The sequence below is a fragment of the Streptopelia decaocto genome (genome assembly GCF_964273445.1).
Source record: "Streptopelia decaocto genome assembly, chromosome: 1".
Classification (NCBI taxonomy): Eukaryota; Metazoa; Chordata; class Aves; order Columbiformes; family Columbidae; genus Streptopelia; species Streptopelia decaocto.
In genome coordinates, this window is record NC_138663.1 from 197276456 (window position 1) to 197420634 (window position 144179).

The following is a 144179-nucleotide window of genomic DNA, read 5'->3' on the forward strand; positions in this document are numbered from 1 at the left end:
CTTGCACAACTTCAAGTGACTGTTGGCCATTAGTCTTTTCCTTAAAGTATACATTGCCACATGGAGAAGGGTACGTACTGAGAACACGTGCTTATTTTTTGGGACCACATACGTGTCGGTCCCTGCAGAAGCAGTGAGGTACAGTAGCACCTGAAACCACCTCTGTTGGTGTTCAGTCAATTTGAATAGCAGGCACATAGGTGCATACTGAAAGAAGTTTTGTGGGGCTTTTGCATTTGGGCTTGTATTGGAAACCATAATTTTAACCTGGTTTTCATGTTTTCTTTCCATACTAAAATTTTACGGTAGAAAGAATATGGATTAATTTATTTTAGAAGCAGCAAAAATGGTAGGCAGAATGAAGAGGTTTTGAAAGAAATCTAAACCCCACATTTTAAGATGTACATGTCTAAACCAAACTTGTTGATTTTAACATAGTTACGTCTCTTCATACTTCAAAAATAAGGTTAAGCTATTAAAAAAAAAATTGTTCTAAATTTCTGTGTGATGAAGAGGAAAGCCTGGAAACATCAGTCTGAAGAATAACCAACAACTAGAGGGATCACTTGGGTCCTCACAAGTGCTCAGAATCCCGCAGCTGCCTCTGGATCCAGTCTTGTAGTGCACACTCCCAATACCTGAGAGCCATGCTGTTTAGACACCTAAACAAAAACTGTACTTTAGTGTGGTCAAAAGAGTCAAAGTAATCTAGGAAACAAGGTTGTTGCTTTTGAGGTGAAGCCTGGAACCCTAAATCGAATAGCCCATTTGAAAATGTTTTCCTAGAAACCTGAATGCAGGCACCTCTCTTGATGTAATTAAGAGAGGAAGCTGACTCAAGGTCTTTGCTTTTACCACCTAAACTGATTAACAGGAGAAGAAACCTTGTTAAGCTGGTGCTCCGGCTTGCTGACGAGCAGGGTTGGTTTTGATCCATAGCCTCTGGTATTTGGATTATTTGCTTTCCCCTCTCTTAATCTCTGTGGGGAAACTTCTCGTCACTATTTAAATATTAAATCCTTGCCACACTGGAATGTCGCAGTATACTGCATACAAACAGAGATGTAAGGGCTCAGTATTTTCAGTACAAACCAATTTTGAGTTCCAACTCAGAAGGCCTTTATTCATTTGCTCTGAGGATACAGGAATGCCTTTTGCTGGGAATTTTACATGTATTTGAGCACCAAAGACCCACTAAGTACTAACACACATCAGAATCCTGTAAGCCTATGGACTGCTGCTAAACCTTTCCCTTTCTGGCAGCACTGTCAGGACAGATGGCAACAGCAATCCTAAGACATAAAGTTTCTACAATTTTGATGTTTAAACACAGTTTGTCTCCACAGGCTCCAGAATGAAGTCAGCCCCATTGAGCCTACCAGATTATTCCTTCAAAGATGCTGCAATGCCCAGCTAGAGGAGAAAAGTAGCATTATTCCGTTCCTCAAAACATCATTTTGAAAAAATTGATCTTTCCCTAAACCTCCTTTGTGAAATTTCAGTCACTGACTGTTTGCTACATATGTAGCTCACCTTAATCTTGGCTGACACCAGGCACCAGCAAGCAGCTCTAATCCCCTGATGAAGTGCCCATCATTATGACAGGCACATTTTCTTCTTCTCTCCTTTTTACAGGCTGGTTCCCTCCTGAGCAATGACAGCACTTATTAAAGATAATGGTATGATGATCATGGTATGATGGGGAATAACATAATTTTAAAAACACTTTTGTCAAATAATAATTTGATTGCCTCTTTTGGGAAGATGCATTTTGTCCAGATAAATGCCAGCGTCCCTCTGGGTGCAAGTTCCCATGGTTGCACTGGTGCAGCACTGAGCCTGCTCCTGAAATACAACTCTCCTGAGCTCCCATAGACTTCAGTGAAGACGAGCAACAACGCTGCGTGGGGTTCAGGCACAGCTCTGGTGGGAGCAACGTGGTGCTTAAATCCCCACACTAACCCCATAATTCTTACTGTACAGCTATGAACAGAAAAATCAGGCATCTAATACAGAGTTAAATATCCAGAGATTTAATAAATAATTTTTATTGCTTCTTGCAGCTAATTATCAGCTTAGATTTATTTACTGATTCTGTGCATTGTACATACCTTCTACAGCTTGTTTCAATGTTTATCACCTTTGTACAGAAACAGCAGAGGAAGAGCGAAAGAGAGAAGTTAAGAAGTTACCACTGCTTACCAATTAACTAAATTCACAGATTTAGGTATCATGCTAATTAACTAAGAAAAGGCCTTTAATCTGGAACTGACATAACAATGCAGACAAGTTTATCACCAAACTTGTGAAATTTATTGATGTGTCAATTGTCATGCTACAGATGAATTTAAAGTCAAGGAAGCAATGTATAGTCTGCCAACCCAAGACTGCCAAAACCAGCCTGCCTCTCCAAAATAAACACTTGCAAAGACAAGTGCATCTAGCGCTGTAGAAAGATACTTAGACGTGTCTTTACACTGTATATGATCTTATGCAGAATATTTGGCTCCATCTCGGTATCTGAATCACAGGAATGGAGTCCTCCTCTCCAGGCCTGTTGTCCCCACTTTGTTTCCTTTTATATAGAGATTGGGTAATATGGATTACAAAGGTAAAGCCTATCAGGAAAACCAAAGCCCAACTTTTTCTGATGAGCTAACTGGCTGCTTATGGTTTTGTGTTTCCAGAATACTTGTTTTAAACTAAAGCTGACATTGACCTAGAGAGGTTTCCCTATGTGCTTCAGTGAATCCATGTACCATGAGTTGTACCTTTCCTTCCAAAGCACCTTTCTTTCTCATTTCCTGGCAGCTTCTGCCTGGGGTTCGTTTTGTGAAGAGCTGAGGAACAATTGCTATTTAAATGCAAGTGTTGATAAATGTTTTTGGGAAAATCTGGAGAACAGGATTCTCCAACAGACTGAACAAGAGCTGCAGGAGCATATGTTAGGAGAACTATGATGTTGGGAGCACAGTCAGTTTTGGAACCATCAGATGTAGCTATTGAATAAGGGCAACATGCAATCTGCAGTAATTTGTAATACAGCCATCAATATAAAAAGTGAAACTCCATGTATTATTTACTGATAATTAAATCACTTTTAAAATATATCTTTTACAACTGTAATAAAATCTATTAGTAAATCTTCAAAAACCAGAGAAGTTAGGAAAGTAGTTTACTTATAATCTAAGTACCAAAATATATTTTTTTTCCTTTCACTTTAATTATGGGTACAGGAAATTTACACAACCAACACAAACACTAAAAATGTGAAGTATTTTAATTCTTGAAATTTTACAATACGTTGCATAAAAAATAGACTTAGTTATCCTAAAAATGCTTACCAGTCTATCAACATTCATTATCTGAGCTACTGCTTTCATCTTTAGTTTGTTGCTAGTTTTATAGTATCAAATACTATATACATTACATAGAAAGTACATAAAGTTGCAATATCCTGGAGCAGACAACGTCAGTATCTCCTGTACAACTGCAGTCGATTGCTGGCCAAGGCATTCTGGTGCTGCTGTGAGGCTATTGTGTTCATCAAAGAGGGGGATATACATTGCTGAATACTCTATAAAAAACAGAGAATAATGAGATATACATGCACATAAACAGAAATGTGATTATGTATAACATTCAAGAAACATCATTTTATGATATCATGTGAACTGTTTTCCCTTATATTAACAACTGCGCTCCTTCACCTCGATTTAGAGGTTGGTATGACAGGCTGCAATGTCATTCACACGAGTTACTGAGTGAACAGCCATACTTTGTTTGGGTTCTCTGAAACTAGGAGACCTGAAGCAGGTTGTTCTCTTGGTGAAGTAAAAGTTTTTCGTCCCATCACTTCTCATAGCAAAAGATTTGATGAAATCTTGGTCATATTGACTTTTTCTGCAGCTGGAAACCTGTATGACATTTGTTCACTTGTATCATCAAGAAGAATTCCAAGCCAGTGCCTGAGATCTGAACATGTATCTGTCCTGGTTTTGTTAAAAACAAGTTTCTCTTTTAATAAATTTGCCTGTCAGCTAAAGCCTTCATATTAGCTGCATTTTCCTGGAAAACCAGATACATGTTTTGGTAAACATAGCAATGGAATGAGAGGTTATTGATAAGCTCTTGTATTGATACAAGCTCAAAAATGCTTTAGTAAATCACAGTTAGATCTGATAAAGGTAGATATGCTACACTAATTGCTGAAAAATCTAACATTTACATGTTGTTTAGGCATAAAGAATTAAATTTGTAAGACAGGAGGCAGAAGACAAGAACCCGAGGTTCCAAGTCACACCTAGAGGTAGAGTTCACAAGAAGAGAGGTAATGATGTGCTCTGTGTTCTTTTCACAGCCACACTTCAAAACCAGGAAATCATTTTGAATTTAGGACCTTGGATACTTTCTGGGGTTTTACAGTCTCAAACTCAGTAAGTGGCAAGAACTTTCTGAACAAAGATTATTTTCTCTAACATTTTTGGTAGCAGTTTATCCAGTAAAGTATATGACATTACATAAAGTATTTGAAGTATACAGTCATCTGTCTATATTTTTTCCTTGGTACAAATACGTAGTGAAGGAAGAGAATGATAGTACAGGACTAGAAATATTATTGCATTAAAACTGAACATTAGAACCATACATTTTGTACTTGGGACATTTATCTGCCTGTTCAGTTCTTTTTATTCCAGGTATCATGATTATTTTGTTTCAAACTGACAAGATCTAGAATACATGAAACAAAATAAAAACACTTGCTGAAGTTAATAGCTATCACTTATAGAACATGACATATCTGCAGGTCAAAGTAAGAATTGATTGCATTGCCAATTATTTTATGTAGTACCACACATCATTTCCCCCTTCATCTCTACATTTTTAAGAAAGACAAATTAATTATGAGCTAGATATAGTTCAAATGGACCCCGCTAAACTGCTGCTCCTTAAAAGTTCTTGGAACTTCCTGAACTTCGAGAGTGTCTCAAGATTCCAAAAGGAAAATGAAGCCAGAGGATGAGGCAGTCTGGTATAAACTGTTAAAGCCTGTTTACGGTACTATAAAGTTCATATGTGGGTTGTTTTTTTTTTTTTTTACATACATAGAAACCTGAAAAATCTGGCAAGCCAGTTGAGCAGATTGATGTCAATAGTTTCAATCATATTTTTACTATAAAACAAGCCATAAGGTCAGTTTGTAGGAATTAAAGCTGAACATATTTAAAGCAATTACTTACTAAAGGGATGATATTCTGCAAAACATTTGAAGCAGATGGGTTTCTGGTAATGGCTTCTTCAACATCTAAAATTAGCATGAAAGTACATCATAAACATCATGTAAAACAAATACTACAATAGAAATACATTTCACAGACAAATATTCAATGCAAAACTTCCCAAAGATTGTGGAAATGTACTTTAATAGCACTGTTCTTTTTCACCCTACCAACAGCTGCTGAAGTATACGCTGGATCTGTATTTTTAAAATTTGCAGCTAGATATTATTATCTGAACAAAAAAAAATAGTGTCAGTAAAGAAATATAAAGCTAGAGAAAAGAATGGCAGCTACTCTAGGCCGGAAACAAAATTCTTCCAAACTTAAACCGGTTAGTGACCAACTGTTATTTACTCAAAAGACCGCTGTGAAGGTACACAGCTTTAGTCTCTTCATTTGGTAACATGTGAAAACAAAGCCAAAAAAAGGGGTTGGAAAGGTCACGGTTTAAGGAAAACAATGTACATACATGACATGTAAGTACTTAAAGCACTTTACTTACTTACTTACAGGTACATACTTACATGTACTTACATGTCCTATAAGTCTACCTGTAAAATTTCACAGCTTCTTATTACCAATTTTAATCTCCAAATAATTAGGTAAGCTAATTAAATTCCTAAGATACATATATAGTACATTAATTTTCAGTTACTTCATTTACAGTAAGTTAAGCCCTATCATTCTTTCATTGTTTCTATCATATTCCTTACGTAATTTTCTTACAGTTTTCACAGAATCACAGAATGTCCTGAGTTGGAAGGGACCCACAAGGACCATTGAGTCCAACTCCTGTCCCTGCACAGGACAACCCCACAGTTCACACCGTGTCTGAGGGTGTTGTCCAGTCTCTTCTTGAACACTGTCAGGCTTGGGGCTGTGACACCTCCCTGGGGAGCCTGTTCCAGTGTCCAGCACCCTCTGGGTGAAGAACCTTTTCCTGATGTCCAACCTAAACCTCCCCTGGCACATCTTCCTGACATTCCCTCAGGTCCGATCACTGGTTGCCATAGTTTTCCTTCTCACACTTTGCAAACTTCAGCTTTCTTGCTCCCAGTTCCGTTGCTGCATTTACCTTTGCCTCTATTTCTTTATTATTTCTCTGTTATTTATTTTCTATTTTCTTGCATTCCTCTTTTCATACCTACATTCTTAACCCAAGCACATCATACTAAAGTGCCTCTCTGACAAAAGACAGAATTCTTCACTTCTGTTTGCCTGGAAGCAATATCCATGAGATATGATGTAATGAAATTCTGAACCATTGTTTGATGGGAGCAGGAATTGCAAGCTACAGCTGCAGAAAGTTTCTAAGAAGTTCCGAAGAACTTTCATTCTGCTGTTGCAGTTTACAGGAAATCGAAGCCTTTTTCCTCAAAGTCAAGCAATCCGACATTTGATGGAGAAATGTATGGATGGTGTTCAGGAGCTTAATAAGCCCTGGTTTAGTTTGATTCCAGTCAACAGGGAGGTAAACTTAAGTAACCTGACCATGAAATGGTTCAGTCCACAAGGAAGAGAAGTAGTATAGTAAAATAAAATCAATGGACTTCAAGAGAACAGACTCTTATAAACTCCAATAATTGGCATGTAAAATTTTATATGAAAAAAGTCCAAGGAAAACATAAAATTCAGGAGAGCCGGCAGTTCCATAGAGAGGAAAAATGGCAAGCAGAAGTTACTCCAATAATATGGAAAGGCAAGCAGTCCAGTGATGAGACCACAGGGACTAAGGCACAAAGTCCCTGATGGTTTCAAATAAAGGATGGAACACACCAAAGGCAAACATCAAACTTATGAGAATTCTTCTGAAAGACCTGTATGATCATGTAGGTCAAAGCAAATGTTAACCATTAGATATGGAGCAAGAGACCCCAAAAGTAAGTTTGTTCTACAAGTATTTTAGTTACAAAAGGATGATGAATGAAAGTGCTGGCTACCTAATCACTGGAGAGAAAAAGTTATCAAGAACAAGTATAGGCTTCTTTTCCACATTCCTCCATAAAGTGTCAACTGTGATGGGGCAGCTCATAGAAAAAGCACCAGTATAAAGCAGGTAAGAAATCAGCCTGGCATAGAGAAAGAACAGGTTAGAGAATGCTCAGGTGAGTCTGAAATGTTTTAAATGGTTGTGCAAGAGATATATTCACATAAACACCCAGATTTGGCTGCAGCAACCTCAGAACCGTATCTGTGCTCCGTAAGAATTCATAGAGAAGAGGAACATCCTAAATGACTAGAAGGAAATGAAAAGCCATTCATTATAGAGGGTTATATATGCAAAAATATATGGTGTATAATATAAAGAGTAATTATTTGCAAAAATAACTGCAAAATATTAAGATGGATAAACATTGGAACAGATTCCTAAGTGAGGCTGATACATCTGTATCTGTACACTTAAAGAACAGTTTTGACAAACATATGTTAAAAACAACAGCTACAGTTGGGCTGAAACAGTTTGTGAAGGTGTCCTGCAGTCATAGCATGAATGATTTTTTTAACCAAGGCAAAGCCACCATTATTTTAAAATAATTTCCTTGACTCTAAGACAGGTTTCACGATTTTGATCTTCTTTTTGCTACATTTAGTAAAGAAAAATAAGAACATATTTCTAACACAGGATTCACGGTTTCAATCCAAATTAATCCATGACAACAAAATATAAAGTTACTTCATCACTTGATGTAGGACCCGATTGGTTATGAAACTTACTTTGCAGCCTTTGATTGAGACGGTCAAGAGACTGGATAATCTTCTCTTCTTGTATGGAGAGCGCCCTGCTGGCTGGGCAGGGAGCGGGGCTGGGCAGGGGCGGGCGGGCTGGCTGCTGCTCCCCTCCCCGGGCTGCCGGCACCTCCGGTTCTGCCGTGAGGAACGGAACAGCGCTCTCTGAAACCCAAGAGATGGCAGGGGGAACTTCAGATGAGAAGAGGTTATGACATTTAAATATGCTGCTTGCTGCCATTACTGTAAGTCAGCAAAACACAAAAAATTCACATTAAAAGATCAGAAACGTGACAAACTCAAGAAACTCACGTTAGAAAATGACATAATTTTAAGATCACTAATGCATCTTAGAGTTGCAAGTTCCTGCAGAGCAAGTTCCACTGACTTTGTAAATATATAATGGTAGCAAGCAATACCTGTCCATATCATCCATGATACAAAACCATAAACAGGAATGGAATGAAACTTGACTATATGTTGTAATGCATTTATAAAACCATCAATATCATAACACATGATGCAGTATCTCACACCTTTCTTTTAACAAAAAAAAAAAATAGGTCTACACAACAAACTATGTTTTCTTGCTTAGAATCACTGATGCCAAAAGAGACAAGTTATATTATACGGTAGATTTATTATGTCACTGATTTTTGTATAACAAAGAACTGAAATGAGATGTGTTACGGTACCTTCATCAGACTGAAAGGTGTTATTCATATTTTGTACTGGATCAAATGCAGATTGGACAGGATTCAGCTGGACAGTACATAACAAATTCTATCAAAGACATTGTAAAAATATTTTAAGTGTAATTTAAGGTAACTATACTACTTCCTGAACATATTCATTTATTATTTCATATTACTAAATGTTTTCAAGTATATACTAATACAGTAGATGTAGTATAGTTGCTTATAGTATTTTATTAGTGGTGATAGCAAGATGACTAAGCACATTTATTCAAAATATAGTGACACTGCAAAAAAAATCTATATTCTTGAAATTCTCAATTTTGAGGATAAATAAGCTCTTATTATTTTTTTTTAAATAGTATTTAATATTTACCCGTGTATGATGATGAGGCTTCCATCTTTTAGAGGCTACAATTTGCCTTCTGTGTTCTGAAATGTGTTCATTTTCACCACTGTCAAAAACCTGCTTTTGTCTTGTAACAGGAACAACACCTTAAATGAGATGCATCCAAAAATAAACCAAAAATGTGTCAAAACATGACAAAGCTACTAATGCCAAAACCAGTAATGGTGAGTAAATTTCTCTGTCCAAATTTAAATGTTTACCTTGTGTATCTTTACATTTGATCTTGCTAAATCTATTTTATTATAGTGAAAAGAGAGAAACTGGCACTTCTAAGTAATATTTAATTTTATGTTAGGACAGGACTATAAAATCCAGATGTAGATTGTATGTAGACATTTATAGGCAGGTTAAGTGAGTATCAGTTAATAAAGTGGCCTGTACAGAGATACAAGGTGGTGTTACAAAGTGAGAAGGAGAATGAACAGGCAGTGAACTATAATAGAGCAAATACTAAATAATGTGCCCCAAAATAATGTTTTAGAAAATCAGTTGCATTTAGAGAATAATCCCAAAGTCTAATTGTCCGACACAGTAAATGTCTGTTGCCAAGATGCTTTACCTTATACCTTAAAGGATTCAACATTTATTCAGAATATCACATGGAATCATAAAATAGTTTGGGTTAGAATAGACAATTAAAGGTCATCTAGTCCAAACCCCCCTGCAATGAGCAGGGACATCTTCAACTAGATCAGGATGCCTCATCCTACCTGACCTCGAGAGTATTTTGTGCCATCCAGAAAACAAGTAATAGCTCACAAGGTTGATTTGATTCACAGAACGGCTGAGGTTAGAAGGGACTTCTTGAGGTCATCTGGTCCGACCCACCTGCTCAAGTAGGACCATCGAGAGCTGGTTACCCAGGACAACGTCCAGATGGCTTTCAAATATCTCCAAGGAGAGAGACTCCAGAAAATCCTTGAGCAACCTGTGTCAGTGCTCAGTCACTCTCACAGTAAAAAAGTGTTTCCTAGTGTTCAGAAGGAACCTCCTGTGCTGCAGTTTGTGCCCAGTGCCCCAGTCCTGTCAATGGGCACCACAGAGAAGAGCCTCGATCCCTCCTCTTTGCACCCTCCTTTCACGTCTTTATGTACGCAATGAGATCCCCCCGTGAGCCTTCTCTTCTCCAGGCTGAACAGTCCCAGCTCTCTCAGCCTTTCCTCACAGGAGAGATGCTCCAGTCCCTTCATCATCTTTGTGGCACTTTGTCGGACTGTCTCCAGTTTGTCCGTGTCTCTCTTGTACTGAGGAGCTCAAAACTGGACACAGTCCTCCAGGTGTGGGCTCACAGGAGTGATGTGAATGTAAAATCATGGGTCAAAACCTTAGTTCTATAGCTTGGAATTTTGTAGTCAATCTTAATAATTTATACAACTAATATAGTAACTTATACAACTGTATACTAATTTTAATGAAGATAGTACTGCTGTATCTTCCCTGAGCTAGAGAGGCCTAACATAGACACTGTACCTCAACTTTATCTCAGTTTTGTCTCATGCATACAACATTTTCAATATTAAGGTATCAAGTTTCGAAATCTAAGTTCCCAATTAAACTTTCATGTATACAAACTGGACATGCAAATCAGCATTTTCATGTGCAGGTCAGGAATCTGCACATCCAAGGAGATATTATATTCTCGTTTATAAATGCAGCTACTTGATTTGTAAATGTAGTTACTTGATTTATACTTGAGATGATAAATTATCTATTTACATAAAAAATATTTACATGTGCTGTTTAATGTACTGTTCATGATTAGACCAAGAGGTCTTTTATTGAATTTAAAATATATTTTTTTTAATTCAGTTGCTATTACAGTGACATTTCACAAAGCAGAGTTCTTAGCATTTCTGGAAAAATAGAACAATTCTTTCATCCTAGAAGCAGATTTGAAACTACTCATCTGGCTGCTGCCATCAATAGTAACGGGACACATTAGCTTTAAAAGGTTGCCATTTAGTTGTGTGTGAATTATTGTAATGTGACACATAGTGCTGAATAGCACCTGAAGAGAAAAGGAAATTTGAGCATATTATACAGAATATGAGGGCAAATATAAAAAGAAGCAAAGAAGAACCACCTTGTTGTATTAGTAATCAAATAACGTCTTTCTGAAAAATAAAATGCAAAGTTGCTCTATTGATATGCATCAACATTTAATTTAATTAGTTTGCAAGGCATGCTATATCTGTGCCAAGGAAATGACTCCTTTGGGAAATCTAAGACAAATGTAATACGTTGTAGTCTCTTTAAGGACATGAGATCCTGAGCAGTCCACCCCTGTTTAACTACAAGCCTGTGAATGAGCCCTGTATGTGTCACAGGCTAAATGTTACACACATTTCTAAAGCATTTTACTGACTGATCACCAAAAGGCCTAAAATAATTCTAATATCCAGCTACAGAGAATAATATGTGTCAGTCATATGATATACCACTTGATGCCTAGAAGCCAAAGTAAAGGAAGATCCTTATGGACAACAATTTAATTTTTCATGTTTTTCACACTTATTTTTTCACTAGCCTACATTTGGCCAAGCATTGCAACAGATCACATTTTCTACAGGGTCCTCATAGACATCCCCGAGCTCTGTAATAGTGCCACAGCAGATATTTTACTCAAGAACAATGCGGCATTCAATCTCTCATCTCAAGCACTTCAGGACAAAGACTGTGTTCTAATGTGCATTTGCAGGCAATAGATCAAATAATAGCAAGTCATTAAGAGCTACTGAGAGCGTTAAAGAAGACTTTCAAAACACAAAAGCTAAGCAGATACTGAGAGAGGGCCACCCACCCAAATTTTAAAAAGGGGTCACTCAGCTGTTCCTCTCCAAGAGCTGGGGCTGTGTGACACTGGGGACGCAGCACTCGAAGCTGCAGCATTTCCAGGGCACACAGCTTTGCACCACGAATTTCCCGATTCATTGATCCGATGTGCAAATAAGGACATCAAGAAGCAAAGTCTCTCTGCCGGAGGCGAGGCGCGGTAATGCAAGACTTCACTCATTTCCAATGTAAAATCAAATGGGTTAACTTCAGTCACACATATCTCAAGCTCATCTGTCTGACTTTGAACTGGAATGGACAAGCAGATAACATTTCTCATTTCCCACCCTCGCTTCAGGCCAAGAATATTCACCCACCTCTGCTCTTACACAACCGAGCTGCTCTGAATCACTCCATAGTTAAAACTGTGCATTTCTGGAGATAAAACTAGAAATGTAGCTTTTTAAGTTATGGGAATTACTTATTTTGCTAGGAAGTGTCTTTGAGCTGCGTGGCTGATCCCTGGGTTGATCCCAGTGCGTGAAGCCATTTGGGTACTGCTGTATAATCCCTGACGGAGGGTCTGCAGGTTGAGGAGCTCTGCAGCCCTCGGCAGACAGCCCCCCAGCACACAACATGCACCTTACGGGCACAAGGACAACAACAGTGCCCACAGAATATAGCTCGGCCGCAGAGGAGAAACAAGGCACACCAAAAAGCGTGAAACATGTTTTGAAATGTAAAGATCAGGAGATTCAAGTTTATTCTGCCAAAATTTCTCATGCATCTTTCCTCTGTCTTACCAATCAGTCTCTGCATCATATTGTTCTCAAGGTTAATTTTTAATAGAATGCAGGATTGGTCCTAAAATTTCTTAAAATTATTTGTAGATCAGACATACTTTGCAACACAGCAAAATTTATCTGGTAGAGCTCTTTATTTTTAAGTGTATTTTTTTAATACATTAGTTATATTACTGGGACTAAAACTTAATAATTTTAGGCATCTACATTGTCAGCACTTTAAAAACATGGTAGATGTAGATTTCATTCACTCTCAGGTGGCAGCAACTGTTGGACAACAAGCTATGACTCCCAGTTACCTTGTAAAACTTGCTCGTATAAACCTAGTCACTTCCTCCTATATCATTATTTAGACCACCTGTCACATCTGCTCATTAGTTCAGGAATATAATCTCAGGGAAAATACTTCCTTTTCATTTAATATTGTAGAGAGCTATTAAAGATGGGGATGGATGCTTGAGAGGCCTCTGGGCACCGCTAGAATAGAAATGACAATGACAAATGATGAAAACTTGTTGAAACTGGCTGTGTTGTGTGAATGGATGAAAGGCTGGATGTTTTAACTGAAAACAAATTTGTGATGTAATTGAAAAAGACTTTTGGCTGAACATCCCCCCACCCCAAACGCAGAAACATGATGCTCACCAGTAGCAGAGCCCCTCGGAGCTCGGGCAGCATGTGCTCCTTGCCAGGAGATGCTTGTTTTCCCAGCTGCTGGGATATGATGGAGACGTAATCCATTTTCTGCCTTAACAGGTCTTCTTTCAGTGCAGGTTACTGGATGATCTTGACAGGCGCTTGTCTGAACACTATTTACAGAACAAGTATTTTTTGCCCAAGGTTCGCGTTTGGCCGTGCTGCAGCCAGGTGTAGATATCGCCGTGGCCGAGCCCGAACTATAAGCACCCTCGCTGTTTTCTGTGCCGCTTCTATTTAAAAGCTGGTCTGCTAACAAAACGTGCCTTTCATTTAAATCGTTCCTGCTTGTAGCGGGAGCGTGAAGACGCGAAGGCAGCAGCGGCTGGCACGCAGGGCTGGCCCTGTTTGTCCCGCTCCTGTCTCCTGGCAGAGGTGCGGATGGTGGGTGAGGTGCCACCAAGGTCCCTGGAGCTCTCAGCATTTTGTTGGCTTCGGCAGCTGACTGTGGTCGGATTATAATTCCTGTTCTCTTCTTGGGCACAAAACCTGGCTGGGCTTTTACACATCTTGGTCTTCTCGTCATTTTTGCCTTATTTTTGAGATGATCAACATTATTAATTTTAGAGTTATTGCTACATACTAGGGGTTTACTTTCTTCATCTTTTGATACCATCCAAGCTTTTTTAGCAGAAAAGGATCCAGTAGACATAAACAGATTCACAGACGTGCAGTCTTTATTTGATTCTTCAGTATTAACATTTGGTTTTGATATATGAGAGTTTTCCTGATGATTTTTTATGAACTTGGGGTTTGAAGGTTGAGCAAGAATACTTAAATTAGTCTTAGGAGCATTATTTGTAGTTTGAACATATTGCAGCTGTGCAGAAGACATTTCACTGGTGTTTTTCTCATAGCATTTTTCATTAGTTTCTACTATTACCTGGTTAATTTGATCACACCATCTTAGCTTCCTATTGTATTTTTCATTTTCTGCACATTTCTTTTTTATTCTTGCCAGTTCTAAGCTGTCTCTGATAGAAGACACGGGTCGAGTTCCAGAACTGATCCCGTGGTTTGTAACCACAGCTTTGAAATGACTGGGTTCATACTTAGTTTCCTTCTTTAAGATACTTGTGAATAATCTTGCTCTTTTTCTTTCAAGAATATTGTTTTTCAGGGTTTTGTGCTGCGCAGGAGTGCTAGAATTTAACTCTGTATCGGACACTAGTGACATAGTTTCTACCATATTTCCCTTTTCTTCTTCTCTGTTATTCTGCTGCTTAAAATCACACAGAACTGAGGTATTTGGTATGTCCTGAAATAAAGATAATCCTGGATTAATATCACCAACACATTTAATATTTTCTTCTTTCGTTTCAGTCTTTATTCCTGAGGTATTTTTTAAAAGCTCTGTACTGATGTTTTTGTCCTTTGGTAACGTATCAGCTGGGCTGGGAATGTCACTGGAACATCCCTGATTAGGAAATAAAACTATAGATGTTGCAATATGTTGACTGGGGGTTTGCACAGATATAGTTCTTTTTTGCGGGGTCATTTTAAAACTCTGATCTTGCATCAGATCCTGAACTCTTTCTCCTGGAATAAAGTCAGGGCTGGCCCAGGCTTTGCTAGGATTGAAAACAGGATGACCAGTGGCTGGTGTGCTAACAATTCCAGAAAATGACTGGCTTCTTTCTTCATTTATCTTTTGCAGAAAATGAAATGCATTATTTATGGAGCTTTCTTGCTTAGTAGAGGTAAAGAACTCTGCAGGTATTTTTCCAGATTTGTGGGAAGCAGATGATTCCTCTTCTGAATTGTGCACATGCTCGGCAGGAGTTAGCACATTATGTTTAGCTAAAAGATCATGAATAGGTAAGTTGTGGTTGTTTTGTGAATCTGCATTTCTCAGACAATTATTTAGATGCACATTTTTAGAAGTACTTTGAGCTGTATAAAGCAAACGATTATTCCTACTCTGTGATCTTTCTGGATTGTACAGGGCACAGTCACACTGTGCAGCCAAAGATGATTCACTCGGTGTTGTGTAATTTCCATTTTGTTCTCCAGCCTCAAGACTGTCAAGGCTTGACAAGCTGTCTGAATCATGTGTTTTCTTGACTTCTTGATGAAAATTCTGAAATACAGGCATAAAATCAGACTGTTATATTTAAGATTTTTTTTTTGGTCTGATACTATTGTTTCATTATTGACAGCTCAGGCTAAAATACAATCCACACTGAACCTGATCTTTTTACACCTTGGGTATTTCCATCAAGTCAAAATTTACCTGTGTTCAATTGCAAAAGAAAATGATGTGGTTTGGTCATGAAATTCAGAGGAAAGAGCTGCAACAGGTCCTAAGTTTTATATAAATTCTACAATATCAAAAAAGGAACGAGATTTGTCTGAACAACACTACGGCTTCTGGATTGCCCTGCGGCACAGAATGGTTTTTGTACTCTAACACATACGGAAGTTTACCAAATGAAAAAGAATTCATAAAAATGCAGATTTGACAGTGGATCTGCCTTAAACTGGATTTTTTCCGTAATACTAGACTGAATATTTTCACAGAAAGTGCCACAAGTGATGAAGATTTATGCCTTGTCATGGCAAATGCAGAAAATGTTTCTCCACTACCATAATCACAGTGATTAACACCTCCCCACCGTGAAACACTCTTTTCTCATCTTTCAGAAAGAAGAAAATATCATCTGTTCTATGGGGATGGATCAGGTCTAGGGGCATATGGGAGTCCCATCCACTCCCCCAACTTTTTCATTAAACTTTAATGTAGTGATGAAGAAGAGCAACTGGCACCATCTGAGTCATCACTGGGACAACTTTATGTAAGTTCTATACAGGCATTTTCTTCACTATTACTTCTCCATCCAAACACTGAGATGCCTGACACGGTTGAAAATACCCTTTTCAAGTACAAGATTTCAAAATACACACAAACATAAAGGAAAACAAGCATATAAACTATTTTCACAATCTTGTACACCATGTCTCTGCTGTTAAGTTCACTTCCACACAACTGAGCAGCGAAGTAATTTTAAACCATATGTTGGAAACAAATGGGATGAAAACCTAAGCAGCTGCATTAGATATGCAATCTTATGCAATCAAGATTTTTTTTTCATTAGTGACTTTAAATGAAAGATATTTCAATTAGTAAAATCTGTTAACCCAGGTAAGTGATTATATAAACCTTGGCAATTACAACAGAATTAACATTTTGAAAACTTACCAAAGAACGCATAAGATTAACTAGTGAACAAGAACATATTTTTGTAGTAAAGCTTTTAAAAATTATAACAAAATTGTTATACCATAATATTGCGTAGTATATAACAGCACAAATATTTTAAATTGCAGAATAAAAAGCTTAGTGAGCCCTGAAAGACTTTTTATTATTGTATTAAACCTTATCTTGCACTAAGTGTTCAGAGGTTGGTGCAGCCTTCCACTACAGTTATGATCTGAGATAAAGAAACTAAATAGAAGAACAAAGAACCAAGTGTAGGGAAAGATCCCTTTAGGGAACATTTTCAAATGAAAACTATACAAACCAGTGTCTTTCTAATAGAAAAGAATAAATAATGTTTTGTTAGTGATTTATTAACCTTTATATTTGGCTAAACTATATTGTTAAATATATTGTTAACCTCTGTTTGAACTTCATCAAACAAGGAAAAGGTGTATGCTCAGAGTTTTCTAAACCAGGCCGAACTAACTTAGAAATTTTCAGATGGGAGGAAAACAATAAAAAGAAATTATAGGTGTCAGGCTTATTTCTTGTCTAATTCGGAAGCTGCACCTGTACAGCTGAACATGTGCTTCTAAAATGACTACGTTAAACACACACACACAAATTTTCTAAGGATTGATTTTAAAAATCCTGTTCCAACAGCAGGCTGGCTTAAAGCGGTAACTCTGGAGGGTGCAAGGAAAGCTGCAACTTTTGAAAAGTGAGATCCAAAAAATTCTACTCAGTTGTGCTCCAGAGGCTGAAGATAAACTTGGTCCTGCATTAGATGTAATTGTACTCTCCTTGTAAAACAAAACCTCATGGGAACACAAAATCTCAGTTGAGACAACATCCAGAAATAAGTTACGAACTGAAGAATAAAGAAGGATTCTTCATATACACACATACACGCTTCTGCTTAGTTCATGAAAATTTAGTTCATTTACATTTATTTTGCGGCATCATACAATTTAATCATTTCATACATTAAAGAGGCTTATCATTCTCATTCAAATATTTACAAATTTTATTTCCCTTTCTAGTTTACTCTAATGAAAATAAATGTCACATTTTATTGTAAAAATGCATGATTAGAACTACTTCTACAGACCTCAAAGAACGTTCAACAATTATTCTTTCTTAGTGGTCAATAGCTATAGGAAAATAAACCTGGAAATCACAATGTTTTAATTTTATTTAATCTGTGAGAATATTATAGGATGATAAGGGAACAAAAATGTTCATGTAGTGTACATACTTTTTATTTCTGGATTTGCGTATTGTATCTGTTTTGTAAGTACATTTTCTCATCTTGCCTGCATTATCTTATGTGCAAACACATGAAATCTAAATCCAGCCTGTCCACAAACGTGGTATTCTAGGAGAGGGAACACTTACAGGGAATTAAAGAAGCCACTTAAACATCTTAAGACTTAGAACAGCTGTGTTGAGCAATTTCATTTCAGTAGAGCACTAAAACAAAGAGAAAACATGAGCCTAAGTAATGTTTCATGAGGCCAATGAAAGAATAACATTGCAACAAGTAAAATTTTAAGAGAACCCGACAAGTGAATTTCCTGCCAAAGCACTGTGTCAGAACGCTGTTACACCAAAGAGCTGCTTTATGTATATTTGACATTTTCTGCAAAAGAAGTGCTGACTGTTCACAGTCCCAAGAGGTGAATGGGAACACTCTTCTGAAGATAAATGCTGGGAAAATGCTACCTCCTCCGAAAACCCAGGCCCCTCACATCTCACGCTACTTGCTATTTTTTATAATTTTGACTACTTCATTTGCAGGGCTTTGTTATATGTGTGTGTATATAATGCTATACTTCACATTGATTGTGAAGTAAAAGACACCAATATTCATGCAGATACAAAGCTACTGCTCAAAGCCAGGTATCTAAACCCCTTCAACTGATTTTGAGTTTACCAACTACAAAATGGGAAAGTCCTTTAGGAAATCAATGATCTTTCTATGCAATTTTGGAAAACATAATGTACATGGCACCACACAATGCTGATTTCACAGAAGATTTGGGCAGACCCAAGAAATCAAATATCACTGAGAAAGGGTTTTGGTGCTTACATTACAGAAGAAATCCATTATACTGTGCCAAACCCAGCAAAGAAGCTGTGGAGGTGTAGGATGACCAGAGAAATGCTTCCTACCAACACCCCTGTCTTTCCCAGGATTATTCCTTGGTGCCTGATATCCCCCCAAGCTATCTAGGCTACAGAAACCATTATAGCTATACAGAAACTACTATAGCTATCTATGAACATGAGCATTTAAAAGAGCCTAATTTGCCTGTTTGGAAAATCACAGGATGCTAGAAATACAGGTTCAAACTCCTAGGTATAAAAATAACTCAATTTTCCAATTTTGTGGGCACTCCAGTAAGCCACACTGAACCGAAGGATTTCTAAAGTGATCTGAGCACTGAATATCGGGGTTTCAAGTTCTGACTTCCAGTTTTAATAAAGTCCTGTTGCAAATGTACATAACTGTGTAGGAAATAGGTTTTCAGCTAAGTGTTTGTCTCTGTTGCTTTTATTCATTAATTTAGCATCTCAGTACTCAGAGTGTAGCTTCTCAGGATTCCTGTTCCAGGTGCCCAACTCTCACAGACTAACCCAGCCATTCAGCTCCAGAACTGGAATTAATATTGCTATTAAAATTATTAAATCATTAAATGTTGAGGTATTGAGCACCACAATGCATTGATCCCTTTTTTGTTTCTAATCCTTTAATAAATTTATTTTGAGCAGGCACCATCTAACCTGTATATTTAAGAGATGAGGTCACGTAAAAATAGTATGGGGCTGCATAATTGAAAACCGTCATCAGGCAAATATACACAGAAAAAAAATTGGCGTGCATATGCAATATTAATTTTAGAAATTTCCAACTGCTTAACTAATGATAATTTCAATGTTATATATAAAATGCAATGACATAATTTAATGGGCAAATTCATAGGTATTACAATCTATGTTACTTTCAATGTCATATTGGTTATCCCAAGAAAGGATAATAGAGATCAGCTCAAACTTATCAATTTTCACTTCATTGGCATTTTCAAATGGTAGGAGAAATGATGTTTCAAAACATATTTCACAGGTGAAGCCATTTCTAGACCATAATTTAGAGACAGAAATGAAAGGGAAACAATTCTCAGAGATTTTTTCCATTTTAAAGCAAAGAAATAACCCTCTCTCTCACTGATGGTTAAGGTCTCACTGACAATACTCAAAGCCCTGAAATCATCATTTTCAGAAAAGCTTTCCAACAATGGGGAAGAAACAGAAGAATAACTGATGAAGGAAAGTATTTCTTTGTCTTCTAGAAAACTCAGAATCTGTCCTCCTGGTTTATTCTTATTCACAAATTCACAAATAAGGCAAATCATTGGGGTTGACAGATTTGAACTAACAGGAACTGCAGCATCAGACAAAAATTATTAATACTATTTGAGCAGTACACACCTCCTAAAAGACCCACAGCCATACAGTGTGTGAATATAAATTTTAAAATAATCCGAAGTTCAGCTGAGGGACTATCCTACCAGATCCCTCTGAATTGCTAAAAAATTAGTATACATTTTTGCAGTCTACAAAAAGCATTACTTTTTCTTTTAGCCGTGTAAATACACTGTGAAGATGGAACAGTTTTTAACATGTTTCCACTCTACCTTGTGCACTGCACAGCAGCAACCGAGGCAGAGGGTGGATTTATATTAGGAAATCCTAAAGGTCAGATACAGAAATACTTTTAGAATCAATTCCTGAGTTGGAAGGGACCCATAAGCATCATCGAGTCCAAAGCCTCACTCCACACAGGGCAACCTAAAAGTTAAATCATACATCTAAGAGCATTTTCTAATAATATATATTCATACCTCTCTAGAAATAAGTTTATCTAATGAAAGTTTTATGCAATTGCCAACATTTACTGCATGCTTCATTAATATAATCACTTGTCTTGAAAAAATATTCAGTGACTGTTACATGTTACCTGTTTTACAAATTCAGCTTTCTCGATCAGATATTTTTCAAGACCTACATTCCTCTAAAGAATTTTACAGACAAGATTTAAAAGAATATGTACAAGATTTCAGCATCTATCTTGCCCTAAACAACCTACTGAATTTAAAGGCTGGTATTTTGTTTTTTCTCGCCCCTGTTTGAAACAGCCTAATTCTTTCAGTTGGTTGTCACAAGATCTTCCAGTCTCCTGAGTCCCAGTTATTCTCTGCTTATTCCTGTCTCTGAATTCTGAGTGTCTGGTTTAATGCTTTATTTCCCAGTTGGTGAGTCATTCTTCCTTATGGAGATAGACCAGTAGTGGGCATGAACTGCACAGCAAAGCCCAGCCTACTAAATCCCACAAAACTGCTGCTGGGGATTTATAATAATTAATGCAGGACAAAATTGAAAAATAGTGACTAAGTATCTGTGTGCCAAGGTTACTGCGAGCCTGCTAGGACAGAAGCAGAATACGGGAAGAAAAGAGTAGTTAAATTATATTTTGCTTTTCATTTCACAAAGAGAATTTTATCTCTTTAAAAAACAAAACACAGCTCTGCCATCTTCAAAGGGATAGAATTGCTCTGGACAGCAATACTTTAATCTTGATGAGAAAGCAATAGATTTCCCAAAATCCCCGTGAGACATTAGTATATACTATCTCTGATAATACCAAGTTATTATAATATGATATAGCATCCTGGCAGATCAATGTGCACAGACTCTCGCATCTTCCCCTCCCTTCCTGCAAGCAAAGCTTTTATTATAACTGCAGTGAACTAAAGATCAGATACTGCTATTTTTCACTCTGTTCACCTCCTTTAAATTTATGAACAATTTATTCTGTTCCAGTAAAATCACTCAAAATAGCTATGAAGTATGGTATAAATAATGTAATGCATAGCTACACATAAATATTTCATTTATCCATATATATATATATGGAGATATGTATATGAATGTAAAACCAACAATGGAATCATGTTAATATGTATGGTCATTCTTATGAAAAAGTATATGCTTGTAAAGGAGAAGCAGGTATATATTTAGATGCCAGTTCTCAGTTTTCCTGTTTCTGTGGTTTGCAAGCTATGCTGTTTGTATAACAACCCCAGCTTACCCACAGGCAAAGCCTTATTAATGTATTAACCTACCTGAGAAACAAACTCTTCTGCACTGAAAATGCTGCTTCAGCTTCAGTGCTACATTATCACCTGTTCAAGCAGGGCTCTGAATTGAGGCAAGACACTCTTCAAATGACTGAACATCCAGATTGACAGGTATGAAGGTTGTAATGCCAGTTTATATAGCACAGGTGTGGAATAAACCACTATTTTACATTAAAGAAACCCTACTCTTGAGGAATACACCATTGAAACAAGTTTCAGTATTTGAGCAAAATAACTTAGTTTGGAGATACATTTCAATTTGCCTTTATAGCAAATGTGAATTATGGATTAGTGAAATAACATGGAAGATACTGGTATGTTGCAATACTGGATGAAAGCTAAAAGAACCTGAACCCCCCTGATCTTGCCAAAAGGAAAATGAGTGGGGAAATCACTCAGGTTTGTAATATAATTTAAGTGGTCAACACAAGAGATCTTACATTCACAGTTATAAGTAAAAAATGGCCAATGTTTCCTGTTGTAAGATGACCACTGAAACCTATTTCAAATCTCTGAATGGTCTCTTCAAACTCAAGTCTGACTGCAGTTCCAATGTCATTTTATCCTAACCCTCCCCTTAATTGTCTCTTTCCCCACTGACCAGCACTGAGCCTTCTCCGGGTTGTTGACACTTGGCACAGACCATACACGGACACTCCTCTTTCCCATGCCAGTCTTGTCTGTGACCCACAAGAGTTGGAATGATACCACACACCTAGCAGAAGATTATTTAACTCTTCCCAGCCGTACTACAAGTGCACTTCAAAATGACTTAATTTTTTCCATCAGTTACCCAAAACATCTCTATTTCACTGAGTCCAACCTCAAAAGCACAGTAACACAAACACCTAATATTCCACAGCTCAACTCATCAAGTCAGGCGATGCCCTCACCCATGTGTTCACCGCTCCTGCTGCTTTCATTCAGTGTAACACCACTTAGAAAATACTCAGCATTATTTCTCAGAGATTTAATTCTATGTGTAACGTGTGTCCCTGCTCATTGCAGGGGCTTGGACTAGATGACCTTTGAAGGTCCAACCCAAACTACTCTATGATTCTATATAAACACGCTCAGAGTATAATAGGATACAAAATTTTATTGTATTTGAGATAATATGCCAACAACTCCAACCTCATGGCTTGAGTTGTAGTTTCTGAGAAACGATACCTGTGTTCCACTCCCTGTTTCAATAAACATTGAAGCGTATTTTGCCAAGGGGAACAGTATCCATAGAAAGACTGATATTGAGTACTTCAATAGCTGCACAATATGCTTGGAAAAAAAGGAGAGACAAGGTAAAGTTCCTGCTTGAATTCAATCAGAAAGACATTTAAATTTGGATTTCACAGATACCACTTGAATAACCCAGTTATGGTTACATAAAGGAGGTAAGAGGAAAAGACACGTGGTAATTTATACCTGTTTTGTCTGTGAACTAGCTTTTGCTTCCACGTATTTTGTTTAAAAAGTGAAACAGTGGAGATAAAATGTTACATCAATCAAACAATTGAATTCAAGTGTAATGTATTTTTCTGGAAGAGCATAAAAATATTGTACTGATCAAAACAATTCTGCATGGCCACCGAATCAAAGAGGTAATGAAAAGAAAAAGACAAAAAATATATGAATAATATTATTCCTTGACGCAGCTGAGCAATTTTAATGGAAAATTTCTAAATTATTCAGTTGAAGGCACGTGCTGGAAATGGAAAATTCAACATAAACAGTTAATATTTGGAAGAAATGATAAGCACTTGGAAGTAATGTTTTATCATGAAAATCTGGATGCAGCTTTAGCTCAAGACTGTGCTACCAGCTCCACCTTGAAGATTTTATTTATTCCTGCAACAGAAACAGGAAAGAACCGGGCAACAAAACCTTTGGTTGCAAATAAAGCTAACAATATTAATTTCTTCAAAATGGAACATACTTACGGACACATAAAAAATAGTAATATGATTTACTGGCTCAGACGTAACTGTTGCAGAGAATCAAGTCCACTGCCCTCAATATTTTAAGAACCATAAATTTGGAAAACAATAGAAGGGTCACTAAAAACCTTGGCTTACTGCTGAAACTATTATACACAAATTTTTAGGGATTGAAAGCGGGGAATACACCAAATCTATTGGTGAGGGTCTACTTTATAGCTCTGTAGGAAAGAAAAGAATTTTAGGAATCTTTATAATCCTTCTGGGCCTGTAAAAACAGAAACAAAGAGAGGTCAAGGGATCTCAGTGGATGGGTAGACTGCAAACTTTGTGCACAGTGAAACACTTCAACAGTTTCGGAAAAGCAAGTGCTGCTGAAATGACTGGACAACAGACAGTAAGAAGACTACTGCAGCCTATTCATGTCAGTAAGAGTATTATAAATAACCATTAATTATAAATTTTATTAGAACGAGTATTACAAATACTATTTCACATCACAGGAAGTCACAATGCACATGCACACCAGCACAGTCCAAGTATTAAACTTGCAAAACTCAAGCCTTAGAACAATGACAGTAACTTTGACTCTTTTTCTAATCATAGTCCAAAGCGTGTAATTTCAAGAAAGAAAGTCTACATGTTTGAAGTGTAAATACTTATAATTTGAAACAATTTATCAGAGGGAAGAAGCTGAGCAACACCTAGTGGTAGCAGAAGAATACATTCTGGAAAAAACAAAAGCTTTTTACAGGACAAAGCATTTAAAAAATTATATTACTTTTTAAACGCAAATTCCTGTATGATATGCAGTGTCCAAAGCTGAATAATAACATTTAGAAAAAAAAATAAGGAAAAAATCATGCATGATTCACATCAGTAAGTATGTAATAATTGTGTTTGATAAAATACTCTGCAATATAGTTGTCTTACAATATACTAAGAAGAATATTTTTATAGATTTTTCTCAAAAAGTCTGCATTTTTACAAGAAAGCACTTTGGAGCTCAGTTCTTCTTAATTTTCACCGTGTTTCTAACGTGACATTTCAAGCTGATTTTGGGTCCAAAACTCTGTTTAGGCAGAAAGTTCATGAGCTTGTTACTAGGACACCTGCATCTATTCCAAAGATGACAAAAAAGGATCTCAAGAGACTTGAAGTCTGTCCCTAAGAAACCACCATACACTGGGAAAAAAAAACCAAACCAAAACCAAAAACCAAAAAATAAACCAAGAAACTACAAAAAAACCCTCGACATTGGATCTATCAAAATTATACTGCTATAGCAATTGGTGCTGAGCTGTAGCAACCAACAAAGCAGAAATTCAGTGTGAATTGTGAGGCACCAATTTAAGCGTGGAGGTGGCACAAGGCTCCTGCGACACTCTAATGTCTGGCTGCTGCAGAGCCAAGCAGTCTGACACACAAACCTTACGTTCACAGAAAGACAACATGACAGATATCTTTCATGAAAATATTCTTCCACCATTTTGAAAGACGTCTGTTTTCTTAATTAAAAATACATAGAATTTTACAACAAATAATCTCTTAGGTAAGGCATAGCACAGTGTGCCCTCAGGTAAAGTGTGCTTAACAGACCTTTCATTCTTATCACATTCAAGAAACTTTCTATTACATTTAAGAAGCATAATTTAATGAATCATATGAAAATATCATACCTCCAAGTTGCTGAGATGCTGTTTTTCAAGGAGTAGTTGCATTTCTTTCAGATTTTTCTGGAAGAGAAGCTGGTTACTATCCATGTTTGTTCTACCGCTCTCTTGTATTGCTTTATCCCAGCCAACCGTTGCTGAAATCTGCTTCTGATGGCAAGAACCATTTCTAGATGCTGATGAGGATGAAGTGTCATCTGTGGTTCTTGATACAAGCAAATAACTTATTACTTTGGCTTATTTCTGTGCGCTAACCGTACACTTTTAAACAAGTTCCTTTCAAAAGTATACATTATCAATAAATGCCTGGCAAGTGAAGGACAACTATACTACATGTAACTACAGGTGGTGCTGTTAGTAATATCTAAATCTGTCCAACACTTTCCATTTTAAACTCTGTTATTTATAAATAGTCAGACTTTCCTGATTGGGTTGTTGGGTGACTGCCTTAGGCTGAATTATTCTGGAAAATGTCAGCCAGCAGTATGCTCATTTACAAAAAAGGATCATGGAGTTGGTGTTATTTTTTTTTTTTTTTTAAAAAAGCAAAATGGCTTTTATTTTTTCATAAGCTTGGCTTATATAGAGGATAACTATATACCAATGCTGCCAGATATTCCCTTACTTCAAATACCGAGAAGGCTTTTTAGTATCTAGAGAGCTCAACTTCACTGATGGTGTGCAATGTCAGTAATGTGGTACATTGAAGAATTTGTATTTGCTACCTGAGGAAAAAAAAAGTCTTTGGAGTAGCTAGTGTAGCTGGGTACTGTGGTCAGGGTGAGCCCAAATTAAAACAGAGGAAACTGCAGGTTTCTACAGGATGAGAACTAGCAAGAACCATGGGGCTGGTTGACACCCAGTAACCAAAGAATTCGAGAACCATGTGAAGCCAAATGACAAGGAAAATGTGCAGCCAGAGACTAGGAAGGTAGGAAGTGTGGAATACGATATGTTCAAGAATAGAAAGCAGATGGAACTGGAACAAGGCTGGGTAAGATCACTAGGAACAGGAACTAAGCTTCAGAAAACAAGAAGCAAGAATTAGGTAGACATCAAGGATGACAAAACCAAGAAGCAAGCAGCTTTAACCAATACAAAAGACCTTTAAAAAGGCAAAAATAACCCACACACCAAAACCCACCAGCTCATAGGTAGATGAGCTCTTCTGGAACTGTAACTATGACCAGGTTGGCAGCAATGCTTGACTGCCTGGTGGAACAGCTTAGCGAAGGACACTGACCTGGTCTTTTGGCTACAACCTGGTTCAAGGGCCCTAAAATCCCGTTTACTGGCACTTACAGAAATCTCTCAGTAGACCCAGGCTTTGAGTTCTCACATCTGTTCAGCTGAGCTGTAATACAATTGATTAGAAAGCCAAGCTGATGTCTCACTGGTTTAGGATCAAGTATTTGTCATACTCCACAATGACTACAAATGGTGGTAGAAGGAGAATAAATCTTGGAAACAGATTATCAGTACAAACTTCCAGTGCAGTTATTTGTAGAATGGGTATACCTTTATGAAAAATGGGAAATGCAGCTTTTATTTTACCAGGTTGATTAGGTCCAATGTTTGAAATGATACTTTTATCTCAGCAATCGCTGGATTTTGAGTAATAAACCAAACCTTATTGTCCATTCAATACGCAGATGCTTTCTAACATTCCCAGGATGCATGTCTCATATATAGTTCCTTAGCAGCAACAACATGATCCCTTAAATATTGTTCAGCTGGGTGAAGCTGTTTAGCTAAATTTGTGGCAAAAGTGAACTTTTAGTCTATATGCAACTATGTAGGAAAATCATAATTCCACATATTTCACTCTTTTTTCGTTGTTGTAACCTCCCACCTACATTTTACCTGTCCTCATTTTCAGTGCAGATGAGGAAAGTGGTGTTGCCTTTCATATATGGGCAACATGCAGTGTAGGAACTTATAAGAAGATATGACTATTTCATGCCCCACAAATCTATCTTCCTTTCCCACTGGCACCCCTTTTCAGCAAACTTGAACAGTGCAGTCACACCGACATACACAGACCTCATCCTCCACTACTGCTTGTGCAGTAGAGACACATTATCAGGAAAAACGTATTGTTCCTCACTGGAGATGGCTACTCTATGTCTAATAAACGTACAGAAACTCAATAATCCCCTTTCTTCATTTCTCTCCATTTCTTCAGCTTAGGTTTCCACAGTTTCTTCTTGAGAGCCTTCATCTGTTTCCTCCTCTTTCTGTATTTAAAATCATATTCCTTGTTAAAATCAATACCTTTTCAGTATATATGTGTCTAACGGGTAGATAGTCTAATGCAATCGTTTGTCTATTTATTATAACACAATTTTAGGACAACAGAAAATGGAAATTTTCATCTCATCAAAGTGGTTTGGTGGTGTGTTTTGTTTTGTTTTCAGAAGATTTTATACAATATTACAAAAAAAGGTTGGCTTAATTGCACTGGCCTAAGCCGAGATAGATATTTGGCAGAGTCTAAAAAGGAATTTACTATTTCTGATAAGATGGTTGGTAGCAAAAAGGGAGAACAACTTCTCGTATTTATTTATAGAACTCAGAAAACTGCATTCTGTATTCTTTCGAATGGGAGACATCCTCCCTATCCAAAAACTTTCTGCACCTATCCGCTTTTGAAGACTTTGTTACCATGGACCAGACTGATATTCACCTGGCCCCCAAAAAATCTGTGGTGGTTTGTGGGTTTTTTTTTTGTGTGTGTAAGTTTCTGGGTATCTGTTTGGATGTTTAGACCATTTATATTCATAAAAGTTTCTACATTTCAACTTTTTTTCAGAGAACATTCTTGATTTGTCATCATTAATTTCTATCCCAAGACTGAACCTAATCAAATACAACTGTTTTTAAGCAAAAATAGGGAAATATATCTTGTACAAAGAGCAGCACACCATTCACACACCCAGTGTGCATACAGCCCGGTTCCTGTTGACTAACAAGTTGACCAAAGTCTTTCCTTCAGTATTTAATAACTATACCTTACTAGAACCCGAGTAGCTCTGCTGCAAACTCAGAATACAATCTCTCACTCATTGGGTGTTCCAGGGTTTTTTGCCTTTCTCCAAGAGGAGGTAATATGTCTCCATTGCTTCATTTATTTTTTTACTACTTTTTAAACAGTGACATTAAGAATTCTAGAACCTTATAAAATCCACCTATACCCAGTTGGGTCTGCAGCCATATTTTTCTTGAATACTAAATACAGTATTCGTTTCTTCCCTTAAAAGGGAACTATCAAGGAATTCCATAAATTTTGTTTCTGAGAGAAGGTGAATTCTAAAGATGATACAAGATTTTTGGTTCGAGTATAGAAATGTAAGAAGAAAAATAAATACAGAAAGGGATCTGCTACCACCTCATCTGAGTCAGTTATCAGCCATCCCAAAACTTACAGTGAAAGGGATTATAAGACATTTTTAAAGCTTTACAGCTCAGAAATGGTGAATTTTGAAGAACCTTCACCTTTTTGAACTTCTTGAAATGCTTTTCTGTATCAAAGATTACTTTGCCCTACTGATTTACAAGAAATTTATTTGCCCTCTAAGAGAATTTCGCCCAATTTTTGGAACCGAGTCTGAAAACACAGAATTGCCACTTCTATGACCCACACAGACCCCAGAACTAACGGGAAGGAACGACTCTGCACCAGCATGTTCTGCCACAGGCCAGAAGAACCCACGCTGCAGAGCACGCGTCCAGTTTGAATCTCAGTGTTCAGGAAGGGATTGTGCGAGGTGCAAGCAAAAATGCACAGAGTATTTTCTGTCACAAGGAAGGAAGACAAATAGTTAGCATTAGAATAAGCAAAGCTTTATTTCATATTAATTTGTATACCTTGTCCCTATACACAAGCCTGTACTGCAGTAACTTAATTATTCTTCCCTTACGACCATACCCCAAATATTCCATACGTCCTTCTTCATCCAGCCCATATGGCTCCTACCCAAGCCTCTTGGTTCCCAGCTGGGGAAGAGGGAGCACATCTGTGGCAGGTTCTAAGATATTTGTGTGCTGCCTTATCCACACTAACTGGCTTGTGACCAACAGGTCAATGTGGACTCAAATTTAAGCCTTTTTCATGCTGGGGTCACTTGTTTGAATTATTTCTTCCTTGCTCAATTGCATATTTCAAACATGTAGAAATATAATCGTCTTTGGGATCCTTAGCTCTCTCTCAAATTTGGTTACTAGGGAAACACAAACTGTAAAAGAATATGAAAGTATAAATTTAATTTCCTTAGGAAATCAGGTTATAAAAATGAAAATCAGGAAAAGAACGCGCTATCATTATTACAGGATAGTGAATTTTTAAAATTACACAAATATAATATGGAATGATAGCAATGTTATATTGTAAGAAACTGAGGAAATGGTAAGTGTCCCAAGAGAAAGCTGTGAGCCTTTGAGGCACAGGGAGCAGTTTGTATAGAGATGAAAAATAGAGAAACAAATGATAAAGGCAGTGGGAAGAGGCATGGGCTGCTGTCCTTAATCAAGCCAATGAGTGAAATGAGACAAATGATCAGGAACCTTGAGACAGGGTTCAGAAACACCTACAATTTTTTGCCATAATTTCAATTTCTATTTAGCAGGTATATTTTTGTTTATTTGTTTTTATGGCTGCAATCCTCCTTTATTATGTCAACCCAGTGTAGTAGTCGCAGCACTATATGCATGTTGACTGGCAGATAGCATAAGTGTTTAGCTCGAAGAGGTATGAAATATTTTCTCAATTGTCCAGTTTATCAGGTGCAAACATGTTTTAATCAGCAGTAGAAATGTAATCAAACTACATATTAACATCACAATGAAGAACACACTGAAGCTCAAGACTAGGGAGACCCTTTTTAGATAGACTTTCTATTCTGAACATCCACACAATTTACAGCATGTAGAAGATAATTATAATAATAGCAATAAAAGCAGCAACAACACAAATAAAACCCTGAACTGAAATGTTAAAGAAATGAGAGATTAGGAAGGGGATAGTCAGGAAGGAGTATCAAATACAGCAGATAAACTATGCATGAAGAAACATTCCGTGATCAGTCAAGGTATCTTAAAAAAGTGTTTGGCCAGAGTGAAAACTATGCAATTCAAACTGTACATTATATAAAATCAAATTGCAGGCTAAATTGTTATCAGGATGCCCAAGATACATATAGAGGATAAGAAATTTAAAGGAATGACAACTGGAAAAAGATAAGATCATATGATGAATATATGAATGAGATTACCCTTGAATGTCAAAAGGAAAAAATCTGGATGAGAATAAGAAATCACCTAGACAGAAAACTTTATACTTCATGGAACAGCGGATGGTTTGGTAACTATGTGGTGTGAGTCAGGCGATAACCAAATGGGGGCCGGGCTAGCCCCGACTATCCCCAGAGTTCCGCTGAAGTGAAAAGGTTTGTGTCATCTCCTCTTTGGTTTTACCAAATGGACACAAACAACACAAAGAAGATTCATAATGGTTCATTGGAACAGTTAAAAAAAAAGCTTTCCTTGCCACTAGAGAAAAGGCCTATAATTTCTTAAAGAGGAATTGCCTGCTGTTTATTGAGTACACCAAGCAATTTACTTCCTTTGATCATCAGAGTAAATAGAAATGCTTACCTGAAGTTGGTTTTGTTTCTGCTGGGCAAGTACAGTCCTGGTGTTAAAACTGATCCTTTAATTCTTTCAAGAGCTGCTTCTAACTGAGAAGCTGCCTTTGTCTGGACTAGAGGGTTTAGAGTAAAAAACACAATGGATTATTATTTTTATTTAATTTGAATATTTTACCATAAATGGTTTTGTTAAGTTTCTGAAGTTTGGAAGCCTAAAACCAGACTGTTACAATAAACTGAGTGGTTTAGCATCATTAGACATGCTGGAGCGTCTCTAGTTCCTCTGAAACCAACCCCCAGTCTATTTAAGTGTTTACAGTAACACACGTATTCAACAGTTTTGCTATTTGTGTTTAGACTGCACTGTTGAAAAAGCAGGTGGTTAAGCAATCCAGCATTAACTTTGTTTTTATATCATGATTATTCCACTCATTCACTAAGCCAAAGTTACAGCCTGCAGATATTTTATAGAGGCCAAATTGTGACTTGCTAATTGAATCACTGGAGAAAGAAAGAGTCCAGACAGGCACAAGGTGTTGCCTCTTTCAAGTAAGCAAAAGTAGGGTAGAAAGGGGCAGAGGCAGAATTGCTATAAAGGATAACTAAGGAAAAAAAACGTGATGCACTATATCGCTACACAGCCTGGGCTGTCAGTAGAGCTGTGAAGAAGCCCTAACCCAGTACTGTTCCATTTTGTTATTTTAATATGACATTTGATCTTGAAGTCAGAGACATTACCTCACAGTTGGCGCAATTGCAGTTGGGAGAGTAAATCTGTTAAAGAATACCTAAGTATTATACCATATCTTAAGAGTTTCAACACTGGAAAGTTGACTGGAAATCAGACTTGGCTGATGCTGTTAAAAACTCCTGCCAATCCGTGCTGATTCCAAGAGAGCAGGAACTGAGTCAAAGTGATCATTACTTCTCAGAAGTGAGAGAACAGCTTAAAAACTGACTAATTCAGCGAAAGTTATGTAATACATTAATACATTCCACCACTTTTTTTATTTAATGATAAACAAATGCACATTTGTGAATATTTCATATTCAGGGGTTCAAATAGTGGCTCATTATACTATCATAGTAACTTCCAGAGTCCGTGTAACACCTTGCACCCAGCTGTGAAAGCAGTGTTGTAAGTGATAAGCGCACTGCAGTGAAAAACATGGGGAAAACCCAGGAAGCCGTAATATCCCAAGGAGGTGATGTACTCACTGTGACTGAAATACAATGAAATGCCTCACAATAGAATTTTTAGGAAAAGAACATAAAATTTAAATTTCCTCTACCCATTTTTGTTGTATCTATTAGATCTGAGCTTCTGGTCAGTTACGTTTTACTTATAATAATGAATTCAATTAATCTGAGTGAATTGTTCTGTTTGTCTCAACTATATTCTATTAATAGAAACACACTTGCATTGTGAATAGTGGCTGAATTTTAATTTACAAACCTATCTGCTTGTGCTGAGAAGAAGGCAGATGAGCCCGCTGGAACTTATCAGTTGCTTCCTGGAGTTTAATTTTCCTCTGCTGCAGAACTCGTTCTCGAAATCTTTGTTCTTTTTCTTTTTCTCGTTTCCATTTTTCTTCAAAGGCTCTGTATTTAAGAAGCAAAAGTAGATGATCCCTATGTCTTCTAATCACATTTACTGAAATATTAGTAACTTACTTGCTTATCAATTTGCAATTTTAGTAAAAAGCTTGCTTGAACACAAATTAAATACTATCAACTTCAGCACAGCTGGATTTTTATGGTATGTCTGAACATAAATGGGACAGAAGGTGATCAAGAAGAGACACACCATAATATTTTTATCTTTTAGCCTCAACCAGAGATTTGATTCTTATGTGTGAATTTACATACAGACTCAGCCAGTTCTTGTCACCAATGTGACTTTTGGTGCAGTCTTTACATCACCACGTAAATGTATCACAGTGGGCAGATCAAGAAGGTGAACTGCAAATGCTCTGTGTGTGTGTGTGTGTGTGTGTGTGTGTGTGTGTCTTTTACGAGCTGTCAGGGAAATAGTAACAGTTTAAAAGTTGTGATTCAGAAATAACACAAAGGAGCTACAGCTATTCAGAAATAACACCAAGGAACTACAGCTTTTACCTATTAATATGTAAGAGTTAGTATCAATTTGTAGTTCTTGACAAGCTTACAGAATGACAATCATTAGCAGCACAAAATGGGATAAAACAGTAATGCGAAACTATGTTTGACAGAGTCAGTTGTTAATATCGAATATGTTAAATGTGTCCTTCTTCTGGCTGGAAAGCAACTCCGGCTTTAACCAAAACCAAGCACCATCACAAAGCTTTCCTTCAGTAGGCACAAGCTTGATGAAGCTACATGGAATTTTTATTCCTCCTGACAAAATCATCAGCTCTTGCTGACAAACTTAAATTAGCCCCTTGAGTGAAATATATCCTCTACCAACAAAGTTATTAGCACAGTGCCTATGTAGAAAAAATAATACTTAATACATAACTTATCAAGTATAACTTCTATGCCTGCCAAGTAAGGATGAGTACAACTGGAAGCTTTCTGTATCTAAGGTTCTGTGTGTGTTAGAAATGTGATTTAACAGGTCACTAGGTAGGGTCCCGCTCCCCACCAGCATTAGTGGGAAGGTAAGGATGTTTAGCCAGATGTTCTTTGCTTCTCTCATCACAATAAGATGCTTTCCCATAAGTTTAATCACAGTTGCTTCACAGACCTTCTTGCTTAATGGATCAAAGCTGCCACTTAACACAGCTACTCCTTAAATCAAACTATTTTATTTATTCCTTCCTTTTCTTCTCGGGGGGAAAAATTCAAACTAAACTATTCAACTTGGCCCTCCCTAGTATCCCTTCAAAGTGCTGACTGATCACCTCTGAAAACAACCAGAAAACTAATTTGAAAGAGGTACTTTTTATTTTAGAAAGTTTAAAGGCTGTAATTGCACAATAGTAAAAAATAGGAAACCAGCCAAGTAATTCCCAAGTACACACTTTTACAGGAATATCCACTGTAATCCACTTGGAAGCCAAAGCGTAGCAGAGAGAGAGACATAAAGAACTTTCACTATTTTGAAAATTCATATATACATCATTGTCAAAACATCTTGAAACTAATGACTGAGATTTCTCAGTTTTATGGACAAGTCATCAGATTTGATTAATAGAAAATGAAGACAACATATATATGTTTTTGAAGTGGAAATGTACTCACAGAACCCATGCAGCTATTCAACACTTATATCACAAAGACTACGTACTTGCATTTCTGCCATCATTGAGCGGACCTTAAAACTCCTCCCCACAACATCAGGGGCAACTGGACGCTGTGTTCCACCTGATCTCCCTTTCTTCAACACCGCATCTCCAGTACCGCCCATGTTAACCTCAATAGAGACAGTGGTGGAGCATATGAAAAAAGACGAAATATGCAAAGGATCCACTGCTTTTGCACACATATATAGCACTCTGCATTGATGTTCTCCAAGGTCAGAAATCAAAATTCCGGTGAACAACATTATTACTACTTCTGCTTTGGAAGTACATTCCCCTCAGCTGGCTCCATGTTTCCCAGCAACAATATTCCTCACAGTTGTCTTGGGTCATAAGAACTGCTGAGACCGCATCCTGTAACGTTTACAGATAGTTGCTTACATTTTATGTTAACAACCTATTTATTGCAAATACTAGAGAATAGGTGACACTTAATCAGCTACACTTTCAACAGTTGAAGTTAATATCTACACTTCAAAGTAACGCTTCTTCTAGAGATGAAGTTATAAAACTCTACAGCTTCAAATGAAGGATAAGACAGAAGATTGACTTATGCAGAGAAAAACAATTAAATTAAAATATGATTCAAACACTACAAGATTAATCTGCAAACTTCAGTTTGTCAGTAAGCAAAAATGGCTTCACTTGAAGCATGAGGTGAAGGCAAACAAGCAGGAAACCAAAACAGAAAAATTCTGCAGAGACCTCTACCCACATAAAGTGTTTTATTGCAATTTGCTTAAAATTTCACAGAAACTTTAATTGTTCATACAATCCAGAAGTTATAACAAAAAAGTAGGACTAGAGTTAATTGTCAACTTCCAGTATTCCTATATTTGTCTCACCTTAAAATCTGATACACAAATATGCAGTATTTTACATCTTTATCCTGACTAAAGAAATAGGAAAATCACTATGGGGGAAACAGCCTTACTTACCCTAGCAAGTCCTTTAAACACATTCTTCTTAATCCCCTTAATATTTCTAGAAGCTGCTCAAAAAGGCCTTTAGTTGAACTGTAGTTGTTAAATTCAGACATGTGGGAAATTCTAGAACTTTGCACCTGGAGTAATTCCAGAGCATAACTCCAATAAGGAGCCTTTACTTATTTATTTACTTTTAAAATTATTTTGGTGTATGACTTAGCTGTACTCTTCCACACTCTTAATAACTGCCACAAAAAGAGGACTCTTGTTCCACGTTCCATATAGCTGGAAACAGGCAAGTCCAAATGCTGATGCAAGAGATCTTTTTCACCACAGCTCATCACGATCACTATTTGGTTTGGATTAAGACATGAGAGAGAAAAAGAATCTTATTTTAAATGCAAGGAAATGCGTTAAAGATAATCAGTGAAGCCTGCATCATTAACTTCTTGACCTCATAAAATGTAAATTGTGACACCCAGGCGCGTTATGTAAAATAAATAATTTTACAAATGCACATTCACATCTTACAGAAAAACAGTTAAAGCAAATGTTTGTTTGTTCACTCTCCTTAAGCCACCAGCTCAGGTTCATATCACAGATGTAACATTGGCAAAAGAAAATGGTTTTAAGATGGGGAGTCAGCAGAAGAATTTCCTGACTAGTGTTTTTTTAACCCAGTTTTTCTGTCTACTATAAACAACCCAGCGGTGCAGCAATTTTTGAAATGGCTGCCAAAATGTTTATAGTGAATTTGGAATAGGAAACTTAAAATACTTAGCAGTTTCACATATACAGACATTATGTGGAAGGCATTTTTATGTTAAAAACAGTATGAACAGATGGTGGAACTATTTCCTGGTTAATTTTTTCAAATTATCTTCACAGTGAATTGATGGATGCCACATTCCCAGGTGAACTAAATGCTTACTACTACCTTGGATGAAAATAAAAAAGTAATGTCTACAGTGCATTTGGAATGTTATGAAATGAACGTTTTGCTAATTACTTTATATTATTCAACCATTGACATATCATGTTTGCAAAACAGTGCACAATAATTTTAAAATGAAGGTAGGAGGGTACTTGTGTACTTAATGTTTACAGCAAGATCAAGAAAAGGCTAGAATGGCATGCCACACTCAAAATCCCTTCATGGGCAAACAGCAAACACACCTTACACCCTTAAAACGATCTGTGGAAGCTGCCTATAAATCATTTTTTTTGTTTGAGATATTTAGCAGGACCATAGGGACGCATATTAAGTTTATTCCCTCTTCCTCTCTGATTATCATACGCTGAAGACAAAAGCCGCCCCAGAGGTTCACAGCAGGGCTGCCTGCACTACCCACCCCTTGTTACACTCCAAAACTTATTCATGGGCAAAGAGTAAGCACACCTTATAGAAAGCCAATAATGTTTTTTGTTAGCATAATTAAAATCTTAAGAGTGCAACCCCTATTAATCCAGATGTAATGGTTACCAAAAAGTAATAGCACAGTTACAGTTACTTCTATATGGAGAAAGCCTCAATAATAGTGATAATACAGTTTGAATCGCTCTTTGCACACTGAGTTTCTACCCCTTCTCCTGATGTTCACACTGTCATTGCTGTTCTATGTCCCAAAGCTGAGATGTTACGGTGAGCTGTCAGCACCTGGAGTCCCTTCACCAGGAGCAATACGATGTTCATGTTAGTGCTTTCTTCTTCACCTCAGGATCGACTTGGAGTCATTTTTATGTTTGCTAACACAGTTTTACACCTTGAATCCTGTGTTCAGTTTTGGGCCCCTCATCACAAGAAAGACACTGAGGTGCTGGAGAGAGTTCAGAGAAGGGCAATGAAGCTGGTGAGGAACACACGTCTGATGAGGAGCAGCTGAGGGAACTGGGGCTGTTCAGCCTGGAAAAAAGGACGCTGAAGGGAGACCTTATCGCTGCCTACAACTACCTGAAAGGAGGTTGTAGCATGGAGGGGGTTGGTCTCTTCTCCCAAGTAACAAGTGATAGTGAGAGGAAATGGCCTCAAGTTGTGTCAGGGGAGATTGAGACTGGATATTAGGAAAAAATCTTCCTGGAAAGGGTTGTCAGGCATTGAACAGGCTGCCCAGGGAAGTGGTGGAGTCACCATCCCTGGAGGTGTTTAAAAGATGTATACATGAGGTTCTAAAGGACATGGTTTAGAGCCAGAGTTAGGTTATGGTTGGCCTTGATTATCCTGAGGGTCTCTTCCAACTGAGATAATTCAATGATTCACCAATTTGCAGCTCTACAGTACCTCCAAATATTCCATACATGGTGCCTTTTACATGTATTACTTATTATTCCTTTGTTTTCTTTGTTACCTCTAAAGCCAGTTTTGTCAGATCACAGAATCACAGAATGGCTGGGGTTAGAAGGGACCTCTGGAGATCTTCTAGTCCAACCCACCTGCTACAGCAAGTTCACCAGAGCAGATCACACAGGAATGTGTCCAGGTAGGTTTGAATGTCTCCAGAGAAGGAGACTGCACAACCTCTCTGGGCAGCCTGTTCCAGGGCTCTGGCGCCCTCAAAGTAAAGAAGTTTCTCCTCATATTCAGATGGAACCTCCTGTGCTTCAGTCTGTGCCCATTGCACCTCATCCTATCACTGGGCACCAATGAGAAGAGTCTGGTCCCATCCTCTTGACATCCACTCTTGAGATGTTTATAAACATTGATGAGATCCCCTCTCAGCTTCTCTTCTCCAGGCTGAACAGACCCAGTTCTCCCAGTCTCCATAAGAAAGATGCTCCAGTCCCCTAATCATCTTCGTAGCTCTCCACTGGACTCCCTCCAGAAATTCCTTGTCTTTCTTAATCTGGGGAGCCCAGAACTGGACACACTACTCCAGATGCAGCCTCAGCAGGGCAGAGTACGGGGAAGGATAACCTTCCTCAATCTGCTGGTCACATTTTCCCTAATGCACCCAGATCTAGGTCTGCAGTTTTTTAGCCAGCTATTGGTGAGTTTACGGCCGTGGGGTCTCCAGTGCCCAGCCTGTGCCACATCTCTTGCCACCCCTGCCTGTTCTCTGCTGCCCCGCATCCCGCAACCCCAGCTCTACAGCTCCTGCCATCGCACCAGGCCAGGCCTGCATTGCCCTACGCCACCGCTTGTGTTAGAGTCGTAACTGCTTGTTACTGCTATCAATGTAAAACTACAGTCATACCATACAAAGACAAACAAAGGTGAAATAAATTAGCCACAGACACCTGGTCAATTAGAGAAATTGCTGTTATACATAAACAAAGCAAAACAAAGCTGTGGGTCAGAAGTTCAGTGAGAGCAAGTTTGGCAAACGTCTGGCCCGGGGCCTGGCAAACCCAGCACAGCCCCGCAGCCTGAGCAGAAACAGCCATGCTGGATCACAGGTCTGTCCGGCCACAGGGACCACTGCTCTGCACAGCTTCATTACGATGTAGAAAGAGATACTGAATTCGTAACACTTTGCCCCCCCTGTTTAAGTAGTGCTAATATTTTTCTCCCATTGCTGGCACTAGAATGTTTTTTGGCCTCCATCAGTAACACTGATTAATACTTTAAAGAGCTTATATTAAATAATCAATGATAATCAGCCAGTAGGTGGAGCACAAACCTTGTGCATATGTTGAAAATAAAATATTTCTGACAAATACAGCACCAATGTGAATAGATTGGAAACTGACATAAACTGGGAAAGCGTTTCCTTCTCCAGTTACAACAGATTTCAAGGTAATTCAAGCTATTCAGATTTCAAGGTAATCCAAAATGCCGAACCAATATAGCTGACTGTAAGGTTTACTTTAAAAATCACATAGACAATTCTATTTCCAGAATGAACCAACGACCTGTAGCCAGTAATGTCACAGTAAAATGAGAGACACATTTTGTATTGAGCAATAACAGCAGGATGGCTGCAGTCCCCAGCAAATCGTCAGCTGGTATTTAAAAATACTGCAGTACATAATCACAAAATATGATATCCTACTCACATCAAGTATGTGTTTAGGCAGTAGCTCTTACTTCCAGAATGCTGTTATTTAAACAAAATATCTCTCAGGTACTGCCCCAGAGCATATTTAATTCTTAAACTGATCTTGAATTTGCAACGTCTTGTATCAGTGAAACAATATAGGAAAGACTTTTTTTATACTAGGACAACTTCTGTAAAAATAACCAGTAGGCTAGTTGTTCACTGTGTTGAAGCACTGCTGTTAACACAAAACCAAGGAGCTTGGGCAATACAGGAAATTCCAAAAAAAAAAAAAGATGGCATCAGATATGAATATGGGTCCCTCTAATTATTCACTCTGAAAAAGATCTGTGACTTAAGTTACTGTGACTTTGCTTTCCAAAGCTATACTTGCCCTTTTCTGTGCAAGTGTTGGTTTTGTTTTTACCAATTAACCAATTAACTGAGCCCATCTTGTCAGAAGTTGAGTATTTTCAGTGCTGAAGCCACTGCATTTCAGAGGTATTGACAACAGATCAATACAACACTGTCAGGGAAAATTTCATTACAAATACATTTAGAAAAGGTTGAAAACATAAGAACTCAATCTGCAAGCTCTCTGCATATGCAGTTCTCATTAGCTGGGCACTAGAGGCCATCAGACTTGAACTCAGCCTTAGTATAACCTTGTTTAAAGGTAGGCTGGTGGTGATTCTTCAAAACACACAGACATACAAAACAAAACAAAAAAACCCAAACAAAACCAACAAAAAAACTAGAGAAAAGTTTTCCTCCACAATGCAACGCAAAGAGAATGAACCTAAATGACACAAGACTGAGAACAGCACAGAAGCTCTGATATATCTTCCCCAGATCTGTTTGCTAAAGGAAATTCACTGCTGTTACTTTTTAGCAGAGGCTTTATAAATTTAAGGTTGACGTTAAAATTTGGTCATGTTTGACCAACTTGATAAACTTCTTCAAAGAAATGACTGGCCTGGTAGATGAGGTGAGAGCAGTGGATACTGTCTATGTGGACCTCACTAAGGCCATTGATACTCTCTGCCATAACATCCTCATAGACAAGCTGCTGATGTACAGGCTGGATGAGTAGACAGGGAGGTGGATTGAAGAGTGGCTGGATGGCCAGGCCCAGAGTGGTGATTAGTGACATGAAGTCTGGTTGGAGGCCAGTAACTAGTGGTGTACCCTAGGGGTCAATACTGGGCTCAGTCCTATTTAACATCTTCATTAATAATCATGGCTGATGGGCCAGCGTGCGCCTTCAGTAAGTTTGCAGATGAGACAAAACCAGGAGGAATGGCTGATACATCCAAGGGTCCTGCTGCCATCCAGAAGGACCTTAATAAGCTGGAGAAATGGGCTGGCAGGAACCTCATGAAGTTCAACAAGGAGAAGTGCAAAGTCCTGAACCTGGGGAGGAACAACCCTAGACACCAACATATGCTGGAGGCCACCTGGCTGGAAAGCAGCTTTGCAGAAAAGGACCTGTGGGTCCTGGTGGGCACCAAGCCAAACATGAGCTGGTAATGGGCACTTGCTGAAAAAAACCCAAATGGTACCCTGGGCTGCACTAGGCAAAGCATTGCCAGCAAGTTGAGGGAGGAGATCCTTCCCTCTACTCAACATTGGTGAGCCCACACCTGGAAGACTGTGTCCAGTTCTGGGCTCCCCAGTACAAGAGAGACACGGACAAACTGGAGAGAGTCTGACAAAGGACCACGATGATGAAGTGACTGGAGCATCTGTCCTGTGAGGAAAGGCTGAGAGACCTGGGACTGTTCAGCCTGGAGAAGAGAAGGCTCATGGGGGATCACATCGAGCACATAAAGACGTGAAGGGAGGGTGCAAAGATGAGGGATCCAGGCTCTTCTCAGTGGTGCCCAGTGACAGGACCAGGGGTAATGTGCACAAACTGGAACACAGATGTGTCCCTCTGAATATCAGGAAACACTTATCAGAGTGGTTGAACACTGGCACAGGCTGCTCGGAGAGGCTGTGAAGTCTCCATCCTTGGAGATACTCAAAAGCTGTCTGGACATGGTCCTGGGCAAAGAGCTCTAGGCGGCCCTGCTTGGGCAGGCGGGTTTGACCAGATCACCTCAAGAGGTCCCTTCCAACCTTAGCCATTCTGTGTGAAGGTTAGAAGTAGAAAACAGACTGTCATACTACTCTCCATATGTTGAAAGGAAAAAAAAGTGAGAAACAATTTCAGCTTTGAAATTATAAAACAGCAGTGCAAAGAATAACTTCTGATACATGCCTGTAAGCCCTGTCAGGGTGAATGTAGGGTGCTGCCAGGTAAGAATGCGGAGCTTTAGGATGTCATGCTACCCTTGAGAAACCATCATCATAGCTAACACCTTTACATGTGTTACAAAGTTAATAGATCTTGGCTCACACACAGATTTGAGACATGAACTGAAGGCTGATCCATTAGAAGATAAATCACTGCCTACCTGCACAACTGTCAGGAAAAAAAAGACTTAATTTCAAGGAACTTTTTATTTCCAAGTTACTTTCCTCCATGCAATGACACTTCATTTTGTATTCTATTTCACAGCTTATTAATGCTATATGCACTTATTACCTCTCTAATACTAGACAACTAACTCCTTCTCAGTTATTAGGGTAAGACTTGTCACCACAGACTTCCATATAAGCTGCTTAATATGCTTACAGTTATGCCATTCTCAATTATCACAAATGGAAACTATTTCACTTTATGAATACCACACCTAAAATTTTAACTGGCCCACCTGAATGACTTGAATTGATCCTGTGTTTCTTAAGGCTGCAATGAAACTCATACAGAAATGTATGTATGTATAAATGAGTATTAATTTAACTACACCTGTCTATCAAAAACACGGGGGCTGTCTGGTATTTGCTTTTACATTGGAGTATAATATTTCAAGACAAGTAATACAGTAGACAGTGTTCATCTGAGAGGGGTAGTGTTACAGTGGTATTGTTCCAGAAAACTAAATAAGATATTTAATCCTTCAGCTGAGACTCAGTTTATTATCTGCAATGGTTGTGGGTTGCACACGGTCTTTAATCACTCCCAGGTGATTATATTTCCTCTTCCATTTTTCTTTGCGTTTCAAAACATATACTGACAGCACATACTGTCAAGCTAAAATGTCAGTATAAACAATATCTACTGCCTCCTTTATGAGTTATCAATATATTTCAGTAAGTAAACATCACACAACAGAAATCATCAGATGCGGGAACTACAGGGGGTGAGCGTTAGTGAACGCTGGGCAGGGGAAGCTGGTGTGAGGCTGGGGCTTGCTCCCAATTGTCTCGGGGAGGAATGCAGCTGCTGCTCCTGTGTGCAGAGCAAGTACCATGTCCCTGCCGCGGAAAAGTCCCCTGTGCCTACTAAAATACCCACAGCACTTCACTGAAACATCTTGATGTACAGCTTATTTAATCCTTTTGTCACAGAATATTTCATGACTTTGCATTGTCATGTGGGCAGAATATGCAAAGCTCCGTTTAGTATGTCAGTACAGGATAACTTCATTACAAATATAATCCTGTACCAGAAAGCCTTTGCGTTGTGTTTATTGGGAAGTGGGAGCACCGAGCCCCCCGCGCAGGGGAGGCCGTGTGGCTGTCACACCGCGCCGATGGACACCCAGACCCTTCAGCAGGCAACGGCAGAGCCGTTAAAGAGAAGCACTTTAGGCAAGGTGGCTACAGTGAGTTCCCAAAAAGTAGTGAGTAACTCAGAATATCGTTCTTGTTATATTTTACTTGTCCTATAGCAAGAAACTGGATTGGTGAAACTTTTCAGCCTAGATTTCTCTAGAAAAGAGCAGTGAGGCTATTTAACAATGTGAATGTGCAAATAGGAGAAAAATATTGGGTTGTTCCAAGGTTTTGACACACCTTTTTTTTTTTTCTAATGTTTACAATCTCCCACCGAAGGAGCCCTGGTTCCTTACCTCCTCCTTCTGTTTGTCTCTATCGAATATTTCTGTGCCCTGGTCCGACATATTTTTTGATCTTCTTTCAACGCCCGACGTTCTTCTTCTAAATCCCATTCAAAATGGAATGTTAAAGCTCTGTCCCTAGCATTGTGTTAAGGACAATGGCATCTATACCAAACAGCTCATTAAAAGCCTGTGTGATTGACTTTACATACCTTTTTGGGAAAGGGCAAACTTTACCCATGAGATACAAAACACTGATACGCCTTTTGACTAAGTACACAACAGCTGGTCCAACAAATGTATATTACTGTCATACTTATGTTTATCCAGGAAAAAATGTAATTGCATTTTACTGTATACAGTGATTTTGACAGAGGCTTTGCACTCATCTTTGATGGTATCACCAAATGAAAAATCTCACATTTATTATGTCTATTTGAAGATAGATCTTTCTTTAATTACTTTAATCTGTAACACATGGAATCATCTCTCACAGGGAAAATGTTTCAACAGTAAGTCCCCTCACCCCAGCCTCGTCTAAAGGATTAGTTGTTTGCACTGAAATTGGTTAATATTGCCAGATAAACACTCTCCAAGTGCAAGATCAGTCCTGTCCCACTTCAGTGCTGTAAGCAGCACTGTACAGGCACAGATTAGAACTGGTGTCAGTGTTACTTAGTACCTAAATTAACAAAAACAAGAATCCCCAAGTGAGGATGGAAAATACAGTTCCCAATAGAAATATCTCTAAGAGTGAAAGCAAAGAAGAAAACTCCAGAGTTGCCTGAGAAGCCAACTTTTCTACATCAGTTTAGGAAAACCAACGTGCCCGTTTCAATTCCAGCCGCCCCTGCGATCGCTCCCTGGCGGCGGGGCCGGGCGGGGCTGGACCGACACCGCGGCCCGCTCGGCCCCGCTGGGTGCCCCTCCCCCGGCGGGGCGCTGGACGGTCCCGGTGTGCGGGGCCGTGCCGCTCAACCCCCGCCGGCAGCCCGCCCCCGTCCCTCCGCGGACGGACACGCGGAAGGATACGCAGCAGCGGTCCGCCTGCCCCCCGCGCAGTCCTGCGGAACACCGGGCCGGGTTGGCCCCCGCGCCGCCCGGCCGCGCCTCTCGCTGGGCTCCATCCAGCGGCCCGGGCCCGCCGCCCTGCACCGGAGCTCAGTGCCGAGCTCTGGGCCGCGTCTCGGCACGACCCGGCCGCGCCGCCGCCATCGTAGCAACCGGAGACGCCGCTTCCTTCGCAACGGGGCGGGGAGCGGCCGAGGGGCGGGCGGGGAGCGGCCGAGGGGCGGGCGGGGAGCGGCCGAGGGGCGGGCGGGGAGCGGCCGAGGGGCGGGCGGGGAGCGGCCGAGGGGCGGGCGGCGGTTTGCCCGGCGCTCAGAGGCGGCGCGGGGGACCCGCGGGTGGCCGCGCTGCCCTGGGGTCGCTCTGGTCTCCGGCCCGGGGGGATCCCGTGTGGGCACCGCGGTGCGGGCGCCTCGCTGCCAGTGTGTGCCCGGCCCTGCCGCACCCCGTGCCCCGGCTCCGTGCTTGGCTCCCACCGGGCTCTCCGTGCTCTCCATGGTTTTATAAATAACAGGATGCCTTTTTAAAAAATTTAAAAACAACCTGGTATCCGAACAGACGCGTTTCTCATGAGTTTCGCAGGGCGAACGCAGCACCTCCCTGAGCCCGTTGCCGCTTGTGGGTTTGCAGAGCTCTCTGCGGTGTCTGCTGCATGTTGACGGGAAAGACTTGGAGTTAGCAGGATAAACATTTCTTTTTAACCACTGGGTGCAGAAATCACAATGCAAAAAAAAAAAAAACCACAACCCAAAACGTTAAATGATATAAGATTTTATACAAAATTATAAGAAGTATATAAATGTAAATAGTTACACAAAGTAAAAAAGAAAAAGTTCTATAATTTCTATAATTGTTCTATAATTTCATTTTTTTCCAGGCAAAGCAGGGTGTGTTGCCTTGTGATATTGCCATGTCTTGGATGAGCTGTCAGCAAAAGGCTAAATGCCTTGGTGATTTCCTGGTGAGACATTTCTTGGCTGTTGTATTTGAGTTTAAACCAGTTCTTCTCTTTTTCAGTTTCCAGCTGTTCTATGCCTTTGACCAGGGGGGTAAAAATAGTACTCAACATTTGTAGAATATTTTTCCCCACAGAATCCCCCACATATTTGTAGCACAGCTTGTGAAGCAGGTGCAACTACCACCATTTTACAGTCAAGACAGCTGATGGTCAGGTTGCCAAATGTGCTTAATATTTAGAACGTCCCAGTTACCACACTTGAGAAGAACACCCTAAAACGGAAGTCTTTCACCTCTAGTTCAGAATACTGACCCGAATTGAACTCCTTGCCCAGTCTGAACTCCTCCATGTTGCAGGTAGAAGACTGGTTGTCACTCTACCACATTCCATGTGCTTTTTAACGCACAGACACTTTTAACATCCCAGTCTGGCTGTTGAAAAGCTGGGTTTCATTTAGGATACAGTAGAAGACTTTATCAATATGGGGAACTGAGTCAGCCGAACAGGACTGAATCAGAGCTGGGGAACAAGGGCAGAATTAGAGCCTGTGTCATACCTAGGACGAGTCAAGTTCATGGTCAATTCGCAATGACAGAATTTGAGCTTCTTCAGACTTCCAGCGCAACTTACAGCCTCAGCTTAGATGCCTTCTGAAATTTAGAATGAAAAATAGTTTTCTTCCTTCCTTGGTTCTTTCATTCTTCTTTCCCCCACCCCCCTATATTTTTTTTTTTTTTGTTTGTTTGTTTGTTTCTGTTTGGTTGGTTGGTTTTGTGTGTGGTTTTGTTGTTTATGTGTTTTGGTTGGTTTGTTTGATTTACTCCTGTATAGCCCTCCTTTAGGGTTACCTGGTGTTTCTCCTGCTGAGTAACCTCACACTGTGGGACGAGGACCACGCATTTCAGAACTGTATAATTATTCTGGGACAGCAAGCAGCATGACTTCAAGTGGTTACAGAATGGAAGGTCCCACTCTGGCAGCTGCTTTGAAAGAAGTTTCATAAATTTTACTGTGGGCCAGAGATGGATATTCCAGTGACGCATGAAGATCAGCTCTTAAATCTGTGGGATAGATTCTGAATTTATTTGAAATCTTATTTGAAGGCTGCTGCAGAAACACATTTTTCTTCTTGTTCCAGGGAGGATTAAACTGCTAATGCCCTTTAGCTTTCCTCCAAACTTCAGCTTAACTATGTGGGTGACTGCACGGGAGAAGGAGCTCAGCCAAAGTTCCGATCATTTAAACCTTTCCTTTCTGAAATTTATCTCCTCTTCCTGTTTCTGTGCATAGGAAGAGGAATAAAAACTGTTCATTTCCCGTTAATGTTTATTTCCCCTCTCCCTCTCCTCTGCCCTGCTGAGGCTGTATCTGGAGTCGTGTGTCCAGTTCTGGGCTCCCCAGTTTAAGAAGGACAAGGAATTACTGGAAGGAGTCCAGCAGAGAGCTACGAAGATGATTAAGGGCCTGGACCATCGTTCTTATGAGGAGAGACTGAGAGAGCTGGGTCTGTTTAGCCTGGAGAAGAGAAGCTGAGAGGGGATCTCATCAATGTTTATAAAAATCTCAAGAGTGGGTGTCAAGAGGATGGACCAGACTCCTTTCAGTGGTGCCCAGCAATAGGATGAGGGGCAATGGGCACAGACTGAAGCACAGGAGGTTCCATCTGAATATGAGGAGAAACTTCTTTACTTTGAGGGTGCCAGAGCCCTGGAACAGGCTGCCCAGAGAGGCTGTGGAGTCTCCTTCTCTGGAGACATTCAAACCTGCCTGGACACATTCCTGTGTGATCTGCTCTGATGAACCTGCTTTAGCAGGTGGGTTGGACTGGATGATATCCAGAGGTCCCTTCCAACCCCAGCCATTCTCTGATTCTGTGATATGGGTAGCTATGAAAACTTTTTAATTTCTTACCTCTTTGAGACTGTACTATGGATCACAACCTGCACATTTTTAAGAGAGTATCAACTAGTACGCTAGTTAAATATCCTGGAAAACCATAATGTGCCATATGGTGCTTTAGAACAAATTAAAAACTTAATTTTGAGAGATGCTGAAGAACCCAAGTTGTTAAAAATTTCACAGGCAGTTGAGTGTGCCCCTCTCAAGAAGCAGACAGGTACAGGTGCATAGTGCCCTTTAGCTGTCATGTTGGAAAGAAAACATTGGATTAAAAACTGGATTAAAATCTGAATTGAAAATGGTATTAACACCACTCTCCCAATAGCAAAAGTTGTTTCCAGTATATTCCATCTTCAGATGGGGATGAAAATGAACCACAGTATCGAGACAAATTTGGAATGTTGTCTGGATTTACCAGTATAAGGTGATGTTGAATGGTATATTCAGAGGGTCCTTTACACAGCCTGTCTCCCAGGGGTTCATTAGAAGCTGAGGTTTCATTTACTCAGCGAGATGACAAATAATTTAAATTCTCTAATGTGCAAGAGGAGTTGAAAATTTGTTGGACCTTTATGAATTTTCCCAAATAACCTTTCCATGTAATTTGCCTTTTTTGGTTAAAATGTCAGATCCAGTTTTTAAGATACAAGAATAGTGTATCAGAATGTGTGAAAACTGTAAGTGCCTGCTATATAGCTTTAATTAAGTTTTTGTGGACTACATGTAATCATCTAATTTTCAGTAGTACTTTTTTGTACTAATGTCATTTTTCAGGGTAAAAATAATTACATTGGAATGATTGTCCCAGTCTCAACAGCTCTGCTCATAAGGATGGGCTGCCAGTGAGACCAAGAGAATGTTATTGTCCTCCTGCTAAACAATTTTCAGTGTAACATGAAGTGTTATTTTAAAGTAATATTTTTCAGCTTTCTAGTTTGAATTTGCTTTTAAGACATATTCTAAAATGCCTCCACAACCTGTTCTAGTGCACTACCACCACACCAATGTAAATGACTTCATTTTAATGATAAAAACCTTTGTAAAAAGATGAAAACATCGATTGATACTTATTTTTCTTTCAAGTAGCCCAGACTACTCAATACCAAATATATACCACTGCTCAAAAATAGCATATAAGAAAATCTGTCACAGTGTTATCACAAAGAAAAAAGTGTTTGATGTGTTATGTAAAGGTGATAAGCACTAATTGCTCTCAGGATACAAGCGGTAGTATATAAAATCTACTGTGCAGTTGAAATGTGGTTTATTAAATCCAGGCATTAAAGGAGTGATGTGCTGGCTGCTCTTTGTGCTGTAGACATTCCCGAATAGTTAGCTCAGGACTTCATAGTGTACAATCCTTTCCACAGAAATTTGAAACCCATGAAAACATTTGCATTTCTTCAATTCAAAGATGAACTGCTTTGGGGTAACTTCATTGATTTGTCTTAATATTTTTTTGTTCAGCTGGGGAGAGACTATCCTAAGTAATGTCAAGCCTTGTTCATTATCTAAGGTAAGATTTTAAATTACTTTGCTTAGATAAGATAATGGATGTAAGTGAATGATTTCTCAGAAAAGTGAGATGTTTCTAAAATGTACATCGCGTTATTCAGGATAGATATGAAAATACAGAAGAATCAGGTATTTTCAGATACAGAGAAGGAGCTACATTGACACTGGAGGAATTCAGTATATCAGAACATTTTTGTCTTCCTGTCCTTCATCACAGCTCGGTTGTTTGATTATATTTTAAATCACATCTGCATGACAGTAAATGCAGAGTAACTGTTGTGTTTGGCAGAGTCACAGTTTTTGCTCGAATTGCCGAGGTCAGATTTAAGTGCCTGTTTCATGTTGGCTTTTGTTAACCATAAATATTGGTTAAAAATATTTGCTTGACAGTATTTAATTGAACATCTGGTGAGTAGCTGTGATAAAGCCCTGGAACAAACCATAGTTTCAAGTGATCTGTTTATAACTCTTGTAGAATTTTTCTTCATTTTGTGCTTATTTCAAAATTAAAAAAAAAATATTCTTTTAGTTCTCTAGCATTTATATCTAGACACAAAATGAAGTTACATTAATAATTCAGAAACTTTTTTCTTTTTTTTTTTTGTAAAATCTTCTTCTTAACAGTTTTATGTAATTTTTACTTTCACTTTTAAAAAGCAAAAATCAGGAAAAAACCTGTTGAGTATTTTGCCAGTGTTGTGCCAATATCACAAAGAGAAACCTGAAGCAGGAAAGGAAAAAAAAAATATGTTGAAGATATATTCACGTCTAAAGAAGTTTCCTTTTTCATTAAAATCTTTAAGTTTTCTAAGGGTCCTATTTTCATTTGAAAATACAGTCTGTGAACATACTATATGCTTTGCTGAGATTATGGAATCAACAAACAAAGGCTGAACTGAAAATACATTTCTTAGTCATTTTACAGTGACACATAGTTCAGGAATTGCTTTTAGCATTTCTGTAAGTGATGACTCAGAGGCATTCCTTTATTTTATGTCAAATAGCACCATGGAAGAACAAATATTAAATATGACAATATTATTGTAAAAGAACATTAACAGCTTTAACTACTTTTACCAATGCTTTTATTGCTATTATTGCAGATAATTGTATGCCTGTGAATACTATCCCTTATTTTTTCCTTTTAAGAGCATTTAAAATATTTTTTTAAATGTTGGGTTTGTCTGCAAATCTGCTTGGGTTTGCTTGTGTGCAGAGATTAATAACTTGTGCAAGTATTTCCAGTCTAAGTAATTAGAGACTTTTAAGAGTGAAAGTGTTTTGCTAATATGTGGTAAATCCCAAAGCCTGCTCCTTTCCAGTGGAAATCACTTTGTTAGCATGTGAGATGTCTGTTGGGTGTGGTGATTCCTAAAATGTGAGCTTCTTAAATGCAAGATTTGCAAGTTCTTGCCTCCAGTTCACAGTGCTCACAGGTAGAATACTTTACCAGAAACGTTGTTGCTGTTTTTTAAATTTGTAGAGCTTATTGTTTACCTCTGAAACTCTATTTTGTGAGTTATGGCTAAGTAGAAGACACCTAAGAGGCCTTGACCTCAGCTCTGTCTATTATAATTTGATAAAGCTTTAAAACCCCAGGTTTTGAAGGAAGATCCATGGAGTAATCTACTTCATTTTGGCAGATGGAGCTATTTTATATTTGCTTTATGATCAATTTATTTCCCCCTCCATTGTTTGGTACAACAGGGCACAAGGAATGTTGGAGCTGTGGAGGAGCCACTCAAGGCAGAAGAGAAAAATAAATCTGCAGATATTTCAAAACAAAAAGAACAATGCGTTGTACCGTGTGATGTTCAAGCTAAAATTTTACGAGGGGAAAAGCATTACATGTGCAGTATGTATTCATAAAGAATACTCTCAGCGACAAGCTATGCCATGCCATGCCATGCTATGCAATCCTCTGCTATGCTACGCTACGCTGTGCTCATTTATTTTTATATCTCCTTGAGCAAATGTGACAGGCTTTGATCCTGCGGCCCAGGCTGAGTCCTCTTCAGCTAATTTGGGGTGCTGGGTTTTTGGGGTGCAGCTGCTGTGACCAAGTTCAAGTATAATGATGCTTGTTTCTCTCATCGCGGGTGAGGACAGGCAAATCCAGGCCTGAGTTACCCTCGGAATGTCAGTATCTCTCTCCATTAGACAGGAAGAGTAGGGTGCCTGTCCGTCATTTAAGCATCGTACTTATGTGTGTCAGAGTTAGTTAAGTGAGAGGAAATCTATGCTTCAGCTCGCCCCTTATAGATATCTATACAGGACATTGTCTATTCACTGCCTTGACAAGCTACACAGCAAATGATGTAATCAGCCACAGAGAAATTTATCAAAATTCTTGTCTTTCCCATATGGTTTTTAATATGTATTATTAATTAGCTGACAAGTTTACTTTTTGTATTTTTAACATCAGGGCAAAAAAACAGGAGCATGAGTAAGTAGAAGAGTGAATGGGAAAATGTAGGATGACCAGAAACATTATGTATTTGTCTTTTATCATTTACATTTGTATTTTTGTGGTATACATTCACTGTTTATCCAAGTTACTCAAGGATAAGATGAAATTCTTCGAATTTTAAGAAGATCCATTTCTCCTTAAGATGTCTTCACTGCAACCAGTGAGGCTGAGGTTCTTAGCATCTTTGGATTTAAGCTATGGTCTCTGTACTACTTTAATTTAACTTTTAGGTACCCTGAGGTTAAACACCTTCATTATCCACTTCTATATCATAAATAAACGTGTCGTTATTCAGGCAAGAATATTTCTAGATTTATGATAACAAAGTGCATGAACATCTTTCTTTTAAAGGAAATTTGCAAAACTCTCTTGTTGAATATGCCAGAAGTACAAAAAAACTGGTAAGAAACATGATGGATGATCAACAGTCTTCCTTGGATTACCTTTCCAACCAGGTAATTTTTTCTTTATCGTTAAGATTTTTAATATTATTTATCACTACAGATATTGTCTAATTGAGGAAAACAAAGCACTGTAGCTTGGGTAAAACTGTAGCTCGGGTAAGATGTGAGATTCATGTCTACAAGGAGTGATTAGCACCACCTGGTCCATAACTTGGTGGCCTGCATGGCTGTAGGGCAGATGATGGGCCATTCCTCCCCATCGATTGCTACCTGCAGTGCTGTTGTTTGTGTAGATGACATTTACATGATCACGATCTCTGATAGTAGTTTACAAGCACTGTGCACCCACTCAGTACAGATAAAAAGCCTTAATCAAACTGAAGGACTTTTCCTAGAGCAACTGGAGTGGTGTCTAAAGATGATTTTGGATGCAAAAAGTAAAAAGTTTGGCAAGTTCACCTAATGAAGGTACGAATCACTAACCCATCACAAAAATTAACTTCAGATTATATTTATCAGGAATCAAAAAGAACAACTTTAGAATATGAAATTCCTTAGCACATCCTATTTAAAGATCTTTTATTTGAATCTGCAGGTAAATGAACTCATGAACAGAATACTACTTTTGAATGCAGAAGTTTTGAGAAAGCATTTGGATCCAGTTTCTTACAAAGCAGTTCAATCTCATGGTAAGTATTTTTCACGTTTAGTCTTGACCTCTTCTCCTTTTTATCTTTGTATCTTGATGAAGAAATAATTAAAGCAAAAGCAAGCCATTATAATAATTACAGTATTTATTTTGTGTTGGTATGCACATATAAACTCTGGAAAATTTGTGAACTGTTTAAGAATGTCATCATAAAGACTGCTTTAAATCATTTGCAACTGATGATTTTGGGCATCTTGCTGATTTTTATGCAAAATACCAGGTACGATCATCAGTTTACAAGCAGTCTGATGTTGCTAAATGAGACTTCCTTTTGTAATGAAATAAAGTGTCCTCAAAATTTGCAATACTGTTCTTCAAATGAGATTGAAATCACTTGTGCACTTGAGAGATGATCTCTGTAGTGTGCACCCCAGCTAAGGGAAACATCACCTCTGAGCAGTCCTGCTGGCCAGAGAAACTGCTTGCTTGAGTATGGTTAATGCAGACCTGGCTTAACACTTAGAAGCAAATGGGTTTTTATGCATGCATGATGATATAAATGCTTTTACAGGTATAAATACAAATATTTGCAGGACAAAGACATCCTTCCCCAGATAATATGTCTTTTTACTCAGTACCAGTGTTACCCAAATAAAGTCTGTAAAATAAGACCCAGATAAATAATTTTCCATGTCTGTACCATATCAGTTAGGAGTAGAAGGAACCTTCTCTATACAATGTAACTTATGCTTCTTTCTGAGCTTAATGGAGTTCAGGGAGTTTTCATTTGTAAGGTAAATTCATGACAAAACATGATTTTAAAGTTTGCATGACAAGAAAATGTGGCATGAAATTATTCATACGTTACCAAGAAAAGTAATATTCTATGCTTAAGCTGTATTTAGTTTTTTTTTTTATGTATTTTACTAACAAACTTAATCAAATACTTTATTCTCTAGGGTTGGATTGCACTCATATTAAAGATACCGTTGGTTCAGTTTCAAAAACTCCAACTGGTCTGTACATTATCCATCCAGAAGGATCAAATTATCCTTTTGAGGTAATAAATTTATCTCTCGGGGTAGTGACAATTTTCTTGAAAATATGCCCTTAGAATCTATTTAATAGATTTAAAATGTTTTCCTTGACAATTTCTCAAGAGATGAATAAGAAATGTATTAAATCATCCAACTGTGTCTGCCATTACTATAATTTTGACAAGTTTCTCAGTTTCTACAAAGAAAATTAAGCTTTGTAATAAGATCCCATCATCAGTTTTTGCATACAGTCAAAAATGCACCGAAGAGGAAAACCAAAGATACTTTCCAGCACCCCTTTTGGACATTGAGAAATGCCGTTCTTTTCTATTTTAGAGTTGGAAAACTGAGGAGCCAAGAGACTGATCTACTTGGCTCCTAAAATGGGACCTTTGGCTTTTTGAATTATTCTGCTGGATGACTGTATAGTGTTGCCTGCTCTTCAGAGGTGACTCTGCTGATGCCTATAGCTTAAACCATGCTATCGTATAGACATCTAAGTATAGGTGCAGATGTATATTAGTTTGAGGAGTAAGTGTTTAGTTCTTGCCCAAGCATCATTATAACTCAGTCTTGATGCAGAGAGGCATCTAGACTTCAGTATTTATATCCAGTTTGCAGGATATACATTCTTAAGAGGAGGAAATTCAGCATGAAGTGCAGCAGTCACTACCAGCTTGGAGTTGCTGTAATTGCTCAGAATTATAGTGCTTATCCAGGAGAAGAGAGTTTTGGGTTAATTTCCTCAGGCTCAGGACATTGTGGTCCATGCATAAACAAAATACTTTGTTTTGTTTGTTTATTTCCTTTCAGGCTATTCTACTTAGGGAAGTCCTTATGCATAGTGGAAAGACAGATACGGCACTCTCAAACCTTTAATTTTGCAGCACATGCTGGGTCTTTAGTTTTTAGAGAAAAAATGTGGAGTTTAAGCCAGCTAATAAATAGCAAAATTTAATATCTAACTTTATAGTCTTCCTTTATATACAACAAAGGATGAATCCTTTATCTCTGGCCAATTGGGACCCCACAAAATGCTACAAATAAAAGACCTCAAACTGATTATGAAAAGGCTTCAGAAGTACACTGGGATCTCAAAAAAAATGAACTTGGTTCCACAGACCCCTGATAGAAAACCTTATCATTCTGTGAGCTCCTGGAAAAGATCTGTAACTCATCAGCAAGTTCCTTCCAGGTAAACAAAAGGTAAAGACAGGCACAAGTGTTTGCAGAACAACTGTATTTATAGTATGAAGAAAATGCTGCCTGCCTCACCCCCAGCTGAACCATAGCACAAAATGCGTCTGGTTAAGAACTTCTTCTGGACTGAGGGGGATTATGTTGAGGAAATATTCATACCTCACCCAAATTACTTTTCCTGAGAGATGATATGACTAATCTGTGTGAGAAAAGTGATTTCTCAGGTCACTTACAGCTTTTGGCAAATAAATATGAAATTATAAAACTCCTTTTACTTCAAAAGTATTTTTGGTATTTTTCCACATTTAAAGGTACTGCCAGAATCTGAGAATGAGATATGAGTGGAAAGGTTCCTTAAGGAGAATGAGAAACAAAAGGAAAAATCATAATAATTTGATTAAAAACACAAGGTAACAATAAATAATGAGAAGAAACATCTGCACTCATGAAATGAGTGTCTAATTTCTTGTCTGGTAGATGTTACACAGAACTGAAAAGATAGTGCCAAAATGTTATCAGAGAAAAATATCTAAAATATGTGTTCCATAATTAATGCTGTTTTAAGGAAAACTGTTTAATGCAAATTCTTCCATGTGTTGAAGCACAAAAAGGGTACAAGAGGAATGATAGATGGATAAAAATATCAAGATATTAAATCATAAACAAGTATTGTAATGCATTTTAAGGGGCTAATAGCCAAGAGTTCTGGAAGTTCTGAAGACCAGCAAAATACAAAAAATACAAAGAGGCAGAAAACCATAGTAGGAAAGTGAAAACCAGAAAACAAAGCCAGCATGAAACAATTTATTTCAGTAAGGATCTTTTCAGCAATAAGCTGCCCTTTAAATGTAACTGAATCTTTCTTTATAATCATTTACATAAAGATATAAGTGAAGAAAACCATTTGACAACTTGATTTTGTTCTTACGTTTTCATGTTTGAAACCTCATGTTTTCAAAAGTGAGTATTGATTTTTGATGCCTAACTGGGGCTAATTGAAACCTGAATTCTGGGACCTCTAAGAATAGCCAGTTCCAGTGGCAGTGGCAGGTTCTCCTCCCCTCAGAAATTCAGTCCCAAATGGGTTTTTGTCTGAGTATTCAAACATAAAGCAATTAAAACCACTTTTGCTTTCAGAAAATTGATTTCTGATCACTTTCTGATACTTTCTGATCAGTAAATTTAGATCAATGATATTTCTACGCTGGGTCAGACAAACTAAACAGCTGTTTGGAATATACCTCTTACACACACTAAAGATGGAATAAATATTCAGTAGAAGCATCCTCCTGCTCGTTTAATTTAAATCGTACCTGGTACAGTAATGCCCCTCATCCCTTGCACAACATGAGACATAGAGCAAGCTGGAAAGGAGATTAACTATTGTAACACTTTGAGAAAGAAAATAGCACCATTTCCAGCATATAAAGGATTAAAGAAACTACACAGCAATGACTTTTTTTGTGTATCTACCGCATGTTCGTAGCTGGTGTATGTTTTGGTGCCATATCTAAATAATTGGCTGATGACCTTTCCTGTAGAGCCAAATCTGCTCCTTCTGAGAACTATCAACACTCCCACTGATTTACCTTGGACTGGAGTTTGCTGTTGTGACCAAGTGGGCTCCTCTTTGTATTTCCGACTCAGAGTGAGAGGAGCAGCCAAGCACGCAATCATCTTCTCAAGACAGTGGATGAGGCAATGAGATTATTTTTAATGAGTTTTATGTCTTTGCATCTTAATATTAATTTTGGAGTCTTTTGTATTTCTTTTTATTCCAGTTCTGCCCTCCGTGGGTGACTGAAATAAGCATGTGGTTCTACGGGGAATAAAGCCCATAATTTTCTTTTGTGCACATGACCATTACTATCATTCATTCATTATTTGTGTTGCAAGGGTTGCTAAACGCATCCAATGGCTGTGACTTACTTGAGAATCTGAGATTCCCCAGGTTATATTAGATCACATTGCAACTCTGTACTGTCTTTCCTAGAGAAGATGTTGTCAAGTCACAGAGGTTCTGAACGTGATGTTGATGTGTTTCTGCCAAGGAACAAGTCTTTGGTTTTCTGGAAAATCTCTGGGTGGTACAGGCAGTGGGAGTGCAACACATAAAGCACAGACCGCCACAATTTTTTGGGAGTTAAACTGACTTCCACCTAAACTCTACTTTTAGCAACTGACTAAGAGTGCAAATGTCTCTTTTCTGAAACATATTGCATTGTGCACATTCCCTGTAACATAAACAAAAAAACCCTACTTTACTCCATCACCTGTGCATCTGCTTACTGTTATTTGGTGACAGGCAACATTATGTTCTGAACTTACTTTTGTTATCACAAGTAGCTTAATGTCTACACAGCGATAAGCGTGTTCCAGGTTAATTCTCCTGATATCATTGGGAGACACTTACAAATGAGCCTGGTTTTGAACACTAATTAAGCATAGTATCCCTTAGAACTACTTTGAACAGCCTAGGCAGTGCCATGTCTAAATGTGCAATGTGCATTAGGGTGCCCAGACTTTCTAATCCCCATCATAGTTGGTCAAGCACTGGCACTAGGATGTACTTGAAAATTCCCCGGAGTCACCTGGATACATTCCAGCTGACTTTAGGCATTTAGCTGAAATCCCTGGAGAGCAGCCAAAGGTTTAGGGGCTCTTTCGTAGATTAAGAAGGTGACTGACACCTGCAGAGGGTGATTTAGATCTTGATTTTGCAGAGCCACACTATGAACGCGCATTTCTCTGTATAAGGAGGATTACAGGGGAGAAAAGGGCAATAAGATGCCCAACTTAGGGAACTCAGTTACGCATCTAAAATTAAATGGGCTGAGGAGAAAATGCACCACATAATGTGATACTCCATAGCAGAGGGCAGCTGGACTGCTGCCATTTGACATGCTGTTGGGCACCAAATTTAGCGAAGACTCACAAAGACTCATAAATTTGAGAGCTGATCTCATGTATTCAATGGCACTGCTTAGTTGCAGGCTCTTAAATGGTCACATTGGGACTTTCCTGGATTGGGGCCCTTTATGTGGAATTTTTTGCTGCTCCAGCATAAATTATGATATACTGGCTTATGGTTATTTCTTTTTCCATTCCCTCACCGTTATTATGGGCATTTCTCAGGCATCACACAGCATTTCTGGGGGTAGAAGGTATGATGGTGAGGGAGAACACATAAGAAGCTGTGTCTGTTTTGCTTTGCTGAAATAAAGGTATATTCAGTGTTAGTGCCTGTGTCTGTAATATTTTGCATGATTAATACATGACATTGCATGTTGCTTCCACTTCATGCTGTTATTGATACACAGTAACATTTATCAAAGCTTATTTATTTTATATGATATGAGCAGACATTTACACACAACACTTTCTACTGCTTGAGGAAATATCCAAATGAAGCAGTCCAGCAAGAACATATAAGAAAATAGTGCAGCTTCATTTTTTATTTTCTTTGAGGTTTTTGTTAAGATATTTGAAAGTTATGTCACTTGGCAAAACTCTGAATAGTCCGCCTTATTTAATTAAAGTGTTTTCTTCATAACAGCTGCTTCAAGAAATGTTAATCGTATCTATGTCTATTTTAGGTTTTGTGTGACATGGATTTTCAAGGAGGTGGATGGACTGTGATTCAGAAAAGAACTGATGGAATCATTCCATTTCAAAGACCATGGTCTGAATATCTGGATGGATTTGGTGACCTTTCTGGTATTAATTTCAAATACTCTAAAGTGCTTGGACCCAACATTTCTGCTGTCTTTATGTGAGCTACTTTCCACTAAATTGTGTGGGATTTTTAGTTGTATAGAGAGTAAAGTTCTTGTTTCTTAAAGGTCTTATTTATACTTAGGAGGTTTTTGATAAAATCTAATGTGTGATCTTCTCGATAACAACTATCACCCTACTAGAGTCTTTAGCCATTGCCCATCCTCAGTCTCATAACGGGTGTTTCAAATGTTGCAATGTTTTATTCCTGAAATGATGTATTCATTGCATTTCCCTCTTTTTTCTTCCCCCCTGACCCCCCCAGATTTAAAAAAAAAGCCTTAATTGGTGTTAATCACATTTGCAAAATATTTCCTTAAAGCAGAGTAAAATCAGTAATGTTTTACCATAGGGAATGCAAACTAGGAAGAGAATGGAAATATTTCAGTAGCTAATATCAACACACCTGTGATGTTACTTTTTTACTGCCACCTTTCATCCAGCAAGTCTAAAACCAGTTGCTTTTCTAGGAGTTTATCTGAGATTGCAATGAAAGCACACAACTCTTCAAGTACACAAAAAAGCACAGCTCATATGGGGCAACCTTCCATGGAATAAGAGAGCGATTTACAGAGGCAGCAAATCTTGAGAACAGGGTTCGAGTTTTGTTGCATTTCATACAATGCTAACATCTGTCATTTCTCAGTATTGCCCTTGGGAATGCTACTGAATTCCACTTAATCAAGTGGATCTTCAGCACATCCTGTCTTTGTGGTCTTTCGAGGTATACAGAACACTTGAAAGTTTTCACGTGGACATTTTTCAATGTGAAAGAGAAAACACGCATAGAAATTCTTTCCATGGATTTCCCAATGAAGTGGGAAGATTACTTTGTACCTTCATTAGTCCTTCAAGGGAATATAAACTTATCAGACAATTTTTATTACATTTGGTTCAGGAAGGAAAGTAGAAAACTAGAATAATCCATTTTTTCTTTTACACTTTCCATTTCTGTAAGTTTATTGACTATATATTATATTTGTGTTTTAGGGGAATTTTGGCTTGGACTGAGGAAGATTTTTCACATAGTAAATCAAAAAGCCACTAGTTTCAGTCTTTATGTGGATTTGGAATCAGAAAATGACAAGCATGCCTATGCATCATACAATGGATTTTGGATAGAGGATGAAGCATGTTCTTTTAAGATCCATTTGGGGCGTTATTCGGGAAATGCTGGTAAGAACTTCCTTCTTTAAAGTATTTAAAGAATATTACTACCTTTCTTAATGTGAAAAAAAAAACATTCAAAAGATCAATACTTAGTTAAGATAACTTTGAAAATATTTATTTGTTTTTCTCTATTGGTGCATTATGAACAAAGATAAATGGCTAATGATGTAGTGATTGGGTATACCAACATCAATCTTTACATAATAAGAAATCATTTTATTCTATTGCTTCAAGGTCTTCAATAAAATAATAATTGCATAGATACTCTTTTAATAAAGGAAAAAAAAGTAAGGAAAGGAAAGGAACTTTAATGGATTCAAGTCCATGGAATATATATATATAATACATAAGGGATTTTGTGTATGTTTGTGTTTATCTATTTAATGATCCAGTTCTTTAGATGTCCATTATCTCATCCCAAATTTGCTGATGTTAGTGGAATTCTTCCAGATGTTGTTGTTTGCTTAGTTCAGAAGTGCCCAGACAGTGGAGTACAAAGGATAGAGAAAGAAATAACTGGTACAAATTAGGCCTACAGTGTACAGCAGTTACTGGCTGATAAACAGATTATTTTACAATTCCAGACCTGCCTTAATACCATAGCTATACAAAGTGTGTAAAGATTTGTGTTGAGTATTACACCCTGTCTTACTGCTTTTTTTCCCCCTCATATTTACTAATACGCAAGAATGTTCTATATTGCCAATGTAACAGTTATTCTGTAAATGTGTTGGTGTTTTACTCTACCTGTAATTGTAAGAAATGTTATTTCTCTAGTAAGACACCAGAACCAGTAATCACTGACCTCTGTGTTTTCACAATTCAGCTTTATGTCATGACTCACTCTGGAGCTTTGGGCACATCACTGGAAAACAACTCTCTTAATTTCTTTTATATTTTCTTCCCCTATCTTTGATGACAAAAGCCTTTACCTTCATAGCTGGCGTGTGTCAATAAAAGCAATAACAACATAAAGAAGTTTTATTGAATTTCAACATCTTCTGTACTTCTCAGTATTATTTACATTTTCTTTCCTATTTGTTTAACACATTGCTAGCTCATCATTCAGCCACATCTGAAGAAATCTATTTTCCTAATAAATTCAGAGGAAAATTTTGTGAGGTATGCAACAGATAAGAAATGTTACGTTTCTCCATAATGAACTCTTTTATCTTTCTGTTTTATCTGTTGTACTTAGGTGATGCATTTAGAGGATATAGAAAAGAAGATAACCAGAATTCAATGCCTTTCAGCACTTTTGATGTTGATAATGACGGCTGCAGGCCAACGTGCACTATCAAAGACCAGCCTGTGAAGAGCTGCAGTAACTTCAGTGATAACACTGGGTGGTGGTTCAACCAGTGTGGCCTTGCGAATCTTAATGGCGTTCATCGCTACACAGGTAGATTTCTTGCAACTGGGATTCACTGGAATACGTGGACAGCGAACAATAAACCAGTCAAAATTAAATCAGTTTCAATGAAAATTCGGAGAACCTATACTCCATATTTCCATTAAGCTATAAAAATAGAAATATATCTCTTTTTGCAATTATGTGGGATAATTGCATCATAAATACCTTTCATTTTCATACAACCAGTTCAGTCTTAGAACTTTATTAGATATTTCCATAATACAGTTACATTTTTATTATGAAATGTCAGCATTTGTAGTGTTCCTGCTTGAGTAACAAGGTCCTAAGAAGAACAGGGTTTTCAGAAAACTGTTTGTCACCTTTTATTCAACTGTATCTTATGCAATCTCAGACCCAGTGGAAAAATTGTAAAAAGGAGTGTAACGCTGACTTTTGAATGTGTTCTTTCTATGCTCTCTGCGTATCTGAATTGCCAAGAAATTTCACCAAATTTTCTTTTAAAAAGCCACAGACCTGCCATTTCCACCATTATGTTTTGGAAAAATACCTTTTCTTCACCTTAGGTTAATTTTCCAGAATCAGCTCTTCTCTCTACATTCCTTATCAGGCAAGATAACACTGACTTATTTCAAGACATCCAAGGTTGTGAATACTCTCAGGGCCTGATTTTTATGCAAGTAAGGTAGATACTGACGTGCAAAAACTATGGTCTGTTTTGTATTAAATTTTTACACTCAATGTGTTTCATAATCAGATTTTTACTCTACCATTGTCTGTTTCACAACTGCCACAAACAAACATTTTTTTCAAAGAAAATCATAACATTTCATGGAATGTTTCAGGTCTTAATTTTTAGGTATATGGACTTGATCTTATGTTTTTCATTCTTACTGGCATTCACTTTGTGAATGATCACGTGTTAATGAATAAAACCAAACCAAGTTGTATACATACATTTTAAATTATGTTGTGTGTATTGTTTGAATTTCTGTCAGTAAAAATAGAATAATATCAATAAAAATGTGAATATTATCAGTACAGCAGTGTTTCTGGAACCTGGCATCTATTCTGTAGCAACTAGGCATGGTATTTCTCACCTCTGCTTCAGTTTCAGTAGATCAGCTCTGTAGTGACACGTAGAATGAAATCAGTTAATAACTCTATGGGTTTCCTCTTTGCTGTCTCACACTTTGACCAAGCATTAACACAGTGAGCAGAAACAATCACCAGTTCAGAGCCACTGTGTTTTAGAACTTCTTTCCAAAGATGTATATAGCTATAGGAGGAAATGAAGCTTCTGGTAGGGTATGTATACTGTTACAAGGTGAAGGGAGGGAATCCTTTCCTCTTCTATGCTTGACTAGTCCCTTCATTACTGGAGGTAAAAACTTGCTAAACTCAGAAGTTTCCTTTCTGCCAAGGAGCCATCCCAGGCCCTGTAGAGGGACTGCTAGAGAGGGGGTTGCCCACGCTCCGGGGGAGACTGAATTCTCTGGGCACGGGGGGATTTTGTTGTCAGACCCTGTAGCCTTTGGAATTAGAGCTGAAGAACACCATCTTTAGCCCCCTTTCTCACTCCAGACTTATTAGGCACATAATCCCTTTCTAACAGCAAGATGGACCCAGCAGACCAATAAAGGCAGACACTAAAATGAAAGAGCTTCCACAGTAAGATTAACAAGCATTAGAGCAGTATGTGATTGTTTAAAGAGTATTAATTCTGGCTGCAAGCCTGGATGTTGTCACTGTTTTATGGCTATTATGTCAGAAAGAGTCCCCAGGCTGCAGTACAACAATCCTGGTGGCTAAACCTCACAGAAATTTAATGGCTTTGATGAAAACCTCAAACTTCGACAGTGGAACCTCTACTCTACAGCCAGGTCCAAGCCTGTGAGCAGAAAGGAAGAGTCTAAGTGGGCAATCTGGGTGCTGAGTGTGGAGCCAGAGTCCACTGACACCCTGAGGCTCCTTCTGGCTTTATTAGAATCTCTGCTTAAAAGTGAAAGTGGAAAATGAAGATTGTAGATCTGGGCTGGCAGACATTACCACATTTAATTAGCAGGTTTAACATCTCCTGTATCAGCGTTGGTTAGATTACCTGGCCGTAAAAAATCACGGAGGAGATGGGCCTGAAAATATAACTGAAGCTTGAAGGATTATTCTTATGCATGGGCACTGCATCTTAAGGTCAAGTCATATTGTAAACCTATACAAAAAATGAGTTGAATTCTCCATATCAGTACTGGGAGGCATTTGAATATGTACTGTTCCTCTGAAGATAAAAACATTTTGAAGACTATTTTCAGAGGCTACTTTGAATGCAACACATATACTTTAATACCATTAAGTATTGCTCTACTAGCAAGGCCACAGGTAGACACTGTGTTCTCTGTGGCTTAGAGTTCCTTCCCTTTGCAGATAAAATGAATCCATTTTGCCCCAGGCTTGACTTGTATCTTAGTTGTGCTGTGAGAGCTGGACCTGCAGTGTAAACTGCAAACAGGGTGAAATCCAAATTGCAAATACTAGACAGGTTTTAACTGCTTTAAATCATTCAGGTCTGAGTTTTCAACACAGTGTTCTTAAGCAAAATATGGTCAATGCTTTATTCCTTTTTCAGATTAGAAACTACATATGAAAATAGAGATTGTTATGAATTTCTCCTCTTGTATTTGCCATATTATCTACTAGTCATAATCACACTTAGTGCTTCTGTGGCAGCAAACAAGTAATTACATAATAATTACTATAATTTAATGATTTTATTTCCTTTCATTGAGTCTAGCAGCTGAGATTACAAGTTTTCTATGAAAAGCTTTTGAGCATGGGAATCTCATAGCTTTATAATAATTTGAATGTTCTGAAATGTGAGTATTGGTATAGTCTGTTTTAAAATTTAGTGTCTGCTTAGAAAAGCAGAGTGCTAGAGATTAGTTGGCAACTTGCCTGGTGCAAATCTGAAATGCAGCAATGACAACAGGACATTTTCCATGTGATAGATGGCTACTGCCTTCAGAGGTTCATTCCATTTCCTCTCTAAGAATAAAACAAACTGTGAAAACAAATGATTTTTTAGTTAAACAGAGAATTTACAAGGATATTAAACTGATTCCAGGAGCCTACATTCCATATTTACAGCTGATGGTTCCCAACCACCATATATAAGATTTTTGAGGCCATATATTTAGGGCTGGTAATCAGCCCAAACAGTCTTGTTTCAACTAAATAAAAAGGAACATGTAGAATGTAGCATACTAAGAAAAGCCAAATAAAAAGTAGCTTGGTTAAACTACACTTAATATCTATTCCATGAATGATGCTCCAAACGATGAGAAGTTGTCTTTAAAAGACGTGTAATCTCTGATGTTATGAAAGTGCATTTCTTTTGTTTTCTTTTTCCAAGAGTATGTCTTCAATTTGTAAACCTCAGTTTGGTGAACTCAAATTGTTTTACCCAGTTTATGACGCTGCAGTAATATAAATAAATGACAACATGGTTTCCACAGCCTGAGTCCTACTGACGTGGCAGTGCAGCATTCAGCGTATTAGACATCTGGAAATAACAAAACAGTACAACTAAAGGCATTTTACTTTCCACTTGGAAAATCCTTAATTGGGCAGTAGAAGATTCTCTGAACTACTTAATTACTTTTTTTTTTTTTCTTTTTTCTTACTGTAAATTCTGGCACATATTTAAAGCTTTATAATCAGTCATGTTTCATTACCTTGAAAAAAAAAATCATTTTTCTTTTATTACTGGTCTCTGTTCTGGAACATATTTCTGAAAAGTTTCTCCAACACTGCATTGTATGGATGCTTCACTACAAAATACACGGCATGTTTATGTGCATCGTACAGCACTCCAAGTTGCAAGTAGGAGACTTTGATGTGTAGCTTGACTCTAAATTCCAGCTGGTTGCATGCAACAGTTTCTGTAAGTCTTTCCAATTATTTAAGGATCACTAATGTAATGCACAATAACATTCAGTTATTTAAACCACCATCTCAAGAACTGGGTGCTACTCCACTGCCAATGCACGATGTGAAATAAGGTACAAAGCTACATGAAGAAGTTTCTGAGACTTAAATAATATCTGCTTTTCTCTCCTCCCCCCTGTCTGATACATAAAAGATAAAACACTAAACTACTAAATGCAGTAACATGGTAAAGTTCCTTTTAGCCTCACCCTAATCTCTGCAGATTCCCTTGAACAAAACCTGAGGTGGTTTCGGCAGAAATATCAGCTCTTTGGGATGCAGAGCTCAACATGAGCTCAACCTTGTAGAGAGCAAGGAAGGAAGAATGAAGGGTGAGATGAGACTGGGCCTATAGTTTAACTTGTGCATGACTCTGTTTGGAGGACAAGAAAGAACAAGTAATGGCAGATAATTAAAATTCAAGATCTCACTGCTGCTTGCTTTGAATGTCCAAGCCAATTATTCTTTTCATCAAGGCTCTAACTATCAGTTACATGTAGCTCATCATGTAAATGGCCACAGCTTCACCTGGAAACTCTGCTGAGTGACTGCTCTGTGTAGAGCTGTCTAGTGTTCCAGCTTAACTGAAAGTATACAGACTGAGCCATAGGTAGTTCGATAAGCTTGGGCTCTCATTCTGTCTGATCAAGGTTGCTGGATGACCCAGTAAAACAGGGACAGTCCTCACTCGTCCTGATCTTCACAGCAAATTGTGATCCTGTTTTGTACAAGTCATCCAGAAATACCAGTGCCGACAGGTAGTCTTTTATCAGTCTCCACCTTTAACAGAACCCAAGAAGGTACTAGAAGCTCATTGTGATTCCGGTGGTCAGACAAGCCCGCTGGGTCTGTTTAAGGGAACAGACTCCACTCAGGTTTATATAAAGCCAGTATAAAGAGCTGATGTCCTTTAAAAGGTTTGCGTGTGTGCATTCATGGTGCTACATATATTTTGATGCTTTAACACATATTTTCTGTGAACCTTCAGTATAGCACTTATTCTCTCTCATCTGTTCTAGCTGTTACAGTTAAATTTTGTCATGGTGCATGTAAAAACCACAGAGACAGAGGTATTCAGTATATGGAGTTATAAAATGAGGTAAAGTTCATAGAATCATGGATGACCTCCAGAGCTCATCTAATCCAGCTCCCTGCTGATGACACATCTGATCAGATCTATTTGAGTCTTGAACATCTCCAAATATGAAGTTCCCACAATATCTCTGGGCAATATGCTCCAGTATTTCACCACTCTGATGGCAATTTTTTTTTCTTCTAAAATCTGAGTGGAATTTCTCATCTTCCATCTTGTGTTTGGTACCTGTTGTCCTATACTGACTGAGTGATTTTTGTGTATGTCTGAAGTGGGTTATGTGATCCCTAACCCTCCCTTCCTCTACTGTAGGTCCTGCTCCACTCCCAGACTGTGCTAGTAGTAATTATTAGTCATTATAAACCCCTTTCTTCTTGCCCTTCACCTCCTTCGCTGGTTTCACCTCTGGCTGAGCTTTGGCTTTGCAAACTCTACTCTGATGTGCATGAAAATTCTTTGTGTTCCTCTCAAACAGCCTGTTGCTGTGTCCACCTTTGGGGTCCTTCTTTATGTCGGAGCTCACTCAGGAGCTCCATGTTCATCCATGCTGGCCTTCTGCCATGCTCCGCTTCCCGTTCTTTGGAATGGACCAGCACAGGTATGCATTTTGGGGTATTTATCTGGATTCTAAAGCTCTCCAATGATGATCTTTCTTATTGTGTGGGGGTTTTTATCATGGCACAAGGGCATTACTACATTTCAACTACAAGGAATCTTCTAAGAATTGACTACTCCCATTTCTGGAGAAAAATGTGCCTTTGCGTAGTATATACTAAGTCTTTAATTAAAAAGCCACCCAAGTTCATTGCAGTGCAATTATTTGTTACAAAAGTGGTGACATCATGCCGGTTACAGAACCTCAAACCAACAGCAAACAATAACATCATTCTTCTTTGTAAAGTCAAGTTTCTACAACGTCTCCAATGCACAGGGAAACACACATGAGCTCTTCCTGTTATAATGGTAAACTGAATGACTTTGCCAGGAATGAAACAGGAGGATAGGATTGTTCTCTTCAAATTGAAAATTAAAAAATCCGTGGAAGTTCTTCACATAATTTTTTTTTTCCCTACTTCCAAAGTTGAAAGGTGACCAAAAAGTAATATGGCAATGGCAAAAAAACCTAAGCCTTTAGCATACAAAATATCCACCCTCTAGAAGTTAGGTTCCTCAAGTAAGTACTAAAATTGCAGTGTGATTTTTTTTTTCTGAATCTCTGCCTAGACTGGGAACTTAAGGTAGGATCCAGTGTTGGAAAGTAAAATGTGGGAAAGCAAGATGTGTGGTTCCAGCCACCTGGATGATAAAGGAAGATCAATACTAACATGACCATCTGGACAGTCAGCGACATAATACTAACATAATAATATATAAAGGGCCTTGGACAGATTATTTTGAAGTACGCTTCTCATAACTGTAAAAAGTTATAGCCCAGACTCGCAAGAATGGTATCTCGGGCCGGATAACCGCCCCCAAGTACATGGGATGTGTGAATGTCCTTGGGCCGGGTCTGTGAATGAGTGGAAAAACAAGTGAGAAAAACATCACATGAGTTTAGTGTGTTTTTAATAACAATCAGTGGAAAAACACCTTTTGTAAACATCTTAGTCCAGGCCCATACCTGTAAATCCTATAAATTGTCAATGGTGAATCAAGAAGGCAGCCTAGGCCAGCTCTCAGCCTGGCCAGGCTCTGCGCTCCTTCCTGAACAAGATCTCTGCGTGAATCTGTGTCTGCGTCCTGGTACGCGTCGTCCCTAGTTGCCGCAATCCAGTGTCCAGAGTGCAGGCCCAGATGCACCTGAAATTCAGCTGCGTCGTCCTCACCAATGGGAATGATAGGGTTTTTTTGGGTACTGTTTCAACTTCTGATAAAATCAATGGAAAGAGATCACAGAATTACAGAATCACTGAGATTGGAAGGGAACTCTCACAATCATGTACTCAAGCAGGGTCACGTAGAGCAGGTTATCCAGGACCCGTCCTGCTGCATTCTGAATATCTCCACAGATGGAGAGTCCACCTCTCTGGTCAACCTACTCCAATGTAGAACCACCATCACAGTAAAGATCCAGGTCAGGAAGTTCCTAAACATCAAACTTGTGAAAGATGGGAAGGTATAAAGGAGAAATCACTCTCTAGCTGCTCTCATCTCACACTGATTCCTGGAAGATCTAAAACATCCACTGCTGGCCAAGTCAGAGGTGTGATATCAGCCTGGGTATGAGCTGTGCATGGGCTCTGGTGCTCAGTCCAGAAAAGTGATGGATTTTCTATTTTGCAGCAGGGGAAAGACCTCTTTTTAACAAGGAAGAATTAAATTTCAAAAGGAGACGTAGGTAGCAATTCTGTCAAGCACTTCTTTGGAATAAGTGAAATTCCTGACCTGAAAGTGTCAAGAATAAGTAAGATAATGTGGACAGAACAAGAACACATGCTGTGAGGGATAAGACAGAGGAAGAGAAAACTAAAACAGAGCAAAAAGGTAAAGAGGGTGGCAAGGGCAAGCATGCACACTAAGCAATTTATTATGAAATGCAAAGGGAAGAGACCAAGCTAGCCAAATCACCACATTCTGTGGGCTTGACTGAAAGAAACCTGTGAAGGCTATGGTGGCAGGTTCTTGTATGATAAAAATAAAAATAAAGCCACTGTGTAAAGCTGGCAGTCAGCACTGACAGGAGATTGCAGTGGGTAAGGAAGTTTTGATGTGTGAGTGCTTCTCCTTGTGGGCAAAAAGAATGAATTCCCTTAGAAGAAGTGAGATAAAATAAGCACACATTCATTACATCTGGAGACCATGTAATTGGAATTTTTCCAAGATTAAAACAGAACCAAACAATTACTTTTTTTTTGCTCAAAACAGTGATCTGACCAGGTTAGGTCTATCACAGTCTTTTTATTGCAGAAAAATGATACAGGAAATAGTGAGATAGTTCTCTTTTGAGCAGCTACTCCCCCAATATGAATAATAACAGGCAGCACTTTTTAAACCTGGCTTTAGTTAGATTGGTAGGAAATTATACGACTTGGAAAACAGCAGATAAGAAATTGTAGAAGGGAGAAATAATCCAATACTTTCCACATGCAAAGGTCAGAAAGCCAGCCTTAACATAAATTAACCAAGTGTTCTAAACTTGCATACCTCAGGACAGGATAATATTGCTTATAGCTCATGACTTTGTACATGTCCAGATTATTTTGTGCTGGTAAATAAGGAAGCTGCATCTAAGTGGTGCTCCTCCACCACTGAACCTGTGCTTATGCAGAAGTTTCCATCTGCAGGTGCCTGAAGTCCTTGTTACTTACCTTCTGAAATTGTGAGCAGTGCTCAGGCTCAACAAATAACCACCTGAGCAGCCAGAATTTTATGCTGGCCTCATCACTGGAATTAAAAAAAAAAGGTTGAGTTCTGATAAGCTGAGACGTAACTTGGGAGTTGAGTTACTCCGTGCTCCCCATCTCATCAGTGCACCAGCATGCACATGAAGAGCTTGGGCCAGATCTTAAATGGCCCTCAGGAAAGTCAAGTTGTTTCTGTTGATTACACAGGGAGCAAAGGAAAACTGCACTTCTTATCTGAGCTGCCCTGGAAAATGTCCAGAGCTCATCAGGTCAAATCAAGTCCTGGGCGCATGGAGAAAGGGATACATTTGTCTCCACAGAGGCATCAGAGCCCTTGGAAATGTTCTGGCACGTGAGATGTCTCACTCAGGTCCCATAGGAGACACTGGCTACCCTGGAGCTGCCGAGGAGGACAGGCAGGATACACAACAACACCTCACATGGCTCGAGATGCCAGAACCCTTCCCAACATCCTGGCAGAGCAGGCCGGTATGGAACAGGTCACCACGGCAGTGAAACTGAGATGAAACTAGAGATGAGCTCCCAGCTGCCAAACTGCGTTGAGCCGTATGTAATCAGGGAGTTACCAAGATGTTGCATGTACGCCAATTCTACTTTTGACTTAGACCCTTTCTAAATGCAGCCACTGCAACTAGGTTTATACTTACTACACCTAAACCTTAAGAATAGGAGCTATTTAACAGTTACAGTCAGTGAATCAGAAACCTTTCTGGTGACTTTAGTTTTGTTTTGCACTGCTCCCTCTGGAGCTGGAGCTCCACCACTGACCCAGAAACCGGCAGAGATAATCCAGCTGCTCTGTGTGGTTTCTCTTTGCATGGCTGTACAGAGAACAGAAGGGAACATGCACACCCATTTCCAGACTGGGTATTGATCTGCCACGTGTTCTAATCTAGAAAGAAGGTCTGCACTTCATTTTGTAGCTCACTGTAAAATGAGCTAAAATTGATGAAAGGAAGGCATCCTCGGCTTTCAGTGAATGCAGGTTTTGCTGAAATGTTCTATATTCATCAGCCAGAAGTTCAGTTCTTGCAACATGCTCTAATAAATCCTTTTTATACGGAACAGTGCAAGTGACACTGTACTGCATAAAGATAAAACTCATGTAAAGAACAGAATAGTCCTTTTATTAAAACTTTGTTGCTCCACGATTTCAAATTTTAGCATTATGTGTGCAAATGTGTGTGTAGAAATCCCATATGAGCAGACATACCCATGTATGGATTTCTAATGCATTTCTCAGTGAGAGAAGCCTGGTAAGACCAGTATAACACAGGCTTGCACTCCTTTATTGTTTTTTCTGTGTGCTTTTCTCCATTGCCTAAGTTTTTCCTCAGCCTCACATGGTCTGACATTTTCGGTTTTTATTTTTGCAGAAGACTGTCCTTGGCAGGAGGCTTGCAGACAAGACCATGTAACAAAAACAAGCCTTCAGAAGCAAATACCAAGCTCAGCTTTGAGGCCAGCGAGGCTTTGTTATAAAAACCATCCAAATCTTAGAGAGTTTTTCCAGGTACAACTCTTCCGTCAACTGTGAAGAACCGCCAAGTGCCTAAATTCCACTCGGTTTCAGCTCCCAAGAGTGTGACGGGACACAAGGCCGGCCCGGCTTTGACCCGGTGGTTTCAAGTCTCAGTCAAAACAGGCGGGCCGGGCCGGCTCGGGTGGCGGCGGCGGGGCCACCTGCCAGCGGGCCGCCGGCTGTCCCACCGCGCCGCTCGGCCTCCGGGGCTTAACCCCTGCGAGCCTGGGGACTGTCGGCCCCCGGCAGGCCCTGGGTACCCGGCGGGACCCCGTGGGATGCGCTTCCTCACGCCCGAGCGGGACCGCGCTGACCGAGGCCCCGCTGCCGGGGGGCGGCCTGGCCGCCTGGGTACCGCGGGTGCCGCGGGGCGGGCGGTCGCCGCGCCGCGGTTCCGCGGGGCCGGGCGGCAGGGGGCGCCAAAGCGCCGGGCGCGGCGCGGGCTCGTCAGGCCGGTACCGCCCCACCCGCTCGCGCCGCCGGGAGCCCGGGCCCGGGGGCGCGGTGCCCGCGGAAGGGCCTGGCTCGGGGAGCAGGGAGGAGCTGCAGTTCACAGCTGGCCCGGGGCCGCTTTCCAATAAACGTTTCCTTCCTTTTCCTTTTCCTTTTCCTTTTCCTTTTCCTTTTCCTTTTCCTTTTCCTTTTCCCTTTTCCCTTTTCCCTTTTCCCTTTTCCCTTTTCCCTTTTCCCTTTCCCTTCTTTCCCTTTCCCTCTCCTCTCCTGCACTGGACCTTTCCAGGGTGTTCAAACTGTGGCAGCCAAAGTCACTGAGACACCTTCACAGGGTTCATCCACAGCACAGCACGGAGGCAGCTGCCTGCTGCTGGGTGGAGCAAGGGCTTCCAGGGGCAAGTTCTAGAACACCTGGGAAAAAAATGCATGACCCTCTGTAGGCAATATGACAAATGCAATTGGGGAAAGAAAACCCAAATAAAACAATCAAGTCACTCCCAAACTTTTTCAGAGCCCAAGCAGAACCCGTGGTGGTGAGGCAGAGGGAAGAAAGGGAACCCATGGGGTCCGGTAGCCTCAATGTTCCTCTATTTTACATAGTAGGACCAGAACTGATGCAAGCTATGAAAAAAGAAGATACAAAGAAAGAAGACAAAGATGATTCAAGCCAGGGAATGACTTCCATGTGGAAGCAAATAAATAGAATAAGACTGTTTGATAAGTTGGCCTTCTTGGGGAGCAGGGAGTGCAAAAGGGATCTATAGCATCTGTAGTGCCATGGGGAGGGTGAAGAGAGAGCAGCTGCCGTGTGTCAAGACCTAGCAAATAAAATCAGCTGTTGACAAGTTCGAAAGGAACAAAAAAGCAGTTGTCTGCACAAAATTTATAGCAAAGCTTTGGAGTTTGCTAAAAAGACAGTAAAAGTTTGCATGTATTCAAAATGTCTTGGACAGATTAATGGAAGACAAATGTATGATGACAAGAAAGCATTTTCTTTATAAAATATTTTCTTCCCAACTTCTTTTTCTGCTTTGCCCTTAACATTTTTTGCAAACTGTAATTTCATATTTTCTTTCAACACTCCGTTGACAATAAACTCCCGACAAAGCTGTTAAACTGAATCAGGGATAGGAAAATTATGAGATATACAGGAAAATACAGTAGTTGTTTGCAGGTCTCAGCTATTTTGTGCTATGTAGCTGCAGATAAAAAAAGTCAAAACCCAATTAATTTTCTACAACAAGCAAATATTAAACAGAAGTTATTTTTTCTTCTACGTTTTTTGGTTGCAAAAGTAAATGCATGAATAATGGAAGTGAGAACTCAGTACAGACACATAAGTATAAAACTAATAACTTAGAAAATAAGTCTTCATTTTGTATGTCTCCTGCCTATGACAACTGTTTTTATGTTTGCAACTATTTTTGGCTCATAGTATTACATAATTTCCTGGATTATTGCAAAGTTAAGTATTTTGTAAAGTTTTCTAGTTCTCTGATTTAATTCTCATCTGACCACATAGATTGACAGTCAACTAAAATGCCAAGAAATAAACAGAACAGAATTAATCAGACCAGAATACAAAAACTGAGAACGTCCAAGTAATATAAAATAATATTCTGATACAAGGCCTGTTAGATATTACAACTCTAATAACCTTTTTCTTATTAGAAAATTACAATCAGAAGAAAAAGCACATTCTATTTTCTAGTAAAACGTCTGAAGTAATCCAGCTATGTAATTGTTCAGATTTTGCTTAATTTTTTTTTTTTTTTTTTTTTGCTAATGCCTTTTTAGATGCTTAAACAATTTATCTCCACTTCCTTTCTGTCCTTTTTAATTAATAAGTAAAAGGCAGAAGCAAGAATAACTCCTTCATTACAATGGAAATGAATGATTGATTACTGCTTGTCATTATAAACCATCTTTTATTTAGATAATTAAAAAAGAAAATTCAGGTGTGATCTGTTGTACAAATCACTGCTTTGCCACAGTGTATATCAAGCAAGCACTTTAATTCCCTGAGAGGTGCGGTAATTCAGGGAAGGCAGCACTCGATGTGCACCTGCCAGTGCACCGGAGCATTTCCCGGCAGCTCGACTCTGGCCGTGAGGATTAGCAAACTGTGTGGGGTTACAGATGCGCTCAGCAGGAATCTGTCCTAAAGGAGAGAGCACCTCCTTGGTTGTCCTTATGCTGTCTCTGCTTTGGGAACAGCGGTGTGCATAAACCCCACTGCAATGGCACAGCCTCTGTGCACATGTCTTTGTGTACATTTAACAAAACCAGGTTCTCTTTTAGTGAATTTGCCTGTCAGCTAAAGCCTTTTTATTAGCTGCTTTCCTGAAAGCCAGATACGTGTTTTGGTAGACATAGCAATGGTATGCAAGGTTGCTGAACTGATAAGGATGGATGTACATCTCGCAAGAGGGGCAATGAGAAACAGATGACCAAAAACTGACCAAGTATACCATTCCATTCACGTGACACTTCATATAAAAGTGGGAGATCACGAGGATCTCATCCCTTTTCCTTATGGCCAACATTAGGAGAGGATCTTGCTAGTCGTCCCTACGAACTGAGGCCGAGTGACAGACTAAATCCAGCTCCGGTTGGCTGCATAATCCAGTCCAGGACTTCGAGTGCCAGCCCTTCATCTGCCAGGACTTTCAAGATTGCTTTTGTATATTTTGTATTATTTTCTCTATTTTTATTGGTAGCATTAGTAAAACATTTTTAATTTTTCCAACTCTCTTCTCTCTGTCCTTCTTTCCCTCCCGATCGCCTGTCCTGAGTGGGAAGGGGGGAGAGGGAGGGGCTGAAGAGGGAAGGGGAAGAGGGGGTTAACAATACATCTGCCACAGTTTTATTGTCACCCCGCAATCAAAACCTCGACAGTAGAAAATATAACATTTTCTTTGGTAGGAACACTGAGCTGGTGCAGTGAAATACTGGTGCTTAGTGATCTGGGAGCACTGGAAATAGGAAAGCTGGCACTGCCATTGGGAGCACTCCATGGGCTAAGTGGAAGGTGTCAGTCTTGTGATGGGATATCTATGGGACATAAGGCACAAAATACAGGGGTTTTCTGTCAGTGGACACAATAGCCTCCCTTTCTCGACATTGAGGTTAGTGCTTAAATTAATCTAAAAATAACAGTTAACATTTTTAGTGACAGCAAATAGATGGGAGCTTGGCTATCTATAGGCCTGGCAGGAAAAACGTCTCAAAACTGCCACATGAACGAAAATGTAGACTATTAGTCTTCAGTTAGAATTTTCAGATTTTCCTTTTTTTTTTTTTTTTTTTTGAGTTTTATCTTCGGGGAAACATCTTCCTCCTGTGCTCCTCACACATGGTTGAGCAGATGAGCATCGCAGGAGCTCTGCAAGGCTGCTACCCCGCCACTCTGCTGTCTCCCTGCTGACTTGGTGGGATTGGGCGCAGTTTTGTGAAGTTCCCTGTTTCTTGACTTGAAGAATCTGTTTGCTACTACCATAAATTGTTAGTCTCTTTTAACTCATTTAATTTAGCAAAGAGAGGTACAAGGCCAAGCAGAGACGTACCAGTGCTGCACCTTGGGCAGAGACCAGAGGAACCCGAGGTTACAGGAGTGAGGAATAGCAGTCCGGATGTCTTGAGCTTGTGGAAGCATAAGTAATATGCAGTATAATAATTAATATGAGGGCATCAGCTGTGGCATCTGTGTCTTAGCTAGATAAAGGGCCAAGTAGGCAGTGGACCAGGCTCCCAGCTCTGGAGTCTGCAGTACAGGAAAGACATGGACCTGTTGGAGAGGGTCCAGAAAAAGTCACAAAAATGATCAGAGGGCTGGAGCTCATCTCCTGTGTGGAAAGGCTGAGAGAATTGGGGTTGTTCAGCCTGGAGAAGAGAAGGCTCTGAGGAGACCTTACTGTGGCTTTTCATTACTTAAAAACGGCCTTTAAGAAGGATGGAGACAGATTTTTTTTAGTAGGGTCTGTGGTGACAGGACAAGGGCCAATGGTTTTAAACTAAAGGAAGGGAGATTCAGGCTAGACATGAGGAAGAAATTTTCTATAATGACTATGGCAAGATACTGGAACAGGTTGCCCAGAGAGGTTGTAAATGCCCCATCTCTGGAGACATCCCAGGCCAGGCTGGACGGGGCTCTGAGCAACCTGATCTGGTTGAAGATGTCCCTGCTCATTGCAGGGGGTAATTGGACTAGATGAGCTTTGAAGGTCCCTTACAACCCAAACTATTGTATGATTCCATGATTCTATGAATTGTCTTTTACTAGCAGAGGTGCTTGGTTTAAAGAAAAACCACCTGGATTTGTCTGTCTGACTGGATCTGAATGACAGCTGTCAGTCAGTCCTGTGTACATGGGGATGGGTGTGAGAAACTAAATAGGCATTTGTGTCTGTACCCCAGCCCAAGCTGCAGAAGGATGTTGGTGGGTATAGTGAGGCCATGACTACGCTGCAACCTGTGGTTTCTGAGCCATGGGGCTGCTGAGCCCCATCCGGCTGTGGACAGACTGACATGGGTCTGTTGGGTCTGTCTGTGTGGAAGGAGTTACAAACCCCATGGTCTGTCCAGACCCAGATGGTGACGATGGACATATTGGGGTAGGCTGTGCTTAATCCACTCCAAACACAAGAGATGCTTGAGCTCTTTTACTTATAAGCTTCAAATGAAAGATTACTATTGTCAGAACATTTCAGGAGAATTTCGTGTTTGTAGAGAGAGAGGTCTGCTTTCGGATTGTCTACTGGACTAGGCTGAGTAAGTTCAGGAGGTAAAAGTCCTTTCTTTGCCATAATAGGAATTTAAAATGCTATTAGAAACACAAAACTGAGAGAAAAATGCTCACCAAATTTAGATATAAACTGTGTAAATCCTCACTAAGTCCATTTTTTCCCAGTGACAGGTATTTTTTAATGAGAAGTTTTCTCAGAAGTGTTCCCAATTAGCCTGACTTAACTCCTCTTAGCATCTTTCTCACTACCTTGTGACTGTGCAGAGATTTACGGCCATTTTGTGCTGGCATGAGGGGAGTGGATTCTGTCAGTTTGTTTTCTCATGCAATACTTCTGATCGTCAAAGAAAAAGGCAGCACAACTAGGTACACAGGCTTTATAAAACAGTCTCCGTTTAATTAGTTTCTCAGCAGTGTCCATCCCCAACACACAGCTGGAGCGGGACAAGGGGTGGAGGCTCTGCAAAGGGGAATCTGTGACTGGCCTGAAAAGCGAATTGTCCTCTGCAGCGGTGGGCTGAGGAGCACCTGTGGCATCATCAGGCCCAGCAATAAATAATCATTCCTCGGCTAAGTTTTAAGCTTTCAGGCCAGGGGAGGTGGAGGTGAACACTATTGGAATACAGATTGATAGGATATTAATACAGAAATATAAGTTACATTTTTTAAGAGAACAAAAGAAATAGCTTGAGGCTCAAGGACTTGTTTTCCACACCAGTAAGAAAAGTGGATGTGAATATGAAATGAATTTGAAATGACAGATAAATAGTAAAAAAGAGCTAGTTCAAAAACTTTGCCTTGTATTTATTTTGCTGTAACTGCAGGTGGAAATTTAGTCATGTTGCCTCAGTTTAATTTCTGTGACAAATGTGATTTAGCCATATGAAACAGTCAATGCCCGCAGCCAGCTGCATTGAGAATGTAACTCTTTGATTTACACATATAAAAATTCCAGTAAAAATTTGGGGTGTGACAATTGCTGAGTCTTTTTGCCATATTGAAGTTACAGCCCCCACTTCCTAAAATGAAATAGAAACCCGAGTGAAATTAAGAGATTAAGCACAGCCAGTAAAGCAGAGCCAGCCTTCTGGTGTCCTCTGGGCTCTGACAAGTGAAGGTGGGTGCATGGGAAGATGCTCATTCCTTCCATTTGGTATATCTATATTGGGAGTTTGGGGGCACCCGGACTTGTGTACCCTGGTTTTCTTTATCTGAGCCTGAGGAATGGACCTTCCCTCCACACTGCTGGAGCCCCACTGGGACCAGAGGGTGAGAGTTCCTGCACCCTCCAGGGCTCCCTTTGCTCCTGCAGTTTTGGCATCCCTACCCGAACTGGCTGGAGTTAATTATATACGTACGACAATCAGTGTCTGGCATTTTTCTGTAAGATGAAGTCTCAGTTTAGGACCCAAGATTAGTCAATCAAGGCAAAAGATCTTTAGCTAAAATCTTTAATTAAATTTAGTATCAGACATATAGGTGCAAGGTGTTCCTTTGTGTTGCATTTATAGAGTGTACTTCAGCTTTGTTATAAAGTGATATCTCTATTGAATTGAACTAATTGTTATTAAGGTCCTTCACAGAAGTAACAACACAATAATTTTAAACCTAAAAGGCCATATGTTTGAGTTGACCTTGAAGAAAGTAAGCGACAAGCTTTGATTTGGTGAGTTTGTGGATAATTTTTAAAGTGTTGCTTGGAGAAAGCCTTGAGTTAATTTATTTTCTGGGCTGTAATGAAAGAACATTTTAACGGATAGGAAAATTCCACAGTTAATTCATAGACAATCAAATACACTTTTATTGACTAGCTGATGCTGTTCATTATAAAACCTCTGTCTTTTCCTACATCGCTACTTACAGAGTTACTGAAGACAGCCATTGTATATATGAATACACTAATAGATACAGTTAGTGTCATCAGCCGCAGATATAGTCCAATTATTTACAAATTTGTTTTCTCAAATTACATCGGAAAAGGAAGTGCTCAAATTCTAGATTCAACTTTTTTAGGAGCCACCCAAGAACAAGGAAAGTTCATAAATATGCATCACTCCCTCAAGCCAAATATGCACCGTTCCTGATTACAGTTATGGAAAACAATTCTGAGCAATAGACTCTTCCTGTAAGGAGTTTTTCCAAGTCAAGGATATGAAGGAGGGATACATGAATCTGCTTTGGGCTTGCTCCATGGTGCCTGGCAAAAGTCAGGTGTCTGAGTGAGTCATCCACAAAATAAAAACATTAACTATAAAGGAATGTATATTAATCACTGTAGAAATGCCCCAAACTCATCAGGGACCATCTGCCCCCCTGACTCCTCTTCCAGGCCTCCTGGGGAAGACATTCCTGGGGGCAAACTGGCTGTGACTCAGTGTATTGTTGGGTACAGAGCGATGGCAATGAAAACCCCTTCCTCTTCCACCCCGAACCTCCACTGGCCATCACTCATGGGATTTGGGGCTGGCTGGAGTGTCAGCTGGTGCTTTCTGTGCTCCTGCTGGAGTTTACCTACCATGAGCTACTGGTGGGGCTTCTGGGTTGGGACAGACTCTCAATGCATGGTGAACTTGCAGTAAAGTGATAGCACAGTATGCAATGGAGTGACTAATTTATTTATTTTCTCAAAAGCAAAAGAATACTGTGCAAAGCACACTTATGTCTGCTGTTTGTAGCACAGTGTATGCTTCTCTCATGGCTTAAGATGTCCTGATAATGTTGCCCTTTTGGTGGTGGAAAAATTGTCTGTAAACTGTTGCTTAAACAACTGTAAAATTGTGTAACCAGTGCAGAGGAGAAGTTGTTTCAGTCATGCTGGTATAACACTCATAACAGTTTCCTCAAACTTAAACCCAAAGTTATTGTCAGAAACTCCTATCAATTCTGATATAACCAGCTTGCTTTTCTGATATTCCTTGTGATTTAGAAACAGAGAAGGAGGAACACGTTATGCCCAAACAATTTCTTTATTTATGAGACAGTTCTTCCCCTCCTTTGTGTCTTCATCTCCTAGAAGTGGTGGATGGAGTAGATGAAGACATTTTGTCACCACGTTTGTTTTGACTTGCCAAGTATTTGACTTATCTGGGGCTGTGTGTCAGTCAGAGTGACACTGTGACAAGCTCTCTCTCTTAGGGTACTTTCTTGAGGTTACATTTGCTGAGCGCAGAGGTGCCATTTGACATGGCCTGCAGCGTAAGTGCAGCCAGCAAGTACAACCACAGACATCAGTGACCTGCATGTTAAAGAAGTAGGGCAAGGAAGCACAGTGTATGCCTGGGAAACGCACTGGATATTGACCAGCACAGTGAAGGGCAAGGGCACGTTACCTGCTTTGAGCCATGGGCTGTACCCTGTCCAGACAGATGTTGACAAAGGTTAAAGTGGGGCTTGTGATTGTCCTTTCACTGGGTATGAAGAACATCTGTAAATAAATATTAATCACTGAGGAAATTTTACAGAAATGTGTATATTTGGGAATGATTTTTCAGCTACCTGCTAGCAGATTTTGCACCCACTTTTTAGCTAGGCTCAGTTTAACTTACACGTTAGAGTGCTAATTTTTATTTAGCGATATTAAATAGTAGCAAAGTTGATGCCTTATAAACTCCTGTATTTTTGCTTCTGCCTGTGTAAATCAGGTTCATAGTCTGATCGTGAAAGAAAATGTAGTTCATTTGGCAAGACATGGTTCCTTTAAAGCCATGCAGACTGGTATTTTGCTATTCTTGTTCTTCTGTATTAATCAGATCCCTTGTAGAACTTGCTATTTTTCTGCCTGGGATTAACATCATGCAAACTGTCATCTAATTCTGTCAGACAACCTGCTTGCCTTTTTTTAGTATTTGTACAACTTTTGCAGACCTTTAGTCCCCTGATATTCAAGATGTATTAAACTTTAATACCAGCAAGTAATATTTCTCCTCATCAAAACTGTTGGTGATATGTGGATACAAATTAATGAATCCCGTTGATTTAAAATGCTTCTGCCTGATAAATGCTGTTCTACCTCTCCAGTTAATAATGCTAGGACTTATTTTGCCATCCTCCCATGATACATCAATTTGGTTTACCTGGAGCCAGCTTCACTTTCTCCCAGATGCTTGTTTGTTTCTGCACTGGAAAACTGGATGGACAGGACTTTCTATGTCTGCATGTATATGTATAATATATGTATTTATTGCATATCATATGTGTACAATGTATATATATTTTCATCAGATCCAGGAACAGGTTGCTGACAGCCCTGTGAGCCTGACAGTTCAGCCAGCTTTCCATCCAGCTCACTGTTGTCCATTTATCTAGTCCATAATTCCTCAGCCTGTCTTGAAGGAAGCAGTGATGTGGAGCTGGTCAGAATTTTTTCTGACTAACAGTTTTCTACTGAAAAATGCCATTTTTAGAAGCTTGTTTGCTGCCTCAATTTCTATTTATTTGCTAGTTTTTGATCTGGGTTCTTCAGCAGCTCTTCAGAAGCTCACTGTGACATGAGGTCTGGGTCTCCACAGGAGGTATAAAAATCTTCCTTGGCATGTGGAGCAGGTGCCCACAGTTATCTGAGAGGTAGCGAGCAGGCCCTGCAGCACCTCTTCTGCTCTAAGAAACCAGCTGTAGCCCAGGAGCAATTGTTCAAGAGCTGGGATTGAACAAGAGCCCTGCTCCCTGTGTCAGGCCCCAGTGTCCTGTCCCCTGGCAGCCCCAGGCTGGGGGCTCAGGGAGCCAGAACCCCTCTGAGCCCCCCAGGCCCTGCGGCATAAATAACTTTCTGAAATGCTGACCTCACAGTTGTTTTCCAGATTAATTTGACCCCACGTCCCTCCCACCCCCAGCATTTCCTGTGGGTGGGGTTTGAGGAGGAGAGGCTGAACTGGAGCAGGATAAGATTTGCTAGAACTTGGCATGGGGATATCTGGAGAGGGAAAGGAAGGAAAACTGATGGCAGCTTGTTGATTCAGACAGGGTCATGGATCCCTGCTTCCTCACATATGTCATATTTATCTTTGGCCAATCATACTCCCTTAAATTTTTTGCATTGGCATGAAGCTGAATGCATTCACTAGGAGCCTAGCACCTTTCTGTCCCAGGAGGAGCCCTCTTCATCTCTGTGTCCCCCCAGTGCTCTGCCAAATGTTGAACCCACCTGATCCACATCAGATGAGTCATCTCCTGCCTGTAGCTAGCTCTGCTTCTTGCCTTTGCTGTCTAGTCCAGTCTCTCTGTTTCATCTCTGATCTTAGTCTGACCCCCAAAGCCAGTCCATGCTCAAGGGAGAGCATGCAAGTGGTGTCTGGAGAAACAAGTCACAGGAGAAATGTGTCCACTTACGTCAGTGAGGTAAGGTAGGTTTTTCCTTCCAAGGTTATTGACCTGACCCCACTCTCAATACTCAGGCACTCTCTGGTATCCTCTCAGAGTGACTAACCTGGAAATTGCCTAATTCTGAATGGTAACAACCTTGGGATTAATGTCATGGCAGAGAAGTCCCTGCTCTGTGCTGATGATTATCTCATTTGAACAAACAGAAGCCAGACCATAATAAGGGTCTTAGCATGAAGTCCAAGAAGAGTCATGAAGGCAAGGCAGTGAATTTTTAAGGAACCAATATGGAGAAACAGAAAATTACCTAAGGTGGAGGTGGAGAGAGGTGAAAGATGAGGCAGAACTGGAGAACAGACTATGGGCAGCACCGTTCTTGAAGAGTTAAGAAGGTGAGGTCAGTAAGTTTTAATCTTCTGCAAAAATGAAGAGGATGTGAGTGCAGGCATGGAAAAAGGCAGGAGATGTATATATATATATTTACATATATATATATATTTTTTTTTTTTTCATAGCTGTGGTTAGATTAGATGCAGAATGTTGTGATTTCTAAACTGAAGTTTTCACAGAGCTCCAGAAAAGACAGAACCAAATTTTGTATTTGCGAACAAAGCTTAGGTAGCAAGAACCCGCTGCCATGAAGATAGTTAGGCAACACAGCAGTGTCAGTTATACACTCTCTGAGTTAAATGATGTTCTGTTATGCTTTTCGTCTAATGTACGATAAGCAAGTTGCCATTTTGAAAATAATTGAGGCTGGAAAAATATTCCTCATAAGTTCTCATTTGACTCTGCACAAATGGGAGTTTACTGCTGCTGTTGTTTCCCCCTGATGATTGTTCTGCCCCGTCCACCAGATTTATGCCTGCTGTGAATAAAAGCTTTTTAATGTTCACTCACTTACTTGAACAAAACCTGCCATCAAATCCCAGAACGCTCCAGACAGCAGGATCACGTGAACAGAGGATCTTGTTAATGACTTCCCAACTAATGCTGGTTTGTTAAAATGTCAGTGATAACTTGAAGATACCTGTACCTTATGCGAGTAATTCCTGACTCAAACAAGTAATGCAACATCAACAGAAGGACTGGTGAAACTTCAAAGCAGCAGGTCCCTGAAGCAAATAAGTTAAAAAATTAAACTTAGTTTTTATTGCATTTAAAAATTAGTACACAAATACATATATTCCACCTTTTTTTTTTTTCAACTGTGCTTCAATAAAATATTATCTCAATATGGTATGTGTCATGAAACAGCAAAAATGTGAGGTTCATTTCTCATAATTTGACTATTCAGGTGTTATAGGAAAAAAGAGAAGAAATGTTTTCAGAACTTCTCTGAAAAGAAGCAGGGCTGATGCAAGAACCAGAAATGCTACTGCCTGTACAGGAGCTCCAGCAGAGAAAACCTTTGATATACTAATAGCAATGTTATCGGACAGGAAAAAGAGAAGGTAGTTTTTAATGTTAACAGTCATTACTGCAAAGATTTTGCGAAGTGTTCCTATATATATGTATAGATAGATGTGTGTGTACATATAAATAGGGACACATTTCTCTATATAGTTATGTATGAATGTATATATGGATAAATATTTTTATTGAATGCTCAAAGAGTGAGAAAATTATAGAGCAAAGCATTTGAAAACATGACATGATCACGTATTCTCTTTGCAGAGGTACACTGCCTTGTTCAGTGCACAAGATGGACTGACTGTGTTACACTGGCTGGAATTTTGTTTTATATTAATTGTTCAAGCCATGGCCTTGTCCTTTATTTACTGTATGCCCCTCTGAAAATAAAACCAATCATTTCCTTCTGGTGTTTCCATGGAAAACACCATGGGGAATTTCAGACTTTCTAACATACTAATTTAGTTTCATAAAAATGCAGTTAGACGTAGGGCTGTTTTTATCCCCATTGCACATCTTGGGAACTGAGGCACATGGACATGCTATTAAATATGAAGTATTTCTAGAATACTTTGTATTATATAACATGAATAGAAATACTCGGTGCTTCAGAAAAATAGACCTTGGGGCTGCTTGTCAGGGATCTAGAAAACAAGAAACATGCAGTTTAGTTAGACCTCATGAAAATCTTGTCTTAAGTCAGTTATGCATTATCCAGTTGGCATTCAGAAGCAGATTCAGGTATAAATCCATCTTTCAGAGCAGTCATGGAGCTGATCTCTGAGACCAGCTTTCCCTTTCCTCACTCAGCACCTGCAGCACACGAGACGAGCTCTCAGACACAGGTGAGGTTCTTACTGCACATCCCTGTCCCAGCCTTGGGGCCGTCTCCCTCCTGTGCACTTAGAGAGGGTGTCCCCTCTCTGGAGCATCCTACAGCAGCCAGGAGGAAGGGGTGTTGAGGTGGAGAGGAGGAGGACTCGAGTATTTCTGCTTCCCCCTTCTCTTTGACTGGTGGTCAAAGCCTGAAACCTTATCTCTGATTTGTGTGCCTTTATTGTCTCCTGAGCTGTGGACAACTAGTTCACACTTGCTTTTCTGAATGGCAGATGCTTTTTCCAGGATGGACAAAGTGATTGGAGAGCTCCAGAAAGTAGGCTGCACTCTCCAGCCTGAGAGGCATCCAGCTCACATTTTCCACTAGGTGCATGATGAAGTTTGATGCTGTACCCAGATAGAACATTTCAGATTTCATTAAACTTCTGTTTCAGCTTGAACTCAGTTACGCAAAAGGGCAATAAGTAGGACTGAAAGCATGGACTTCAGCAGGGGGAACTTTGGCCTCTTCAAGGTCCTGCTTGGAAGAATCTCACGGGATAGGGCTCTAGAAGGCAGCAGGATTCAAGAGAGCTGGTTAATATTCAGGCAGCACTTCCTCCAAGCTCAAGACCGATGCATCCCTGTGAGCAAGAAATCAAGTAAAGGGAGTAGGAGGCCAGCATGGAAGAGTAAGGACCTCCTGTCCTGATATCCTTCATTGATAAGGTCTCCTACCTAGTGGATGATGGGAAAGCATGATGGGATGTGGTTGTTCTGCATTTCAGTATGGCTGTTGATACTGTGCCTCACAGTAGCCTTCTGGACAAGTTGTCCAGCTGTGAGAAGACCAGGCACATGGTGTGCTGAGTGAAGAAGTGGCTGAACAGCCTGGCTCAAAGGACCGTAGTGAATGGGGCTCCATTTCGTTAGTGGTCCTCAGGTCCTGGGGTCCTGGTGGACACCCATTTGAGCAGGAGGCAGCAAGGTGCCCCAAGGTGGTGGCGAGTGGTGCCCTGGACTGCATGGGGCAAAGCGTTGGCAGCAGCTGGAGGGAGGTGACCCTTCCCTCTGCTCAGCATTGCTGAGGCCAGGCCTGCAGTGCTGTGCCCAGCTCTGGGCTCCCCAGGACGTGAGAGATGTGGGCAAAGTGGGGAAACCCCCCAGTGCCCCTCCCCCACCAGGGCAGTTAGAATGCGACGCTGTGTTGACCCGGCGCTGGCCCGGCAACGGTTCTGTGCCAACACGGAGCGGCAGGGGCGAGAGCGCAGCTCTCGTCCAGCAGCGCTACTGGCACTGGGACGTGCTCTGGGAGCTTGTCTCCAGCCTCCTGGGAGGTGTCTTGAGCCCCGTCAGTGTGTCCCACGGACAATTTCTCCTTTTCTTGCCGGAATGGGCCAGGTGAACTGCTGCCGTGGCTCCAGGTAGGTTCCCCCCAGAGCTCGGGGATACCCCGGCACAACCAGACTCCGCAGCAGCCGCTTTTCTCATGCCCGACACCGTCTGCTCTGCAGGGACGACCCTGAGCCCGTGCAGCAGTGCGTGCCCGTCCCGGCGTCTCACGAGCCACTGCTCCGGCAGCGCGTGCGGGTGACCCAGGGCCGTGTGACGAGGAAGAGGGACCTCCTCCTCTTCAGCGACACCTTGGTCATCGCCAAGCCCCAGTAAGACTGGCAGAGCCCAGCTGCCTTTCCTTCCAAGCCCTCACCCTGGCACCAGGGCAGGGACATCCATCCCCAGGTCACCAGCACCCCGGTGCTGGATGCACCCATGGTGGTGCCCGTGGCAGGGGGACGCCAGAGGGGAGCCATGGGGCTCGGCCACCTCCGGTCACTCCCTGCCGCTCCTCTCTGCAGACGTGGCAGCGCCCCGCGCCCGCAGCTCTGCCTGTCCCTGGGCCAGCTGTGGGTGCTGAGCAGCGGGACAGGGGCAGCTGGCGATGGCGCAGAGGAGGGGGACGGCAAGCACACCACCTCGCTTGTCCTCGTCTGGCCCTGTGGTTTTTGTGTCATCGCTTTCCGGTGAGTCTCGGTGCCACGTCCCACGGCAGGGCCTGGCAGCGCCCCTGTCCTGCCCCACGGGGCTTTGTCCTGGCTCTGTGGCCATCCCCACGGGGCAGGGCTGTGCCGGCACCCACCTCTGCCCACAGGCTGGGGAGCAGCAGCACTCAGGCAGTTTCTCCTCTCTTTCTGCAGCTGCCGGGCAGTGAAGGAGCTGTGGGTCAGCGCGCTCCTTGGGTAAGCCCAGCTGTGCCCAGCCAGCACCTGCCCAGCCCCGTCTTCAGCACCGCCGCTGCTCTCCGCTCCACTGCCGGGTGGTACCCGGCTGCTCTGGGGCAGCTTGGAAGTGCTGCAAGTGCTGGTAGGGGAGGGAAAAGGTGGGTTGGGTGTCACAGAGCTCTTCTTTTTCCTCTTCCCCATGCACAGACCACCAGAAGGAGTGGAGGGAGCCCGGGTTACCCAAATGCCCTCCTTCAAGCAGCTGCTGAAGGAGCTGAGGGGCCGCAATGCTGTGAGTGTCCCTCCTGGCTCTGCTCTGTCCCCAGAGGCTGCTCCAGCCCAGCACCAGGTGCATCGCTTCTCACCTTCTGCTCTTTTCCCCTTGCCCAGGCCATGGCACTGCACGCCAGCAGCCTGGAGAGGCTGGTGGAGAGCCAGGCAAAGGTGAGGATCGCTGGGGGTGCAGTCTCGGTGGTGGTGAGAACAGCGGTTTGGTGAACACAGCGCATTTCTTGCAGGCTGGTGCAGAGGAGCGGCCACCACCTGTTGTCCCATCTGGCAGCGAAGGTGGAGTTGGCCACTTGGCTGGTGAGTTTGGGGAAGATGGGAACAGGACGGCCCTTCTGTCCTCGTCTGCCAAACGGGCACCGGTGCTGCACTGGGGCTGCTGCTGCCCTTCCCGCAGGGCACGTCTGTCCCCATTGCTCTGCAGAGGGAGAGACCTGAGTCCCCGGGGTCTCTTGCTCCCAAGTGATGCTTTTCCCCTGCGTGCGGTGGTGGGGTGACAGCACTGAGATGGTCAAGGAGAGCTCGCATGGCACATCTCCTCAATGGCTCTTTGCTCTCTTCTCCTTGGCAGCAGGTGGGACACCCGGGTGGAGGAGGTGGCTGCCCTGGCCCTTTGGGCAGCGAGGGACCCCGTCTGCTGCAGAGGCTGCTGAGCCGTCAGGCTCTGGCGACAGGGGGCTTCTGTTTGGCCGGCCCCTGGCAGCTCTCTGCAGCCAGGACGGCACGCTGCCCCAGCCCATCCAGGTAAGCAAGCCTGGCCAGGGGCTCCCCATCCCGCTGGCTCCTCTGGAAGTGCGCTGTCCTGATCAGAGAGAACCCAGATGGGTCTTGGGGACAAAGCTGGCTTCAGCCCAGCAATGTCCTGCTCTGTCCCGCAGGACCTGCTGGCTCTCCTGCAGGAGCATGGCCCGTCCACGGAGGGGATCTTCCGGCTGGCGGCCGGCGAGCGCGCCTCCCGGGAGCTGCGGGAGGCCCTGGACAGCGGAGCCCGGGTCCAGCTGGAAAGCCAGCCGGTGCACCTCCTGGCCGCCATCCTGAAGGTGAACCCTGCTGACATGGAGCCTGGCAGCTCCCGGCTCTGGCAGTGCTGACGGGCACCTGCCACAGCAGGAGCCCAAACCCAGGAGCTGCTGCTCAGCCCGAGCGCTGGGGATGCTGCCTGTGCTGCCGGCGGCAGTGGGCACAGCCTGACCCGCAGCCCTTGCCATTGCAGGAGTTCCTGCGCAAGATCCCCTCCAAGCTCCTCCAGAACGAGCTCTATGAGGACTGGATGAGCGCCCTGCAGAAGACCAGCAGGCAGGAGAGGCTGGCGGGGCTGAAGGAGTAAGTGTGACCAGCAGCCTGTCCGCTGCACAGGCACTGCCAGAGCCTGGGACTTGCCTACAAAACCACAGGCTGCCTGAAAGAGCCGTGTTTCTGCCAGACACCGCTTGCTGCTGTGGGGTCAGGTTTGGGGGGAAAGTGGCCCAGAGGAGCATTTCTCTTCTTGGGGCAATGCTCGCAGACATTGGGGGTTGCTCCACAAAGGGACTGTGGTGAGAAGGGCAGGCAGGGAGAGAGGTGGCCATATCTCAGACAAGACGGTCCCTCTGCTGTGGACCAGGCATGGCCAGGGAGCCTTCCCTCGGGCAGGCTTGGCTGGGATCAGCCTGGGAGACCTATGGTGACAGCGTTTCCTTTATTAATGTTGTGTTCCTGTTCCCTTAGGGTGGCCAGCAAGCTCCCCACAGCCAACCTCCTCCTCCTCAGGCAGCTGCTCACCCTGCTGCGCACCATCAGCAGCAACACCTGCACCAGCAGGATGACCGCTGCCAACCTGGCCATCTGCGTGGGGCCCAACCTCCTCAGCCCACCCGAGGAGGACTCGCTGCCCCTGGACGTCCTTGTGCAGGTGACAGGGAAGGTACGCTGTGTTTGAAGGCCGGTTACAGCCTGCCAGGCCCCCGGAGCTGCAGCTTTGCAGTGAAGTGAGAGTCAGGACTGGGAGGGGCTGTTTGATCCATTTGCAGCCACCGGGCTGGAAACCAATGGTTTGCTGCTGCGTGCAGGTGACGCAGCTGGTGCAGTTCCTCATTGAACACCAGGAGGAACTGTTTGAGGAGGAGGAGGAGGATGGGCTTGCCCGTGCTTCGGCAGAGAAGTTGCCAGCAGTGGAGGCAGAAGCAGAAACCCCAGAGGTATGCCAGGGCCACAAACAGTGTGACAGAAAAGCCTCCCCCCTCAGAAGGTGGGACTGCTGCCACAGGGACAAGCAAGGTCATCCACCAGCCTGCAGCTCTGCAGAAGTGCAGAGTAAGACTGATGCACGTTGGCCATTGCACTTTGTGTGGTGATCCCACCAGAACTGGCACCTCTGAGCTGAGCAAACCCTTCCAAGGGCTGTGCCTTTCAGAGCTGAGGTGGATATTGGGCAGGTAGTTCCCTGCCACCTCTTCACTTCTACATTTCCATTGCAGGAGCCTCCGGTCACTCTGGAAAGCGAAGACCTGACGAGCTCCTCTGGGGAGAGCAGGTAACGTGAGCTAGCTTTGATGAAGAGCAGAATGGATTCATGTTGCTAATGGCTTTACCTGTCTAACAATACTATTGGATGGAAAGGTTGCCAGGCTCTTCACAAGAAGACCGAAAGAGAAAAGCAGCATGTGAAGAGGCGAGTGATGGGCAACCAGCACAGAAGAGAAGAAAGCTGGCAACAGAGCTCTGAGGGTGGGCATCTAAGGAAATCCAAGCAGGCAAGAAGAACAAGGAGCCCAGGTGTGTAGCAGACTCTGCTGACCATCTTTCAAAGCTCTGAATACTGCTCTGAATAGAGGAAGTATTTGCGAGGTGCCCAGAGGTGGCCCCAGACAGGAAGCACACACCTGCCCTGGGGAGAACGTATATGTCAGGAGAAACTTACCACTCCAGCACTGGGCGTTTTCATGTTGTGCTTGTTGAAGGTCTGTTTGTGCAAGGCTGAGCAGAAACACCAGCAAGGTCACAAGACTCACAGTTTTGAGCTCTTGGACGTGCTGCCTATACAAAGAGGCAGAGTTGCATTTTTCTGTTCATGTCAGCTGGCAATCCCAGTGCTGGCCGGTGTTGTCCGAATGCCAATGATGAAGCAGGGCATTGTTGTAAGTAGCTGTAGAAAGTAGAGACACTGGCACTTTTTTAAAAAGCTGACATTTCACCTGAGGTAATTGAGGGAAGTGAAAAACAATCAGACAATAAAAAAGCAGCGTGTTTTCCTTCACACCTGTGTTTCTAGCAGGGGACAGCGAGGGATGCTGCTACTCGGGTTTTTGAAAGGACATCCCAGCTCCCCAGGGGCTCCCTGCCGAGCCCCACCCAGGGCGCTGCACATCTCTGACAACTTGCTGTGTCCCGAGGGTGTCACGTGTGCTGAGAAGGGGCCAAAGCAGCACCCAAGTCACTGACCCCCTTTTTCATTGGACTTCCCAAAGCATGGGGGATAAAGTCACGACTGTTCGTGCCTCCGTGGTTTGATCAGCACTTTCCCTCATTGTAGGTGGAGATCTATTTTGGCTGCTTGGATTTCCTGGATGAGCTCTGACACCTGGGCTTCAAGGGCCATGATCCAGCGCCAGCACCACCTCGGCGCAGGCGAGGACAGAGACACCGTGCCCTCCTGCTCTGGCGGCACATTCCACCCGTGCACCGCTAACCAGAGCAGCCCCGCATGGCCCCCAGACCCATCCCAGCCCTCGCAGGAGGCCCTGCTGGCTCACCCATCAGCTCCGTGAGCAAACGCCCAGCAGCTGTCACCTGTCCCCAAGGGCAGGGCTGGTATGTGAAATTTGGGTTACACGGAGCATGTTAGCATGGCGGTGCATATCATCTGCGAGGGACACGAGGGATGTGCTGGACGGTGTGCTCCATCACATAAAACCTCCGGGTTTTATCTCCAGCTCCTCATTCTGGGTAGACCGATGCTGAACCAACTCGCTTCATTCAAGAAGGGAGCACCCATTGCTGCCCTGTGGCCAGTGCAAGTTCTTGTCTGCAGCACGCAGCAGAATGCTCTTTCTTAGCATTGTTGCTCACACATGACTGGTTGCTGTTTCCACCAGGTGAATAACTCCAGATCAGCTACATAAAACATCTATTTCTTGTTTCTTTGGCAGATCAGCCCGCTCTGGACTGAAGCAAACACCCTCCTTTCTGTCAGTCATTACCAGGGTATTGAAAGCAGCTTTTCCAAAATCTGCAAATACTTAAATAGCCTCTGTTGTTTTGATCCTTGAGCCCTGTGTGATGTCTAATGGGGTTAAGCTCCTTTCAGAAGAAAAAATACAAGTGCCAGCCACAACAGTGGCAAGAATGGCAGGGCTGATCTGCAGGTCTTGCAATGATGTTGCAGGAATCAGCAAAACATGGAAATTCAGGTGCAGCTCGCCCAGCTGGCATTTGAAGTCTTTCAGACGCAGCCTCACTTGATACCCTCAACAATTTCTGCCCTAAGTAATTACACTCCTAACTACTGCGAGCTCTGCACTGTGGCAAAACCAAGGGGATTTGGGAAAAAAAAGAAATCCTGAAATACCTTTTGAAAACAAACAAGAAATCCCTATGCACTCAAAAGGGAGAAAGCCAGATCTCTAGACCTTAGTGTGGTCTTTCTTACCATTTACCTGCCCTCCATTTACCTGCCTCCGTGGTTAACTGAGGACTGCAGATGAACATTTTGTCCGAAGTTACTACGGGGAGTCAATGGTGCAATTGTACACACAGTTGTATATTTGCTAGGGCTTCATACAGACTTAGAGCCTCTGCTGAAACACTGGAATACACAGTTGTACATACCATGGATGTCCCAATGTATATTGGGACACATTAGAAATAAAGGATGGTTTAAATGTCGCTAGGACATGACTGCAGGCATCCCAGCCATCTGCAAACAAAGCCATCTCAAATGTGAGTACTGACAGAGTGATTTGTTTGTAATTGGACTGAATCACCGATTTTAAGGACTGGTTGCACTTCTGAGTGTTTCTACATATGTATGTCTTTCTAAAATTTATTTTTATTCATTTGCAGAAATAAAGTGTCAAATGTATACCTGTCCAGTCTCAGTATTTGGATGAGTCCTTTCCCTTTTAATTTGTCTCTCCTTCAAATGTCAAACTTGTTTAAATAAAATCCTTACATTGTCTTCCTTGAAGCTTGCCAAAATGAGATGATTAGAACAAGAAACAGAAAAAATGCAACCAGTCTAGGAATGATGCTGCTGACTGGTTGTTTTAAAAATGTTCAATAGTGTTCAGTTCATTGTATTTGGAACCTGTAAAAGGATTCACCTCTGCTGGTCCTTAATCCTGCTTATAGCAGTAAGTTGATGCAGGAATTCAATTGTTTATCCCTTCCACCCTCCGTGCAGTCAGACACTTTGTTTTGTCATCATATCAGTCCAACTGTTGTCACTAGTAAGCATCACTAAACATGGATGAGACCATGCAGGAACACTGTGGAACAGATGCAGAGACAGCGTCTGTGCAGGTTCTTATGGCTCCAAGTTACTTAGGGCCTCAGATCATTACTACCTACAACAGGAGCACAGATCTTTGTCAGATCCTAGATGATTCATTCTGTGTGGACCTTGCTATTCAAATAGTTTTGAGACCATCTTGCTACATCATTTGATTACTTTTCTGTTGCTGCAGAATGGGATAACATAGACAATATTCAGTGGGGACAGAGAATATCTGGCTTTAGGTTGCTTTTGTTTGCATCATATATGAGTGATTTCACTCCACCTGGTAACTTATTTAAAGGAAAAGCAGTGATAAACACACATGTAAACTTGAATTTGTTGTTTGGTTACCTGAACTGTCCCAACTGAAAATGTAATACCAATTTCTTGTGTAAGAATCTAAGCCAGTTCTTGTAGTGACAGAGTACCATCTCCCCAGTAACACATCAGTAGCACATCTAGATTAATAAGATGTTCAGTGAGAGGGCTTTAGGTGAAATTTCCATCAAAATAAATGTAAGACATCCAGCCTTTGCCCTGCCTAACATTGTACTGTGCACTAGGTGGAGAAAACATCTGGCTGGATAGATCTCCTGCTGTAATGGTTTGCTAATGTGCACCATGGAAATGCACAGGACATGATGCTGAACCTTGGCGTTTTTACAGCAATTTCAGTCCATAGTTCTTAGTGCTGCTGCTACGGTTTTCCTAAGAAAAGAGAAGTAATGATACTTAGGGGATACTATCCTTTGCTTATTCTTGCTGTAAAAGGAAATTTAAAAAGAGGTGGTTTTAAGCCTTAGAAAAATGTTCCTAGTGCTACTGGCTAAGATACCAAAGATTTATGAAAGATTTGCTGGACCTCTGGAAATTGTAGGATTTGATTACTGGTAATGTCTTGAGAATTTTTTTGTGCTCTGGTAAAATTTGATTTCCTTTCCAACAATAGCTGTTGTGTGTACCCTATTGTTTACTTGCTCTTAACTTTTACAAGGTCACTTTCATCAGATTCATGTTCTAAATACTTTTCTTGAGTAACTCTGGTCATCTCACACTTCTATAAATTTTGCTTAACCAATCAACAATATTGGATTGACCACTATCCTATTTCATCATAATTATGAAAAACTGCACTTACAAATTTGGTCAATGCCTTAATGAGGCCCCATTTCTTGCTAAGTAGTTCCTGAATACACCAAATTAGTACTACAGAGCATTATTCTTTGCTTTCACTTCCTGACAAGAGTAGCAATAGTGTAATTTTATGAAGACTGATACCCACTAAACTGGCTGATTTCTAATTCTGCATAATAATACCTACTCTTACAGTGAATTACTTTATGATTTATACAACTATCATGCTTTCTTTAATTTCCACCCAGAACAGCAGCAACACATAAGGCTGGAGGCAATACAAAAGTAGTAGTTCTTAACCGATGTCTTTGATTCCTCCTGAGTGCATGTCAGACAGTAATTCAGTTTTTAAGAAAAAATTGCTCCAGAAGGACATCTTTAATTTGTTTATATCCAAGTCTTTTTATTCTGTAAGGCTATACTACCAGTGAGTTTAAACTGAGTAAACTTTTATGTAACATTGCTCTCACTCTTGAAGACAGAAGTCTTAGCAATATATGTGTATATGTGTGTATATATATAAATAAACACACAGAGGCTCTACTTTACAGATGAAATATAACAAGTTGCTAACAGTATTTCCATCACAAATAGAAAAATACTGATGTTACAACAACAAACGTATTAGCACTTGCTATCTAATTGTGTGGATTGTGTTTTTTTTCCTTTGTTTTTTTTTTTTTTTTGTTTGTTTGTGTTTTTGTTTGTTTGTTTTTGTTGTTTTTTATTGTTTTTGTTTTTTCTTTTTTATTGGGGAAGGGTGAGTAATTTTAATGTAGAAGAAAAAAAGTCCAGTGAATCAAATTACTAAGTCAGGGTCAGTATTTGGAATACTATTTGCATTTTATAGGTATTTATATGGCCCTCCTTGCTAGGGTAACATCTGAATGCTGTTCAAATCTTAAGATGTTTATCCTTATCTGTAGTACAGAGGAATGCTGTTGTCTGCGATTTACCAACTGGGAAGTCAAACCACAAAAAAAAAAAAGACCAAACACTGGATTTTAGAAGGCTTAAATTTCTCTTAGTTGTCTGATCTTAATATCATCTCCTGGATGTCTGTGAAGGCCATCTGGCCAGCTAGAGCCAAACCACTTGAAAATGAGCCAGGGGAAACTGAAGCTGTCTGACTATGTCTCTTAGCTACCATCCCATAGAAACTTTTGGTAACAAGGACTCAGAGATTTGTTTTCCATGTCATGCTTTTATCACTGGATCATCAGACCTAATTTTGACCCAGAGAATCGGAGACACACAATTTCATTTGATACAGGTTTCTTATTCAGCTTACCTGCAGATTTTGGGTTGTACACTAAGATTTAAACAAAAAGGTCCTTCCATGAATGCGGGGACTGATGCAAAATTGTGCTTGGAGGCTGAACTGTTGTGTGAGTACTCAGATATGTAAAAGGGACTGAGCCTGTAGCCATTCTCTCAACACAGGGAAATGGGAATGATTGTAAGCTCTGAGAAGCCCTAATATGTTCAAATAAGTGTAAATTAGAACTTATTCTTATAGAAATGAGAGTTTGAATACAATTTGTCTCCCTGGATGCTTCAGCTTGCTGTACTTGTGAGATTCTTATTGCAGTTGAATTTGACTGAAGTTGACCAAAGGGTTTAAAAATTTTCAGAGGACAGAGAGAGAAGAAAGGAGATGACTGGCAAGCTGACAGAGGTCTAGACAGTTAAATATCGTGCATACACCAAGAAGAGCTGGGCACCAACACTGCAGAACAAGATGCATTGTTTAGAAGAAGTAACTAACTACATACAAGTTAACAGTGTGATATCACTTCATTAAGCCTTTTTATGAGGTCTAGCATCTATGGCATTAGTAGAACTGTTTTATGTAAAACACCACAGACTGTCATGGCTGTTGGAGCTACCCTGATCTCTTTCCATTTGATATACTGTCAGAATTTAGCATACTCAGAAAACAGATATGATATGAATATGAGTAAGAATATGGCTCTTTGTGTAAAATAAAGAATGGAGAATGAGAGGACTGAATCACTTGAATCTCTTGAACCTATGGACTTGTCAACAAAATGTGTGATGTTAAGGTCAGCCAGGGGACCCACCTGGCCAGGATAGGCCCTAGCCAGGGCTTGAAGGTAGAGCGGTGGCAGTGCCTGCCTGAGTGGACAACCCTACCCAGAGAAGGAGAAAATGGTGTAAAACAATAGCCGAGTGAGCCACACAGCGATGACACCACTCCCGAGGCCAGAGACACAGACACGAATTGTTCTTAAGAGAATGCTATGTCAAACAGGAAGGAAGGAAAAAGGCCCTGGAAGGAAGGTGAGAGGGACAGGGCAGGTTTGCGAGAGTTGTGAGGAATTTTGTTACGTTTTTACAACACACAGCACATTTTTCCTTTTCCCTGGTCACAACATACCTCCCTTGTTGGCACACTGGTGTACCTTAGCCACAGCTGAACTTAGGGCAATCGTTTCACATCTGAGTAAAGGATTTACTTCCTATTCCCTTTTACTCTTGTAGGGGCAGTGGTCATCTTCAGGCAAAATACAGCATCATTGAACAGGTTCCTGTGCCGTGTTCCTGTGCCATGTTCCCATCATCCTTTAGCTCTACTGAGACTTTTGACCAGTGTCTGCTACCAGTGGGTTTATGGGGAGGATATTATGGGTGGCCAGTTCATCTGGCCATGAGTGTTTTTATAAAGAAAACTCCAGTGTTGTGTTTTCATCATTGTTTGAGCAGTGGAGAATCAGAGCAGAGATCCCATTACTGAACGCACTACTGAGAAGACAGTTTTGTAGCAGTTTCTCACTTTCTGTGCATGCTGGTGGCACAATTTGCCTCCATAACACATACCTAGGGGTGGAAATAGAGTTGATCTTTTCTGTAATTTTCTACTGTCATTGACTTTCAGGAGATGAAGTGGGAGAATGTGGTCCCGATCTTACACTGGTGTCACATCATCAATTCGAAGAAGAGACATTGATGTAAGATTGGTGTGGTTGACTAGTAATTCAGGATCCTGCTTTCCCTTTGTTTGATAAGAAGTCAGATATGAGAACCCAGCGCTGTAAGTAGACACCAGTGTAAGAGTGATTATTAATTTTATGTGTAAAGATGGAAAAATTTAAATAATTTTCCAATTGGAATTAAAAAAATAAAAATGAACTTTGATATGTATGTACCACCCAGAGAGCTTGAGCTCTAGTAGCTACCAGAGGCTGATGGAGAAAAACGAGGTTAGATTTTGACATTTTGGAGTGAGATTATGAAAGTACGTGTTTCCCATCACAATAAAAAAGAGATTTATTTTCTTAACATGAGACATGACTCTTTTCATTTTGTATTGCTGGTAAACTGGAACATTCTTGTCCTGGTGATTCATACTGCATGAATAGATGGTCCTCATTAGATATTCTTATTTTGTCATTAAAATAAAAACATGAGCTTGTGTCACCCTCCACAAGCTATTTAAAGAGTTTCTCAGTATTTAAGGTCACTGAATTTCAAACAGGAAATGGAAGCATGCTGTGGGAAAAACCTCTAGTGTAAATGTTTGAATAATACTGACATAGTGTAAAAATCAACTGCTCACAAAGGAATTAGAAGTAAACTCTTAGCATATGTATGTACCAATGATACAAAGCACACATCTGTTAAGATAACAATTAAATTATTATGATTCTTCTGCTTGTTACTATGATTCTTCTCATTAATTAACCATTCCCTCAGTAAAGATCATAAGGATGTATGCTATCTTCTGCTCTTATTTATTCATATTCTTCATAAGGCTGCTGTGTAGAACAGTATTCTGATGAACTCTTGAGTCACCCCAAGGGACATCTAACCCCACTGCTGCATGCCCTTCATTCCTTTGCCAAAATCACTTGATCTGAAATGGCTGGGACACTGTACAGAGAGGGAGGAAGGAAAGATCCAAGGGGCTGGAGACAGACAGAACAAATAAGAGGAAGCTTGGCTCCCAGGCCTGGCAGATGGGGATTCCCCAGAGAGACGAGGTATCCTTGTTTTCATCCAGTCTCTTACTGCTGACTCTCCAAGGAAAATGCCTCAGCAGACTGAGGAGAAGGGATGGCTCTTAGGGAGTTTCCATCCCAGTACACTTCTGCATTCAGTCCCTACTATGTGCTTTTTTTCAGTTTCCAGGATTTTTGCATTGCTGTCTGTAGCGCTGTAGCTCACTTCTTTCAGTGATCACTTTTACAGAGCTGCTGTGCAAAGAACTATCTCAGCACAGCTAGTGGAGCTACAGGCTGTGGCACCCAGGAGGGAAGAGGTGGAGACAAACATCTTCAAATGAATCGTGAACAGCAAACCCTCAGAACAAGTAAACGGAGTTCAACAGGTTCATTTCCCCATCACTCCTCCTTGGGGATTTGGTGCAGAAAGCTCGAGCTCAAGCTCAGGAAGTTGCCCTTGCTAATGAGATTTTGTATAGGTGCAGAGAGCCACTTCCCTGACATCACAGCTTGTTAAGAGGTAAGGAAGAAGGTTTCAGTATCATCTTCAAGACCAAAGTTCAAGAACTTTATGGATCCTGTTGGGACCAGCCAAAGGACACCAAGTGGCAGCACCAAGTTGCCGATGGGGGTTATATCGTATTTTGCAGCCAGCACCAGTCCTGAGCAGCAAAATTCCACAGCAGTTAGCATGTTGGCACTGGCTGCACATCTCTGATAAGGTCTGTTGTTGTCTTGTCTCTTGGACATCCACCTGTCACTTTTCTTGAGGATAAGAAGTAAATTTGTTGTTTTCCATTGGTGTGTTAGTATCTCTGCTCAGTCCTTGCTGTCAGAGTTATAGTTTCATGATCCTTCAGCATGCTGGGATAAAGATGGCCCTGTTTATATAGTTAAAAATCCATCAAGTGAATGCTGAAATTTGTTTCCACCTCAGTTTGGTAATTTGTGTTGTCTTCTCATTCCTGCTAGATAACATAACTGCCTACAAACTCCACTTTGTAACTATATGTACAGGTAAAGCAGTTATTGTGGGATCATGCAGATCATGCAGAGGTTATTTATTATCTGCTCATCATAATACCTCAGAACCTCCATTTTCCCTTTTTTCTCTTCCTTTATACTTGCACTCGCTGCCTTCTTTAATCATTGATATCTTTCACAGTCAGCCCTTTTTTTCTTTGCATTCTATGTAGACTTGCCACTTCCATCTACTGTCTTTTTGGTTCTTAAGACTGCCATAAAATTATTTTTTTTCCACTTACCTGAGATATGAATTCAAGCTAGAGCTTGCCTTTTTGGCTTGTTGATTAGGTTCCTGCTATCTTTTTAATCTGACATAAAGTATATACAGACTTTAGAACATAATTTGAGGGGAAAAAAATTATCTAAGATATAGAAGTGAGTGAAAAATGGGCTAAAATGTGCCATGGATTTACCAAAGGTACATTCTATCTCATTAGCCAAGAATGTTTATTTGAAAAGAGAAACAGCTGACTATATAAAAGAAGTGATATAGCACTGTGGAAATTAATTAAATTGAAGAAGGTAAGGATTAAGGCAGAAATTATAAAGCAGGTGATGAATTGACTAAGTGCAAGATGACAATATGTAGAGCTAGAACGGTACAAATCAATGTTGAGGGATTTTACTAGTGGAGTTCCTCAAAATTATTTTTGGGATTCATTTCTTTAGCATTTTGATTCATGACTTGGGCACACAACATTGGATTGTTAAAAATGGAGACTGACTGCTGACATGGAGGAAGATCAGGAAAGAGGAGATATGGAATGGCACTGGCGATTCCTTCTCCCTTCTGCTCATTGGAGGACTCTGTCTTTCTCTCTTACCACTTTCCAGAAGAGTCTTTGCAAATTCATAATGAAAATCTCTTCACACTACTGAAGAGACTCATGGTACTGTATGGAGGGTGGATGTGTTAGAAAATCCAGCAAATGTCAGTGCTTCAGACCTCAGCTTTATGAAGAAAATTCATTCTTTGCTTTGTCAGCCATTGTTAAATCTCTTTTAAGACTACAAAAACTCTGAGTAAGTTTTACATGGGTGTATTATACTGAAATGTAAATCTCAGGAAATCAGCTTCTGTAGTTGAAGACAGACACTAGATGATGAAGTCTAAGGTCCTACAAAGCAACCCAGAGTCTAATACAATTTCAAGTTGTTTCCACTGTTCTCTACAGTTAGCAGAACTCAATATCTAAAAAAATATTATGTCAATATTGTAGCTTTATTATTTCCACCTTTATGCATCTCTTCCTGTTGTTATGTAAAACAAAATATAACAGAGAAAACTACAAGAAGTTTAATTTATCCAATTGACTTGATACTAGCAATGTAGGACATCATAAGTACCACAGGGGCAAAACTTTTTTTTTGTTGTTCTGAGGAAGTTTTCACAGACAAAAAATGTACACTGAGTAATTCAGAATCTAAAATCTTGTTATCCTTATTGATAATTTTTCTAACTTTTGAATCATGTGGTGGTGCAAAATGCTTCATGGAAGCCAGTACCTTTCATGAATACACCCGACAGGGCAGCTCCTTAGATGGGAGGCAGATGTAGATATAAATATATTCTGTTATTTGATGTTCTACACACTTCACATCCCTGGTGGAATTGCTTGTGTAAGCAGTGATTCAGTAACTTAAATCAGTGTTGATTTACATCAATTTAATTCATTCTGTACATATTCAACATGACACAGAAGTCCTTAAATACCCTTTCAGATCCATAGAGGCAGTCCAAGACTGCACAGAGTGTTTAGTGTGAGGTTTCTTACATGTGAAGTATATGAGGAAGTTTCATCCTGCATCTGGGCCTGCTCTCCCCAATGCATTACGGCAAGGAGAAGCACCAGAATGGCTTTTGTAACCTGCCTGGCTCACTGGGGCCTGAGACGGCAAGGCGGAAACTTGTCACTTCTTCTTCAGCCAGTGAGAAACAAACCAGTGTAATTTCCCTGAATCAGGGATTAATTCCTAGTGGAAAAAATTTTTGACTAATGGTCACACAATCCTTGAGCTAACAAACAAATGAGCAACCACAATAGCAACCAATGTTGTCATTAACCAGGGATTTAAAGAGCTGGAAAGACTCTAAAATTGCTTTATTAGTTTCTTCTCAAGGAAGTTTTTGTTCTTCAAAGTAAATTGTTGTTATTTGGTAATGAAAAGAGGCAAGTATGTCTGAAAACAATTTGGTTTTACACAAAAAAGAAAATTGCATCAGCACAAACAGCGCTTTTCCACATTTTGTCTAATGTGGCCCTTCCTGTTCCTAATGCACTTCCTGGAGTGAAGGTTTGATGAAGTTAACTCCTGCTCCAAAGATCATTTGCTCATTAGTTTGGATACCGTCAACAAGACTGCTGAGAACTTGTACTTTTAAAAGTGAAATATATGCTCCACAAACATCACCCTTTCTTCTCCAGCTAATGGGCACAAAGGTTTAATTCTGAACTAATAATGGGCCCTTTCCCTGCAGAACCACCCACTGCTCCCACGGAGGCTGCAGGAAACAGCGGAGTCAGACCTGCTGGCTCTCCATGGTTCAGATGCAACAGTGAAACCCAAGCACAGGCCTCTACTTGTAAAGCAGAAACAGGTTAAGGAGGTTTAATTAATATTAGCTTACTTTGAATTCATATAGCATAACTGGTAACCAAGGTATAACCATTTTTGTACACAGTGTCACAGTACAAATAATATCGTTGTTGCTTGTAGCAGGACACATGCCTTATGTGGTGTCATGTGCTAAGGGTGCTTTATGCTAACTACACAAGCCTCAATCTGGGCTTGTTGACAGCTTGCTGTGAGAGCTTGCTGTGTGAACTGGAACTTGGTACCAGGTGTCTTGTTAGGACGTGAAGTTGTGGCACAGGATAACAGTGAAGGCCTTGAAAGTATGGGCACGTGTTGAAAAGAGAGGCTTGAGAGCTATGGACAACTAGCTGATGGTCACCTACTGGTTAAGGGCTGGCAAGACTGCTTTTGCTTTAAGACAAGAAGATGTAGTTAAGCAAGAAAATAAAACCGCAAAGGACACAATAAGGTACTTACTACAGCCTGGAAAATAAACTCACCCAGGCATCACCCAGCCTGTTCAGAAACATAGGTGAAGGGCTCTGAATCATCTGGAGACTGAAAACTTGTATGAAAAGTGGTCTCAGATTTCAGTGTGATGGTCGGGGAGAAAGACGAGTCCTCTTGCAGGTCCCACTTCCCTCGTCAAAGAGCTCTCAGGCTTGATTAACTCCACCTGGGTCACTAAGACCACCAAGGACCATACCCACCAGCCGTGACTATGTGGCTTCAGCATCATGATACTGTATAGCAATGTATATTTTAATCAGTGTCAGTCCAGTAACTTTTGTTTTGAAGTTTGGTTTATCAGTCTTTTAAACACTTGCATCATAGCAATCTCCAATTTGTAGATAATATACACATATATTCAGTTGCAACAATAGGCAAACAATTAAGACATATTTTGGCAGATATTGTTGTCTGTGTACTTTTTGTTGGAAGTGCTAGAAACTCCTTACTATGATCTTAATCTCTAAAGTTAGATGAGTGTGATGAGCTGCCACGTACTCTGTGAAGCATCAACCAAACTGCAACTGCCATTATTGCTCCATGTCATGTATTCATTGGAGCAGGCCTGTCTTACAACAGTGAACTTCAGCTGTTCTATGCTATAATTTGGAAATGAAAAATAATATCCATTTTACTTATCCATTCCCAGCATTTTGCAGAATAGATTATTTTTATGCTGATCTGAGTGGGTTTTCTTTTCACTTGTCTTGGATCTTACCTTCTTTTTGGTGGACTGCAATTACAGTTCAGAACTCTTTTGTAAAATTTAAAAAACACAGAAACCTAAACGTTCCTTCTCACATACACACACACATTATCAGGATAGCATCTCACTTTCCTTTTTTTTTTCTTTCTGCTTTTGCAGAAGCTGCTAATGATATTTGCCTGTGTTTTATGACATCTTTTCTTGCATAGCTTTGCAAGGCCATGGTACCACGTCCTCTTTGCCTGGATCATTAAGCATTTTATCTATGGAGTGCTTAATTGTAAAGATCTGAATGCAGGCACCAGAAACTGCATCTTCTTTCTGGCTGCATTACAGACTCAGGTGTGCATTCCCGGTAGGCATTACTGCAGAGTCATCCAACTGCAGCAGGAGGGATGGAGAGTATCATTCCAGCCTGTTTCTTCACATCCACAAGAAGTTTGATATCCCATCTCAATTTTTCAATGCTCGTGTTTAAATCTTTAAATATTGTAAATAGTCTTTGGGGTAGCAGCTTACTTTTTAAAAAAATAATTTATGGGCAGATTCCCATGGCTACATTTTTTCTAAACCTTATATTCTTTTATCTTTCTGATACAGTTAGTTTATCATATCAGCAATGGCTATGCTTATTCACATAATTTTGCAAAAATTAAGACAATACCAATACTCAGAGTATGGAATTCCCCAACTATCAAATCCTTTTGAAACCAAACAGTAAAGTCAAAACCAAAATAAATGCCATATATTTCCAATTGCTGCACATTGCCCAAGGTGCTTTGACTTTTTGGATTGCTGAGGGCCTTCTACTGCAACCCTGAAGTACACTTTCTACTCTCAGCCCTGTACACTTTCACCCAAGCTGCTGGAATGGTTTCCAAGAGCCTCTGAGACAGTGCTTTCCCTTGTTCTCATGCTGTTTTCATGCCCTTTCTTGCTTTTCCTTTTCCTTTTCCTTTTCCTTTGCCTTTGCCTTTGCCTTTTCCTTTCCCTTTCCCTCTTCCTCTTCCTCTTCTATTTTTCTTTTTTTTTTTTTCTCCTTTAAGATACCTGTACTATACATGCATGTACATGCACACGCTATCCCTTGATTAGCTAGTTCTTCGTAATACTTCTCATTGCACCTTCTGTAAGGCATTTTTCCTAGAATACCTTTCAGGATTAACTCTACATCCAGGACTGTGAAGAAGATGGAACCCTGAAATAGTTATTTACTACTGATTGCTTTACTCTACTTTTCCAAATTTTAAGTAGAGTTTAATTGCACACATCTCCCTTGGGATTGTTCCTTGAAGAGTGTTGTGAAACATATGCATTCCTAAAACATTGACAGGGAAGAGGGGAAGAGAACACATCTTGTTAGGAAACATGTAAGAACTGACAATATTTTTCATTGTTAACCAAAAAGATTCTCAGCCTGAGGAAGAACACTGAAGATCTTAGAGAAAAGTTCTGAGCTCATGGTTAGAAACACAGCATTTCAGAAACCTCTATGAAAGAGAAATCTTCTCTAGGCCTCTGTCTTCTTTCTATGATGCCTGTAATATTTTTCCCTTGGTAAGCAGTATGAAAAAAGCAGTATGAAAAAAGCAGTCAATGGAATTACAAAGAATCCTTTGGTTTCGATCCATTCAAATTATTTCCATGATGTAATGAGCTGAAACCTACAGTTTTTGAGGCAGACAATTCCTGCATCCTCTGCATTATGGAAAGGCAGTAGAGTACATGGTCAAGCAGGACTCAGCCAAACCATTGGTCATCAGGGATTGAAAACTGATGTTGCTCTGCAGATCAGGTTCAAATGTGTATGACACTTTCCATCATTTATCACCAGTCCTGACTAACCAGGGAGGTCATAGTTGCCTAGAGGTTAGCAAATGCGATGCCCATCTACATGAAGGGCCAGAAGGAGGATCCAGGGAACTACACGTCTGTCAGTCTGACCTTGGTGCCACGGAAGGTCATCGAGCAGATCATGTTGAGTACCATCATGCAGGACAAGCAGGATATCAGGCCCAATCAGCATGGGTTTGTGAAAGGCAGGTCATGCTTGACTGACCTGATCTTCTTCTGTGACAAGGTGACCAGCTTAGTGGATGAGGGAAAGGCTGTGGATGTTGTCTACCCTGACTTCAGTAAAGCCTTTCACACCGTATCCCACAGCATTCTCCTGGAGAAACTGCCTGCTTGGTCATGGCCTGGACAGGTGTACTCTTTGCTGGATAAAGAACTGGCTGGAGGGCTGGGCCCAAAGAGCTATGGTGAATGAATCGAGCTGGTGGCCGGTCAAGAGTTGTGTTCTCCAGGTTTCAGTATTGGGGCCAGTTCTGTTTAATATCTTTATCAATGATCTGGATGAGGGGATTGAGTGCACGCTTAGTAAGTGTGCAGAGGACACCAAGTTGGGCTGGAGTATTGATCTGCTGGAGGGTGGGACAGCCATACAGAGGGATCTGGACAGGCTAGATCAATGGGTCGAGGCCGATTGTATGAGGTTTAACAAGGTCAAGGGTCCTGCACTTGAGTCACAACAACTCCAGGCAGCACTACAGGCTCAGGGAAGAGTAGCTGGAAAGCTGCCTGTCAGAGAGGGACGTGGGGGTGTTGATCGCCAGCCGGCTGAACATGAGCCAGTGTGTGCAGAGGTGGCCAAAAAGGACAAGAACATCCTGGCTTGTGTCAGGAACAGTGTGGCCGGCAGGACGAAGGCAGTGATCATCCCCCTGTACTCAGTGCTGGTGAGGCTGCACCTTGAATCCTGTGTTCAGTTTTGGGCCCCTCACTACAAAAAAAGACACTGAGGTGCTGGAACTAGTTCAGAGGAGGCTGATGAAGCTGGTGGAGGGTCTGGAGCCCAAGTCTGATGAGGAGCGGCTGAGGGAACTGGGGCTGTTTAGCCTGGAATAAAGGAGGCTGAGGGGAGACCTTATTGCTGTCTACAGCTACCTGAAAGGAGGTTGTAGCCTGGAGGGTCTTGGTTTCTTCTCCCAGGTAACAAGTGATAGGACGAGAGGAAATGGCCTCAAGTTGCAGCGGGGAACATTCAGATTGGATATTAGGAAAAATTTCTTCACAGAAAGGGTTGTGAAGCATTGGAACGGTCTGCCCAGGGAAGAGGTTGACTCACCATCCCTGGAGGTATTTAAAAGATGTGTAGATGAGGTTCTTAGGGACATGGTTTAGAGGTGGACTTGGCAGTCTTAGTCTAATGGTTGGACTTGATGATGTTAAAGGTCTTTTCCAACCTAAATAATTCTATGATTGTATGAATCCATGATTGCAACTGCAACAAACCCCTTCCTTTAAAGGAGTTGTAATGCATAAAGACAAACTCCCAGTTGTTAACACTCCTCCAAATGTGGAACTTGAAGAGTATAAGCTCTCACTAAAATCACTAGCAGGAATAAAAGAGAAGGCTGTTATCACCAGATGATGGAAATTATGGAATTCCTTATGATATTTCTGGTTAAATAGTTGTCTTACCTTTGACTCGTACCTCTCAAGCATACCTCCATACAGAGTTTTGCCCTTGAAAGCTGTAAAAGTTGGCAGGAATCATAACTTCCCCAGTTCTGCTAGTGCTATGTTTAATCATACCACCCTTTCATACTTCAGTTTTCCTAGTTATAACTTTTTCTCCTCAAGGTCTGTGACGCTTCATGTGATAATTTGAGTGATTTGAGATCTTCAGCTGAGAAATATGTAGGTTGTTGTTTTATTACTGTTATTAACTCATCTCAGTTGGAAATTACTTGCTCCATATTTTACAACTCTTTCAAAACATGCTACACTAAAAGCTGCCTTCGTATCATGAGAATCAAATGGTGAACATAAAGCAGGAAAATGCACAAAAAGAAAAGCAGAAATATGCAAAGACATATAATTTCATTTAGCCTCTGATCTTCTATACCCTCATATTTCATATTCAACTTTTTTTTTTTTTTTTTTTTGTAAATGATTGGCAATGAATATTAAGATATTTGTACATGGAAGAAGTAGTTTGTGTCTGCAAGTACTAAAAAATATACAATGAGAGCATGTGTACCTTAACGAGCAGTTCTGTTGGAGATAATCCATTTTGATGTGTCTCTGTCCATTGACACCCTAGCCCTAGGAAGCTGGAAATCACATACATGCGATGTTGACTTGCTATTTGAAGAAGAAGGGGCAGTAGTATCTTAGAACTTGTCTGCACTTCCATTTTTTTGTCCCTTCAATTATACAAGAAGATCTAAAGTAGTAAACTTCCTGCACCTGGAAATGGTAAATCTTTGAGTAAATGCATTTTATACTGGAACAGCAACGCCTACAGGAAGAGAATACAGGGCTGCTGGGAGATGTTCATTCAGCTGCATGGCCTGATGGCATGTCTGTCCTTCTGCTGAAGGTTACTGCCCATCCAGCTTTTCCTGATGAGTTGGTCCTCTCTGTGCCTTGCATTCTACTTCAAGCAAAACTCTTAAAGAGCTTAACAAAGGGTCTGGATTATTTTGACCAAATAGACTAGGGAGCACCCACATGAACCACTTCTTTGATGGAAGCTGTAGGGACAGTCAGCTTCACTGGGAGGCGATGACAGGCATCTGGTCACAACCAAGCCATCACTGTCACAGCTGGAGCTGGGAAAGTGCTGCCTGTAAAACGTCTGGGACAATCAACCTGTGTTCACCTGAATGGGATGTTTCTGAGGGTGAATTCCTATGGATGGTTGAGATGGATCTGTAACTGAAGGTGGATGGATACAGGAATAAGTTGGAGAAATTGATTGCCATCTCTGTTCTTAGCTGCTTCAGCCATCAGCCCAACTCTGAAATCTGCATTACTATTGCTGTTTGTCTAAATGCCCCAAAGACTAAAAGCTTCCCCCCCAATATGGAATCTTTTCATTTTTCTCTGACTCCATTTTTAACACCAGAAGAAGTTGAATTGACTGCTGCGTGAACAGGAGTACTGGAAACTGGTGCATAGCAAATCTGTAGCCTTGAATAGACCAGCAAAAAGCAAACATAATTATTATCAACTTTATTTAAAATAACAAGCCTGAAATAATGCCTTGGCTTTACCAGCTGTTATTTCCTTTAAGCTAATTTAAAGTACTAAACCTGCTATCAGGCATTCATTCTAAAGCATTTTAACTACATTAATGCATATATGCACAAGCGTGCTGGCTTGATATTTACTGTCATTGCATCAAATGGGGCTTGTAGGTGGTGTGCATGAAACATCATTGCTGCTAATGAGGGCTGTAATGCTCCATTGGATTCTGAGGTCCCCAGTGCACAGTGATTGTCTAGCTGCAAGTGGTATTGTATGGGTTGTGCTTTAGTATTACTGCCAGTACTAGGTACATTAGCAAGTGTTTTGTATCTCTTTTGTGTTTGCTCCTTCTATTTTCCCTGATAAGGAACTGAGCACAGCCTTCACTTTCATTAGTTTAGGTGGGAACAGGCCCCCAACACCTGCATTTGTATGTGCATGCATCTAGCACGTGTCACTAGGTTTGGCAGTGAAGAGGTGTCCAGTGGGCAGCCAGAAAACGTCAGGTTTGTGTGAGCACTGCTGATGTGAGATCTTTGCGTCAGAGGCCAAGAGTAATTCCTGAGGCCGAAGGGTCAAAGTCAAGCTGGTGACAGTATACAGGGCTGTACTGCAACAAAGTGACTCGGTGCTCTCTCTTGTCTGTCCTCTCAAAGTAGAGGAACATGACTGCACATCTTTTGCTCACTGGTGATTGTGTGTGAGACAACCCAAGTGGGTTGCAGCTCAGCAGAGGACCGCTTGCAGTCATTGCAGTCACGCCGAGAGTGAACCTTGTCAGGAGCTGAGCCAGCTCTGCACTTCTTGGGCTGGGCATAGCTGGAGTATATCTCTATCCATGAGAGCAGTCAGAGCTTACTTCAGGCCCACCCTGGTGCCAGCAGGATGGAAGAGAAGGGTTTGGAGGCACCTCAGCTGGCTTAGTATGAGCCAGTACGCACCGGCTGTAGCATAGCTACAGTCAAGCAGCATTAGCCTAATATCGCAACCGAGCTTAACACATATGCCAAGAGCCAGCATTAATAGTAATTGCTGCCTGAGCACAGCAAACCTATAGCTCGATCTTTGCTGATCAGTCATCCTGGCAGTGCTGTGCTAGTACAGAAACATCTGCCACAGGCTCCTTTTGCAGGGCAAATAAACTCCTGTCCTTCTTCACCCTCTATGCTCTGATGTTGTAGCTGCAGTATTCAGCTCTCTACATTCCCATTTACTGTATAACTTTTGAAAAAGATTTTTATTTTAAGGTTCCTGAGAAGCCAAAATTATCTGACATCTCTTGAATCAAGCACTTGCAAGTCCCAGTTGACAGACAGAAGCTGAAATATGCAGGAGAGTGAGCCCGATGTCCTTTCTGGAAGTTAGCTTAGTTCATTTGATTGTGCAGTAGGAAAGCAAAAGCTAGCTTTTTCCAGCAGACTGAGTTGTCAGAGAAGGATTCAGTTCTAGACAGTAATAGCAAGTGATGGCCTTTACTGGTGAACACTGCTTGGAAACTGGCTTCCAAAGAAAAGGTAACCCAGGAAAGAGAAAAAAGTAGGATGCAGTCAGAAAATGGTTTCAAACACTCACTAGCTGCATGGTGATGTTGAAAACCAAAAGCTTTTGGTAACCACTGAGTTGAATTATTTTTGTTGATATCATCCAGCTTCTTCCAGGTGGACTGTGCCTGGCCTATAAAGAGTATACCCATGGTTCGCAGCATGCAAAGTCAAACAATCGCTGCAACTGGCTGGTTTGCAGTCTAATAAAATACACTGGTTTGTTTTGACTAACACAAATCTATCTTAAGGTCAAAGGCAACTTGTTTTTGGTAAAATTCTGTGAGCTGATTGTCATCAACTTCTGATTCCCTCAGACAACTAATTTCATGTTGCTGAACCCTGTCTTTGAACTAGTAATATTATACTCGGTGCTAAGTCTTTCTCCAGTGCAGGAGGGTGAGAGACTTTTGAGTGCAGCTTAATTTAGGTTAGGAGTGCACTCTGCAAGTGAATCTCAATCTTAACACACTTACTGTCCTCCAGTTCTTTCTGGAGAAACTGAAACTAGGAGACATGCTCCAAGATCTCATCCAATGCACTCTGCCTGTTAAGAGGTGTTAAATTCCCAGGGCCAGACTAACTCTAGTCTGAAGTTAAACATCCCAGTGTGCAACTGTTGTGCACACTAGGCCCTCATTACCAACCCACTTCCATCACAGTCCACTGCCTTTTAATGTAGGGGAAGCCTTAGGGTAGGATCCAGTGCAGGGACCAGTCCTGGCCCCAAGGCCAGCAGGGGAGGCACAGGGCTCAAAGCAGAACCATCAGGAGCGAGCAGTCAGCTCTGCTCAGCCCGAGAGCCTCCGTCTGCCCAAGAACTGCAGGCCAAGACCTTTTTTGGAAATGAGTGCCCACATCTTTTGAAAACTAGAGAAAGGGTCAGTCTTCCTAAAATATAGCAAAACAAAAACTGAGTGATGTGCCTTTGCTGATGCTCTTTTCTTTTTTTTTTTTTTTTTTTTTTCAGCAGCTAGGAGGTTGGAAAATATTCTTGTCTTTCAGAAGGTTTTTAATGTGGGAGTTGAAAGTTTTCCTTTTTGCATTTTTAAATCAGATTTCTTCTGTGTACTTTTGTACTAGAGTGCCATGGAGAGACCATTGTGTGCCCACATTGTCTATTTCTTTTGTCTCTGCTGAATCATGCAGGAGAGATAGCAAACAATATTAAACATCTTTAAAATAGTATTCATTCCATTATTACACAAATTCATTCTATACTTTACTACTAATTTATTAATTTTAATTGCAACGTCATTACCTGAAACTGTACTTATGGACACCTTCATTTTGGCAAAAGTCTAGAAATACAATTTAAATAGCCGGGTGACTCTTTAGATAGGAATATAGCTTTTACTTTCCATGACCTGTCTGTATATTACATTGAACCTGGGGGGTGTCCCTCCAGATTTTCTTGTTATCTTTTGGAATATCCATTATAGAAAGTGAAAATAATCTACCAGTTTGGGTCTAATTCCCCCAAAATGTTCTTAAAACACAAAAGCATCATTTTGGCCTTTCAGAATAAGGGATTCCCAGAAGAGGATGCGGTTACATGCTGCTTCATGCCCTGTCTCTGATAGCTGGTTATTCTACAGTAACCCATTTACAAAGTTTTTTTAAATTACTTCTTGAAAGATTTGAATGAACAGGTTGTTTGCAGTTTCAAGGCAAGGAAAAACAACTTTGCAAGGTATAAAAACTTAAAACAATATCAGACTAGCTGGAAAGTGGGTAAAGCATCTTTTTTTCTCCTCTTTTTGCCTGAAGAATAACAAACCTCCCTCTCCAAATATATTTTATAGCAAAACTCAAAAAACAGAGCTGAGTTTCTCCTATCAGTTTAATCCTCGATGTGGAAAAAGTATCAGTGGCATGACAACTGAATCCAATGCTTTTTACAGTTCATATGCAGAGGCAGAACTAAACCAAAAAATCTGGATTATGCCAATGTAATTTATAAAAAACTTAAAGAGAGCTGTTTTAAGGATTTGGACCGACTTTGTTTTAAACCCGTTCCAACTCATTCACTGCTAACCAGCCTAACATTGGAAACCTCTTAGGTTAAGTTAGCTTGAACTTAAATTCAAATGTGAAACTTCACACACTGTAAAATATAATATGATGCCTGTTAATAAGAAGATTAGTAAGCCAAAAAGGTTGAGTTTTTCGCTGCCCTGGTGCAAAATGCAGCCAGCTGCTCTAATTTCAAACACCATAACAACATTAGAGCAGCTACAAATGAGTTACTGTGATTTAGAAAATGTTTCATAAAACCACTCTGATGTAACTTGTTACAACATGACTTGGAAGAAAGCCTGATTTTGACCTTGTTTTCAGTAATGAATAAATATATCCCCAGAAATCGATGGTTACCTTTACAGAAATATAAGTGAAAACAAACCAGCTCTATTAAGTACACATTTTAAAATAATCTGTTACAAAAAGTACCATGAACCAAAATCAAGGTCCTGCAATTAATAGAATAATTGTAGAAATGTAGCATGCATAATATGAATAAGGTTACATATTAAGAATGGGGAGGAGATTACTTACCTACCTCACAGCAAATTTTGAAGAAATGGAATCCTATCTGAAAATATCCTTAAAATTCTCAAGGTTTTAAAGAGTTAGACTTAAAAATGTAGTGTGTTTCAAACAGCAGAAACGTTACCTTTGAATTTAACACCTCTTTTAAAACTTTAGCATTTTAAGTTTAAAATACAATAGATTTTGTAATAGGGATGATTTGACTTAAAAGCAGAATTCTTCAGATGTAAAACAGGTTACTGTGATAATTATTAAATGATTAGGCGACAGAAGCACAACACAGTTTTATTTCCATCAGTTTTTCCACTAAATTCATGGCTAAAATGAAGAGGTATTTTTTGACAAAAAGCAATCTCTGAAAATTCCCTAATAAATTCTGTTATATAAATTCCACTTTTAGAATACCGATGATTTGATAAGTCAGTGTGAAACTGAAATACAGTTATTTTCCAGAATCTAATTTCACATTCTATATTTTTATTTTGTTGATTCTTCTCTTCCAAAGTATCAATGTGCATGACTTCCATCACCTAACGACTCAAATGACCACTGTGAATTACAATATCAATATCTTCTTTGTGCAGAGGCAATGTTATTGGGGGAACAAAAGGATAACCAGTCACAAGTGTCTTGTCTTCTATTAAAAGAGATGAGGAACAATGGGCAAATGTGCAGCATGTGTTTTATTTAAATGCTATCTTTTGGGGTGAATTTCCAGTCAGTTTTTCTCTCTTTTATTTAGTACAATTTGACCCACTTTGAGCCCAGTTACCAGTTCTGAAGCATCCCATGTAAAGTTGTGAAGCAATCACTCTACATAGCTGTAGAGTAAAACTTGTGCACTTGTATTAAAAACACTGTTTATGCACGTGGAAACATTTAACTGTTCCTCAGGACAAAAAAATGCATACAGAAGTCTTGTAGTTCTTAGTATCTGTGTGTTAGATAGAAACCACATTGCTCGTTTTGAACGTATCTCCCAAAGGGAAACTTGTGAGGAGGAGTGCAGAGATTGAAGTGAACCATATTGATAGTGTCAGGTTATCTCCTGCGGACCCTGTGGTCAACAGCAAAACTTCTGTGACTGAGAGGTAGCCCAGGAAAAATTAATACTATGGCCAGACCTCTAAACAAAACATGCTTGGTCTTTGGGGGCAAGTGGCCTGGCAACATGAAATGTTGTCTTTGTATTGGTGTGAGAGCTATAGAACCTTCTTATAAATAAGCATATCCCCTGACCCATTTCTCTCTGATCCATTTTGTATGTCGGTTCTGTCTGAATCATCAGATCTTTCACTGCTCGCAATCTGCAGTTAAATGTGAAGCTGAAGACAGACATGGTGTTCCTACCACTCAATACATGTTTATTTTTATCAAATGCGGGATTTTACTCTGTCAAGTTCCCTTTAAGTGGATGAGGTTTCTTTTCCTCTGATTTCATTCCAGCTTCACTTAGGACAAATAATAGCCTATGGTATGATATGATGGATTCTCATGTAACAGAAAATAACTGCTATTGCCACTCTGGAAACATCCCTAGTTTGGGTAAAGGTCGGAGAAGGGCCTCTGTCCAACACAAGTCTTGTCTTTATGGATTGTAACAAGAACTGGTGAGATATAAACCAGATATTTTTCTGGATATTCCTTAGTGTCAACTTTTTTGTTTTAATGATTTGTGTGTAATTTGTTAAGTGATAACTTCTTATTAAGCAATACACTGTCTTGGTTATCCATCTCAAATACTCCATAAATACCAAACAGAGAGAGACACAGTAACTCAAAAGTTGTAATCTTGGCATCCTGAATTTCCTAAAATTTTTGGGAGGTGTTTCAGTGTGACTGGGATTTAGGTTTTGGTATTTAGGCAGTGTTGATGGGCCTTACCACATGTCCCATAATTAAACTCAGCTCTGTTGTTTAGTTTGTCACATCTTAGATGAAGAGCTACCTTGTATTTGATCACAAAACAACCATTTAATGTTTCCCACATAAAATGACTGGGGTGAAAACAGTAGTGAAAAGACAAATGAAAAAAAAAAAAATTGAGGAGAGCTGGCCCACTGGTCCTTGTAATGTTAATAGCTGGAAATTTCCTCTTTCAGAAATGTCTCACTTAATTTTTTGAGTATTAAGTATTTATCAATTTTTTTTGAAAACTGGATGAACATAGCTGCAAGGCAAACCAGAGCTCTTTAGTAATCAGCTTTGTGATTTGCCTAGCAGAGCATTCAGATACTTGCCAAAGCCCTTGAGTTATGGAGCCACTGGAATCACCGGGAATAACCCCTATGTAGTGTGGTTGCATTGAGTTTTCCCAAGTGACTGCAGAAACCAGGGAGTGGTACCTTGGAGAAGGTTGCCTTAGTTGTGACTCATGGGTTTTGTGATTTAATATGTCATTGTGCATCATGGAGTAGCAAAATTTGGCTACCTGCATGTTCTTACCTCCTTGCAAATGTGAGATAATGTGGAATAGCTACAATATGCTTAATTTATCTTGTTTTCCCCAAACATGATTCATGACTGCAGCTAAACTGACGAACTGCAGTTTGTGAAACTGGAGAAATCTTTCTTGTGTCCCAGGCTTTAGATAGGAGGTAACTGGTGGTGAGAGTCCTTCAAGATGTGGCATCTTACTAGTGCTCCCTGTTCTTCCTCCCATTTTTGGGGTTAAAGGATAGAAATCTGTGTACAGCCTGGGGGAGGGGATTTGCTTTATTTCAGTACTGACTTCTGTTGAATATGCTAAAATGATGTTTAGGTGCCTTTAGGGCAGAGTGCTCTGCTCCATGGCCTCTTAAGTGCATGTGTTAAAAGAACCCGCGGAAGGTGAAGAGCCTGTAAAATGTGCAAGTATTCCTCTGGAGGAAACTCTGGGTTTGAAACTAGACAAGTATCGGGCCTGTATGGTACAGTTCTTCCAAATACAAGTGTGGCCTTTGTTAAGAAAATGTTAGATTGTGATTAACAGTTGTTGTACCTTTTATTCCCTGAAAAATATGGAGCACTGTTGATCTGGGCCATTTTTCAAGCTCCATGTAAAGGTAAAAAAGTCAGGAGAACTTGTTGAACTTATACTGGCCTGCTTTGAGAGCAGATGGAAAGCATGTTCTTCAAAAGTAATTTGTACAAATAACTCAATTACAGGATCATTAACCTTATGCCATAGGCCACAGAAAATTTCAAGAGAATCTGACTAAGCCTGTAAATTTTAGAGCATGCTTTCATAGTGGCCTTTTAAAACTTTCTATGAGCTGGAAATAGTAGTGTTTCACACAGAAAGGAAATGTACAGTACACTTGAACAAGAGGGTCACAGTAGGTTGTGGAAACAAAGAACATATAACCCAAGGGAGCAATTCCACTCTGGCTCACAGTCTCTGTTTGTAAACGCCATGTGGTCTGGATGTCAAACCACTTGGCATCTCTGCTTTGAGTGATTTGTCATGATTGCTTTTAAAGTTCAGAGCACTTGTTCAAGGCCTCTCTTGAAAACCCACAATAAATATTATCACTGGAGATGAACTTGATGGTCTTTGAAGTTGTTTTGATTCTAAAAATGGTAATAGAGCCTATGTGCAATATTTCATTTTCCAAAATTAAGACACTTGTACACTTACAGCACAAAAAATATGTACAAATCCTTTTTTTTTTTCCACCTGAGATTCATTACGCAAGAAGTACTGTGGTAGGCTGCACTCTGCTAGCAATTTGAATTCCAGTGTGATATTGTACAGGGAATTTAGTTCTGAATGGCAAACAAGATTAAGTACCCAATTCTGCAACGTTAAATTCCAAAGCCTTTACAGCCAGGCTTAGCAGAAGCAATATCAATGCTCAACCCTCGGTAGTCCTTTGGTGGGAAGACCATTGAACACAGAATCATAGAATCATTTTGGTTGAAAGAGACCATCAAGATAATTGAATCCAACCATAACCTAACTCTAGAGCTAAACCATGTCCCTAGGAACCTTGTCTAAATGCCTTTTAAACAGTTCCAGGAATGATGACTCCACCACTTCCCTGGGCAGCCTATTCCAATGCCTGACAACCCTTTCCATGAAGAATTTTTTCCCAATATCCAATCTAAACCTCCCCTGGAGCAACGTGAGGCCATTTCCTCTTGTCCTATCACTTGCTATGTGGGGGAAAAGACCAACCCCCTCCATGCTACAACCTCTTTTCAGGTAGTTGTAGACAGCGATAAGGTCTCCCCTCAGCCTCCTTTTCTCCAGGCTGAACAGCCCCAGTTCCCTCAGCTGCTCCTCATCAGACTTGTGCTCCAAACCCCTCACCAGCTTTGTTGCCCTTCTCTGAACTCTCTCCAGCATCTCAATGTCCTTCTTATGATGAGGGGCCCAAAACTGAACACAGGATTCAAGGTGGAGCCTCAGCAGTGCCGAGTACAGTGACACAATCACTTTTTTTTTTTTTTTTTTTCCCCTAAGACCAGCAGAAAGAAAGGTATAAGCCTGGAAAGCAGAACAGTGGGAAGACTGATTAGAAAAGCCTCCATTTCCAGAAGGAAGTTTGATCTACAGCCATTTTGTGACTTGTGATTGCCAATATTTCCGGTTCCCAATATTGAGCAATGATGAGAAAGGGTCTTACTCATGAGAATGGCTTTAAAGTCACATTTTGTTCCAAAAGTTCACAATCATATGCTAAGTTTATGCCTATCAAACTTAAATAAGAACCACCTTATGGCGTCACAAAAGGTTGGCAACACTACATTTTCTTGAGATAACCAACTTGTATTTTATCCTTAGTACTTTTATTCTACCCAGTCTATTTTGCCATAAGACAGCTTGAATTTCAAATACTATCTAAGAAAAAAGTCTCAAGGCTGCAGTCTAATTTTACTAAGTAAATTGAAGTGAAATATTGGTGCTATGACTGTCTAGATGCATTTTTTTTGCTTATTATTTGTTTTGAATTAACTTACCAGGTTTTCTTGTTTCTTCCTGTTCTTAATTTGGTCCAATTCTTAGAATGCTTTCTTTACCTTTGTCCATGTTTAGTTTCACTTTCTATTACAGTTTTGTTTGGTGTCATTAAGACAAATAATTCTATCATTCTCTCTTGTTTTTGAAAGTGTTTCTGCTTTGCTTTGCATGAAAGATGCTGTATAGAGTGAAGCTGCTGTTTCGTACGATTTACTTTCTGAAAGTACTAGCCAATCTCAGTCTGGCCTAACCCTTCTGTCACATATGTTTAAATAGTAAAAAAAGGCTAGTTTAATTTCTAAGGATTTCCATTAAAAAAAAGTTAAAACAACTGCAACTCATGCTCCATTCCAGACACTAAATTACACCTTCTGGGTACTTCAGAGAAACAGCACTCACACACAGATAATGTTTGTAAAGAAACACCTTAAGGAAGATAAAGCTCCACCTTTATCTGAGGGAAGTAAAACAGAGTTATAATATCACAGCTGATAGAATTAAAAATGGGAAGGACTGATGTTCTTGAGGAACTAGTGGTGATGGTGCTCAAATGAGTTATCTTCCAGCTGAGATTTACTGATGTGGTTAAAGCCACAACCCTTCTTCCCTGATTTTGTCACACCCGGTGCTCTTTGCCCAGCTCCTACTCAGCTCACTCTCCTATTTGAAAACTACTGCTTGTTTTGCCTGCATTCCTCTTGCTGCTCCTTTTACTGTCTCTGGCCACTGTTTCTATCACTGTTTCTTGTCACTGCTTTGCTGTTGCTATTCCCGCTTTGCTGAGCACATCTCAGCACCACAAGCTTTCTTCTCCCTTGAGGTACAGTTACATCAGGTATGGGTCAAAGCACAGGTCTGAGCCCTAACCTGTGCCTCTTGACTTTAAAACCCCAAATCCAAGTTTGTCTACAAGCATTTTGACTGGGATTAGTCTCAGATAACTTCATCTGTCTCTTACAAAGACACATATGTCTAACCTAATCTTGCTTGGCTCCCTCTACAGTTAAAGAGGTAACTACTTTTAGAGCATGATGCATTTCATCCTGATAGTGATGCTTAAAGTAGGTCAGGCAAGTTTCACCAAATGCATGTTCAAACTATGGGGTTCCCAAAGCGATTTTCTCAGATGTAGACATCTTTGTTGTGTGTATCTAAATTTAGATGAGAGCTGAATCAGGAGAGTATTAGAGTGAAGTAGCATACATGAATATCCTATTCTTTTTCTAATAGCAGAAGATGACTAGCAAACAGAATGAGGATGCTTGCCTAGATGGGCTTTTTGTTACACCCAGTACAACCATTCCTGTGTCATGGAAGAAACTCACTTTTTGTGCCTAAAATTACATTTATAGTGTGTGTATTCAGAACAGTGTCTGCAGCGGCCTAAATTGAAAGACCATAGGATGACCTACAATTTGCAGAGTGAGCACACTACTAAGAAGGAAAAAGTGCCCTTTACTTCATCCTTCCTGTTGACAGGGAAGAGGGTTTTTTTTCTGTTCTTACCTTGTTTTAGGTTTTCATTTTGCTGCAACAGTTATGTCACTGTTTAGTGTTACTTCTTCACCTCAAGCATGGAACAGGATGTCCAGTAATCTCTTAAATAAAAATACAGATATTATATTAATCCCATCTTTAAAATATCATGTTTCTTAACATCAATGACCCATAAAATACGTAATGTATAAAAAGTGAAAAACAAGATAAAAACTACAGGAATTAATCAAATATTAGTCAAGACATTTTCTCTTGTCTTAAAACCATGAAATATCAACCAAACAAAAATCAGGCCAAACAGAAAAGCTAATACCAGGTGAATTTATTGAAATGAATGAAATATGTAGTGATCTTAGAACTAACTCAAATCACTTCAGATATTCTTGTGAAACGATGATGTTTTTCCGTTTCATTCAAATTGAATTCTATTTTCATCTAATTTCAGATTCAACAATTCAGAAAAATCAAACATATTTTGTCTGTCAGTGAATAGGGTGGAGATAACAAAGAGAATGAGGCAGCGCTCATATGGAGATGAGTAACAGAAAGCTAAGTAAAAGAAATGCACTGAGAAAGGATTTGACACCATACATGTTTTCTTTCACACGAAGTAATAATATTACAATGACAATGGCATGGTTATAGCCTGAAAGTAGTTTTATCAGATACACAGAATGGCTCAAGTTGGAAAGCCCCTCAGGAGACTGTCAAGTTCACCACCGTGCTCAGGGCAGGGTCAGCTAGAGGTGGTTGCCCAGGGTCACGTCCAGTTGGGTTTTGAATATCTTTGAGAAAGGAGTTTTCAGAGACTGTCTGGGCAATCTGTTTCAGTATCTGACCACTCTCATAGTAAAAAAAAAAAAAAAAGAAGAAATCCTTACGTTTAAATGGAATTCCCTGAATTCCCTGTGTTTCAGTTTGTGTCCATTACCTCCTGTCCTGCTATTGGGCACCACTGGGAAGAGTCTGGCTCTGTCGTCTTTACTCCCATCGTCAGGTGTTTATACCCATTGCTAAGATCCCCCTGAGCCTTTGCCTCTCCAGGCTGAACAGTCCCAGTTCTCTCAGTCTCCCCTAGTGTGACACATGCTTCAAGTCCTTAATCACCTTCATGGACCTTCACTAGACTCAATCTAGTATATCCCAGTCTCTCTTGTATTGGGGAACTGAATACTGGACCCAGCACTCCAGGTGTGTCTCACTGGTGCCGAGCAGAGGGAGAGGATCATCTTCATCGACCTGCTGGCAAAGCTCTGCCTGTCGCAGCCCAGGAGGCCAGTGGCCTTTGCTGCAAGGGCCCATTGCTGGGTCTTGGTCAACTTATCCTCCGACAGGACTTCCAAGGCGTCCTCTGCAAAGCTGCCTTCCAGCCAGCTGGCCTTTTGTTGGCCAGAGCTGGTTGGCCATCTCACCAGCTGCTGTTGTGGGAGTCTTCACTTCACAGCCCGCTAAGTAGAGGAGCTGCTGGCCTCTCCCTCGGTGCAGCTGGGGTTAGGGCTTCTGAAGCTGCAGGTCTCAGAGAAGATCCAGCCACTCTCTCCCTTGTCACTTGGATGCTACACAGGCTCTTGGCCTCCTCCCTCTGTGAGGGTGTGTGGGTGGCCGCAGCTTCCCTCAGATGACCCTTCCCAGCAGCAGCAAGCACCCTGGTGCTCCTCAGAGGGTTCCCAGGAGTCCCTTGGCAGTCCCAGTAAAAGTTCCCAGAAGATGCACTGGATCTCGAAGCATTGCCCAGGAACTGCTGCATGGACTGTGGTGGCTCTTGGTGGCCCCTGCCAGCCGTGCTGCGGGGCTCTGTGGGACTGAAGAAAAGCAGCTCCTGTAAAGCAATGGTTTGGAGACAAAAAAAAAAAAAGGAAAAATGATGAGCATCAAGGAAAACTAACCACAAACAGAGGAAGACAAATTGGTCTTCTGCGGACAATAATACACACTTCTAAAAATAATTTAAAAAGGTATTATCAGTCCTTGAAATTTCTAAGAACGTTTGAGAATTTGATATATGAGTGTATTATTGCATTAAAGACCTCTAAAAACTTTTCTCTTTGAAAAGCAAAGATCAGATTAAGTTATGATGTTGCAGAACCTGTCAGTTCTCATAGCTGATGTGAGTAGCTTCTTAATGGAGCGTTGTCATAAAGCTGAAGTGCTTTGTTCTGCCTTTATCATGTTAACTTTTATATTATGATTTATTACAGAAAGCTTTCATGAAAAGTCTTTTGGATTTATTGAAATGAAAATCCAGATAATATCCAATATTTCTGAAGTGAACTTTTCTATACATTTTGCTTCACAAGAGGTTTTGACTTTTTATTTCAGTTTCTGTGAAAAGGAAATGTTGAAGAACAAAACGGCTACACAGAACACAAATTCCAAAATTTGGCTGTCTGTGACACATATTGAGACAGAGATTACGGTATTTCTTGCTTCTCCTGTCTATCCCTTTTATTTCATGTTTCTTATCGAGTTACATTTCAGTCGTAGGATTGGTACTGGGTGAGCAGATTTCAGTGTGTGCTCTAATGAGGCTCATGTGGGAACAAGAAGTTTTACTTGCAGAGTTTCTTGCATTTCTGGGTGCATCTTTCTTACTTTCTCTGTCTGAGTAGCATCACTACATAAAAAGTCCAGATTTTCCCTGCAGTCTCTTACGAAGATTCAATTGCTTTAGGAAACAGGATTAGTGTTGTCATTGAGAAACCTATAATTTAAATGTTTTATGTCTAACAAATTCAATGTTTTCTCCTTTCAGACAAGCAATTAATTATACTGAATCTATATTCTGTTATTCTTGACCATGAAATGATCAAAATACTGGAGCAAACAGATCTGTGTTCCAAAGAAATATTACATTATGTGAATTGATGCTAGCCAGAGAATATGGGCAGAACTGATTACTCAAGCAGATGGCTCAATTTGGTATCTTCACTAATTGTTCTGTTTTTCAGAAAATAATTTCTGATCTGCTCTTGCAATAGGTATTTTCTTTAAAAGATTATTTATTGGAAGTACTGTAAATAGTGTTTATTCCTGCTCTGGTGTGACAGACCCATGAAAGTAGAATTAGATGTGAGGAAGATAATATTTCATGACTATCATATCAGTTTATAGCTGATTCTTGGATCTAAATCCTGGAGGGAAGGACTATACAAATAAATACAAGATTTTCTCGGAAATTTCTTTATCTTTCCTAATTATTGCCAGTGCAGCAAGTAAGTTTGGATATGAAGGCTGTTTCCACCTCCTTATTTCTTACTCTATCAGACTTCTTATATGACTGCTTTCTAGTGTAGCCCTAAAATAAACAGCCACATCATGAGAAGTTGCCATTTCCAACCCATCCCCCCACCCTGTGGAAAAAAAAATTGATATGAAAGTCTGTGGTAGGAAGGAGATAACTTTTAGTACTGAATAGATTCCAAATCCCTGGGAATTTTCTTTCTGTGATTTCCCTAAAGAGGTTCTTCATGAGGGCTCAATCATCTTTTATTAAGAAAACATGATGAGAGCTTAGGGGCCAGTAAAGTCTCGATAGCCTTTATGGAGCTCCCTGGGTGAAAAAAAGGGGAAGACTTTACATTCCAAAGTTGGAATGCCTTCCTTTGTATGCTCACCTGATGTTGTCTCACTTTTTGAAAGAGCTTGTAGGAATCCAGATCAATTTGCAATGTGGGTGCCTGGATTAACTGCCTACAGCTAGATTTTTTGCATCTATGCCACAGCTTCCAAACAGTAATGGGGAAAAAGGCTGACACTTTGCTTTCCAATGCAGCACCCATTGCAGGCCTTTATTTTTGCGTTAGCTGAAGGTTTCCTTTCCACTGTAATGTGTTAGGGTTCAAAACAATGTGATATATCTCTGCAGTCTTTCACAGTCATGCATCCGAGTCCCCCATGCCCAATGGAGGCCCATGAGTGTTGCCTGAGTTTTATATTACAAAGGAGCACAAAGACAACATAAAGTGGCTGACTAAAGTTTCCCATAGCACTATGGGGTCACTGAATGAGTGTTGCACAGTTGGCCTGGCTGGTGCTGACCCACCTCCCCTTCCATCCGTCCGGCTCTGAGGAGGTAATCAGTTGGTGCATCTCCAAGTGAAGGTGTCAGCACCTGAGGACACACCACATAAAGGCACACCAGTCTAGGCTGACCTCACAAGTACTTCATCTTGCTTGCAGAGGTTGTCTTATATCGAACTGCTGAGTAAGATGGTATTTTCAATTGGGATGCCCAAATGACAATAGTGGCAGAATTTCGGATTTAGTCATGTACCAACATTTAAAATCATTCTTTGTTTGTTACTACAGAATTCCAAATTTTAAATGTATTTTATCCTGTTCTAATATTTGTTTTAAAGCTTTTGAATATTTTACTGCCCTTGATTTATTTAGTATTCCCAGTATTCTGACTATTTTTAGTAAGGATAACAGGAAAAAGGCTGTTCGTGTCTCTATTGTTTCCATGGGTTTTTTATGCCTTATCCTCAAAATCAAGAGTGGTTTGTTTAACTTTCTCACTTTTCTTGATTATATTCTTGAGAATTTACTGTGAGATGAGAGAAATTTATGAGAGAAATGTTGTCTTGTTTAATTTTTGAAAGATTTTATGGAAAGTCAATACTGTTATTATGCAAAATTGAATTAATTTTTTTTAATAGAATATATACTTCACACAGTAAAAAATAAAGCATACTTGAGCTGCTCTCACCCAGATTCAAACACAGTATGAGCTGACACTAATTTGGAGTGATTTAACACCTAGGATTAATCCTAGGATTAATAGTGTTCTAACACATGTGGGAATCAAGGGCTTGATTCATCTTAGTTATATACTAAGTTATATAAGTTTTCCAACTGAGATAATGAAATGTGGTCCTGGCTGGATGAAAACAAATTCTGGGTTCCTCCCCTCAGTATGAGACCCCCTTGTAACACAATTTTATTTGTATGTCATGACAGTGTGTTTCAGACACACCTCTTTTCTGTGAATAACAACATTTTACTGGACATACCTACAAAAAGACTACTGTGGGTCAAGGTCAAAGAGTTACAGAATCACAGAATGGTTGGGGTTGGAAGGGACCTCCGGAGATCATCTAGTCCAACCCACCTGCTAAAGCAGGTTCACATACAGCAGATCACACAGGAATGTGTCCAGGCAGGTTTTAATGTCTCCAGAGAAGGAGACTCCACAGCCTCTCTGGGCAGCCTGTTCCAGTGCTCTGGCACCCTCAAAGTAAAGAAGTTTCTCCTCATATTCAGATGGAACCTCCTGTGCTTCAGTCTGTGCCCATTGCTCCTCATCCTATTGCTGGGCACCACTGAAAGGAGTCTGGTCCCATCCTCTTGACATCCACCCTTGAGATATTTATAAACATTGATGAGATCCCCTCTCAGCCTTCTCTTCTCGGGGCTGAAAGGATGTATCTTTCCCAGTCTCTCCTTATAAGAAAGATGCTCCAGACCCCTAGTCATCTTTGTAGCTCTCTGCTGGACTCCCTCTAGTAATTCCTTGTCCTTCTTAAACTGGGGAGTCCAGAACTGGACACACTACTCCAGATGTGGCCTCAGCAGAGCAGAGTAGAGGAGCACAATAACCTCCCTTGATCTGCTGGTCACACTCTTAATGCACCCCAGGTACCATTGGCCTTCTTGGCCACAAGGGAACATTTCTGGCTCATGGTCAACCAGTTATTGACCAGAACTCCCAGGTCCTTCTCTGCAGTGCTGCTTTCCAGAAGACCAGCCTCTGACCTGTACTGGTGCCTGGGGTTATTCCTCCCCACGTGCAGGACTCTACACTTGTCCTTGTTAGACTTCATTAGGTTCTTCTCTGCCCAGTCTTCCAGCCTGTCCAGGTCTCACTGAATGACAGCACAGCCTTCTGGTGTGGCAGCTGTTCCTCCAAGTTTGGTATCATCAGCACTGGAGGTCACTAGAAGGTCACTAGAATCATATCTCCCCAGGAGACACATTTTGAGCATCTGTCACTTTGAGCATCTGTCACTGAGAGCCTCACAGATGTTAAGTTTATTATGCATTCCGCTTTTTTTTTTGGCACAATATTTTATTTCTCTGTAACCACTGAAAAGAAAAAAAATAATAAAAAAATATCCATTATCATTTCCAGCAGTAGTTAGAAGGTTAAGCCAGAAAGTTAATCACTGAAAAAGCCATTACCAGATCATCCTACAATTCAGTTCACGCCCAAAGCAGAATCATTACTACAAAGTTCCTCCCCACACCCTTCCTATTTTGTGGCTGAGTCCTTGGGTCTCCTTTATCCCCATCCCTGGTTTTGGTGGGTGCCTGAGGACTTCTCCTGTTCTTGCTACCCTCCATGTGCCAAAAGTGTCCTGGTGCCCACCCAGGGGTACCACCTGCCTACATTTGTGAATGTAAACTGAAATCCTATTTTATTTCCCCTGGTTGGTAGGGGGGATGGAACAAAAGCTTAAGGGGGTGAATTCACACTTTTCTTTGAACAAACATTGAAAGAAATGAGAATCTTACTGTATTTTAACAGAAGCTGAAAGCTAATGAATTTATTTACTATTTTACAAAATTGAACACTTGAAATTAAAAAAAAAAACAATCAGAGTACAAAGACACTTATTTGGGACCATAAGAGTTAAAACATATAACAAATTTTAAAATATTCTATGCCCATTCAGAAGAAGATGCCCAAACATCAAAATACCTCACAGGCAAGCTCTGGTGCTAAAATACGCTGAGCATCTTTTCTGCTGCCAAACCCAGCAACTTCCACTACAAAGTATGACAGTGCAATGATCTTTAAATGACTGTGTCTGGTAAACTGAGATCAAGAGTGACATCAGTCATGAGGCAGCTGCACAATGGGTGATGCCTGGTAATATTTTCAAGTAATTTGATTCTTCCTTTAAGAGCCAGATTTTCAAAAGAGTTCATAGCTCAGTAGCACCATCTGCAGCTCTAAAAGCTAAGGCCTGGCTTAAAATCTACCTCCCTATGGACAGTTACTCCTGAAGCTGTGAAAAGACTCACTAGTACTGCACCCATCTGAACTGGTGAACACCACAATCTAGTCTGGTGAACTAGTTGGTATCCTAGCTTTCTCATTGCTAGCACTACCCGGAACCCTGTAAAGACGACTTTAATACAGTTTGGCTTTTGAAGAGGTTCTAGAAGTGGAAAAGCAATTATGTAACTCAAACATGAAGTGCATTAAGAGATTTATGCAGGGAAGTTTTCACAGTGACTTTACTCTCTGCCTATATTAAACCAAGGCTATTAATAGGGTGGAAATGTTTTGGGTAAGTCCCATGAACTTTCACATCACACTGAGACTGAAACTTTTTTAAGTCTTGAAAAAACTCCTGTGTACTTTTCTGTGACTTGTTTTGCTTACCTCTGTGCTTCTTATTTACTAGACAAAACAAGAAAGGGAAGGTTCAAAATGCAACTTGAGGACTTGTTCTCATGGTGATCCTGACCTCTGTGGCAGCCAGAGCCATCAGAAATTGCTGCAGTACTTGTCTTTGCTTTGCAGCAGAAAGAGCTGAACAAATTCCTGATTAGAACTGGTAACGACAATAATTAATGCAACAAATATAGCTCTGTTTTAATTGGTAACCACTAACAACACATTCTGAGAGATGTGTTGATTGCCTGAAAGCCAGTGAACGCTCTAGTCAAAAGTAATGAGTATTTGAGACATCCAGGTTAAAATGTCTGAAATGTCAGGGGTTTGACTTATGCCAATGATTCACTGTTTCTGACCGCATGTGTTTCTTCAAGCATTCAGCACTTTTAAACCAAATAGGCAGAGTATGGTAAATTGTGAGAAGTACTTGTTGTGAAAACCCGAAGTTTTAAGTCTGAAATTTGCTTTCACAGCATATTGACTCATCATTTTTTTCTTTAGAGCTATTATTATTAAATTGTTCAGCAGGTAATAAGGTATAGATCATATGTGTAAATAAAGTGCTAAACTTTTATTCAGCAGTTTTCTTTATCCACAACAAATTATTCAACCCAGCAGTTCTGCCAATACATTAATGCCAGAACTACACTGCTGGGATTTGGTTCCCAGATGTCATCCAGCAAGACAATAAACACCCAATATGGATAAATTTTATGAGAATAAAAACTGTGATCATTATGCCAACTAATAAGTAGAATTAAAATAATGAATCTCAAAAGAAGTATGACCTTGCATGTACTGAATGTTCTTTGATCTGCACACCTTCTTCTTCTTTGTTCCAACATGATACCAAGTTATGCTTAAAGCTCTGCTTGTTCTGGTCACACACATGCGTATTAACATACATGAACACTTGCACATGATTTTATAGAGGAACAGCTATGTAATATTTGTTCCCTTTAGTTTATTGCATGAGCAACGTTCAGTATTCTTTCCAGACATTTCCAGCTAGATATCTCTTACAGCCTCTTCCACTGATATACTTGATTATGAATCAGAACCAAAATTAATAAATTACTAATTCAATATATCAATTTGTATCTCTGTGAAGCATATGCTGCTGGAAACATTCTCTGTTCTCCTGTGCCTGTGAAGACAATGGGATGGTCTTTATGGAGAGTGTTCTGAGCATCATTATGTTTATAAAACATTGTCATTCACATTCTCAAATCTGGTCACTAGTGTGTCCTTCCTTCTCATCCACACATCCATTTTAAGGTTAGGCTCATCTCTGAGACCTACTTTGTCCATAGTTTCTGAGGTAATTTATAATACTTTCTGTCCTGCTTTTTATCCATTCGCTTGAAGAAGAGGCTTGTATCATCCAAGAGCTTCCACACAGATCCCAGTCTCTCGCATCCCGTTCTTCCTCTCATTCCCATCTTTGCTGTGTGCAGTTTGTCCCAAACACTATTAACACAGAAGAGACTGTCAAAGAGGAAAAGGATAGAATGAACAGTATCAGACTGAACAGAACTACTGTTTAGAAATGCTTTAATTTCACTGCCATGATTTTTCTTCTTAATTTTTCTATGTTTCATATTATGTAGATTTGGTTTATAGTTTCTTATGTTTATTTTTTAAGTTGAGAAGAAACTTGATAAACCAATTTATTTGATTTGCCTCAGAATTATGCAGTTTTTTCTGTGCTTCCAAAATTTTCTATGGTAATTGTCGAGGGTTTAGATTGTGGGGTGACAATAAAACCGTGGCAGATGTATTGTTAACCCCCTCTCCCCCCCACTTCCCCCTTTTGCCCCTCCCTCTCCCCCCTTCCCACTCAGGACAGGAGATTGGGAGGGAAAGAAGGACAGAGAGAAGAGAGTTGGAAAAATTAAAAATGTTTTACTAATGCTACTAATAAGAATAGAGAAAATAATACAAAATATTCAAAACCAATCTTGAAAGTCTCAGCAACTGCAGAGCCGGCACCTGAAGTCCTGGATTGGACTCTGCAGCCAACCGGAGCTGGATTCAGTCTCTCACTAGGCCTCAGTTCGCAGGGACAACTAGCAAGGTCCTCTCCTAATGTCGGCCATAAGCAGAAGCAGAAGGGACGAAGAAGTGCAAAGAGGGACGAGATCCTCGTGATCTCCCACTTTTATATGAAGTATTCACATGAATGGAATTTATACACAGTTGGTCAGTTTCTTGGTCACCTGTTTCTCGTTGCCCCTCTCGCGAGATGTCCATCCATGCTTATCAATAACCTCACATTCCATTGCTATGTTTACCAAAACATGTATCTGGTTCCCCAGGAAAATGCAGCTAGTATGAAGGCTTTAGCTGACAGGCGAATTCACTAAAAGAGAAACTTGGGTTTTAGTAAAACCAGGACATTCCACCCCTTATAATATGCCATTCACTGAATACTTAAACCTTATCAGTATAATCTATCAATACAATCTAATTAATCACTACTACTATATATATATACATATGTACATATATACACAGGAGTAATTAATCAGTGAACCATCCTTTGAAAAGTTCATTAAGTTCATTTTATCACAACAGTCTCCCAGGGCAGGAAAAATGATACATCAAGTGCATCTCATGACCACTGTTTGTGGGTTAAAGACATCAACTTCAAAGAAGTTGTCAGGCGCCACTCAAAGAAGCTAGCTTTGATTTCATCGTCACTGTCTTGATCTGAAAAACACTTATTAAACACTGTTAGTATGGCAATTTACATCATGCAGATCAGTATTGAATATTTTCACCTAAAATCAAATCCCCTTGAGGTACACACCGAACTTCTCCATCCTTAAGCATCACCCAGCAGGTGCTGCCAGGTCCCTGGGCAAAAACAATCCCACGAATGGGCTTGCCTTTGCCTGAGGCAGGAGTAACCCAGGCTGCCTTTCCTAACATATTTTTCATGTGTACTACAGGGACTTTATCTCCTTCTACAGTCTGTAGAATTTCTGATTGGGCAGGCCCGGCTCGATTGGTTGATCCCCTGGTGTTGACCAACCAAGTGGCTTTTGCTAAATGTGAATTCCAGTTTTTAAAGGTTCCACCACCCAAGGTCTTTAGTGTATTTTTAAACAAACCATTGTACCTTTCAATTTTCCCAGAGGCTGGTGCATGATATGGAATATTATATACCCACTCAATACCATGTTCTTTTGCCCAATTGTCTATAATACTGTTTTTGAAATGAGTACCATTGTCTGATTCAATTCTTTCTGGTGTACCATGTCGCCAAAGGATTTGCTTTTCAAGGCCCAAGATAGTATTTTGGGCTGTAGCATGACATACGGCATATGTTTCCAACCATCCAGTGGTTGCTTCCACCATTGTAAGTACATAACTCTTACCTTGACGTGTTTGTGGAAGTGTAATATAATCAATCTGCCAAGCTTCTCCATACTTATACTTTAACCATCGCCCCCCATACCATACAGGTTTTAACAGGTAGACTCTTGAACCTGGTAAAGATCAACACACTATTAGTGAATGGCAGAGTTAGAAATTAAAAGTTTCAAATGAGTGGTTCCAGTCAAAGTGATCTTTTGTAATTCTGATTTAGATTAGAACGAGAAACTGACTACTCGGTACACATAACAAGATACAAAAATGTTTATGATGACGCATATTAAAAGTGCAGCATTACAGGGAATGAGGACATATATGGTAAAATAGAATAATGAATTCTCAGGTAAACACGAAAATAACACAAAGCCAAGAAAGAGCTAGAAACCAGAACAGCACAGTAACTAGTTATAAATAGTCTTGATTCAAAAGACTTAATTTTCTTTCTGTTTTCGCGCATAATTCACAGCAGTGAATAACATGCCTTGAAGCACAATTGGCAGGAAACATAGTACAAGGTCATATAATACCTGTTTTCAAACACGGTATCTTAGAACGCTGCTCTCAAGTGTGGTGTAAATATGTTCACTGTCTCTCCAAGAGGTGACAAAACCTCACGAGGAAAACTGCCTTGGTCCCAGTCCTGTGTGTAGCTTTGTCTGTTGGCATAATCACCCTTGTGCCCCCAGAGAATCCAGGTTACCAAGTGCTTGCAAGAGAGAGCCCATGGGTCCAGGTGGACAAGTCATGGGCACTACTGAAATACCCAGCACTGTTTGCATCCAGGACCCTGGTTGACTTCCAGGTGTTTTTTTTCAGGATGATATGAATGTTTGACAATTGCATTTTGCTTTAGCTTCCCTATTAGTAAATAGGAAGCGGGAAATTAATATTGGTTTTGTTAATCAAATACACTGTGCTTAGCTTAGTACCCAAATAGCAACCCAGCTACATAGAGCAACTCTCATACGTTACTAAGTTTCCTGAAATAAGGCTACGTGCTGCGTGAGTCTTGCCTTTGTGACAGTTTCCCTGTTTGTTGATATTAAAATCCTCTTCCCAGAAACACAAACGTCGTGCAGTTCAGAATGGCACGTACTAAGCACAAGTTCATACAGATTTTGAAGGACACTCAAAACAGCAATGGTAGCCCAAAAAAGTAATTTTCCATTTTTTTACATGTAATTACACTGCCATAAACACAAAAGAGGTATTTATTAAACAAGGCCATTACTACCTCAGTCCCAAGTAAAGTTCTATACATCTTGAATTTCGAGCGTAAATCTTGATTACTGAAGACTCCCATTTTATCTGGAAATCAATGTAGTGTCTGAATAACATAAGAGCCCATATCAACATGGAATGTCTTAGGAAAAGTGAAGAATGTTTGTGTGCTGGTAGGCTGTCTGATCAGCTCTTTATTAAGGTTTTTAAAAAATCTTATCAACCACACATTTTGCCTGACAGTCCCTGTGACTATGTATGTCACTTTCCTGGATTTAGAAGATGAACTTTAGGACCCATTTTTGCGTTTATGAATCTGTATAATTCCTACAATTATAGGATCCTGACTAATGATTTGGAGTTGCTGATGTGTACTGTAGCACAAATAACATATTGGTGTTAAGGTGGTTCAGGATAGCAGACAAATTTTGGAGGCTTCTAATTCTAGAAAGAGAAATCATTTAAATAACAAATAAGAACGTAATCAGAACATTCTAGTCAAATCTTTATAGCCCAGTGAAGTGTTTCATTTACAAAATATCCTGCAGTTAAAAGTAACCCCATATTGGTAGGGAGATGAAAGCTCAAAATGCCAGACTTCTAATATTGGTTTGTTCATGTCTCTTGTTTGAAATTTAAGGAGACAAAATTAGAGCAGTATTTCCGTATATTAAGAGTGGGTTTCCCAGATGTCCAACCACATGTCCCTGCAAAATCATTGCACTAGGCAACGGGCAGGATAAAACCCATTCTGTACTGCTCAGTTCTACCAAAAAGTCCCAGAGAACATTGGCAGACACAACAACAAATTTTCCTATAGTCAGTATATTCAGGACTATTTTACACACTCCTCCATTGTGTGGGGAAGAAGAAAGATTCTCATATGGTTACTCCATCATTTTGTCCTCCTCTACAAAACCAGGGCAAGGGTCCAATGCACATAAATCGTACTATATTTGTCCTCCAAATTATTTGCTGACACACACTCTGTGCAATGTCATTAACTTTTAGTGGAAAAGCGGGAAGCACATAACCTGGTTCAAGCTGAAATACATTACATTTTCAAGGGATAGAAAGAAATACATGATACTTTGATGCCTTGGGAAAAATACTAAAAAAGCCCATAAGGGAACAAAACCCTTTTGTCAATGCAGAGTCAGGTATCACTATTTTGTCAGACCTTCTAGTACATTTACTATTCTTATATCATAAGCACATTCTTAGTACACAGGTCATGTGAACATGACTTACAAAGCTGTATTTTTAGCTTGAATGAATACATATTTTATGAGAGGAAGAGTTTCCTTCACAAAAAAAAGAAAGAGCTTGCAAATGATGTGAGACAATTTTTTCCCACAGACTCTCACACACATGTTGCAAACATCGAGAATAACAAAAGCTTTTAATCTGGCTATCTAGAACAGCTGCATGAATTAAAATACAGCTCTAAGTTCATTGTTAGCTGCCTCTGCTACCAGATGTTCAACTTGTTTGCCCTGATACCAAGAACCGTGTAAATTAAAGAATATCTGTGATTACATTATGCTCTGTACTCTATTACATTACAGATTGTAGCAATTCTTTCAAAAACCTCCCCAACAGTTGAGGAGCTAATTATAGCTCAACATATGCTGCATTTGCTGTGTGCACCTTCTTTTCTCATGCAGAAGATGGTTTGGTTAAGGCTGGCTAAACAGTATTTCTATTACCTCACTGTCTCCACAAGAACCTTAGATCCAGCCTGAGGTTCCCCAGGTCACTGCAGTAAGTACACAAGCATTTTGACTCACAAATAAAGCAGAATCAGGGGCACAGATATGAGAGTACTTATAGTAACTTCAGACAATAGAACATTCTTTCTTCTCCCTCCTCCCACAAAGGAAATATAAATTCCCCATAATATGTCATAAAGGAAATATAAATTAGAATTTCTTTCAATGCCACTTTCTGGTTTTTACTTTCCCGCTTGCCCTTTTCTCCCAGACTGGACAAAGGTTTTAAGTGACAGAAAAGGAATAAAGGTGTCTGGCCATGCTCCAACTTTGTCCTAATATGGTCACAGTGCCCTGGGTTCCCAGCAGTGATTTTCCAAATATCTAATGTGAGAAATACTGAAAATAAGCCAGTTTCCAAATAGACTTTTAACAAAGCCTAAACCACTGAGCATATCTACACAGAAAAGGTAGGTTAGCCCAGCCCATACTGGGTGGCAGGACACTAAGCACACTAAAGTACTTGAAAATATTACATGTTTTGACCAAACTGGAATCAGGGAAATCAGACTATGATCCTAGCATTGAATTTGCTGCTCGATGTGAGATCTGTAGACATCCAAAGCTTCTTGCACTGCCTCTCAGCTCCAGCAGACTGCCTGGGGGACTAGGAGTGTCAGGGCACATGTTGGCTTCACTCACCTCTGCAAGCAGGGGAAATATGCTTAAAGAGCTACTAAAAGTTCTGCTGAACAGCAACAACTTCTGGGTGAGCTGAAGCGGGAAATCTCGGAGTGCACTAACAGGCAAGAGGGAATTTACCAGGTCTGGGAGAAATGCTAATCTCTGGGATTGAGTGAGCTTCTGAGATGACACACACTTTGTTCTGCTGTGCCTCAAATTAGGATCAGGCACGTAGTTGAGTGGCCCTGTATGGTATGTATGGTTACTGTACTCCACATGGCCATTCTGACAATCCCTTCATATTGTAAAGTTTTGCTGGTAGATCGAAAGGAATGAACGTGAGAGCGGAGAAGGTGATCTTAAGACTGATAGGTGCATCAGCTCCCAGAGAATCACAGAATCACAGAATGTTAGGAATTGGAAGGCACCTCGAAAGATCATCCAGTCCAACCCCCCTGCCGGAGCAGGAACACCCAGATGAGGTTACATAGGAAGATGTCCAGGCGGGTTTTGAATGTCTCCAGAGAAGAAGACTCCGCAACCCCCCTGGACAGCCTGTTCCAGTGTCTGTCACCCTCACTGAAAAGAAGTTTCTTCTCAAATTTAAGTGGAACTTCCTGAGTTCCAGTTTGCACCCATTATCCTTTGTCCTATCATTGGTTGTCACCGAGAAGAGCCTGGCTCCATCCTCGTGACACTCACCCTTTACATATTTATAAACATTAATGAGGTCACCAAGAGAGAAATGGTGCAACATTCAGAGATTTACTACTCCCATGTTGCAAATATGAACTCAGACGAAAGGCCAGAGGTTGTCTCCAGGAATAGAATATTACTAGACAGACAGGTCCCACACTTGCCTTATTTTTATTATAGTTAATGTTTGCAAAAAAATGGATAAAGTTTCCATTCCTAAAAATCTGCAGCATCATTTTAGTTGTGAAATGACAGTGAGAGTGAATCTAGTGAAGAATGGAAGATGAGGAGTTCTGACAATAGGATCATGTCACTGTGCAGCACATGAATTTTCAGGTGGTTTGGGGGATTTTAGAAGACTTTTATTGCTTATCCAACAGTGTCCAAGAATTAAAACTTCCAGTGAAATAACTGAGGAAGAGTCAGTGGGAGAAGAAAGTTTCATGCTGCATAGATGGAAAGGGATTTTTGACAGAAGAAGAGAAACTGCACTGATATTAGCAAAATGTAGAGGAGTTTGATTTAATAAGAGGTTGGATTTGAAGAGAGGAAGAGTTATGTGAAATATTGAAGGCAAGGATAGATCATTTAAACCAGAAACAGTTACATATACAAAATATTGTGGGAATAGAAGTCTAAACTTGAGACATGAGTCCAATGGGTTGTTGTGTGTGAAGAAGCTGATTGCTTTAAACAAGGACTGAGTAGAGCTGGCTGCAGAGAACATCTTTAGAAAAGCAGACTGAACTCATCAGGACTAGATTTTTTAGCAACCCTGTCTGTCAGGCAAGCCCTTTAGAGTCTACATTGTTGATCAGACTCACATGTAACAAGAGGAGGATGTAAGATTTCAGTGGCATATTCAGCACAAGGTAAATCTGCTGTCACAATTATCTCTTCACTTTGAATTGACACAGCAGGGTTTCACATCAGTGACCTCCACAGACGTGTCAGAGACTTTATGCTGAAAGGACTAACCTTGGTTTTATGACTTAAATCTTAGAAAATACTGTTTACTTACTGAACATTGAACCTGTCATGTTAGACAGCCTTGTTTTGCCCAGCCTTTCTTCACATCTCGCAAATGACAGGGAGTTGAGAAGAGGAAATAAATCTACATATAATTCGGCACACAATGAGAAACACTGGGGAAAGGAAATTCTCACATACAACAGTGCTGAGAAAGAGGTAATGGACAAAATTAAATTGAATTTAAAAGTTAATTTTTTCAAAATAACCCATGACCTTCTACTGTTGGAAATTACAAGGTCCCTGAAAAGAAGTTGCTCAGTCTGTTGCCATCCTGTGGTTTGCAACCCATCAAATTTGCATCCTACGATCTTATTTCCCTCCCTCCTCTCATGGACAACCTGCCAGCGTTGCATTTGGTTGCCCATATTTCATATAATATTCAAATTGCCTCTATATAATGCAACACTAAATGCTATTGTCAAATAAATTCACAAGACATCAAAACAGTGAATATTTTGTGTTTTTTCTAGAGGAGATAACATTTTTATGCCATAATACTAAGAACCAGTGAAAACAACTTGGAAATACTAGAATTCTGTAAATGCAGATCTACTTTTCTTTAATACCATGTAATTTATATTTTAAATTACTGTAAGGATTTTCTGTAGATCGAATTACTTTTTCAGTGTTAAGCTGTGAGAGTGAGCAATACCACAGGTCTCATTGGCTGATTTTATTTCTTTACAAACAGGTTTGTAGGACAAAAATATTAAGATGTCACGATAAATCTAATTTTTGTCTCATAATCCAGCGGCTACTGCTTTTATTCTACAATTTGGTATAAAACACTTAGGTGGAAATATTTTCTATAAGAGTTCCAATGAAGGAAGAGTATGACCTGAGTATGGACATTTCACTGGAAGAAGATAAACTTTGCTCCTTAGTGTGTGAATAATACGCTAGACTGACAGAGAGAATTGGATGGAGCTTCATGATTTTCCCTTATAATCACTGTTCTCTACTTATTCCTTTCAAACAACAATGAGGCAAAGAGACTTGTTTTTTTTTTTTTCTTCTTTGGCAAAGTCTGTCTTTTTTGCTTTGGTGTTGCAGAGGAAGACTAAGTGTGGGGTCCGGAATCTTCTTTCTGATGGATTATTGAAGTTCAAGGGTACAAAATGGAAATATTTTTTTATTTGAGTTTATCATTTCCCCTTTACATATTCTGTTGTGTGGGAAGAAATAGCTAGAGAACATTTAGAGCTCTGGCTTGTTGTTTTCTGGAAAAGCTTGTTTCATCAGAAACATGAGAGTGTTTTTACTGTAAGTTGCAGGTTCTTGACTTTCCAGACTCTTTAGAGGAGTAGTCTAAATGCTGGGTAACTTCCAGTTTAGATGTACTGTTTTCTCTGTTAGTTGTATTCTGCAGTGAGGTTATCCTAGCTGGAAATTCATATGAAGGAAATTATTATTTTATATTTATCCCATTGCTTATAGTCTTTCCTTCAAAATCTGTGGCTTTTCACTATTGGAGACAAGATAAAGTGCTTGCTGTCAGCCTTTGGCCTGACCTTGCCAATCCGAAGTTTTGAACATGCAAAGCCACGTAAATCTTAAAGTTTCTAGTCTTGACCTATAAATTTTTAAATCATCAGTCTGCATATCTGTCTTTTTTCTCTTCCTGTAAGTGATCAGCAGAGGCAAGAAATCTTTCCCATGATGTTGTGGAGCTAGAGAGAACACACTTGCCTTCCCAATTTTGCTTCTCCTCAATTCCGTTTCTGTGGAGTTGTGTGCCATGTGTACTCTTTTATTAGTGGAGGACATGGCTTGATTCTTCTTCTAATGGATACGTGGCTGAGCCACTCAGTATGAGGACACATCCCATAGATTCTGGTTTCTTAATGTAGGGTATGTTCACCATATTTTCTGCACATAAAAACCATCAGGCATTCACATGTCAGCACTTTCAGTTTAATATTAAATGTAATCGGTCAGCCTAGACAAAAATAAGACCAATTTCCATCATGAATTTTACTTCTGAGGCAGACAGCAAACAAATCAACTCTTTCTTCTCTTTACTTCATCCTCGGTAGATGTTAATTTAAATTTCACCAGTGGCAAAAGTTCTGTTTTTAACATATTTCCACAGTGCCTTTTTCTTTTTCTTCTTGCTTTGTTATAAGTCTGTAGATCTCCCAATTTCCTTCGCATTCGAGAAACTGATAAAATATGAAGGAAATATTTTCTTACACTGAGGATCTAATTAGTTTTGCCACAACAAACTTCTCTGGTGACAGCAGTAGACAACTTAAAAAGGATTAGGGGACGAAGGAAGAAATGTACAGATAAAGGAGCTTGTTGATTTGCTACATGACAACTTTGTGCAAAATCAACATAATAAGGAAAATCTCTACAGTTGTATTTGAAAGTTGATATTTTTTTGGAAGTACAAATTTGGACTTGATTTTCAGGAATTCAAAAAACGTATAGTTCATGTCGCTAGCAAGTCTAATTGTACAGCATTTTATATTGTAGTAATTGTAACTGTTATACTTCTTATACTTCTGTATGTAAATATAACCATAACTCAGGTTAAAGGTCCATCCAAAGCTGAGGACTTCACATTCCAAATAAAGGTCCTCATAAAACAGTTGACTGTTATACAATTTAGTATATAGCAGGAATATCATTTTTCTTCCATCAGAAATACTTTAGTCATAGCTGCAAATGCAACACCTACAGTTAGGTTAGGTAAGGAAATATCTATTGGGGTTTAGCTTCTTTTGGGGTGCTAAATTGTTTTCTCTGTACCTCAAAGAAATTGCAAGCTGATGAAATTTGGTAAATCTAGCAGAATCTGATGAAAAGCACTTTGTCAAGTATATGGTGCATTGTCTTTATGTATTCTCTATTTGACATAAGTGGAATGTCTAATTCTTCTTTAACCTGGAGTCAATTGTCTCCTTTTGTCATTCTTTGTTAATGCTATGGTTTTCAATCTGTTTTCATTTGTGGAATGATAAGTATTTTCCAGGGGGATTATGGACCCCGAATGGATGAATTCAGGCCATAATAGTATAGACTTCTTTTCCTTAGGGTGTAGTTGCACTGATCATTTTTCCCATAGGAAAAAATGTTAAAGAAAACCTATACCTCCCCCACAACTGCTTCTTGTTTCTATGCTGCTACAGTTAATCATGCTCCTCAACTTTGTTTATGTAGCAGATTATTGAGTCAAAAAAATGACATGGTTAGAAAATAAACCTAGCAGCAGGAACATGGGTTTGTTTCTTTGCTTATTATTTTTTCTGCTCTTTTCACTTCCTTGAATTTCATTTTTGTTTCCAGGAATTACCCTCCTACCAGCCTTGACACAACCTTCTAGAAATATGCCATAGATACCAAGACCCTTATGATCAACTCATAACTAAATTATCTCCCATGGTCTAAATGTATACAGCTCTAGTTTGCCTGTCATATCATTATCAGCAAAAGTGTACTAGCAAGGGTGAGGCTTGTATTAGTAAGACTGTAGCTAGCAGGTCCAGTGATCTTTCCCCTCTGTTCCACATCTGTAAGACACATCTGGAGTTCTGTGTCCAGCTTTGGGCTCCCCAGTACACAAAACATGGACATAGGGTAGTGAGTCCAACAGGGATAACCAAGATGATCAGGGAGCTGGAGAACAAGATATATGAGGAGAGGCTGAGAGACCTGGGTTAGTTCAGCCTGGAAAAGGTAAAGACCTTATTGTTGTTTTCAACTGATTGGAGTACATAGAAAATACAAAGTGTGACTTTTTGGAGGTGTACAGTGACAGGATGGAAGGCAATCAGCACAAATTGGAACATGGGAATTTCCAATTGTGTATCTGGATATTTTTTTTTTCCATTGTCAAATACTGTCAAATACAGTGTTCCAGAGAGGTTGTGGGATCTCTATCCTTGGAGTTGGTTCAAGATAACTGGATACAACTTTAAGCAACCTTGGTCTCTTCCAATCTAAATGATTCTATGACTCTATCCTAAATGAAAATTCATCTTTGAAAAACAGTTTAAAGGGTGAGACTTGTTCTACCTAAATACAGCTTTCTAAACCTGAGGTGTCTAGTCTAAATCAGCTGCCAAGGCTCCTCCACAGTCCCTGATGATAAAAAGACAATTCTGTGGGTGGTTAATCTCATCCTAAATTATATGTCTAAAACTTATGAGATCAGATACCTTTTGGAAGAGTTTGTCTCTCTTCATTACATTTGAAGAACCAACAGGACTTGCTTAAATTGAACTTCTTATTTAGAGCTCAGAAGGATACCCTCTCAACAATGAGAGGGTATTAAGACTTTGCCAGATATGGAGAGCAGTGCTTTAAATAACATGAGGCTTTTTATTCACACTGCCATAGTTCTCTCCCTGCCCTAGATGTCGTGTCTGATGATATTTCACGACACGAATACTTACAGCCTTATAGCCATTAAAAACCACAAAAAGTTAAGGGATTTTCAGAAATTCTCTCAATATTATCTGGCATTTATGTAGCTTCAATGATGAAAATAATGTGAATCACAAGCTTCAAGTATTGTCACCCCTGTTGCCTTGTAACCTTCCCGTAACATAGCATGTGTCCACAGAAAAATAACATGCCACACAACTTTTGAACACTGACATCAGAACAGACGTTCCATGGAGCTACTTAGATGTCCTTTTTAATTACTATTACCTGTAATATAAAGCAATTGAATAATATTTTTTGCTATTCTTGAAAACACAGGCTTGAAAATAGAACACTGAAGTGATTGGTATAGCAGTGTGTGATGTAAAGTCACCAAGTGTATTAAATGAAAACAAGAAGGAAATGTCAAGACTGTATGACTGACACATGGGAAAAATACTCCACATTACTTCTGCTATGTGTGTCAGAACCTTGACTTGCCAAAATAGGTGACTCAGGCATGCAGTATCCAAGACAACATTTTAACTTAGATGCAAAAAAAAAAAAGAGAGGAAAAAAAAAAAGAAATTCCATTTTTTTTGTGAATGCTGCTAATCATTTACCCAACAAAACTATTAGTGTTCCAAAATAACTGTCAGCCAGCTGCTGTTCCTCAGCTAATCGCTGTGTTAATGCAGAGGGGATCATGCAGCCTGTGGTGGTGCAGACCGGGAATGGAGAACTACAAAGCTTTCCAGTCACTAACATACTCACCCTCACTGCCAGACCACTTAAGCATCTACAAACACTTTTTCTTTTTCCAGTGTTTACGCTGTCACCTGCCACTTTGTAAAAGGATGGATGAGCACCCGTGAAATGGGAAATCAGGCCCCTGTTTGCAGAACAAATGGTTCATTGCAACAGGCCTTGCGGGGCTCCCCTCTGCTGCCCTCCTCTCCTGGCTGGAACTGCCCGCTGTCAGCGCCAACATTTCCATTCCCGCTCCATCCATCACACAAGTCTAGTTGGTGTATGTTTTTTTAGTGTTTTGTGTGTGTTTTTTGTGTGGTTTGTTGCTGTTGTTTGTTAGTTTTCCTACTGTGTTTTTCAAGGTTTTCTTTACAGTTTATCCGAGGCGCAGGGTGGGAATGAGCAACCAGGGAGAGGGGGATATAGGGAATCTTATACCATCATCTCTGTCAAATGCATTGCAGGCTTAATCCACAGGCTAAGCACAGACTAAATGGCTCTGGAGAGATTAACGTAGAAAACAGTGAAAATGAAGGTACCTGCATTAAACTGGCTCACAGTTGTCCCACTATGCAGGTAAATTATTAACCCTTGGGGAGCAGTGGGTTTTGAAACACAAGGATAAGAGAGCCAGGGCACAGATTTGGGACTGTAACCAGTTTAATTGCTAATGAGATTAAAGACCTGTCTGACTTGGATATGAAGACCATTTTATAGCTTCTTATTCACCTTCCTCTGAAAAACATCACTTTCTTCCAGGCTGCTTAGTTCTGTATTATGACTTTTCAGGCTAAAGAGGCAATATTATTAAACACAGGAGAATTACAGAAAAGTTGGAAAAAGAAATGTGAAGAAAAAATGTCTAATTCATTGAAATAGGTTTGTTTCTGATTCTATTCTTCCCATCTGGAAATGTGGTTAAATAACAAAATTAATTTACAAATAAAAACACTGAGTTTGTAGATTTGATATTTTACTGCTATAAAGAGCAACCAGAATACAGAAGAGCTCCTTTTATATATAATTTTTAGTTTGGTTTCCCTTTGAAACTTCACAGAGGAATCTCGAGGCCTTTGCATTACTAATATCTCACAAAGAATCTATCCAGCCTCAAAAATTTGGCTTATTTAGTACTTAAGACACCAAGCTCAAAAAAAAGCTTGCTTGTGTTGAACATTTGTCAATTCAGCTTTTAAGACAGCCGGAAAAATTAATTTGCTTTGCAGATAAAATCCACTGCGCATATATATATATATATATATATATGAACTATATATAGAGAGAGACATCAAGAAAATTTGTGGATATTTTATAAAAAAAAAAAGTAATTCTCATACAACGGAATGAATTTTCTTATTAGGAAAAGTACAAATAACTTCTTTATTGTTGAAAAACACACGCGACATCTACACTCAAAGTAGGAGATATTTTCTTTTGGATGACAGTTGGAAACATGGGTGTTAAGGGGCAGGCTAAACATTTGATGAGTTGTACATGTATTTGGGTCCTTTTGCATCTTTACAGATCAATAGTGTTCCCAGCATTTCCTAGAATTTATTAGGATATTGTAATTTTGGGAAAGATGGAAGATCCATATTTAAATATTGGCTTTATTGAGCCTTCTCTGGTGACACCTATTCTTACTCTGCTACAGCTTTCATTACAGACTGGCGATTTTTCACTTGACACATCTGCATAAATTCCATTAACATTAATGAAAATTCCTTGTTCATGTCAGATGGAGTCTAAATCTTGAAGACTGGAAATAATAGTTTTAATATTTCCTGCAAAGATGTCTGCAGAGAAGACACGTTTAGTTCTAATAGCTACTTCTTCCTTCCTTGCTCATTATGCCCATGTATTTACCTCTTAATATAAATTGTTGTTTTCAGAGCTACTGTACCTTTACTCAGATGATAAATTCATTACATTTAACCAGCAGCAGAATTTAGATAGGTTCTAAAATAAGAAACAACCTATAAGGTGCTTTGAGAAGTCTTAAAAATGTAATTTAGGTTAGAGTGATCCAGAATAATTCTGTAAGTGCATACAGATACAGATTTCTCAGAAGGAATTACAAGGCTGGACCTACGTGGCACGCCAGGGCAAGTGCAGGTCTTGTGCTGCAATTGTGAGTCTCCTGGCTCCTCGGTTACTCACATCTGCAACTGTTCCTGACTTTATATTCCTTTGGGCACAGAAGATCAAGGACTACTAAAGATCTGTATTGCATTTATTTATAATTTAACTATGTAGTTTGTTTTATCATTTTAGGCTTAGCTATATGTTTATAAATACATCATATATTATATTTAGAAATAACTTAGTTTTAATCTACTGCAGAAATGTGTATTGACAAAATTTTTCACATCACTAGGTGACAAAAATATTTTTTATATTCACTCTGGATAGAAACCAGATCACCAAAATCCCATCTAATTTGAGTCAGAGAACTAAATCAAAGCCACGTGCATTTCTCTAGACAGCAATCTAGACTTGCAGTTTTCAAATACCACCTAGTCCTGTAGGCACTTACCTACTTAGCCTGAAAGTCCTCCGGATACCTACCTTTAGTTCTTCAAACATGCTCCAAAGTGCTTGCTCTAAATGGACACGTATCACCAGGCTGTATTTCCATCATAATCCATGTTTATGCATGTAGACATCTACAGTCTGTGCAGCTCCTGGAAGAAGAGGTTCTACATGTGTTTTTGCAGTAAACATGAGTGGCCAAAGTACTCAGTAACACCTTAAACATTCCCCAGTCTATGGTTTCCACTCACTCTCCCACCTCTGAGAAAAGTGCCCTGACCACAGCATTATAAGATGTTGGAGTGGGATTGTGCCCTACAGCTCCTCAAGGAGCTGAGGCTGGGATTCTGGAGTCACAGGGCCAAGGGAACAACAGAATCAAGGAGTCTGAGTCTAGCCTGGGTCTAGGCACTACCAAGAGGCTAATGCTGGACTTGGTTCCCGAAGGTATGTTTTTCTGCAATCCTCAATTTCTTTCCCCATTCAGTGTCAGGTTCAAAGCAGGGTATATGCTGCACTAGAATCTACTGGTGAAAACCACCTGCACACTCTTGAGGGCTTTGAGCAACAAAATCTAATTCGACTGAAATGCCACTTTAGGCATCCGAAATTCTTCATCAAACTCAGGCTCCTTTTTTAAACGTGCTTATGATTGTGACAGTTCTATAAAGATGAATTGAAATTTTTTGCTCGCTGCTTTTATCAGCCAAGGTTTACCTATAGTATTGTCATGGTGCTTTTGCAATAGTTGAGATGCCACCACTGCGAGTTGTAATAGGTCATGAGTCTGTGTTATTCAGAGTTTTTTTGTTATAGATTGTAGCGTACTTAAAGAGAGTTTCCTCTCATCATAGTTCCTGATACTACTTGCTTTTGTAGCAAATGCTCTTCTTCTGTTCTTCCACATCTTGTTAATCTTGCCTTCACTTCCTCAAGAACAAAACCAGCCAAACAAACAAAAAGTAAAAAAAAAAGAGAGAAGCAAAATGCACTAACTAACCAAACCCACTGCCTGAGCAAAGCACAAGATAACTATGATCTCTTTTTTGGGAAGGGAGCAAAATATTTTTGAGTAATGGAAAAAAACAGGAAACCCCCAAAGCATCAGAGGTAGCCAACAGTAACACTCTTCTCCAAGAATATAGATCCGAAATCGTGGAAATCCTTAGACTAACAAGGATCTAAAATTCAAGTCTCCTTTTTCTCCATTGAGTGCACTGGTCATTAAGTTGTTATAAATCCTATGAATGCATTTTAAAAAGGAAACAGCAATGACTAGATTTTGTGAGGACCTGAACCAGTGTGGAGTCCCAGAACACACAGTGTTATTTCACCTCGTTTTTGGATAATGACTGACAACTGGCAGGAGTTCTGAGCCCAGAAACCTAGTTCAGAGTGCATCAATGTGGAATGAAAGTTCAGGATCCTTAGAGTTAAGAGAGGGGCACCCAGCAAACTTCGGTGCTTTCAGGATTAGTGAGGCACTGAGAAAAGGCAGTTCTCAGGATTCAGAAGTAAGGTAAGGAGTAAGAACAGGTAAGGAGTGCTCAGGCCTTTTTCTCTCTGTTCTCCAGTGCCTTCCCTGAGTTCTTTTATACCTGAAAGCTGCTTTAGACAGTACTCTGAAGACAAGAGTCCAAAGTACTTCAAACTATGACTACACTCATGCTATGAGCTATTAATACCTGCCCTTTACTTATTCCACAGCCATAGCACTTTAATCCTGACTTGGAAGTTGTTCAGCTTTCTGTAAGACTACAGCAAAACAGCTTAACAAAATGAGACCTGTTCAGAAGACGTGATCTGATCCATCTGAGGGAAGTAGTTCCAGCTAGCCACAGGGTGGTTATTATCTTCCACCGTTCAAGCAAGAAGAAACAGTTAAATAAATTAAAAAACGCAAAACAAAAAACAACCAAGCAACCAAAAAAAACACACACAAAACCCAGCAACTGCTAATGCTAGGGAGGAAAATTAAGTACCTGTACCAGCAATTTAAAGAAAAGCAGCTCAGCAAAGATTAAACGAGAATTAAAAACAGTAGTCCTCCTTGCTGCTCAGTTTTAAGCAAAAAGATTTGTGTGGTGCTTGCTTCTGAGATTTGTGGGTTTGCAAGCTAAACTCTGGAAGAAAAATGCTCATCAAGCTGACTGAAGGTATTATTTCTCACCTCTGGAACTAAAGAGGTTCCCGGCCCCAAACGCTGCAGCCACGAGTGACTGACAGCACTGAGGATGTTACAGAATCACACAGAATCACAGAATCACAGAATCACAGAATCACAGAATCGACTGGGTTGGAAAAGACCTCAGAGATCATCGAGTCCAACCCTTGGTCCAACTCTAGTCCATTTATTAGATCATGGCACTAAGTGCCATGTCCAATCTGAGTTTAAAAACCTCCAGGGACGGCGAGTCCACCACCTCCCTGGGCAGCCATTCCAATGCCTGACCACTCTCTCTGTAAAGAATTTCTTTCTAATATCCAGCCTAAATTTCCCCTGGCAGAGTTGAAGCCCATGCCCCCTTGTCCTATTGCTAACTGCCTGGGAGAAGAGACCAATCCCCACCTGGCTATAACTTCCCTTCAGGTAGTTATAGAGAGTGATGAGGTCACCTCTAAGCCTCCTCTTCTCTAGACTAAACAACCCCAGCTCCCTCAGCCTCTCCCCATAGGTCTTATGTTCAAGTCCCTTCACCAGTCGTGTTGCTCTTCTCTGGACCTGCTCCAGCACTTCAATGTCTTTCCTGAACTGAGGGGCCCAGAACTGAACACAATACTCCAGGTGTGGCCTCACCAATGCAGAGTACAAGGGAAGGATCACTTCCCTTGTCCTGCTGACCACGCTATTTTTGATACAGGACAGGATACCATTGGCCTTCTTGGACACCTGGGCACACTGATGGCTCATGTTAAGCTTCCTGTCAATTAGTACCCCCAGGTCCCTTTCTGTCTGACTGCTCTCCAGCCACTCTGCGCTCAGCCTGTAGCGCTGCAGGGGGTTGTTGTGACCAAAGTGCAGCACCCAGCACTTGGCCTTATTGAACTTCATCCCATTGGAATCAGCCCATTTTTCCAGTCTGTCCAGATCCCTCTGCAGAGCCCTCCTGCCTTCCAGCAGGTCGACACTCCCTCCCAACTTGGTGTCATCAGCAAATTTGCTGATGATGGTCTCAATCCCCTCATCTAAATCGTCATTAAAGATGTTAAACAGGACCGGACCCAACACTGACCCCTGGGGAACACCACTAGTGACTGGCTGCCAGCTGGATGCAGCCCCATTCACCAGCACTCTCTGGGCCCGGCCCTCCAGCCAGTTCTTAACCCAGCGTAGAGTACACTTGTCCAAGCCACGGGCTACCAGCTTTTGCAGGAGTATATTATGGGAGACAGTGTCAAAGGCCTTGCTGAAGTCGAGATAGACCACATCCACGGCTTTCCCCTCATCCACCAGGTGAGTCACCTGATCATAAAAGGAGATCAGGTTGGTCAGACAGGACCTGCCCCTCCTAAACCCATGCTGGCTGGGTCTGATCCCTTGTCCATC

The 144179-nt window shown here is 40.3% G+C and overlaps 2 protein-coding genes across 2 annotated transcripts; one reads left to right on the top strand and one right to left on the bottom strand.

Moving 5' to 3' along the window:
• Nucleotides 1–3350: 3350 nt before the first annotated feature.
• On the bottom strand, nt 3351–45536 carry CEP126 (centrosomal protein 126; the record flags this gene model as incomplete). Its single annotated transcript, XM_082043411.1, has 11 exons — nt 3351–3577; nt 5241–5305; nt 7995–8066; nt 8702–8789; nt 13305–15461; nt 25395–25593; nt 31041–31146; nt 32490–32635; nt 43174–43299; nt 44773–44933; nt 45441–45536. 11 exons carry the CDS (start codon nt 45534–45536, stop codon nt 3473–3475), a joined length of 3321 nt encoding a protein of 1106 aa, XP_081899537.1. The 3' UTR covers nt 3351–3472.
• A 2964-nt stretch (nt 45537–48500) lies between these two features.
• ANGPTL5 (angiopoietin like 5) lies at nt 48501–61718 on the top strand (the record flags this gene model as incomplete). Its single annotated transcript, XM_082070834.1, has 8 exons — nt 48501–48602; nt 50309–50456; nt 51423–51526; nt 52071–52164; nt 53084–53184; nt 57958–58078; nt 59126–59311; nt 60504–61718. The coding sequence occupies 8 exons, from the start codon at nt 48501–48503 to the stop codon at nt 60821–60823; spliced, it is 1176 nt and encodes a 391-aa protein (XP_081926960.1). The 3' UTR covers nt 60824–61718.
• Between the last annotated feature and the right edge of the window lie 82461 nt (nt 61719–144179).